The sequence below is a fragment of the Neolamprologus brichardi genome, chromosome 22 (genome assembly GCF_056152115.1).
Source record: "Neolamprologus brichardi isolate AB-2024 chromosome 22, ASM5615211v1, whole genome shotgun sequence".
Classification (NCBI taxonomy): Eukaryota; Metazoa; Chordata; class Actinopteri; order Cichliformes; family Cichlidae; genus Neolamprologus; species Neolamprologus brichardi.
Window position 1 is genome coordinate 13,462,511 of NC_142124.1, and position 144,179 is coordinate 13,606,689.

Genomic DNA, 144,179 nt, shown 5'->3' on the forward strand with positions numbered 1-144,179 from the left:
AATGCTACGAAAAGCATTTCTAAAAACAAACAGAGGAAAGTGTGAGCTGCTGCTGTTGTTGCTCAGAGTGGGCATCCTGCAGAGATCACACCAGGACCATGTGCACTCCTCTTAGCCAGGAATAACAGCAAAGCACCTGCAGAAGTCCTGAAACCCAGCTAAATCCTGTGTGCATGTGTCCACTTTGAGGAGTACCAAAGGAAAAAGCTGCTTGTGTTAAGTTTGTGAAAGACCACCTAGATCACAGATGTCAAACTCATTTTAGATTGTGGGCCAGATATCAGCCCACTTTGATCTTGTGGGCTGGAGCAGTGAAAACCATCTTTCTCTCAGTGTTAAGAAGTTTAACTAGACATGTAATCCTTGAGATATCTTAATACAGAAAAAAAGTGCAATTTCAACAGAATGTGAAGAAAATGAATGAAATCTGCCAGCACGACTCTGAAATGACATCAAAATACAGTTAAAAGTCTCAAATTTATGTCCTCTGGGTTCTGGTTCTTATGCTTGACACCCCTGACCCAGATGTGTCCTGGATTGAAGCATCTTAGGAATAAAAAGAAAATCACAGAGAGAACACAAATAAATCAACAACATAATGTTTGCAAAATACACAAATTCATGTTTTGGAAAAGGCAAGCCAAATTCTTTACTTTACCCCAATTGAGATGCTGTGGCCTGAACTGAAGACTGCTGTTCAGTCAATACATGCTCAAAATATTGATGAAATCAGACTGTTTTTTTGGGAGGAATGATCCAATATCCCCCCTCATCTCCTCAGACGTCTCATTAGCAGCTACAGGACAGCTACAGGGAATATCTGCTAAATAAGATCACAAGTTACTGAATTTCTGCCTGGATTTAGACCTCGAATCAGTCCACTCCACTAGGTTAATGATTCATCTGCCATCCTGACATTAAACAGAGGCTTTTCGATCAAAGCGTTAATCGGTCCTATGAGCACAGCAGGAAGACTAAGACTCGGCGCCATGGGCGGGATTATCATCATTGTCAAGCTGTGGTCAAACGATGGAGTGAGACAGGCATCTTTTAAACAGCCGGTGCTCCCCCTCCACACGACAAATGAAGGAACAGGCTGAACAGCTTTTACTTCTTCTTTGCTAAACCCTTTAACGCCTGCTAAATCCAGCTTTTTTTTTTTGGCTTATTAGTGCATCAGTATAGACTTTAAACAATATTAGACTCTTGTAAATATGTTTGTTCTCTAGTAATTATCTGGGAAACCTCTATAGGCAGCAAACTGGAGTGGATGTAATATCAAACTGAAGACAGAAGAGAGGATCTGAAGGATTATTTTGCAGAAATCCTAGTAATTCAAAGGATAGTGCACCAAAAAACAAAAACAAAAACCACTATGTATTTTAACACATCGATAAACCCAGAGTGTGTGTTTATGTGTGGCCTTCACTGTCACTCAGTCAGTGTGTCAGACGGAGTAAAGAGTCAGGGAGTGTATTTATAGTAGTATTCTGGTCCTTATTCAGCCCAGGCAAGGCTCCCTGCTTGATGAGCCAACTTGAGGGTCGAAAAATGTGCAGCGCTAGCAATCTGGCAGCACTTAGATTTACTGTGTTCACTCAGATGGAATAAAAGAAGAGCGAGTGTGCGAGGACTGTGTGTGTCCATGGGGAAGATGAGCCTCAGGGTTCGGGTATATGCACAGAATCAATCGTGTTTTTTTCCCCCCCTTTTTGTTTTTTTCTCTCCTGATTCTCATTTAATAAGGGCGCACAGACCTAAAGGTTTCTCTCAGGCTTCAGATTTTATCAAATGGATGAGTCAACTAAACCTCACTAGAAGCACATTCGGCCTCATGCAGCCAGCTTTATGTAAGCTAAAAAGATGCAATTACTGCAATGTTTATAAATCAAACAGAAAGAAAACAAGTTAAGCTAGAAAAAAAGGACTTAAAGCATAAGGACATCTATTGCGTGAGCTAAAAGCAAACTACAACAAAACTACTGACATTTGCGTGGCTATAACACATTAATTACATGTGTAAACACATGCAAATGCACCCACACATGAGCATCCACACCTGTTCTTTCTGCGCATCCCACTGCGCTGTGCTGCTTGACTGCATCCCAGCATCTTGCGGCTGAAGCCAATCAATGCCTTTTAATTACCAAGGGCCCAAAGCACTGGTCGATGCAGCAGAGAGAGAGAGAGATGCTCCAGACTTTGATTGATGCTCACTCTTCCCAGTGAGCCTACCTACAGATGTGTCGTTAGACTTGATTAATCCTGCCAAGCTACATCCACTCACTTTACAGACCGCCGTTTAACCAGCCTGGGCTGCTGCGGTCACAAGGTTAAGTGGACACGAGGTGTCTGTACGAGGAACACGGACCCCCTAACAAATAAGGCAGGGGTGGCTGACTGCGCTTTACATTACTGGCTAGTTGCCTGCTATATTCTAAGCTCACTGGCTAGCGGGAGATACAAATCCTTCCAACAAATATATACTGAGTGATCATAGAGCACTGGCAAAGACATGAATCCTTAGAAGTTTTTACTCCACTTTTAAACAGAAATAATGGACTGAGACTAATATCTTCAGTTACCCTTTTCAGTGTGCTCTCCCTTGATGTGACATTTCACTTTGATAAAGTTTGGAAACCAATACAGAAAAGAAATTAAACTTAAAGCAGCAGAAGCAGAAATATTCTTACCTAAAGTTATATGATTAGATTTCCCACCTATTCAACAGCTCCTGGCTTTTTAATCTCATTTGGGAAAACCCCCCCTGCAATGCATGATTCCTGTTTATATAAAAAATAAAAAAATAAAAAATCCTGCATTTAAGTTTTGAGTTAAATCTTCAGAAGACCACTGTAAGCATTGGCCTCTTTTTGTGACATGTAAACTAAACATGTGAGTGAGTGTAATAATGGTGTGATTTGTCTTATGTTTAGTTGTTGCTCTCCGGAAAATCTGCAATTCACTGCAAACCCAAAGCAGTGTGTAGTGACCTGATACTCCAATTACTTTTAATTATGCATTTCATTATTATATAACACTATTTACAATGTCAAACTACAAAATAAGAAGAGAACACTTAAATTAAAAAAGCTATTTGCTTCGCACATTGAAAAAAAAATACACCAGAAAGGACACAGAAAGAATCAATCAAGGAGTAAAGATCCTCTCAGATGGCTCTGTGTTAAACTGAGAATGGCACGTTGAAAAGACTCCCACACTGTTTCACTGCGACTTCGACACAAGTGGACATTAAGTGGACTCAACACATTTTCCCTCAGGTGTGACCACAAGATAAGCAGCCACTCTGTGGGTCTGAGGACATTATTCCAACCTGACAGATAAAGTGGCTCGACTGTTCGGCAGACAGGCCTTCTTGTTCCTCCTCCTCCTCCTCACCACCACCACATCTGATCGATCAAACAGTTGCTGTAGCTCCATCTTAGCCCTCAACTCTGGTCTGACTCTGGACTGTTTATACTACTTATTGACTGGTGAATTTCAGTAAACAGTGGTGGAAGCAATACTGTAATATTGTACTTGAGGATCAATGGTTAGTGTAAAAATACTGCACTATTAAAGGTCAACTGCTAGCCTTTTATTAAATATACTTAAAGGAGACTCCCTTGCTCACTTAAGGAGTCCCCACAGTGGATCAATCTGGCTCCATCCTCTTGTCTTGTGTGAAACCAGCCCTCTACATCCATTAATCTTCTCTGTGGTCTTTTCCTGCTGCCTTGCAGCTCCATTTTCAACATAATATCCCCAGTATATCCACTATCCCTCCCCTGCACATGTCCAAACCATCTCAGCCTGGATTCTCCAATTTTGTCTCCATCCTGTGCTGTCCTTCTGATGTACTCATTTCTAATCTTGTCCATTCTGGTCACTACCAATGAAAATCTTAGCATCATCAACTCTGCCACCTCCAGCTCAGCCTCCTTGTTTTTTGTTTTGTTAGTGCCACTGTCTCCAAATCATACATCGTAACAGGTCTCACTACCATTTTTTAAAACTTTCCTTTCACTCTTGCTGATGCTCGTCTCCACCCTGCCTGCGCTCTCTTCCTCTCTCACGAGTCTGTTGCCTTACGTTTGACCTCATCGGCCTTCACTAGCTCTACCCCTCGCATCTTTACCTGTCTCCATCTTCACGCATCATGTATTCTGTCTTGCTTCTCCTGACTTTTACTCTTGTTTTCAGGGCATACCTCCACCTCTCCATGCTCACTTCCACCTGCTCACTACAGATCACAACATCATCTGCAAACTCCACAGAGACTCATTTGTTAACCTATCGTCACTACAAACAGTAGCAACTGTACACAATTATACCATATAACATTTATAGCTATAAACACAGATGCCAAACCCAGCAGCAGTTTAAACCTTCTGTTTTTGACAGGCAGCCAATCAGAAGAAACTTGGCTTAATCGGAGAGGAGCTAAACTGCTTATTTCACACAGTAGATGAAATGAAGGTCCACAAAAGATGTACCATGAATAAAGCAAAGCATCTCTGGCAGAGTAAAATATATAGTGAAAAATATCAAAATTGTTCTAGACTCTTTTGAGTTTGTGTTAAGCTAAAGACCAGTACATACAGCCGTGCATTTGTTTATATCAATATATTATTATATGCGCGAAAGTCACGTGGTCTGTCAATCTCTATTGTTGCTGGCGACTTCAACCACACAAACTTAAAGACAGTCCTCCCCAGATTCCACCAATATGTCTCCTGCCACACCAGAGGGGACAAGACTTTAGACCATGTTTATTCCAACCTGGCTGGAGCCTACAAAGCAACACCCCTCCCCTACATTGGACAATCGGACCATCTCTCCCTGTTCCTCACACCTTGGTATTCACCACTCATCCAACGTGTGAAACCTGCTGTGAGGACAATTAGAGTGTGGCCAGAGGGGACAGACGCAGTGCTCCAGGACAGATTCAAAAACACAGACTGGAATACGTTCACCCACACAGACCTGGACCAGTACGCCTCATCTGTACTGGATTACATCTCCAAAACTACAGACAGTGTCACCACCCAGAAACAGATCACCATGTACCCCAACCAGAAGCCTTGGACGAACCGGGATGTTTGTCTCCTCCTGAAGGCCCGCAACACTGCCTTTAGGTTAGGAGATGCACACGCCTACAGTACAGCCAGGGCTAAGCTAAAGAAGGGTATCAAAAAAGCCAAACACCATTACAAAAAGAAGGTAGAAGAACACTTCTCCAACTCCAACCCCTGATGCATGTGGCAAGGACTCCAGACCATTACAGAATACAGGACCACCAAACCCTAACCCGCATCCTCTGATGTCTCCTTCCTCAATGAGCTCAACACCCTGGACCCCCACCAATTTGCATACTGTCAGAACAGGAGCACAGAGGATGCAGTCTCCATCGCACTGCACTCTGTCCTCTCACACCTGGACAACAACAACACATACGCCAGAATGCTGTTTATAGACTTCCGTTCAGCATTCAATACAATCCACCCCTCACAACTCATCAGGAAACTGACAGACCTGGGCATCAGTTCCCTCATGTGCAAATGGTTACTGGACTTCCTGACCAACCGCCCCCAACATGTCCGGCTGGATAACCGCTGCTCATCTACAATCACAATGAACACCGGTGTACCACAAGGCTGTGTGATGAGCCCTTTCCTCTACTCCCTCTTCACCTATGACTGCAGACCTGCTGATGGTTCTAACACCATCATTAAGTTTGCAGATGACACCACGGTGATTGGCCTCATCAGTGACAACAATGAGGCCGCCTACAGGGAGGAGGTGGATTGTCTGGCTGAGTGGTGCGACACAAACAATCTGCTGCTTAACACTGAGAAGACGAAGGAGCTCATCGTGGACTACAGGAGGAATGCTGACCCACATCCACCCATCTCCATTAAGGGGACGGCTGTGGAGCGTGTGAGCAGCTTTAAGTTCCTGGGAGTCCACATCTCCGAGGATCTCATCTGGACGACCAACTGCTCCAAGCTGGTCAAGAAGGCTCACCAGCGCCTCTTCTTCTTGAGGACTCTGAGGAAGAACCACCTGTCCTCAGACATCCTGGTGAACTCGCTGCACCATCGAGAGCATCCTGACCAACTGTATAACAGTTTGGTACAGGAACTGCTCTGCCTCGGACCGGAAGGCGTTGCAGAGGGTTGTGAAAACTGCCCAGCGCATCGCCAGAGCACCACTTCCTGCCATAAAGGACATCTACAGGAAGCAGTGTCTGAAAAGGACTGGGAAAATCATCAAAGACCCCAGTCACACATCGCACGGACTCCTCACCCTCCTGCCCTCTGGGAGGCGCTACAGGAGCCTCCGGACTAAGACCACCAGGTACCGGAACAGCTTCTTCGCCACAGCTGTCAGACTCCTGACATCTGACTCACATTAAACACATGGACTGGACATACAAACACCCACAACCACCTACACACAATGGACAACTGTACCCTCATACACACAATAATAACATGGACTGAACCACCACTCACAACCACTAGCACTTTATATAGCCTCTGTAGAAATCATCCACATATCTCACTTATCTTAACTGCACTACTGTATAGTTCTGTATAAATAATCATTCTGTACAATACGATAATTTTTAATTCTACAACTGTTTATAACTTGCATAGTTCACATTTCTGTATAACTGTATATCTCATATTTCTGTATAGTTTTTCATATTTATATCCTGTACATAGCTTGTACTCACTACAGCCTGTACATACTTATAGTTATAGCATATTCATAACATACCTTCATACCGTGTACATTATAACATGCAAACTGCATTTCGTTGCCTTGTACCTGTGACATGTGCAATGACAATAAAGTTGAATTCTATTTAAAATTCTTAATATTCTAAATAACTATCTGTATATGTCTTTGTGCTACAACACAGCAATATAAAGAGTCATAAAAAAGAAATAATATCAACAGAGAACGCTGTACTTTCATACAGTCTTTGAGCACATGTTTTTACCTTTGAGTGTCAAACTAGAGAATTTTCTTGACAAAATATCAACTCAGTGTTTGTTTTTAAGGAATCTTCACCATCATTAACTTCAGGTACCGCATATTACTCTCAATAAACTTTGACCTTCAAAAACCTCATAATACTGCTTGCTAGGGAGTCAGTTCCAACACTTAATTAATTATCAGATGAAGCCTATAATAAAGACAATTATTCAGATTAGAAGAAGGAAATCGGAGGCTACGGAGCTAAATGACAAGCACAGTTGGTAACTTTGGCTACAGATAATCATCTTTTTAAGTATTAAATATTCTGTGTAAACTGCCAGTAGCAGTTCATATATTCTTAATTAGGATTAATGGCAGGCCAGCATTAAAATGTGATAGATAACGAGCATTACCAACTGGGGAGGTGGACATAAGAAAAATGAAGTTGTGAGGGCAGGTGGTAAAGTAGGGGTGGCAGCCTGCAGTCAGCACGTAGCGCCCCCGTGAGATGGCTCTAATGAGATGAGTATTTTCACCTCAGCAGTGCCAATACACACAACATTTTATGGGCTCCGTTCCACGGGGTGCATTAAGAGACCTTGTATTTTTTGGTCTGAATAATGCCTCACCTCAAGTCTCCCCCTGCCTCCCAACGGACCTCGACAGCTCCTGTTGAGCACAGTGAACAACATTAAGATCTGAGCAGCATGTGACCATCAAAATGTCACTGTGCTCGTTTCTCTGCCAGAGTAATGTGCCTGTGGACTTGTTAGTGGCTGCCTTGGGACTTGTAACATGCTGCACAGGGCCTCTCCTGTTCCTACAAACCTGAGGCTAATTTGGAGGCAAATGTGGCTTTTTTTTTTTCTTTTTTTTTTTAAGATGAGGACAAACACACAACAGTTATAAATAAATCCAAAAAGTTGTGACATTACACTTCCTATTCATCCGAGACCTTCTTAGCTGTTGAAATGTTTCCTGCCAGCAAACTGTCACATTTGTTCCTCGTCGTGAACAGCCTGCCTTCACTTTGTAACCACTGCAGCATATAAAGACAAAAATTGCTGTCAGATCAGCTTCAGCCCCTTAACTCAGCCATTCTGTGCCAAACTGTTTTGCTCTGAACTTACCACTTACAATCAGCGGCTCAGTTTGAACTGAATTTGCATAAATGTCACCCACACACGCCAAAAAAATTACAGGTTTTATTCCTCCAAATGGGGCAGTTAATGTAAGCCTGAGAGATGAATAAAAGGCATGAATGAAACGTACCTGAAACAGCAGCATGCTGGGCAGCTCAGGAAAGAAATGCTTATAGATGTGGTCCTGAATAATATTATGACTAATCTAAATATGAAGACATTTAAAGCCTCTCAAGTGGTCTCATATTTTTCCTCAACAAGTTAATCGGTCTGAGATGAGCACTGCGGTGTCTTTATAGGTGGACAGTCTTCACATTAGAGAGGTCTTACCAGACAGGAAGAGTCTGTACACTGCTAAAACGGTCTGAGAGCCATTTCATTTAACAGCAAGTGAAAATACTCCATGAAGCTAATTTATCCTCTCACCAGCCACTTTATTAGGCATACCTGTTCAACTACTCTTTATTATAAATCCCATCAGCCAGTCTTGTGGCATCCACTATGTGCATGTAGGCATATAGACATGGTGAAGACAATCTACTGAAGTCCAAACGGATCATCAGAATGGGTAAGAAAGGTGATAAAAGGCCTCTGAATGTGGCATGGTTGTTGGTGCCAGACAGTCTGATCTCAGTACCTCAGAAAATGCTGGTCTGCTGGGATTTCCCACACAACATCTCCAGGATTTACAGAGAATGATCAGAAAAACAGAAAATATCCAGTAAGCGGCAGTTCTCTGGGTGAAAATGCCTTGTTGAGGCCACTCGTCACAGAAGATCGTCCAGACTGCTTCAAGTTAGTAGAACGGCAACGGGAACTCTAATAACCACTTGATACAAACAAGGTACGCAGAAGAGCATCTATGAAGCAGATGGCTAATAGAAGATTAGAAAAATGTTGTCTGGTGTGCTGAACCTTGATTTCTTCTGTGACATTCAGATGGTAGGATCAGAATTAGGTACACACATTAAAGCATGGATGCATCTTGATTTGCAATAGCTCAGGCTACTGCAAATCTGAAGCAACTGTGTGATGCTATCATGTCAGGAATGTTTTCAGCGCTTTACTGAAACTGTGCCATGAAAAAAGTTTTGAGGGGAGTAAAAGAAAGCAGATCAATAGGATATTTTCCCAATATATAACTTTATTTAAAATATTGTTACAATTTATTACTCTACACAACATTTTCAAAACTTGTCTCTTTTTCTTACACTGGTTAGTAAACCTTCCTGGATAATTTTAGATATAAAACTCTCCATTGTTCCTTTTTTTTTTTTTTTTTAAGCCTCAGGTGTTAATGATGTCTTTATACATTTAGTAAATGAGACACCGCTTCTCTTACACCTTTTCTCTGTGTGTTTCACAAACGTTCCCCTCCTCGACACACACTCACACACGCGCACACACACACAAACACACGCACAAAAAAAAAGATCACTGGTGGCTCTAACATTGTACACTATAATTTCCCCAATCTTTATAGTTTCTTTTTTTTAAATAAATAAAAGTTCTGAGTTGGAGAAACAAGAGTGCATTATTATTGTTTTTGTCAGAAGAATATTCTTTTACTTTTTAAAACAGCTATTTACAGGTTATGCTGGAGATAGCAACAAGGCTTAGATTTGTAATCAACGTCGGTGTCAGCTTGCAATGGGAAAGCCCCCGTCTCTGTAAGCAATGAATAGAAATAATCACATGGAGGCGAGCACTTTTTGAACACCAATTACATCCACCCTTCAGATTAGTCATAGGGAGGACACATCAGCTAAAAACAGACAAGCCTACAGCTAATGTGCTCTGACCCAGATGTGCATTCCAGAGGTCCAAAGACATCAAGTTTACAGAAAAATGCTGCTGACGACACCAACATAACCCTTGGACGAAGTCCCAGTGTCAAAAAAACAAAAAATAAATCAAAATTTCAAACAGATTAATCGAAACGCTGCAGCGTTCAAACAAACAGGCCTTCATATATTATCTGCCACTGAAAGATGTTATGAAAATCAGCACTGATTTGGCACACAAGACTCAGAAAACTGATGTGTTACTATAGCAACAGTATCATGTAGATGAGCGTTTCAGTGCTGGTTAGTGACGAAGACAAACTTTCTGAGCCCTCGTGTGCAGTCCACGCATGGACATTTTTTATTCTGCCATCACCACGTTTGCATTCACGTCATCTGTTAACCTTTTACAATCCACCCCGGTTGCTGGTGACCTAGTGCTAGGACAACAGGGACAACAGCATAGCCAAATGGGGGGAAAAAAAGCAGATTGGGAGAACCGTGAGGACAAAAATGGACGTATGAGGATTAATCTGAATGTTAATGGTTCTGGAAATGTGCTCGTTTAACATGCAGATAAATCGCAACCAGGTCCCCGGTGATCTGCTGGATGTTAAAAGCTTAAGTACTGTGTGAAATTTTTTTTTATCTCATCTTCATAATTAAATCACTGACTTTGAAGCCCAGGTGGGCCCCGGCACCGCAAATACGCTGACAAACAGAAAGTAACACAGATCGACTGTACAAAGACACGCTTCTTAACATTCCCTTCATCTCTTAGCTGTCACCTACGCGCTGCTTTCTATGACATTTAGCTCGCAGAAGAAACGTCTCAAACGGACATCAGCTCACAGGGTACACACACCTGCCTGTGACTGAGCTTAAGATGGCATCTGGTGCAGACAAGACAAACCGAACCAGCGAGAAAAGAAAAGGAAAATAAAAAACAAAAAACAACTGAACAAAAAAACACAAAAAGAACCACAGGGAAAACAGCAGCTTTCTAAAAGCCTATTCACAGCAGCACGAGCCACGGGGACAGAGAACAAACATCAAACAGTAAAAAACACACCGCTTTGAATATATTATTGGGAGGACCGAGTCAGTTGGCTGACAGGAATAAAAGGAACAGAGGCTGCACTGAGCGTGTGGAGACAACGTGGTGCTGCCACGGCAACCGCATCTCCTGCGCTGACGGGAGACCAACCTGGAGAGAGTACAAGCAGAGGACAGACAAACCTGCACGCAAGCACACAATCTAGCTTATACCCCCCACCCCCAAATAAATAAAAAAAAACCCCATCATGGTTGAATAGCTTTGATTCTTATGTCATCCATCTCTAAATTGCCTATTACTCTGCCTGTCAAAATGCCCATCCTGCATTGCAGTTTTCCCCCCTCTTATTCCAGCTACTTGTGATGTGTTGCAAAGAACAAACAAACATGATACTACACTGAGGTATGTATTTCTATAAACTCCTGTATAACTGAGGCCTGTGCTCAGAAGCAACAATTGGGCCGCAATTAAAATATTTTGTGCGGCTGCAACAGTTTTGCTAGAGTAGCAGGGAGCTGGATTGGTGGCATTAGGGGTAGGGGGGTGCGCGTATGTGCGCTCCGCTGAAAAAGCATGTGAGCGGCAAGGAATGTTTGCTAGACAATAGGAGACGCTTCCCCATTTGTCTCCATCTGTCTGGCGTCTCTGCTGTCGTACAGATACAAAACCCCCATCTTCATTTGCTGGCTCTGACACCGGCAGCTCATCAGACGCGGCCAATCAGAGACTAAAAGCTTATCAGCAATGTCAATGATAAACACAGAGGACACACTCTGGCACAGCACACAAACATGCCCCAAGGTAACCGACTGAGAACAAATATATGGCTAAAACCTAGGCCTAAAATGAACATTTATATAGCCGAAACCTAATTTGAACTGTTTCAACTAATTTCAACTTCAGCGTAAAGGAAAACTTGGACCCGCGCTCCAAAAATTAGTGTCAGTTTCAGGGATTTTTTTTTGGCTTTTTTTCCCCACCCAATGCCAAGATGAACTAGTAGCCCTTGGTAAGATTAAACAAAACATGCATGGAAAGAATCTGTGACTTTTCTTTCTTGTCAGCATGTAAATCTGCTTTCTACATATTTCAGGTGAGAGAAGAGTAAAATCCGACTTTTACAGAGAAAAAGAGAAACACAAGTAAACCCGAACTGTAAAATAATCACGAAATTATATTATATTACATTAACACATACACAACTAATACTGTATTCATTTAGGTGCAGCAGGAGGGGGACAGATGACTGCACTGCTATGTATGCTGATGGCTCACACAACCTTATGCACCATCTACTTTCTGCAGCACACGTGCACACGCCCCATCTATCCTCCTGACTCTTGGTTAATGGACAAATTGCAGTGGAGTGATACTTTTGGGTGAGTTACAGAGCCAGAGGCATCAGTCTTTAGGAAAGTCTGAGAAGACTCCTCATACGTATGCTCTGCTGCTCCCTGCTGCCTGCTCAGGTAACTGCAGGCATTACAATCAAAACTCCCTGTTCGCCTTCACAATCTGTCGACAAGACAGCCCACATATAAGGTGTGAAATTTAAAACAAACAAACAAACAAACGCTTTGGCCCGTCAACCTTTTGTTCTAGAAATTACTCCTGCACAGAGCTAAAAATGAGAACGCCTCCTCTCCTCAGCTTCCAAGCCCTGCAAAATTCACCACAACAAAACACACACTGGAGGGGGGATAGCCATACTAACATTAACGGGCTGACTGCCAACAGATGTTGCTCTGTAGTCAAGGTGAAAAATGGAAATTAGTTATAGCATCTCGAATGAAATTCAGTTAGCGTTCCACTGTGTTATCTCAAGAAACCAGTTATTACAGCTCTTATATTAATCTATATTTTATCAGAAGTAAGATTGTTAAACATACAAATAATTACAAACACATTCTCTCAACATCCGTTTCATGTAGTTACATTTGTGCCGTTTATGATTTTTGATGAAACAGAGGACTCCACAGACAAAAAACACAACTTCTGTGTTAATGTCCAGCATCGGCGTAAAGGATGATTTTACTTTCGTCCTTTATCACAACCGTGAAAGAACCACCGAACTCCTTTTTTTTTCCTGTTTCCCTCCATTATTATTTTCATCTCAGCTCAGTTCAGCAGACAAGGTCACCGCCGCGGGATCTGGATGGGTCCTGTTGGAAAAACTGAACGTCGCAACCTCAATTCTGGACTGTCAGCTCTCTCGACAAGCGGCGTTTCACTGCGGCGCTCCCTTCGCGCTGTGGTGACCCTGACCAATCACACGCTGTGGTGAGAATTCTCTCATGTCTTGCCTCACATCACGGGGCAGACGCATGGAGGAAAACAACAGTTACACTATGGAGGATCTAATAAGTGACGTGAAAGTTGGCTCTTGTTTATCTTCTTTCGATGCTCTTCCTACTGTTTGCATGTGTGTGTCTATATGTGTGTGTGTGTGTCCCTGGGTTCGGCAAGTGTTAATAATCCAATTTCCCAAGTCGGTCACTTCCAGTTTGTTTTTGGGGCAGGGTTCGCCTCGAGTCTGTCACTCAGTACTGTGTTTGTCGATGGGCTCTCTCTGGGGTGGCTGTGATGATGCAAGTGGACCAGTTTTAGTTCAAGTGATGACAAGTGACGGCTTTAGGAAGTTGCAATCTCTCCCCCTAGGTGGCGCCATCCCTTCTGCTGCGTCTCCAGAGGAGGCAGAAACTCTGCAACATAGATAAGACGATTCAGAATAGGAGGAAGTTTGAAGACGCTGTGAATTAATTACTGCACAGTCCCCGTGCAGCATCCTGAAGGCCTTGCTTCTTATCTGAATGTCCTCAGCTTTCTCAGGCCTCAGCTGTCTGTTATCCTCCTGCCTTTGTGGTCTCTTGTTCATATTTCATTACATTTCACGTAAACTTTTACCATAATGCACAAAAATAAAAGCATGCATTAAATCTTATCCCTGCCCTTGACATTTTAACTTCTGCCATATTGGATTTCTTTGTTTTTTTTGCATAATTCATGCCGCCTGATGTGTGCCATCAATCAAAACATAACTCTGTACCAGATCTGAATGCAAATTTCTTTATGATTTGCCTCTGATCAAATTGGAGGCTCTAATCTTTCAGTGATGCTGTTTATCTCTTTAAATTGAGGGCAAAAAGGAGCACAAACAAACGCTTGCCTCTTACCGTTGTTGCTGCAGTTCTTGTTGTCTTTATCGGACGCTTCTTCCTCAACCTGAGAGCAAAGAAATCAATACACCAGAAATATAAGACTAATCATTTTAAAGAAAAGACTAAAGAAAGGCTCCTGGATTTAAATAGAATACAAGAACAGGCTATGTTTAGAAAACCGAAGCTGGCATAGAGTTGCATGCTTCCCAGAATGAAAGAGGAAAGGAGTGGTTCTTACCTGTTTCCTCCACTTCAGCTCACAAAAGATCCGCTCAAAGCACTCGTGCATGTAGTTGAACTGGGAGGAAAAAGTAGACGTTATTGTTATCCAGGCTTCTAATACACCACAATTAGGAGAGTCACTGTGTAAAAGTCATGTTTCTGTTTACATTTTCCTGCTTCTCATTACTAAAGATTTTATTACACGTGAAGGAAAGTGGGTTGATTAATAAATCGGGGATTTTCCTATTTATTAAGCGTTTGTTCCCATCAAGGTGTGTCACTCTAAAAGCTGCAAACACAACAAAAAAACAGAGAATGGCACACTTGAGTGTACACTTACATACGGAGTGAAGATCTTGACCCAGCGAGGTTTCTTTTCTCCTCTGGCATACTCAAAGCAGAAAGCCATCCCCTCCTCGTCCGTGTCCCAGCGCTGCATCTCCCCCCACTCAAAAGCTATTACCTGGTTCTGAGAGAGAGAGAAACAAGATACAGTGGTCCCTCGTTTATCGCGGGAGTTGCGTTCTAAAAATAACCCGCAATAAGTGAAATCCGCGAAGTAGCCAACTTTATTTTTTACAATAATTATAGATGTTTTAAGGCTGTAAAAAACCACTACACACTTTATACACTTTTCTCAGACAGGCATGAACACGTTCACATTTCTATCTCTTGTTTAAACACTCAAAGTTCAAACCTTGTAGAAAAATAAGTCCAGTATTATAGAATGAAACCAAAGGCACTCGCAGGTGACAACATTTCGTCGACAGTGTTGCGTTTGTTGGGGAGAAAACTTACAAACATACAGGACAGCACTTCAGAGTCACACTGCTAGCGATCGAAGATGTATGTAAATTTGACAAGCTGAACGCATTCTGTACTGTGCAGGAAATACAGCACGAGATTGACTGACAATGCTCTACAGCCAATCAGGACGCAGAACACAATGCGCTGTAAAAAAAACAAACAAACAAAAAAAACAAAGCATGCAAAATTGGACCAAAAAAATCTGCGAAACATCGAGGCCGCAAAAGGTGAACCGCGTAAAAGCGAGGGAGCACTGTATTGACGTTTAGCTTAAAAATATAAAACATTATCTATTTAAACGCTCACCTCCAGCGTGCCGTCCTCAGTGCAAGCATGCAACTTGAAGTGGTTGATGCTGATCGCTGTGATGACGTGGCCCTTCCTTCTGGAGTCACAAGAGCAGTGGGGGAAGACCACCTCGTTGTAGCCCTCGCATGTCCGCAATAGACTCAGGTACTACGGTATTATAGAGGAAAAGTAACAGTCAACTTTATTTCCCTCCACAGTACACACTAAGGAAAGAAGTTAACTTATGAGAAATCTCGTTACTGATGTGACAATGCTGTTTTTTTTATTGTTAACACATTTGAGCTGACGGTCTCAGAAGAGCTTACAGTTTGAGCTGTGAAGACTGACTCACAATGTGGATGCACTATAACACTGCACTCACGTCCCCGTGTCTCTGTCATACAAACACGGCTGTAGATCCAAGTAAAGTATATGTAATTTTTCTGCTTTTTCATTTCGTTTTAAGTTTAGAAAACCATGCTGAATACTTCCTAACATTTGGAGCTATTAGATTGCTTGTCGACACGTGAATGAACAAATAAATGAACCTTTTTCCTTCTAAGGCTGACATTCAAAGCCTCAGAAATACTGCGTGAAAGCAGTAACATAGCTGCGAATGTCATCCAAATTTACACACATGCCACTTTCAGTTAATGTTCAACAAATATTCAAATAAACCCAATTCCTTTATCTCTCTTTACACCACAGAGGGCAGAATTCTGACGTGTGAAAGGCTTCTGAGACTGTCCATTTTTATTTGGTAGTGTTTTGGTGATAGCGCTGGTCAGCAGGCACAAAGTGTACTTATTCCAATCCCCTTCCTGAACAAAGACTGGTCTGTGGTACTGACCGTGGCCATCTTGCGCTGCTCTGCCAGTTTCTGCAGCTGGTAGGATTTGTCCTCTGTTTTTATGAATCCCTTCTTCACATCATCCAGTGCCTACACGAACAGGGAGAGGGGATGGGGAGACAACATTTATCATTTAAGGTCATAAAATATAAACACATGTATACCATTAAAGTCATTCATCATGAAGGCATTCTCCCTCGTGTGAGAAAATTCAAACAATGACCGTAAAAATTACGTATGTGCATTTTTAGGCAGTCATGATGCATTTATATATTTTTTTATTGAATGACTTTCAGCCTTCTAGCCCATAACTTTAATGCTTTGGTTCACTCTCGTCTCACAGTGTCATTTCTGGCTGCAGCAGGCAGCTGTGCACCAACTGTTCAGCCTCTCTCTCAGCTGTCTTCTGAGAGCGTGAGAATATTAGAGTTATATTTGCCAAGTACAAATAAATGAAAGTGTACTTCATAACTGTGTGTATAAAAAACTGCTTTTCACTGATATAACAATCTTTACCAGCTTAGTGGGTGATATGTTACCATTGTGTTCCCAACTTTGCCCCCTTGGACAAACCCCACAAAAGTCATGGAGTTATTGCAGGTTCGCACACACTGGTGTGATTCTTTTTCATGAGGCACGCTTTAATGGGTCACTGCTGAACTTTGCATGCTTATCATGCTTCAGCTAGTGACCTTTACTGGTCAGTGGACAGCCTGTAGGTGGGTACTGAAGCTAATTTTAATGAATTTAAATGAGGAGTATTTTTCTCAAGTTCACCTCTTCTACTTGAAAAACTGTGGAGGTTTTTGTGGATGTATTTGCATGAAAACTGACCCGAGGTGGGGCTTTGACCAGCTGAGAAATTATTAACTTTGGGTGTCGACCCAGATCTGGATCCAGACATTTTAATAACATTGTGAGACAGAGCAAAAATGGACATTTCACATCGTATCTCCATAAACGCATATTGAGCTGAAAGAAGAAGAATCTGGGGATCATCTTGATGTCCTCGGGAAAAGGAAAAAAGACAGAGACTCTATTCACCCATCTTGTGAAGGGAATTTTTCAGCCTCGGAAGAAGTATGATATCTCTGAGCGCTCTTTTCTTAGGGTGACGTTATAGGTAAAGGTTTCTGTTATAGTCTGTGTCCAGAATTATATCAGAAAATACTCCTAAGCTAGAAATAATTCAGTCATCACAAAGTGAGAAAGCAGCTAGCAGGTGCCACAGTAGCTCACCTGGTTGAGCAAGTGACCTTTATGATAAAGGCTGCAGCAGGAATCCAGGCTCAAGTCTGGCCCAGAAAATTTCCTGCATGTCAGGACCGATCCAGGGATCTTTTGCTCGTTAGGCCAATGTGTAAATGATCAGTTTAGTGTAAATCAGCAGTGTAATTGACCAACTTTCCCTCAATACGTTTAAGCATTTTCAGCTCAGAAGAATAAACTCTGAATCAAATCACTGTGTTCAGCTCCCCGAAATCCACGGCAAGAGGAATTCAATTACTGTTATTACCTGGTGAAAGCAGTAGTGCAGTGCCAGCGGATTGTCTCTGAGCAACTCCTCCTCCTGGAAGCTGAACAACCATTTGCGGAGTGCTAAGCAGGTCCCCGGGACGGCCGACGTGTAGTTCTGCACATATAGCTTGTGGGGAAACTCGTTAGGCGCCAGCTTCCGCACTGCAACAAAAACCAGGTAGAAGGAGACGGGTGATGAACGGGGTTTGTCACTTTAAAAAAAAAACCCAAAACATACTAGTAACCTATACCAAAATACCTGCCCTTGCTGCCCATGATTACTCATATACCCAGAGGCCCAGTGATTTAAATTCAGAGGGTTTTATTTATTTTTAGTGGTCATGTCATAAACCCCCAAAACAGGATGTGCAAATTAAACAGGAGAGAATGTGAAAAAAGGTCAGACATCTTTCCGTGTGAAGTGCAACAAACACACGTGCAGCTCTTACCAAAGGAGTGGTTGATAACTTCAAACAGAGCAAAGTAGCTCGCCATAATACTGTCCATCCCAACCTTCATCACTAATGCCTAGAGGAGATCAAAACAACATCAGTTAGTTGTGGGAAAAAAAACACTGATGGAAATATTGTACAATATAGCTGTACAACTGGGAGTGATCTTACCTGATACACCTGGTCTGTGGTACTGTTCTTACGGACTCTGACGGAGATGGTGGTCTTGTCTGGAAGGGCTATCCGCAGTTCTACATCTGACACACCGTTGTAGTTCTGTACAGTGAAGCCAAACAGAATGAGAACAGCTGTAGAGCTGTGTTTACGCCAGTGGATTAATGAGGGTTTGTACGTGCTTGTTTGAATATGCAAGCCTTTGTTTGTTCTAAGTTACCACCAAGTACTTGAGGATTAAAAAACCCAAACAAAAAACCAACAAGCCATAACCAAACAAGACTTACAATCTGCAAGAAGTCTTAATCCCCCAAATTGCGCTTCTTTAAATGTGGGATTACATCAGTGCATTGGTATTTGTTTTGCTGCTGCACTTCCTTAAAACACCAGCAAGGTAACCAATTTCCAGCCTGCGTCACCGGCCAACACAGCTCTCAACTAAGCTCCCTTTAACCAGTGAAAGCTAAATGATACTAAATGATTCTCAAAATGGGCCAGAACAGTTTAAATACAGCTTAAGAGACTTGGAGTCAGATCTAATGCTGACACCCCCCCACATTTTTGAGTTTGAATTCCTATAATTATGGAATACAAACAATAACATCTTCGGAAATTAAATCTCTAACTAAGATATCATATCTGATAATATAATATAATAAAATAAACAAAAAAAACGGACTGTTGAGCACTGCGCCAATTCAGAAAGTCACAAGTTGTGCACATGGAGAAAAGTTGTAACAGTTTGGTAGGAAAAGAAAGTTCAAGTCGCAATATTTCAACACCCAGAATAAAAAGTCGCATTGCTACAACAATAATGCATGAGATGCATACCTCATCTGATTCCGAGAGAAACTCCTGCATGATGTCACTCTCCCCAATCACCCGCACAGAGCACACTAGAGACGAATAGGAAGGGAAAAGAAAAATGGCGAGCAATATATTAAATCAAGGTAAATGAAATAAAGAAAGGGCAGCTAAATAACACTATGAATCCAGTGTTTAGATTTACTGTGTAATTTAGAAAACTAATAGTCGGTCCATAGTGTATTTTCCATCCTAACTACATATTCAATATTTAAATACATTTAATTCTTCTGGGACAGAAGAGCTAGTGATCTGTTCAAATCATCTTACCTCGCTCGAGATATTCCTCCAAGCCTCTACGTCGTGCATCCAGCTGCTGTTCCGATAGGGAGAAGGGCCATTTACCAGGAAGCTTTGGGAAGTTGAAGTTGGAGAATTCCCTTTTCAGGTTCTGGTGCAGGATGGCAAACTCACGATAGCGTTTTGAACACAGCTGCCTCCCTGACATATACACATTGTATACCTAGATGCATAAAAACAAACATGAAGCAACTTTAGAGAAGACCGAGAGAAGGGAATGATTGCATCAGAGGGTTAAAAGTTTTCTTTCTACCACAGCATTAAAAAAAAACATGTTTTTTTTTTTTCAAGAAAGAATTTAAGGTAACAGTGTTGCCTCTACAGCTGCCTCGGGAGGACGGACCACCACCTGAGGTGAGATGGGTTGAAAGATCTTTAAGAACTGTCTTTAGATCGAACACTTAAGCTCAAACATGTTATTCCACTTAAAACTGAAGACAGACAGGTCCAAAAGTATTTTAAAAATCAGGCAAACACACACACTCATGGCCGCCCTCTCCACCCTTCCAGAGAAGCCCAGTCCCAGGCGAAAACATGTCAACTGTCAAATCAGCACTTACCACAAACCTCTCGGAGTGCTGTTCTACGTGCTTGTATGTGGGAATAGAAATGGGCACGGCCTGCTTGTCACTGTAGTCGTAGTTGGGCTGGACTTCCTCTCCTCCTTCCAAACCGTCAGCCTCCTGAGGTGGAACAGACAGCACAGCCAGAACCAGCTCCTTCTCCCCAGCACGGATCAGGTCCACCACCTGCTTATGAGTTGCACCTTCCACGTTCACGCCATTACTAGAAAAAAAGAGAGAAAGAGCGCAGGAAAAACATGAGGCAAAGGGGAGGAACAAGCAGCTCTGACTTGTTCTCACACATTCAGACTATATTTAAAAATGGAAGTTCATTCAACTCTCTACAAAAAAGGGAATGACTGATACAATTCAAAGCATTTAAAAATACCTCTGGAGAGATATTAAACTCTCTCCAGATTCCAATTCTATCCATTAAATCAATGCATCTTCCAAAAGAAAAAAAAAAGGATCTGTCACTATTATAAGCAGTTAAATTTAAAGCTAGACTGGAACAAAACAAACTTAAAAAAAGCTTTGACCGAAGGGATTTGGAATGTGAGAAACGACCACACTGATAGATAAACTGCACTTGGTGCGGGCTGGTTATGTCGCAGCTGATAACTGATGCACTTAATGCAGTCACTACTGCCACAGATCAATGCAGCTGGGATTACAGTAACACAATGTAATCGATATATCGTTCGAATAAAACTGGTACTCTTTTAGCTGCTAATGTACGCACTGTCCTAACATACTGTCTGGTAATATTAGCCCATTGTTCCCCATTTACTAACACAAGGCTGTGAGGCTTAAGCAACTAGGTTGGCTCCCATGTCCTTTTTCTCCTGGTGCCTTTTTGACTTCGCTGAGAGCAGATGGCACAAGCATCAGGTGTCTTTGCTAATCTTCCAATGAGAAACTGTGGGACAGACACTGAAAAGGAGGGGGCGAGGAAAAGTGTAGGCGTAGGCCTGCCCATTGATTGCCATGTTAGACGTAGTATTTATCTGTGTAGTGTCACTGACTTAAAATAGGAAGTTAAACATACAGAAAAAGAAGGGGTGGACAAAATAGTTAACAGAAGAAGATTTGGAGTGGGGTGATGGGGGGAGCTAATCTGAAAAAAAAAGTTGTTTGAGTGAAAAGCCAAATTAATGGTGGGACAGAACGAAAAGGGTGAAACCGCCGTCATGACTACAATGTAAATTAGGCTAAGGCAGAAATAAAACAGTATTAATACTTTTAATCACTGCTTAGTGAAACTGTTTGATGAAATATTACTCAGAGCTTAAAATAATACTAACAATAAAAAAGAAATAATAATATAAAATAATTATATGTGTGTCTTGCAGGCTTTTACTGTTATTAATTATTAATATTTTAATAATTTTATCAGCCATTCCACTTGTTACTCTTTACTGTAAAATAAACTCGCTGGTCAAAACTGATAAAAGCTCACTGATTAACAGTCAACTGATCCCCTAATTTGGCAGCTGGGAGGCACAGTGGTTTACACTCTGAGTACAGAGTCATGTGTTCAAACCCGTGGGGAGTTTTCATGTTCTGCCCGTGATTCTGTGGGTTTTTCCCCAGCTGCTCTGGTTTCTCCTGCCTCAGAAAACCGTACCAGGTTAATGGTTCTTATGTGGGCCCAGGATGCTCTCGCAAAAGAGGTTCTCGATCACTAGTTTCACTTCCTGGTTATATAATATTTTGCAAGCTGAACTTTACTGAACACAGCATTATCTTATAAAAACACACACAAGGGCAAAGCAAGGTCATTTTTATTTTGTTTCCCCTTTTTTGTGTCTTTTAAGGTAATCATGAAAAAAAACAACAACTCTATTCTCACTCAGGCAGTAGTGATACACTCAGACAAGAAACACCACCTGAGCTGCTTACTGTAAATAAAGTACATTGCTGGCTTTCTTTGTTTGCTAAGTAAAATGCTGACAACTAACATATTTAACCGGCTGAAGTCCAGTTATGAGGCTTTTTTTTTTTTTTGCAAAATGGTCAAACGGGTTAACAGGTCACATGATAAGTATTGCCTCTATCATATGACAGCAGAAAGAACTAATGAGTAAAAAAAAACAACAAAAAAAACAACAACGGAAAACAACATGCTGACGCCTCAGCAAATGGAAGTGAGAGCAGTGTTCCTTCTTTACGGTTTCTGTTCTTCCTTTTTCTAAGTCAGCTTTATTGCTCCACTGTCAAGTGACATCAACACTACTCACGCTAACTAAACACTGATTTTAAACGTAAGCAAAAGAGTTTGTAAGAACTGCTCTATTACCATTAACCCTTCAGGTTTTACTGAAGGCCAGGGCTTTACATTCCTGCTTGTAGATTTGTTCACTTGGCTGACATTATTACAGGTTCTGTGTATGGACAAATTTCCTGTTACATTTAAATGCCAGCTATGACTCAAAGGGAAGCAGTGTTTCACCGAACGCTGATAAATGGAAAGAGACTTGAAAGCAGACTTGACGAATGCTGGCACGACAGATAAGAGTGTCAACAAAACATAAACGCACTTCTAAAATGATCTCTTCACGTATATCAAACCCACTCAAGGTTACATATAGCGATAGAACAAAAGCAAACCCTAAAAATCAATAGAAAGCACCTCAAACTTCCCATGTAAACAGCACGGCTGGCGCGAATGCTAGCCAGTGAAAGCAAGTAAGACCACACACTCCTGTCATATGATGCTGAATTTGAGTGACAACACTGCCATCCTCTGTCATTTCACAGGCTAAGAACACATATCAACACTGTTATGCATATGACAACGCAGTGGAAAGTGGACTGTCGTCTAAATGTCGTCCTCCATCTCCCGCTGGAGCTGACACTGAGCAAGGAGCTAGCCAAACACATTAGCTACCTGGCTCGCTAGCGAGCTACAGCTAATCAACATGCACAGGCTGTTGTCCAACTTATGTAAGCTGGTTAGCTTTCTAGTTATCTCACCAGAGCTACAGCCTTAAATATTTACTCAGGTCAAAACGCTCCAACGCTGAATAATTAATAAACTAGTGAGTTACTTTAATGGCAACAAGAAGCAAACCTCGAAGACGGAATAACACATGCTTGAAACTGGATCCACACAGGCTAAACTGGGTAGCTAGCTCCAATTGCTAACTCCGCGTCCTAACTGGAGGGGACAGAAGCTGACTTACACCTCCAGGATCCTGTCACCCTTCACTATCCCGGCTCGGTCCGCAGCACCTCCGGGTAAAACAGCGCTGACATGCTGAAGGGGGGCGTACAGCTCCCCGTTGATGCTCCGAAGCTGTCCTCCTTCGCTCACTTGACCGCGGACATTGAACCCGTAGCCGGACTCCGACTTGACGATCCTGACCATCCGCGGTCCCGATGTGACCATTGCTGCGCCGTGGCCCGCGGTGCCAGCCGACGAACCGACAACCGGACCGTTACGGGATGCCGAAGGGAGAACGGGCCGAGTTTCATCGCCTCCTACATCCGCCATCTTATTCACAGGCACTACCCCTCTCCAAATCGGCGTCTTCCAGCAAATTCAAAACAACACTCGGGCTCCGATCCTCTCTGTGAGGTTAGCTCCACAGACCGACTCTGTTGGTGATAACCCGCCCCCTGGCAGCGTCACGGGACACGGCCATGCAACGTGACCTGCCGGAGGCGTCACCGAAAGTGTGTTGTTTACTCTCGCTTCCATTCAACGCATTGAATGAAACAATGTCGTTGTTGATTAAAACGCATTCTTAATCCCTTTATTTTCTACTAAACACTTTCTGTTTTATCTTAACAGACAAAGAGTGCCAGTGATTGCATTTAAATGATGCTGCAAACTTTGCAAACGGCAGGAGTTAAAGGATGAGAGGCACTGGACCCAACCACTATTGAGAAATATAAATGTATTTTTCCCCACAATTTTAGTTATGATTCTACAGAGGAATCCAGAAATAAAGACATTATAATTATAAATACGTACAGCATTTTATCAGACATGTACACTTATAGTGCTGTAAAAATATTTAGCCTTTTTCTGATTTCTTCTATTATTTTAATATTTCAGATAACCTCGAGTAGACACAAAATGCAAGTTTTAAATAATTATTTCATTTATTACCAGAAAAAATAAACTATACATACCTACCTTACCCTGCACTCACCCCCTAAACCTAATAACTGGTTTTGCCACCCTTGGTAGCAAGGACTGCAATTCAATACTTTTGTGAGTCTTTCACAAAAGCATTGGATTGGAGTCCAATGCTGATGTCTGTCCACTGTTTTTTGCAGAAATGTTTTATTCACCCACACTGGAGGGTTTGTGAGCTTGAACAACCTGTTTAAAGCCATGCCAAAGCATCTCAAATGGTTTTAAGTCGAGACTTTGACTGGGCCACTCCAAAATCTCAATTTTGTCCTTTTTGAGCCATTCAGAGCTGAACTTGTTGGTGTGTTTTATGCTTGTCCTGCTGCAAAACCCAGCTGCACTTCAGAGCATGATCTGATGGCTGGACATTCTCCCTTTGGGATTTACTGGTAGTGAGCAGAATTCAGTGCCTCAATTACAGCAAATCGTCCAGGTCCTGAAGCAGCAAATCACCCCAGACTGCCATGCTACCACCACCATGTTTGACTGCTTTGACTGATATTCTTTTTTATTAAATGCTGTTGTAGCTGTACACCAGATGTAATGAGTCTTAATATCACTGTGGTTCACCAGAGTCCCAAAGCCTTAGAAATGTCTTTGTGATCCTTTGCAGACTGATAGATGTTTATTACTTTTTTCCTCTGGTGTTCTTGCTACCGAGGGTGATACAACGAAGGCCGACGACTTTATCACATAGGACCAGGTTTGTTTAGTCTTTCCCCTTAATAAATAAAATCATTATTCAAAAACTGCATTTTGTATTTACTCGGGTTATCTTTGTCTAATATTAAAATTTGTTTGATGATCTGCAACATGCAAGAGTGACAGAAAGGCAAATAAATAAATAAATAAATAAAATAAATCAAGAAGGGAGCAAATACTTTTCACAACCTTGTCTTATTTTAATGTTCAACATTTCTTTCTCATTTATGCTGAACAGCTGATTGTTTTATGTTATCTTGTGTAAGCCTGCTAAACAAGATTGCACAACACATTTGCTGATTCCTTGTTTTAGAGTACCGAGGGAGAGATTAGCTGTCACTTCCTGTCTTATTTGATTGGAATGGAAACTTGCAGGTTGTAAACCACTAAGCCACATGACTTGTCTTTATTGCCAACAATGCACTACGGTAGAATATTATGCAGTCATGTTAAAAATGTTTTTGCAGACATATAAAACTTAAGTAAATTCTTACCGTTTCCATAGGAATTAAGAGGGCAAGTATTAGCTAGTTGCTGCTAATCAAATGCGGTTGATTAAATGATCGTTAGCAAGTGTGATCACCTCTATAAAAGCAGATATTTTGGCAGTTTCCTGGTCTGGAGCATTCAGGTGTGTGTTAAAAGAATGCCACATTCTTGCCAAAGTGCAATGCTCAGTCCATCAACAACATCTCAGACTCTGCCTAGTTAGCATGAACAAATGTTAAAGTTCATGACAGTACAAATAGAAAAAGAATGAACAAGTACAGCTTGTTTAGAAGTGTTGCCATGAGAAGGTCTCACAAATTCAAAGTGGAGATGTTAGGCCATGATACTCAGATATGGCAAAAAAAACCAAACAAATCATATCAGCACAAATACCTCGCACCAACTATCAAGCACAACGGTGGCGGAGTGAGGGCTTGGTGATGACTGAAAAAAAAAATAGGTGCTAGTGTAGGCCAGAATCTTTGTAAAACTCTGCTGGAAAACCATGTGGACCTGGGGCTTTGTTGTTTGGGAGATGCTGTGGGGCTTCTGGGAATTTTGGACATTGAAAGAGGTGAATCCAGATCCACAATCTGTCATGTAGTTTCGGTAGATTTATCTTCTGCAATGTCAGCGCTGGAAGGATTCATCTGTGTGGAGTATAAAGCTTCATAAAAGACTAAAAGATTTATTTATTTGTTATGGATCATGAGTAATGTTCCCAGTGGAATCCTTCATAGAATAAATAGTTGTAGTTGTTTTTTCTTTATTTAGTTTTAACTGTTCTCTTGTTTTTGTTCTACTTCTATTAAAAGCGTTTAATCCCTGCTTTATCTTATATGAACAGTAAGATATTATTTTCCTCGCATTGCTATCTTTCCTGTTTCACACAGAAGACAGGCTGAAACCGCTGATTGGTTTGTTTTGCAGCCACAAGACTTGGGCACCTTGCAGTCATTAAGTTGACTAAGAACTCGTCTGTATACCAAAGTATTCTCGAGTCAATTGTGAAGCCAATTGTCTGACAGCTGAAGCTTGGCTGAAACTGGATCATGCAACAGGACGATAAATGTAAGAACAGCAGCAAATCTCCAACAGAATGAATGAAAAAGAAAAGACTCAAAGTGTTACAATGACACAGTCAAAGTCCAGACCTGAGCCAGGTCTACAAAATATTGTAGTGGCACTTTAAGAAGGCTGTGCCAAAACAAATGCCCACAAACCTCAATGCACTGAAGCAACATTGTAAAGATGAGTAGGCCAAAATTCCTCCACAGCAATGCAAGAAACCGATAAAGTCATACAGAAAGTGATTACTTCAAGTTATTGCTGCTAAATGTGGTTTTACAAGTACTGAATCATGGGTTGTAGGTAGTTTTTCACAGGACTGCATAGAAGCCTGTGAGAAATTATTTTTCACATGACTCAAATATCCATCGTATTAGTACTGCGAACGATTGCCTAGAATTCCAAAGATTCATTCATTGATTAATTTTCAAGAAAAAATGTACAATTAAAGTAGCAAAAGTGGGAGATGGATAACTTTTGGAAAATACTATATGCAGCAGTGCAACACACACTCTAACTATGCAACAAAAGCTATGAAATAAACAGGAATGCAATATTATGCCCCAAGTATTAATTCATTTTCAGTCTTACAGGAGTTACTTAAATATTACACATGCAAAGTCATGTGCAGTCATGTGCTGTTGTCATGTTTTTCTAGGAAAATGGGAAATAGATGCAGTGATTTATGGAGACCTGGGCAAAGATACATGGAAATACAGCACAAACAACAAAAACAAAGTTTGAATGATCCAAAAATCTTTGGTATGACCACCTATTCTTTGACATCTTAGAGTAGTTTTCTAGCCAATTCTTTAAGTAGTCTTCAGGATTAGCTCTCCAGGTTTCTTTAATGACCTAAAAAACATTTTTTGTGTTGTTTTTTTTTTTCTGTTGTCTGTGTTATTGATGTGAAATTCTCACCAGATGTCGGTATCAACCAATCATATCCACACATGCAAAGAAATGAAACCACAGAAAACTGTATAAAACTGAGAAATGAGAAGTATTGAACACGCTTACTGAAATTTATTCAATACTTTGCACAAAAGCCTTTGTTGGTGATGACAGCTTCTAGATGCCTCCTGTATGGAGAAACTAGTCGCATGCTGTGCTCAGGTGTGATTTTGGCCCATTGTTCCACACAAACAGTCTTCATATCCCGAAGGCTCCGTGAGCCCCTTCTGAACTCTGACCTTTAGTTCTTTCTATAGATTTTCAATTGAATTCAGGTCAGGTGATTGGCTGAGTCATTCTAGCAGCTTTATTTTCTTCCTCTGAAACAAACTGAGAGTTTCCTTGGCTGTGCAGTTGGGATCATTGTCTTCATTTCATCTTCATCAGATGGCAGCAGATCTTTATCAAAAATGTCTTGGTATATTTTTCCATCCTTCCTTTGATTATATGAAACGTGCCAGTACCGTACGATAAAACAGTCCCACATCACGGCGATTTTCACAGATTTTCTTCCAGTATTTCACAGGCTTATCTAAATGTTGTTCAGTAAACTTTAAACATGCTTTAACATGCTTTTTCTTCAGCAATGAGCATGGATACAGGGCAGCGTGGTTGAGTGCGTTACTTATTGTTTTCTTTCAACTCTTCAGATAATTCTTTTCACTCCTCTGTGTCACGGTACTGGGTCGTGTGACCCAGTGTTTGAGTTTTAGGTATTTTTTGTATTCATTTTCAAACTAGTTAATTTCTAGGTTGCTGTTCAGACCTTATTTCTTAGTTATTTCTGTCATCTCCCCCCGTACTCAGTCTCCCTGGTTCCTGCGTCTACGTTTCATGTGTATGCGGTTAAATTCATGTCATGTTTCATGTCTGTTAAGTTCATCTCATGTTTTATCTCCATGTCTATGTCTCCGTGTTTCCTTTTTTATTTTGTAAGAGTCTGGTGTTCTTTGTTCATTGTAGTTAGTGTTACTCTCCCCTGTATTGTCATTATGTTTCATTGCACTCTTTGTCAAAATGCAAGCTATTAAATTCCAAGACTTGGTGAAGCTTAAAACAGCGCAAATAATGTATAAAGTAAGAAATAAATTGCTTCCAAAAGAAATCTGTAAATTGTTCATAGAAAGAGAAGGTGGGTATAACTTAAGAGGGAAATGGAATTTAAAAATACAAAGTGCTAGAACAACTTTAAGAACTATGTCTATCTCAATTGCAGGAGTTAAATTGTGGAACAGTCTAACAGAAGAAATAAAAGAAAGTAAAAACATAAAACAGTTTAAAGTAAAATATAAAAACCTGATTTTAAATAAGTATAACAATGAAGAAAACGGGGTTAACCCAGGACGGTAATGTTGCTGGTAATGGTGTTGTGGTTCTTTTTTGGGGGTTTTTTGTTTTGTTTTGTTTTGTTTTGTTTTGGTTGTTTGTTTTTCCATAATTTGTGCATCTGCAAATATAAACCTTCTGTTTTTTTTCATATGAAAGAAACTATACCCTGGTGGGGATTGCTAATTTCTTGTTTTTGATTTATGTATGTTTTGTTTTGTTTTGCTTTACTTTTGTTTCATATGTTGTTTGTTTTAATTTAAGAAAATTTATGAATGAGAGGTAAAACTTGAGGGGGTAGGGACAAATAAGTGAATACTTCTACCTACTCCTTTTCAAACAAATAATGGAATAATATATTGTAATGATTGTGAAGGCTCATGTTTGAAATGTTTGAAATAAAAATGAACTGAACTGAACTGAACATTCGAGTCAGCTGTGTTCTCATGTGTCTCCACTTCCCCTGATCACCTCATGTGTGTATTTAAGTCCTCAGTCTTCCTTTGTTTGTTGTTGTGTCATCTGTGTACCGCCCCCCGGTCAAGTTAAGTGTTTTTCAGGATTCTGTGCAGTTCATGTTTGCCATTTGGTTTGTTGTTTTTCATGCAGCCGCACGATGAGGTTCCGTGCGGGTCATGTTCATGTCTGTTTTGTCACGCCATTTGGTTCACAGTTACCATGCATCTGCACAGCATTCTGTTCACAGTGATCATAGATATTCTTTTAGGTTAGTGTTTCTCCAGTTTAGGTTTTTGGTTAGTTGCAGTCTCTGTCCCTGTTATGTTTTGTCCACTCCCCTCTGCATCAGCCCGAATAAAGGCTCGCTCTCAGTTTAAGTTCACTCCCATCTCCTCGACTGTGTTGGGGCCTGGGTCCACCACACACACTCTCCACACGGTCTGCCCCCGCTGACCGTGACACTCTGCTTGAAATCTTGCGGGGAGTACGTGGTCGTGGCCGGTTTATGCTGCAATTATGTTCTTTCCACTTTTGGATTATGGCCCCAACACTGAAACCTTCAGTAGTTTAGAAATTCTTCTTTAACCAATGAACTCAGTATGTTTTGCAACAATAAAGTTGCAAAGGGCCTGAGAGAGCTCGCTAGTTTTGCCCATCATTAAATGTTTCTTGTGTTTCTTCATGCATTCAGTACTTTTTCCCTGCATCATTTCCAAATATTACACATATCTTAATTCATTGTGTGGAAATGGGTTCCAAATTGAAACCCAGAGTGTGTTAAATTTAAGGATGTATGATATAAGGATGTTTTGCTTAAGACGTTCACTTTTTATTAGTGAGAGCTGGCTTGTGTTCTTGCTTCTTTCAAAAGTTTCTTCAGTGCAACTTCAAAAAGCCTGCTCTGGTAGATATTTTCAGTTCTGCATCTCTGTCAGCGTTGGTGACATCCTTCCTGTCACACTTCAGGAAACTTAGAAGATACTTCAGCTGCAAAGCATGAACTCTGCTGATAGAAACATTTTGTTTTATGAGGGAAACATTCTTGTTATCATAAGCCTTCCAAAGATTCTGCAATTGCTCAATACTGGAACAAATAGTTCTCCCAGTTAATGTAAGAATGCACAAAATGCAACTCTAGTCTTTCAGAGAGAGAAAAAAAAGATTTATTTCATTTTGGATTTCAGTATAAGTTTGACTTCACTGTCATATATTTGTGTTTATATCTTTTTCAAAACAGCTGTCAAGGGACACTTCCTGTCACCGAACGGCAGCTCTCTCAGTTGGCCCCAAGGTGGCGCTCGGATCCTTATTTTTTGGTGAAGAACTCGTTGCAGATCATAGTAATGCAGGCGACCAGCGTGACATACTCTTGAAAATCCACAGTGCCGTCCGCGTTTGCGTCCAGATCCTTGAAGATCTTGTCTACTTTTGCCTGGTCATTGGCTTTCTGCAGTGGAGAAAAGTGTTAGCTTGAATTTAGACACTAAGTGATCATAAAACAAAGAACTGTTCAGCCTACTTCTGCTCAAATAGTTGCGCAAACCACAGTAGAAAATCTGTGTATTTTCCACTCTCTCAAAGTAAAAGTTCTGCATCAGTATGGCAGTGTTTTCAGGCAACCTACTGGGTGTGAGATAGAGGGAGGATAGAGACCACTCACGCCATATAAGTCTCCAAGCTCATTTTGAAGAAGATCCTTCAGCTCTCCCTTGCTTAGGGTGAGTTTGTCTCCCTCCTTGCCAGAGTATTTATGAAAGGCGGTGATGAGCAGGGCCATAGCGTTCTGGATGTTAGACATGATTAGGGCTAGTTTAAGGAGACAGAAGGAAAACATAATGTTACGTCTGAGACTGCAGTGGTATTTGTTTATGCAGGAAATCCAAACTGATTAAAGAATAACGTTTACACATAATTCTGCTATGGCTCATTACCTGGTGCAGATTAGGCTGAATCACGTGGTATTGTGGTCAAATTTGGGATCTTAACAAAGGACATCATTGATATTTGGAACACGAGGAATTATTTAGAAGTAAACGAGGGGGAAAAAGGGGAATAGGCAGGGCCTGTTTGGTAAAACCAGAGTGAAAGAGATTGAGTCGTTTAACCCTGTGAGGTCCATTTTTGGTTTGCCTAAAATAATGATGCAGTGAAGCTCCTTTCAGTTACTTTTGAACCACTTCTACAAATTACATTGCTAATATATTTAAATTCTGGAATTATACATGTAAATATGCAGTAAAACATGTGCATGTGCAAGTGCATACTGGAGGTCATAGCAGAAAACAGTGGCTGATATTACTGTTTGTCTTTGCCAAGGTTTCTCTGGGTTCTCAGTGGAGCTTGATAAAAAATAAATTCAAGATTTCCACCTGGGCCCCACCACTCTTATTTCCCTTTTCAGCGGTCTCTAATGTAGTAACTCTGCCAAGTGACACAGGACATTGTTATGGCAACAGCAAAAGGAGATAAGGACGCAGGTTACGGCTTAATTAAAGTCCCCAAAGCAACATCAGATGTCTGTTCTTCTAACATAGTATATCTAAATTATGCGTTCTTTCCACTTGACTGTATAAACCCAAGAGATTTGCTAGTGGTTATGTTGTGAATCATACAATATTTTTCCCTCTCTAGGGTGCGGTAAGCTGAAGAAACTTTGGCATCAGAGAGTTTGGAAACCGAAGGGAGTCACAAGGAAAGAGAGCACAAAACCTGTACCACATCATTCCTCAATTAGGTTGCAGTTAAAGGTGAGAATCACTCCTAACCCCCCAAAAAACTTTAATGCCTCCGTAAAAATGAGTTTCCAAACAAGTTTTTGGGATTCAGCCAAAATGAGCTCAGTCTTTTGCAGCATCAAGTTTCATAAGCAAGAAGAGAAGTTTAAGCATTAAAGTCCACATGGATGTGACAAACTTTGCAGTTCATCAATACTTTTCTGCTAATGCTTAATGTGCATTCATATAAAACTAACTGTAATGAGCATTGCTGGATTCAAACAAACAAACAAACAAACAAACAAACAAACAAACAAACAAACCGGTAAAGGTTTTTAGAGTGAGTAAATAAAAGCAGATAACAAACAAAAAAAAGTACTTGTAGGATTTTCTACTCACCAGTGCTGAGGTTTAAGACAATTGGAGGCTACTGTTGATCTTGGTAGAGCTGTTGTGATGAACCAATGGGTGGCAAAGATGCTTTATACATCACCACACCCAGTATCCCTCCCCCTCCCTCTAGAATGCTCCTTTCATCTCCAACCACTCCCCCTTCCTTCATTTTTTAAAACATATTCTTTAACAAACACGACACTCGTGTGCTGTTACAGTGAATGTTTGCATTTGAGGATTTGGAGAATTCTAAAAACTTGCAGCATGTTTTACAAAATGTTTCTTACGTTATGATCTCAGGACTGATTTTGAATCTTGAATTGCTGCAGAACAAAAGACAATAAAATATGAAATGTAAAGTTTGGGGTGCTGTGTATTTAAGAGGACTCTTTGCATGAGACAATTAAAGTAAATTAAATAAATAATGGTCATGTAACAGTCTTGCATGACCGCATGCATGACATGTAACGGTCATGCATCAGGGATTTGACGGCCGCTCTCGCCGAGCGTCATGGTTCGCTCACCCCGGCTGGAGGGGGCACGGCAGAAACGAGGCGAGGCACTGGCTGCTCAAGTGGCGGAGAGACGTGGCTTGTTGGAACACGCTGGGCTCATGGCGTTCACGCAGGAACTGTTGAAAGAAACAGATCAGCCCTGTTTTGTGCAGCCTTCTCGCCAGACTCATAACAGGTTTCCTTTTTGTTTACGTTGAGTAATCACTCTCTGATTTGATAGAATAGATCTTAGATTAGCGCTTTCTTTCTTCTTCTTTTTTGAGCGGAAATCTTCAGAGACTTCTCTTCGTGCATTCTTCTCTGTGTTGTTTGGCTTCAGGGTAGAGGAAGCAGGCTTAGAATGTATAGGAATCATAACTTCATTGGTTCCAATATAGGATTCATGTTTTATAATTGACCTGTTTTTCAGCTGATCATCTTCCCAAATAAAGAAACAGCATAAGCAGTGTTGTCAGTAAATCCAAAGAATAGCACAAAATGTGTGTATTGTCAAAGTTTCCAGTACCATATTTTTATTCTTGGAGTTGCTTTGCATGAGTCTTATTTATATAATAATAAGCCCCTTTGTTATTTTCTTTCTGTAACAAGCTGTTTTAGCTCCCTTGCACCTTTGGGCCTACATTCTTATGACTGGCTGCCTATTTTATTACATTTACTGGGATTATTTGTGCATATCCTTAACTCATTATTTGAAAGTTCAGTTTATTGTTGCATCTGTTATTGTAAAAGTAAATATCCATCAGAGAGGAGGCAGCAGACATGAAGTCTTTTCTTACACTTTTTAACAAGACATGCTTTGCTGAGGGTTTATAAGTATTAATTATATATGTTGTTAAATAAGTGGTAAACTGAGTGTAGTTATATTGCACTGCATTATATAGAAAGTGTGATTGCCATGCGAAGCACAGCAATCACATCCCTAATCATATAATTACAAACCTATATAACTCCAAAAATGTGTCTTTTCTCAAAGTTTTTTGGACCGTTTTAAGAATGTACCAGCAGAAGCCTGGTGTTAGTTCTCCAAACTTGTCTTTGTGCTTTTTCCTCACCAGGTAAACAGCGTGTCGGCCAGAAAGTAGCTGGCTCAGAGCATCAGGGATTTGACGGCCGCTCTCGCCGAGCGTCATGCTTCGCTCACCCAGGCTCTGGAGGGGGCACGGCAGAAACGAGGCGAGGCACTGGCTGCTCAATTGGTGGAGAGACGTGGCTTGTGTGAACACGCTGGGCTCATGGCGTTCACGCAGGAACTGTTGAAAGAAACAGATCAGCCCTGTTTTGTGCAGGCTTCTCGCCAGACTCATAACAGGTTTCCCTTTTGTTTACGTTGAGTAATCACTCTCTGATTTGATAGAATAGATCTTAGATTAGCGCTTTCTTTCTTTTTTTGAGGGGAAATCTTCAGAGACTTCTCTTTGTGCATTCTTCTCTGTGTTGTTTGGCTTCAGGGTAGAGGAAGCAGGCTTAGAATGTATAGGAATCATAACTTCATTGGTTCCAATATAGGATGTGCATAGCATGTTTTATAATTGACTTGTTTTTCAGCTGATCATCTTGCCAAATAAAGAAACAGCATAAGCAGTGTTGTCAGTAAATCCAAAGAATAGCACAAAATGTGTGTATTGCCAAAGTTTCCAGTACCATATTTGTTATTTTTTTCTGTAACAAGCTGTTTTAGCTCCCTTGCACCTTTGAGCCTATATTCTTATGACTGGCTGCCCAATTTATTACATTTACTGGGACTATTTGTGCATACCCTTAACTCATTATTTGAAAGTTCAGTTTATTGTTGCATCTGTTATTGTAAAAGTAAATATCCATCAGAGAGGAGGCAGGGCACACCCTGGCTAGGTTCAAATGTAAATATGTGAAATGAAATAAGGAAAGCCCCACATACAGCACAGTATCTGGAAATAAAAACTGAAGGGATGTCACTAATGTGTTGTTTATATATTTTTTTTATTACAATAGAAATATAGATTAAAAACAGTCTTATCTTTTATTCATTAATTTTTCTTTTTCATACGTCCTTCAAAACTGTGAGTCTTCCTCACTGTCCCTCCTGAAAGCCTTTGTTGATTCCTTCCTTGCCCTCTGACGCCAGAGTCTGCACCATTCTGGCACTTTTCTGTAGAGTATCGCCGTCGTGGTGTAGTACCAGAAGGAGCGTCCAGAGGTGGGATCAGAGGAGGACTGGCTGCTGCACGCTGGGGCTGGCAGCGATTGGACGAAGTGAGTGGAAGCAGCGCTGATTGACAGGTTGGAAATGGACAGCGTGTACGTGCTGCGGGTGAGAGGCTGCAACAAGGCGGGCTATGGAGAGTACTAGGGGTGCAACGATACTCGTATCGATATTGAACCGTTTGATACAGTGCTTTCGGTTCGGTACGCATATGTATCGAACAATACAAAATTTTTAATTTATTTTATCAACTTTCCTTCTGACCATGCTGTCTGTGTTGAGCGCTCAGTGGATCTGAGCTCGACAGTGCAGCCTAGGCGGAGTAGTCGAACGCAGATTCACTGAGCGCAGGACAAGCTAGCGAGACAGAAGCTAAGCTCGTTGCAACATGGCAAATTGAACCTCCCCCACCCTCATTCAGATCTGGCCTTTGGAACTATTTTGGTCTTCATGTGAAGTATGACCCTGAAGGTAAGCGAGTCATGGACTAAAGTAAAACAGTATGTTGGATGTGCCACGCAATGCTCAATTACATTGGTGGGAACTAGTGTGTTAGCGCAGTTAGCTCGTTAACGTGTTGGCCGTCCAGCCCCAAGCACGGGCAATCCGTGGTAGCTCGTTAACGGAGATTTGCTGTGTTGTGGCGTCAACGTCATTTCAACGAGATTTACGCTGACAGCACTAGTGGGAACACAACGAATATGACTACACATTTACACCGACATCATCCTAGTGCAAAGACAAGTGGAAGCAGACAAAAACAACAAGCATGCATGCTACAAACTTTACTCGAGTCATTTAGACAGCCGTTAGCACATGATTCTCCTTATGGGGACCTGATATGTTTAATATGCTGCTGAGAATATAGCCCAGAAGAAGCGTATAGTATAGCTTTTATTTTGGAAAGAGCCATTTCTCTGTAATAAACTCTCTTTTCTAAAGATGAGTGATTCCTCAATCAGATACAGGGCTCGCAAAATCGCTAGCCCGACATCCCGGGGCTTTTTCCCAGTCGGGCTACCAAAATCTATCTCTGCCCTGCCCGTCCGCCTATCGTAGGAAGGAAAAATATATGTCAATGCCTTTGCATTCTTTCGGAAATGTAGCTGGGTAATTATGTCATTGGCATTGGTGAGCCACTGTCAATATGTGACATATTGAAATCGCGTTTGAATTTGCGCTTGTTTTTTGCTTTCACTTTGCAATCGCGTGAACTGTGTATAGAGAACGACAGTACTGATTGGTGAGTGATGATAATTTGTGCACCAATTCCTCTGACATCGTCTTATCAATCGTTAGCTTACTATACAAACATGACAAGTGAAATCTCCCGCAGCTTAAACATGTGAGAGGTTGATCGCGCAGAGAATCGCTGAGCGTTATGTGAGTGCCTGTGTAAAAGCAGCAGGATATATATTTTAGTTCTGCTGAGCCAAATAAGACAGGTCAGGGTGAAGAAGTGACAGCCAAAGAAAAGCTTACCACAAAACGGAAAAGTTATGACAAATCAGACTATAAGGCACAAAGAAAGTGCAGCTTTATGGTTTCATGGACAAAAGAATTTCTGTGGCTGCAATATGACGAGCTAAATAACCAGGGCTGTACATAAGTGGTCCGCAGGTGCGCATTCGCTGTCAAAATAAAAAACGTGCACAAGATAAGAAGTTGCAACACGTGTTTGCATACATAAGATTTTCTGGAGGAGGACAGACATTTGTTTAGAACTCTTAAAGATGTCGAAGAATCTCCTTTAAGCAATTACTGTGATGTTCCTCCACCTCCAAAGAAATGTCAGAAGGAGTCCAAACCACAAAAGAAGCGCGTATTCTCGGAAAAGTGGTTGCAGGAGGTGAGCTGGCTTCAAACAAATGATGAACGCACAGAGATTTGGTGGAGAATGTGCCGTGAAAATTTAATAAATGACAAATTAAAAAGGCATGAACATTTTTTTTTGTATCAAAAAAATATCGAACCGTGACACCAAAGTATCGAACCGAACCGAACCGTGAATTTTGTGTATCGTTGCACCCCTAGAGAGTACAGTGAGGAGGTGTACCTGCACACCCCGCCTGCACCAGGTGAGGGTACACACAGAGCTTCTTAGTTGTCCTTATTAACAACTGAACAGGAAGACTGTGTCACAGTGTAAACACACCCAAACAACATGGCTGTTTGAGGGAAAAAAAAACAAACCAGAAACATGTCAAACTAGTTTGACGTGAGGTTGTTTGCATGCAAGTCACAGATTATCGTGGGAAAGCAACCACACCTTGAAACTGGACTACAACCAGTTTTATACCATATATATTTTTGGGAGTCCATGTTTTATTTATAAGATCTTATCTGCCGACTCAACATTTACCCCAATTAATAATCATGACTATGACACCAAGCAATTGCATCCCAGTTTAAAGTGCAGTGACTTTCAGGCATTGCTTCAAAAAGGTTCAGATGGTTTCCTGCATAAAGGTTTTTGAATTTTCTGCACAGGCGGCCTCTGTAAGCACTGTGACTTTGTCAGAATTATCACCTTATGATTGTATCTCTCTTTCACCAAGCTAACTGATAATAAACATGCTGTGTATAAACACTGTTGTGTAAAAGTATTCGCCCCATCTTTCTTAGTTTTCTTCATATGTCACACTTACATGTTTGAGATCATCAAACTAATTTTAGTATTAGACGAAGATAATGCAAATACAAAAAGCACGTTTTTGTATGATGATTTAAAGTTCTTAAATGATGATTTCAATTATTAGCGAGGGGGAGAAAAAGCTATCCAAGCCTACCCGGCCATGTGTGAACAAATAATTGCCCCCTGTTACGCCCCAGTCTAGGGGAACAAGAACATAACATAAGAGTTGAAAAGGATTGACCCTGCCCTGGTCCCCAAAACCATACACAGAGGGAAAAACTACGGTGGCCCTGAGGGGCCAAACGGACTGCAACTTCAGAAAACACTTGCAAAAAGAAAAATGCTGCAAAAAGAAAAATGCTGCAAAAGCACACACAACACAACGGAAATGTATCTGGGGAGACAATAACCAGACGGACCAGTTGCACGAACCAAAACATGCTAACAAGTGCACTTGGACTGGGTGACACTTCAAAGAAGTGGAAGCGGAGCGGCCAAAGAGTAAACTTTCAAAAGTAAGTTCTGAATATTATGTCACTTATTTATGTGCAAATGTTTAATAATAAAGAACATTAAAACATTACTGTTGGCCATATGTCGGCAAAGTTATGTGACATTAGCGATGTTTGTACTTTCAGCGTTTACTTTGTTTTAAAGCCTTTACTTTAAAATATACGCCGTTCGATAGTCGACCTTAATCTTACAGAGAATCTGATGATTTTGTGGATAATTAAAGTCAGTCATATATCCACAAACACAACAAGCTGAAAGTCAGTGATGCTGCTCGGTTTGCAGTCCTGAATATCACGGCACAAGCAGGATTCACTGCACTGTTAATGTTAGCTATGTTATATTGCTGCCTCTGTTCGGTGGTGTCGAGCCAAACTGACTTTAACCCTTTAAGACATACCATAGAACCAAGTCGGCCAGAGCTTACTTTATATTTTTACATGCTGTGGAGCCATTTTTGGGAGCATTTCAAGTTGATATACATCAATACAACCATTATAGCCCAGATTTTAATAATATGTCTGCATTAAGTTCATAGTAATTACATAAATTGCAAAAAAGTGCAATAAACTTCCAAAAAATGTAAAATCGTTTTTGTTTTTTTAACATATATTTCTAGTTAGAGAAATTTAAGAGGCTTATCCCTCAAAACTGTAAATACAAAAAAGTTGCACAAAATAGTTTCCCACCACAGGAAATTAATTTTGAGTGTCTTCATAGTTTTATTTTTGAAATACACCAATTTTTATAAACTGCAGGAAAAACGAAAATAAATATTATAGTGCAAATTTGCAAAAAAGCAGCATATGCATCAAAATAAACTATTTCCAGCAGTGCAATATGAGTCCTAAGCATCCCAGAAACAACACAGAAAGTCATAAAGTCAAACATAACTTTTAAAAACACCAGTATAGGCTCATGAAGCTCTGATGGTAAAAAACTACATTTCTGCAAAATGATGTCACTTCCGGTTTTGGGCAGGTCATGGCGGACATGCGATAGTTCGCGCTGATGGACGTAGGAAGTGTTACAAACAGCTGATCGGATCGGCAAAGCGTGTTTCTGGAATATTATGTTTTTGTTGCTGCAAGTGCTTTTTATGCCGTTTTTGCAAAGCTATATGTGGAAGGAAACTGTGACCGAGGACAAGCTGATGGCATAAGATGTAAGTACAACTCCTCCGGTTTCATATGCAAAAAAATTATTGCGCTAGCTCACGTGGTTGCAGAGCTACCGGGATTTAAAAATAGTTACGCAAAACGGAGCATGCCCGCTCTGACCGGCTTTAAAGGGTTAACGTGCGTTTGAACGAGCTGACGGTTCACTCATTAAGCTGAAAGAAAGATGCTTTAATCACAGGAGTCACACATGTGTCCACTGTACCATCTGGGAACTCTTCTTGTTTAGCACTCGTAATAACACAAACAAAATCCTCCTCCTCTTGTGCTGTTTTGTAGCAGTGTATACACCTGAGACTGTCACCTGTCTGTCTGTCCTGCACTCTCTCTCTTTTTCTTTCTCTCTGATTGTGTAATAAAAGTATGAACATGTATTTATAAGTTACACTTGTGTTTGAATCCTGCAGCTTATCACGCATTTGATTTCCATGTGTGACAACTGCAAGTGTCCAGAGTGAGGACAGACTGAGGGACCCACTGCTGCACATCATCTGTGAGGCTTTGCACCCCTGATGATCCACCAGGAGAAACTCAGCAGTGTGTGAGGAAGAGGAGGAGGAAGAGCCAGCAGCAGCTGATAGATGGAGAGAATAGACAGACTGTTCCCTGTTTGTGAAGGACTGCTAGAAAAGTTTAGAATAACTAATTGTCTGTCCTGAATCAGTCTTATTAGGTAATTTTCAAATAATTTGATCATTCCAGTGTTTTCAGTGTGGGAGAAAGTACTCAGGGCCTTCAAGTTACACACTATGAAAGGCAGCAACAAGTTTAATGTTCAGAAACCTAAAGTATGTATCAGCAGCAGAATGGAGCTAAAAATAAATGTTTGTTTCAGTTCTATGAAGCTTTGAGTATTTTGGATCAGTAGCACTGCTGTGTTTGTTGCATCATATTGCTGTAATTGTTTATATGCTTTATATATTCTGAGGTAAGTTGATCTATAGTGTTACATCATATTCTATAATGATGTTATGTGTTTGTATACTTTCTGGCCAGTTTAACCCATTTAGCAGAAGTCAGCCTGTTTAAGGCTCTGATATCTATTTTGTATGACTTAAAGCAGTTATGACATGGTCTGATTTTCTCACCCAATAAAGGAATATTTAATATATCAGTCTACTCTTCATTCTATCAGAAACAGTTACCACAGCTCGTACATTTGCTTCTTCCACACATATATAAGCATTGAGCCAAATTTAGTAATGCCAACATATTAAAAGAACAATATTTGTCTCTTATATATAATACATCTATATATACACTGTCACAGATACTTGTCTTTAAGTGAAGATTTAAGGTGATAGGAAATATAAATAAATGCAACTTGAATCTTTACTGAAGCTCAGTGTTTGGCACAGAGTTCATGTTCACTGCTGTAATAACTAATAATGATTAATATAATATTGGCCATATTATATTTACATTACCAAAGTGAGATGACTTTAGTCTCATGAACAACATTAGCTAATTGTTATTTACTAGCTAATCTTAAATGACTGTTCAGTACAGAAATGAAGCCCAACAATCATGTTTTACAGTCCTGTGGTCTCAGCCTCAGATACTTATCAAATCACACAAAGCTCATGTAGAAACAAATGTACAAAATGTGTTCTCCTTCATTTCTGTCAAACAAAGCTGTATGAAACGTTTCCAGCTGTTAGTATCATGATTGCTAGGCAACCTGGGCAGCGCTACGGAGGCTAGACCGTCCCATCTCACAAGCCTACAAGCCCCGCACTTCCGGCCGCAGCGATCTTTGAGTACGAGGCCCCTGAGGACCGTTAAGGCTGCGTACTTTAAGGCTGCAGACCCTGAATTGAGAAAGAGTCCCTGAATTGGGATACAGCCATACATACATGTTTTGGTTCGTGCAACTGGTCCGTCCCGTTATTGTCTCCCCAGAAACATTTCCGTTGTCTTTTTTCCTATTTCCGTTGTGCTTTGTGTGCTTTTGCAGCGTTTTTCTTTTTGCAGCATTTTTCTTTTTGCAAGTGTTTTTCTTTTTGCAGCGTTTTTCTTTTTGCAGCATTTTTCTTTTTGCCAACTAAACTTTCAAATAATGAGTTAAGGGTATGCACAAATAGTCCCAGTAAATGTAATAAATTGGGCAGCCAGTCATAAGAATATAGGCTCAAAGGTGCAAGGGAGCTAAAACAGCTTGTTACAGAAAAAAATAACAAATATGGTACTGGAAATGTTGACAATACACACATTTTGTGCTATTCTTTGGATTTACTGACAACACTGCTTATGCTGTTTCTTTATTTGGCAAGATGATCAGCTGAAAAACAAGTCAATTATAAAACATGAATCCTATATTGGAACCAATGAAGTTATGATTCCTATACATTCTAAGCCTGCTTCTTCTACCCTGAAGCCAAACAACACAGAAAAGAATGCACGAAGAGAAGTCTCTGAAGATTTCCCCTCAAAAAAAGAAAGAAAGCGCTAATCTAAGATCTATTCTATCAAATCAGAGAGTGATTACTCAACGTAAACAAAAGGGAAACCTGTTATGAGTCTGGCAAGAAGCCTGCACAAAACAGGGCTGATCTGTTTCTTTCAGCAGTTCCTGCGTGAACGCCATGAGCCCAGCGTGTTCACACAAGCCACGTCTCTCCGCCAATTGAGCAGCCAGTGCCTCGTCTCGTTTTTCTTTTTGCAGCATTTTTCTTTTTGCAAGCGTTTTTCTTTTTGCAGCATTTTTCTTTTTGGAAGTGTTTTCTGAAGTTGCAGTCCGTTTGGCCTCTCTGGGCCACCGTAGTTTTTCCCTCTGTGTATGGTTTTGGGGACCAGGGCAGGGTCAATTCTTTTCAACTCTTATGTTATGTTCTTGTTCCCCTAGACTGGGGCGTAACAGGGGGCAATTATTTGTTCACACATGGCCGGGTAGGCTTGGATAGCTTTTTCTCCCCCTCGCTAATAATTGAAATCATCATTTAAGAACTTTAAATCATCAGACAAAAACATGCTTTTTGTATTTGCATTATCTTCGTCTAATACTAAAATTAGTTTGATGATCTCAAACATGTAAGTGTGACATATGAAGAAAACTAAGAAAGATGGGGCGAATACTTTTACACAACAGTGTTTATACACAGCATGTTTATTATCAGTTAGCTTGGTGAAAGAGAGATACAATCATAAGGTGATAATTCTGACAAAGTCACAGTGCTTACAGAGGCCGCCTGTGCAGAAAATTCAAAAACCTTTATGCAGGAAACCATCTGAACCTTTTTGAAGCAATGCCTGAAAGTCACTGCACTTTAAACTGGGATGCAATTGTCAGTGTCATAGTCATGATTATTAATTGGGGTAAATGTTGAGTCGGCAGATAAGATCTTATAAATAAAACATTGACTCCCAAAAATATATATGGTATAAAACTGGTTGTAGTCCAGTTTCAAGGTGTGGTTGCTTTCCCACGATAATCTGTGACATGCATGCAAACAACCTCACGTCAAACTAGTTTGACATGTTTCTGGGTTGTTTTTTTTTTTCAACAGCCATGTTGTTTGGGTGTGTTTACACTGTGACAAAGTCTTCCTGTTCAGTTGTTAATAAGGACAACTAAGAAGCTCGGTGTGTACCCTCACCTGGTGCAGGCGGGGTGTGCAGGTACACCTCCTCACTGTACTCTCCGTAGCCCGCCTTGTTGCAGCCTCTCACCCGCAGCACGTACACGCTGTCCATTTCCAACCTGTCAATCAGCGCTGCTTCCACTCACTTCGTCCAATCGCTGCCAGCCCCAGCGTGCAGCAGCCAGTCCTCCTCTGATCCCACCTCTGGACACTCCTCCTGGTACTACACCACGACGGCGATACTCTACAGAAAAGTGCCAGAATGGTGCAGACTCTGGCGTCAGAGGGCAAGGAAGGAATCAACAAAGGCTTTCAGGAGGGACAGTGAGGAAGACTCACAGTTTTGAAGGACGTATGAAAAAGAAAAATTAATGAATAAAAGATAAGACTGTTTTTAATCTATATTTCTATTGTAATAAAAAAAAACTAAACAACACATTAGTGACATCCCTTCAGTTTTTATTTCCAGATACTGTGCTGTATGTGGGGCTTTCCTTATTTCCTTTCACATATTTACATTTGAACCTAGCCAGGGTGTTCCCTGCCTCCTCTCTGATGGATATTTACTTTTACAATAACAGATGCAACAATAAACTGAACTTTCAAATAATGAGTTAAGGATATGCACAAATAGTCCCAGTAAATGTAATAAAATAGGCAGCCAGTCATAAGAATGTAGGCCCAAAGGTGCAAGGGAGCTAAAACAGCTTGTTACAGAAAGAAAATAACAAAGGGGCTTATTATTATATAAATAAGACTCATGCAAAGCAACTCCAAGAATAAAAATATGGTACTGGAACCTTTGACAATACACACATTTTGTGCTATTCTTTGGATTTACTGACAACACTGCTTATGCTGTTTCTTTATTTGGGAAGATGATCAGCTGAAAACCAAGTCAATTATAAAACATGAATCCTATATTGGAACCAATGAAGTTATGATTCCTATACATTCTAAGCCTGCTTCCTCTACCCTGAAGCCAAACAACACAGAGAAGAATGCACGAAGAGAAGTCTCTGAAGATTTCCCCTCAAAAAAAGAAAGAAAGCGCTAATCTAAGATCTATTCTATCAAATCAGAGAGTGATTACTTAACGTAAACAAAAGGGAAACCTGTTATGAGTCTGGCAAGAAGCCTGCACAAAACAGGGCTGATCTGTTTCTTTCAGCAGTTCCTGCGTGAACGCCATGAGCCCAGCGTGTTCCAACAAGCCACGTCTCTCCGCCAATTGAGCAGCCAGTGCCTCGCCTCGTTTTTCTTTTTGCAGCATTTTTCTTTTTGCAAGTGTTTTCTGAAGTTGCAGTCCGTTTGGCCTCTCAGGGCCACCGTAGTTTTTCCCTCTGTGTATGGTTTTGGGGACCAGGGCAGGGTCAATTCTTTTCAACTCTTATGTTATGTTCTTGTTCCCCTAGACTGGGGCGTAACAGGGGGCAATTATTTGTTCACACATGGCCGGGTAGGCTTGGATAGCTTTTTCTCCCCCTCGCTAATAATTGAAATCATCATTTAAGAACTTTAAATCATCAGACAAAAACGTGCTTTTTGTATTTGCATTATCTTCATCTAATACTAAAATTAGTTTGATGATCTCAAACATGTAAGTGTGACATATGAAGAAAACTAAGACAGATGGGGCGAATACTTTTACACAACAGTGTTTATACACAGCATGTTTATTATCAGTTAGCTTGGTGAAAGAGAGATACAATCATAAGGTGATAATTCTGACAAAGTCACAGTGCTTACAGAGGCCGCCTGTGCAGAAAATTCAAAAACCTTTATGCAGGAAACCATCTGAACCTTTTTGAAGCAATGCCTGAAAGTCACTGCACTTTAAACTGGGATGCAATTGCTTGGTGTCATAGTCATGATTATTAATTGGGGTAAATGTTGAGTCGGCAGATAAGATCTTATAAATAAAACATTGACTCCCAAAAATATATATGGTATAAAACTGGTTGTAGTCCAGTTTCAAGGTGTGGTTGCTTTCCCACGATAATCTGTGACATGCATGCAAACAACCTCACGTCAAACTAGTTTGACATGTTTCTGGTTTGTTTTTTTTTCCCTCAAACAGCCATGTTGTTTGGGTGTGTTTACACTGTGACAAAGTCTTCCTGTTCAGTTGTTAATAAGGACAACTAAGAAGCTCGGTGTGTACCCTCACCTGGTGCAGGCGGGGTGTGCAGGTACACCTCCTCACTGTACTCTCCGTAGCCCGCCTTGTTGCAGCCTCTCACCCGCAGCACGTACACGCTGTCCATTTCCAACCTGTCAATCACAGCGCTGCTTCCATTCACTTCGTCCAATCGCTGCCAGCCCCAGCGTGCAGCAGCCAGTCCTCCTCTGATCCCACCTCTGGACGCTCCTTCTGGTACTACACCACGACGGCGATACTCTACAGAAAAGTGCCAGAATGGTGCAGACTCTGGCGTCAGAGGGCAAGGAAGGAATCAACAAAGGCTTTCAGGAGGGACAGTGAGGAAGACTCACAGTTTTGAAGGACGTATGAAAAAGAAAAATTAATGAATAAAAGATAAGACTGTTTTTAATCTATATTTCTATTGTAATAAAAAAAAACTAAACAACACATTAGTGACATCCCTTCAGTTTTTATTTCCAGATACTGTGCTGTATGTGGGGCTTTCCTTATTTCCTTTCACATATTTACATTTGAACCTAGCCAGGGTGTTCCCTGCCTCCTCTCTGATGGATATTTACTTTTACAATAACAGATGCAACAATAAACTGAACTTTCAAATAATGAGTTAAGGATATGCACAAATAGTCCCAGTAAATGTAATAAAATAGGCAGCCAGTCATAAGAATGTAGGCCCAAAGGTGCAAGGGAGCTAAAACAGCTTGTTACAGAAAGAAAATAACAAAGGGGCTTATTATTATATAAATAAGACTCATGCAAAGCAACTCCAAGAATAAAAATATGGTACTGGAACCTTTGACAATACACACATTTTGTGCTATTCTTTGGATTTACTGACAACACTGCTTATGCTGTTTCTTTATTTGGGAAGATGATCAGCTGAAAACCAAGTCAATTATAAAACACGAATCCTATATTGGAACCAATGAAGTTATGATTCCTATACATTCTAAGCCTGCTTCCTCTACCCCGAAGCCAAACAACACAGAGAAGAATGCACGAAGAGAAGTCTCTGAAGATTTCCCCTCAAAAAAAGAAAGAAAGCGCTAATCTAAGATCTATTCTATCAAATCAGAGAGTGATTACTTAACGTAAACAAAAGGGAAACCTGTTATGAGTCTGGCGAGAAGCCTGCACAAAACAGGGCTGATCTGTTTCTTTCAGCAGTTCCTGCGTGAATGCCATGAGCCCAGCGTGTTCCAACAAGCTACGTCTCTCCGCCAATTGAGCAGCCAGTGCCTCGCCTCGTTTCTGCCGTGCCCCCTCCAGAGCCTGGGTGAGCGAAGCATGACGCTCAGCGAGAGCGGCCGTCAAATCCCTGATGCTCTGAGCCAGCTACTTTCTGGCCGACACGCTGTTTACCTGGTGAGGAAAAAGCACAAAGACAAGTTTGGAGAACTAACACCAGGCTTCTCCTGGTACATTCTTAAAACGGTCCAAAAAACTTTGAGAAAAGACACATTTTTGGAGTTATATAGGTTTGTAATTATATGATTAGGGATGATTAGGGATGTGATTGCTGTGCTTCGCGTGGCAATCACACTTTCTATATAATGCAGTGCAATATAACTACACTCAGTTTACCACTTATTTAACAACATATATAATTAATACTCATAAACCCTCAGCAAAACATGTCTTGTTAAAAAGTGTAAGAAAAGACTTCATGTCTGCTGCCTCCTCTCTGATGGATATTTACTTTTACAATAACAGATGCAACAATAAACTGAACTTTCAAATAATGAGTTAAGGATATGCACAAATAGTCCCAGTAAATGTAATAAAATAGGCAGCCAGTCATAAGAATGTAGGCCCAAAGGTGCAAGGGAGCTAAAACAGCTTGTTACAGAAAGAAAATAACAAAGGGGCTTATTATTATATAAATAAGACTCATGCAAAGCAACTCCAAGAATAAAAATATGGTACTGGAACCTTTGACAATACACACATTTTGTGCTATTCTTTGGATTTACTGACAACACTGCTTATGCTGTTTCTTTATTTGGGAAGATGATCAGCTGAAAACCAAGTCAATTATAAAACATGAATCCTATATTGGAACCAATGAAGTTATGATTCCTATACATTCTAAGCCTGCTTCCTCTACCCTGAAGCCAAACAACACAGAGAAGAATGCACGAAGAGAAGTCTCTGAAGATTTCCACTCAAAAAAAAGAAAGAAAGAAAGAAAGCGCTAATCTAAGATCTATTCTATCAAATCAGAGAGTGATTACTCAACGTAAACAAAAAGGAAACCTGTTATGAGTCTGGCGAGAAGCCTGCACAAAACAGGGCTGATCTGTTTCTTTCAACAGTTCCTGCGTGCATGCCTATGGAAAAAGTGCGCCGGCACACAGTGCAGTGCGCTTTATAGGTGTTATCGTGCACTTTTCCAGCCAGGTGTTTCCCTTTTCCCATTCTTCCCTGTACTTTTGCAGCCTTTTTTTCTTTCTCTGAGAGGAACAAACATTGCTGGTCTAATGCTGGGCTTACACTGTGCGATTTGTGGCCCATTTTGAGCCGATTTTTGAGTCGTGCGACAAATTGCCGCTCACACTGCTCACGCGCAAACACGTAAACGTTGGTGAGAAAAACGGAGCAGCACTGCTGTGCAGCGTGTGATCTGGACACAAGCGATGGAGGCACAACTTGTAGAACGATGGAAAGCTCATCCGAGCCTTTTCGATGTGGCATGACCAAATTATCACGACCACAACAACCGTGAAAATAGTTGGATTTACATTGCTGCTCAATCACAGCTGCCTGATCAGTGTTTTTCATTAGCAATTTAGCAAAGTTGATGGTGGTGTGTGTCTGTGTGAGTGAAAGACAGAGAGGGAGAGCGAGCGACAGATTTTCTGTTATAACCTTCATTTTATGGACGCACAGTGTGAGCACTCAGGTCGCATCAGAGCATTGGGTCGTATAGTGTGAGACCCTGCATCGTGACCTACGAACTTATAACCCATGCGAGCCAATCGTGCAGTTTGAAAATCGCACAGTGTTTGCCCAGCTTCAGGTGTACTGTCGTCTGAGACTTGCACCGCAGTGTCGGCGTTTGTTTCCCTGTTGGCCATGCTTTTTGTTGTGGTCATCTGTTGTCTTCCGGTATTTTCTCCGCAAGCGACCTTTCCTCAACCAATGAGATGAGCGGTAATCTGAATTGTCATACTCGAATTGTCATAAGTGTGCTGTCAGCTCATTGGTCACAAAGCAGGAGCGGGGCTGGGAATTATGTTTTCAAACAAAGCGTTAATTACATTAAAACTTATAGACTACTTTTGATTCTCACTGTATTACGGGACAAAGTGCGTCCCCTTTCAGCTCAATACGGGACGTGTACTTTTGTTTCTAAATACGGGACGATTCCGTTTTTTAAAGGACGGTTGGCAACCCTATTTGTGGTGCTAATTGTAATGGTTAGAGCGCCACCTAGTGGGACGACTATAATCATCATTGAATGAGATGAAATTTTAGCTCGTGGTTCTACGCATGAATTCCATCAATGTGACATCAGATTGGACGTGATGGGTGGAGGTGTTGGGCGTGGCTCGATGCGCTGGGGTGCGAGGGCCCTCATAACGCTGCTTGCAGCTTTATATTTATATTTATATTTATATTGTATTGCCTCCTGCAGGTCAGGCTGCACATGTGAATTTGTCACTGTTTTTTCCTCCTTCTCCTTTTCGTTACGTTTTTCTCCTAAGTTGGTTTTAGAGTAGGGTCACCTTTTAAAATGGATTTTTTTATGCTGGGTTTGTTTTTATTTCTACTGGGCTGGTGGAATATTAGTCGGGCAATGTGCAATCCCTGAGCTGGGCTCTTACCTTAGGGGAATTAGGTCTTTTAGAGGTGCTCCATGTGGATTTGCGGTGAATAAGTTTTATTAAGAGTGATTTTAGTGCCACCAATTATTGCCTGAACTAAAACACTTAGTGCATGCGATAAGTGTTCTGTTGGGCTCGTATTTATTTGGGGTGGATTTGTTTCTTTTAAAGCAGCGAACATCTGGGACCGCTGGGGGAGAGCAAGCCCTGGGGTGATGAGTAAAGATGAGTGGGCCAAAATTCCTCCACAGCAATGCAAGAAACCGATGAAGTCATACTAAATAGATAAAGTGATTACTTCAAGTTATTGCTGCTAAATGTGGTTTTACAAATACTGAATCATGGGTTTGTATATACAGCAGTGCAACACACACTATGCAACTATGCAACAAAAGCTATGAAATAAACAGGAATGCTATATTATGCCCCAAGTATTAATTCATTCTCAGTCTTACAGGAGTTACTTAAATGTTACACATGCAATGTGTCATGTGCAGTCATGTGCTGTATGTACATGTCCTTTATGTTTTTCTAGGACAATACAGCACATACAACAATGATAAAAACAATGATAAAATGATAAAAAAAAAAAAAAAAACCTTTGGTATGACCACCTTTATTCTTTGGCATATTAGGGAAGCTTTCTAGTCAATTCTTTAAGTAGTCTTCAGGATTAGCTCTCCAGGTCTCTTTAATGACATTAAAAACATTTTGTGTGTTGTTTTTCTCTCTATTGTCCATCACAGTTTTGTTGCAATATACCTTCCCCCTCTAATATTTGTGTAATTTAGTATATAGCAGTCTTTTCTCCTTGTTTTCCTATCTTAAGAATGACTTCTTTATAGCTTCCTTCCACTGAGAATATTTCTAATGAGGCTTTGGAGCCACTGAAAGGCCAAGGACACTTTCAGAAAGTCTGAAGCACTATTGCTCAAGACTGAAAAAAGTCTGGCTGTTTGGAAGCAAAATATGAAGAAATGGAGGTTGACTTAAGACTTTTGCACAGCACCCTATTTTTGCAGAATAACTAGCGACCAAGGCAGCGTAGCTAATTCAAACAATCAAAAAAGTACAGCGGTTAAAATAAGTGTTGAACACGTCACCATTTTTCTAAGTAAACATATTTCTAAAGGTGTTATTGATGTGAAATTCTCACCAGATGTCAGTAACAACTGATCACATCGACACATGAAATGTTTCTTCATGCATTCAATACTTTCTCCCTGTGTCATTTCTGAATATTACACATATCTTAATTCATTGTGTGATTTTTTTTTTTGTTGCGCATGTGGACTGAATGGGTTGTTACCAACATCTGGTGGGCAGAAAAACGCCTTTAGAAATATATTTACTTAGAAAACTGGGGATGTGCTCTGTACTTATTTTACCTGCTGTGTCTCTGTAAAGTTATTGCAGACTACGTTGAAACCTGAGTTAAAGCTAGAATATGTGACTTCAAACTACAATTACAGGGTAATGGAGTTGGCTAAAATGTAACATAATAGCAGCACAAGCAGAAACGTGTCATAAAGTCAATAAACTGATTCAACAATGGCCATGGGTATCGTAACATCACTGTAGGCCTTCAGACTATTAAAGCTTCAGAAGGAAAAAAAAACCCTAAAAAACAAACCTAAAGTTTTCTGAGACCCCAAATGATTCAAGGTTTGGGGCTCAAATGAGTTGCTAGTATTAAAGTAACTTCATGCAACATGTGTTTTGCCAAACTGAAACCCAGAGTGTGTTAAATTTAAGGATGTTTTGCTTAAGAAGTTCACTTTTTCTTAGTGAGATCAGGCTTGTGTTCTTGCTTCTTTCAAAAGTTTCTTCAGTGCAACTTCAAAAAGCCTGCTCTGGTAGATATTTTCAGTTCTGCATCTCTGTTAGCGTTGGTGACATCCTTCCTGTCAGAACTTGCAGTGGTATTGCTCCTTTCCTGAAGTCACTTCAGGAAACTTAGAAGATACTTCAGCTGCAAAGCATGAACTCTGCTGATAGAAACATTTTGTTTTATGAGGGAAACATTCTTGTTATCATAAGCCTTTCAAAGATTCTGCAATTGCTCAGTACTGGAACAAATAGTTCTCCCAGTTAATGTAAGAATGCACAAAATGCAACTCTAGTCTTTCAGAGAGAAAAAAAAGGTTTATTTCATTTTGGATTTCAGTATAAGTTTGACTTCATCGTCATATATTTGTGTTTATATCTTCTTCAAAACAGCTGTCAAGGGACACTTCCTGTCACCGAACGGCAGCTCTCTAAGCTGGCCCCAAGGTGGCGCTCGGATCCTTATTTTTTGGAGACGAAGTACTCGTGGCACATCTCAGTGAGGCAGCAGACCATCCTGACAAACTCACCAAAATCCACACTGTTGCTCTTGTCTCTGTCCAGATCATTAAAGATGCGGTCTATTGCTGCCTTGTCATTGGATTTCTGCAGTGGAGAAAAGTGTTAGCTTGAATTTAGACACTAAGTGATCATAAAACAAAGAACTGCTCAGCCTACTTCTGCTCAAATAGTTACGCAAACCACAGTAGAAAATCTGTGTATTTTCCACTCTCTCAAAGTAAAAGTTCTGCATCAGTATGGCAGTGTTTTCAGGCAACCTACTGGGTGTGAGATAGAGGGAGGATAGAGACCACTTACGCAAAGCATTTCTCCAAACTCATTTTGAAGAAGATCCTTCAGCTCTTCCTTGCTTAGAGTGTTTTTGTCTCCCTCCTTGCCAGAGTATTTATCAAAGGTGCTGATGAGCAGGGCCATAGCCTTCTGGATGTCAGACATGATTAGGGCTAGTTTAGGGAGACAGAAGGAAAACAAAATGTTACGTCTGAGACTGCAGTGGTATTTGTTTATGCAGGAAATCCACACTGATTAAAGAAAGATGCCTCCTCTGAATAACGTTTACACATAATTCTGCTATGACTCATTATCTGGTGCAGATTAGGCTGAATCACGTGGGATTGTGGTCAAATGTAGGATCCTAACAAAGGACATCATTGATATTTGGAACACGAGGAATTATTTAGAAGAAACGAGGGGAAAAAGGGGAATAGGCAGGGCCTGTTTGGTAAAACCAGAGTGAAAGAGATTGAGTCGTTTAACCCTGTGAGGTCCATTTTAGGTTTGCCTAAAATAATGATGCAGTGAAGCTCCTTTCAGTTACTTTTGAACCACTTCTACAAATTACATTACTAATATATTTAAATTCTGGAATTATATATGTATACATTCAGTAAAACATGTGCATGTGCAAGTGCATACTGGAGTCATAGCAGAAAACAGTGGCTGATATTACTGTTTGTCTTTGCCAAGGTTTCTCTGGGTTCTCAGTGGAGCTTGATAAAAATAAACTCAAGATTTCCACCTGGGCCCCACCACTCTTATTTCCCTTTTCAGCGGTCTCTAATGTAGCGTCTCTGCCAAGTGACACAGGACATTGTTATGGCAACAGCAGAAGGAGATAAGGACGCAGGTTACGGCTTAATTAAAGTCCCCAAAGCAACATCAGATGTCTGTTCTTCTAACATAGTATATCTAAATTATGCGTTCTTTCCACTTGACTGTATAAACCCAAGAGATTTGCTAGTGGTTATGTTGTGAGTCATACAGTGCTTTCCCCTCTTTAGGGAACACTAAGCTGAGGAAACTTTGGCATCAGAGAGTTTGGAAACAGACGGGAGTTACAAGGAAAGAGAGCACAAAATCTCATTCCTTAATTAGGTTGCAGTTAAAGGTGAGAATCGAGGGGTGCTGCAAAGCAAAAAAAAAGACCTTTAATGCATCCATAAAAATGAGTTTCCAAACAAGTTAGTGGGATTCAGACAAAATGAGCTCAGTCTTTTGCAGCATCAAGTTTCATAAGCAAAAAGAGAAGTTTAAGTATTAAAGTCCACATGGATGTGACAAACTTTACAGTTCATCAATACTTTTCTGCTAATGCTTAATGTGCATTCATATAAAACTAACTGTAATGAGCATTGCTTGATTAAAACAAACAAACAAACAAAAAAGAAAACCCAGAAAAAGTTTCCAGAGCGAGCAAATAAAAGCAGATAACAAACAAAAAAAGCACTTGTAGGATTTTCTACTCACCAGTGCTGAGGTTTAAGACAATTGGAGGCTACTGTTGATCTTGGTAGAGCTGTTGTGATGAACCAATGGATGGCAAAGATGCTTTATACATCACCACACCCAGTATCCCTCCCCCTCCCTCTAGAATGCTCCTTTCATCTCCAACCACTCCCCCTTCCTTCATTTTTTAAAACATATTCTTTAACAAACACGACACTCGTGTGCTGTTACAGTGAATGTTTGCATTTGAGGATTTGGAGAATTCTAAAAACTTTCAGCATGTTTTACAAAATGTTTCTTACGTTATGATCTCAGGACTGCTTTTGAATCTGGAATTGCTGCAGAACAAAAGACAATAAAATATGAAATGTAAAGTTTGGGGTGCTGTGTCTTTAAGGGGACAATTAAAGTAAATTAAATAAATAATGGTCATGTAACAGTCTTACAAAATACCCTTTTTGCAGTGACAGATTCAAGACTATAAAAATGTTATGTTTATTGTTGATTTACAGTTTTTTATTTCACCCATTTGATTGACTTTATGTGACTATATTTTGGGGAAACCCTATGAGCAGCATTTTCTGGCATCTCTCTTCGAGGCTTTTTCAGATGAAAGGAGGGAAGCAGCATTTACATGTGAACTGAATCGAGTTTTGTGCTCCATTTGAAGGTCACTTTTGTTAATTCTGTAAAAGAAAGTCCACAATTTGGTTCATACATTTCATTCCGTCATAAACAAGTCTCTTGTGACTTTTGGTGGTAGAGTCATGGGACAAATGTTTGATCTGCTTTTAGAGATTTTAGAAGTAATTGTGCCCCGAATAAGAAACTTTGATCTTTACAAGATTTCATACATGATTTTGGAGCATTTGTGCTATTATGTAAATGCCGTTTTTCTACAAAAGCATTAAAATTCTTTTTGACTTTTCTAACAGGATGACCAAACGCACTTCCTCTTTTTAAAAACTTACCGCTTGGCACAATAGGAATAAAGAGATGAACAGTTACGTATGTTTTAAGCAAAACGTGCATCGCAGGAACCTTTAATTGTACCAGCTAATTTCTGGTGTGTTTCTTTTGTATGTAATTAAAAAGTTTCTTTTTTTTATTGACTTGTTTGAGATGCACATTATGTTAAAGTAAAAACATGGGGACAGTGACTCACTAGCACTGATTGTTATAGTTGTGAGTGGATCCACTCTTCTTTACAATTTTGCAGAGAGGCTGTGACTCATAGTCATGTCCCCAAAACCAAAGTCACAGAGTCCAAAAAAAAAGAAAAGAAAGGAAGGAAGAAAATAAAAAAAATCTGTACTGTGGCAACTCTGTTTGCATGTTTGTTCCTCCCTGTCCGTGTGGCCTGTTGCATAACTTTGAATTAGATGTTTCTGGCATTGGTCTGGGCATTGTTTAGTCCTGTAATTAACAACTTCAAAGCGCAGCTGAAAGCAGATGATAGGTTACAATTCACTGTCACCATCATTCACAGCATTTTTAAACATTGTGCCATCCTTCTTCACTGTGTGGAAATCGTGAGTCACACATCTTCCTGTCGCCTTTTTCTCGATCTTATTCACTCACATTTACCAAATAATGGAGGGAGTATCCATGGTCACCACATCCTGTGTCATATCCAGCTGTGATACACACAAAACTGTTTGTTCAGTACAACTGGAGTGGATTTAATCACACTCACTCAGACCAACTTTTAACACTATAATTACAGATATGTGCCATCTAGTGGTTACAAACAGACATTTTTAGTGTCCAGCTCCAGCCATGTGTGCTGTAATATAAGTTGTTTCTTCAGAAAGACATACATCATGCAAATGCTGCATAGTGAATGTCACCCTAGAACCTTGTAGCTAGGATTATAGAAATAATGAAGTCATGCATCTACAAGTACCCGTGGAGGGAAACTATTTGGAGGTATGCAGCAGAAACAGTTTAAGATACAAATCACAGGAAATGACTGGAGGAAGTATTCAAGAGGTTTATTAAGGTAACACTAATAATAGAAAAAAAAAAAGACCTCAACAGAAGTGCACTAAAAGATGCTCTAAAATTATGTTCGCATATGTGCATCTATCATCTTCATTGTATCAGCTGAAGTATCAAAAGTAAAAACTGAAGTGAAAGACTACAAGACATGCATAATATTATCATTCATATGTCATGGCTTTAGCTGGAGGGAGTAAATTAATGTTTCCATGTATTGATGTTCAAGGCCTTTACAGCCAGTCTGGTTGTTGTTCACTCAATTAATAAGTTTAGTGCCTCATTTGTAAAACACTCATCTTCATGCACTAAATTTCTTGTAACCTAAAAAATAACTGCATACAACACTGCGCTAGAAAACCTTGTAAATAAGGTTTTTTTTAAGGTGGGTGAAAACTTGCAAATTCTTCAAAACATACTTAACTAGAAGTACATGGTTAGATTTAACCACTGTCTCATGTTTGCAGTTTGCATGTATGCACCTAAACCTTTAGGTCATAGGCTCTTTATGTCACGGTCTGGCTGGCAGACCATGGGGATATGGGGGAATGAGGACCCAAAACGCATGGTTCTGCGATGCAAACAGTGCACTTTATTTACAGTGAAGGCTGTAAACACAATAACTCCCCGTTGCTCCCTTGAATCCCGTGTGTGTGTGATCCCCTCCGACGTCTGTGCTCGTGCTCCCCGCTGTTGTGTTCTCGCACACCCTGTGTGTGCTGCCGTTCTGGTCCACTCTTCCACCTGAGGGGAAAACCACAAAAACAGCCATCAACACCAACCCCGGCGGGCATACACGAACTGCACCGTCGTACGCTGACACACACTAACTTGGGTAGACAACTCAATGATCCCACGCTGGTGGGAGCTCCAACACTCTCCTAAGTAGCTCCCCCGACGAGCCCTGATCACCAACAGGTGTGTGGCAGGAACTTCAGGTGTGGCCAGTCCTCCTGCAGGGCCACACCCATCAGGCCTGCATGCGGCTGTTCTCCATCCTCCAGCCACACATGTACACACCCACACCCTGCCTATACATATAATGAGTGGAACACAGACTAACACAGCATTGTGCAGAAAGACACACACATCACCAAATAATAACAACAATAATAATAATAATAACAACAATAATAATCATAATAATAATAACAACAACAGTCAAAACTGCTCACGGACCCCCGAGTCCTCCAGAGCCGGGTCCGTGACACTTTATTTTGGTAACCTGTTTTGGTGTCAACTTCTGTCAGTTCAACTGGTTCAAAGCACCCTCTCTGTGTGTCTATCAATAAAGGAACAGAAGAGAAGTGAAACAGCAGAATCAGGTTATAAAATACACATTTTGGGGCGATCGTGGCTCAAGAGTTGGGAGTTCGCCTTGTAATTGGAAGGTTGCCGGTTCGAGCCCCGCCTTGGACAGTTTCGGTCATTGTGTCCTTGGGCAAGACTCTTCACCCATTGCCTACTGGTGGTGGTCAGAGGGCCCGGTGGCACCAGTGTCCGGCAGCCTCGCCTCTGTCAGTGCGCCCCAGGGTGGCTATGGCTACAATGTAGCTTGTCATCACCAGTGTGTGAATGGGTGGATGACTGGATGTGTAAAGCGCTTTGGGGTCCTTAGGGACTAGTAAAGCGCTATACAAATACAGGCCATTTACCATTTTTATATAGCAGCAACAACATTAAAACCACTGACAGGTGAAATGTATTGACCCTGCCTTTTCAATATAACGTTCTACCCCCTCTTCTGCCTTCAGGGAGTGAAGGCAGAAGAGGGGGTAGAACTCCAAAACCCAGATTTCAATTTGAACAAGCTTGATTCATCGAAGCCCAGCCCTGCTGTGGATACTTTGTGTCCTGTGGGCTGCAGGGCTGGGCTTCGATGAATCAAGCAGGACACAAAGTTTCCTCTCCCAAACACGCAGGTCCAATGGGACAGAGCTGTGTTGGCAGCTTGAGTAGGACCTACAAAACAATAAGCAGGTGATATTAATGTTGTGGATAAAGTGCCAAGTATAGATTTTAAACTGTGGGATTTAAATGTCTATTGGTTTCAAACGCTCACATTTGAACACTGGGGATAAAAAAAAACATACAACTAAATGTTACTGTGAATTGAATCAGTATCAGGATCACAATAGTTATTTCCCATGGCAACATCTGCATGCAAACTGGACGTTGGGGATGGTTGGTATGTTTTGGACATTAATGTTATTGTTTAACAAGTTTCCACAGAGAGGGGCTTTTTTTTTTTGGTGTGTCCAAGATGGGCGTGGCATGCCACAGTGAATATTTGGTACTCCCCCGAACTCACACCACAGAACGCCCATGCCAGGAATGACTTGAGCAACTTTAAAACCAAAAGCATGCAGGATTATTTCAGTGAGAAAAAAGTTGCGACAAATTTCATTATATATTAGATAATTATATTAGACATTACTACATTATATTAGAAAGTCTGTGTTAGAAAACTAGACATGACACATACAGTGGTGTCACCGATCAGCGTCTGGTAAGATCGAAGAGTAATTCATCTAGACAAATGATGATTTTCTTTTCTTTTAGGCAACATGATAAACATATAGCCTGCAGGAGGCACTAAATACAAGGAAATTCACTGAAAAAGCAGCAGTCTCGGAATCTCAGCTGTGAGTCACATGGGCGTGGTGCTTCTGTAAACCAAGTGGTGCAAACTTTAGCTACACACACACACACACACCACACACGCGCGTGCGCACACACTTAAGACTCATCACATAGTCACATAGCAACTTCAGTGTTTCCCCAGTATCCATGAACACTGACAAACCAGTAGTTAAGCCCTGCCCAAAGCAGTGTTTGCCAAGAGCTCAAGAAGACCTCTTCCTCCTGGGTTTAACCTTTCAGGCAGGCTTTTCTCAGGCAGCAAAAGCTTTGATGACTTCACTGGGATCGGCAGGCCATCATAGTAAACAGTGGCTCACAGTCTATCTGCACAACTACCAATAACAGATGTGATTGCTGGAGCATGCCTGAGAGGTAGGGCTGCCTGGAAGACTTCGTTTTAGAGCAAAGATATTTGTTCTGTTCAGTAAGAATAATGAGAGACGGGTGGTGAAGGGGTTATCTTGTTCCTCTCTCTCTTTCTCTGGTGTTATTCAACTTTCACCAGACATGAAACACGGTGGGATTTTTGTGATCTGCACAAGAACAGTGATGTGCTGTTCTTGTGAGTCAGTTGAGGGCTTGCAAAATACAAATCAAACTGACTAGGCAATGTTATCACCCATTTTATTCATTTGTTGCAACATCCTCTGAGAGTTTATGTCTGACTGATAGAGGTGTGTTCATGCCTACAACATTCAGCAGATTCCTCAGAGCAGTGATAAAGCAGGGACTTTGTCAGGGAGGGAGTGGCTCATCTGCCCTTTAACACTCGGGGAAACATAAAGTACTTACTCAGTTACAAAGCCAACAGAGAAAGCTGTCTGGATTAAGCTTTACCAGCTTCTCAAATGGAAATGGTTCTGGTGCTTGCTTAAAAAAAACACATGTATAAAAAGTTGAAGGGGATCTATCGGCAAATCTGTCTAACTTAAAGATTAGATAGTTAGGAAACACAAGACACAAGAGGTTTAAAATGATTCAGCCCTTTTAATGAACAAAACTTTACAAAAAAAGCAAAAGAAAACAAAAAGCAATGCTTTTTGGTCGCTTCTCTTCCACTGTTGTACTTCCTACTTCTTTCCAGCCTTTTTCATTTCCAGCTGATAGCACTGCTCACAGGCAACAGACAGTCCAACAACCAGAGAAACAAACTCCTCAAAGTTCACAAGACCATCACCGTTGGCGTCCAAGTCTTTCATGATCTTGTCTACAGCAGCAGGATCTTTTTGACACTGTGTTTAAAAAAAGGGTGTGTGAGGATACATCAGCAACAGTGAGATTGCACAAGAGGTGGCATAGTATTGGATTACAGTGTGTAAATGATGCGCAGCGTGATTGTACATTTACGTTTTGGTCTCATCTCACCTTAAGGAAGCTGGAAAGCTCAGCCTCCATTAGCTGTCTGAGGTTTTGCCGGGTGAGCGAACCGTCCTTGGCGTAACGGTGGAACACCTTGATGAGTCCTTCCATGCAGTTTTCCAGTTCTGAAGGCATGTTTGCTGGAATGTGTTTAGACTGAAAAACAATGTTCAGAAAATGTTGACTATGACAACTGATAGCAAGTCAGTTTAACTTCAGCTGACATTTTCCAAACAAGTTCATAGAAAGCATTTATGAAAGCTGCTTTGGTTGAGATGCTGTTAAACTCATCCATTATTGATGGAACTGACACATTTGGGTCTTTGTTTTACTTCCCACTGATGAGTGATGCTCGTGGGAAGACAGTAAAGGTATGTCACAGTAAACCACTGTGCAAAATACAGAAAATCTGAACATTTGAGTTACTGTCTTTGTAGCTGTAAGAGTTAAAAGAAAGGAGAAGTAGGAGGGAGGGTGTGTTATGTGTGCGCAAGAGAATGGAAAATGTGAACAACGTTAGACCCAAAATGGTGGGATTCAATGTGAGATAGGACACTGCAGGAACAAGCACATGTGTGTACATGCCCACAGTCCAACCACACCCTTACAAAGGCTTATATTGATTATATGGAGACCTAGTTAACGGTCTTAAATGTGAATCAGAGCTTAATGTAAAAAAAGTTAATTATATATTTTATTAATAAAAATAATCATAACACTGGAAAAACAATTAAAGTGTAATTAATGTGAAAGATTGAAAACAAGAGAAAGAAACAAGATAAACTAAAAGTTGGAGCCTAACTTAGTTAACAGCAGAGGAAATACACGGACCCGTTAGATACCGTTAGAAATTCACAAAGAGGGAACTTCAGTAAATACAAAGCAGTGACTGGGAGCGGATGGATTAAAGTAGGTTAAACAGTATGAAACACTATTCTCACACCTCCTAGCTGTATGTCTGTATGTTTTAGCAACTAAAGTTTATATTTGAAAAAAAAATCGTGGCAAAGCCACACCTGTAGAACAAGAGCAGAAAGTTTCTTACCGTACAGTCGCTGGGACGTGGTCAGCAGAAGAGGTGCAAATGTTCAGACGTCTGCAACAAGCAACAGAGATTTTATAGTCAGGCGCCGCCCTGGCTGTGCGCACTGACTCACACTGTGGCTCTGCAGACGCTGGACTCTCTGAACAGTTAATACACTGGAAAGGTTAGTAATAGGAGAGTAAATATATTAGTACGACTTTAGCTTAAGTTCAGTCATCTGATTTAAAAACAAGGAAAAAGTTACTATTGCTGCTGATAGAAGAGCTAAAAGCCGTTTTTGTGGAATTTAAGATAAAGTTTCATTAAAGTTTAGGCCACCGGTTTAACAGACCCTCCGCCCCTCTCCACCGCCCACCTCCCACACGCACGCTCTACTTTTCTGTGTTAATCTCTCATAATAAACACAGCTTAGGTTTAAGGGATTTTAAAAAGTATTTACTGTAATTTCGAAAATCTGTAATAAGACTTACTGATACCTAAAGAAGAGCCAATCAGCAGCATTCTGCTGAGCACAAGATCAATTCTGCAAACTAGAGCTATCATCCACAACAGAGGCAATCCAGCCAGTGTGGCTTCAAGGACTGTTTTGTCTCACATTATCTGCATTTATATTCTTATCATAACCTGAACCTTTACTCCTATTATCCTGACATGCGTTTTATATCAAAGATGGGCGACAGATAGCTAGATGGATACAGTGTGCCACATTGTGGTGAAAACAGGGTATTGCAAATGGCACGCTTTGCAGCCCAGTGTTAAAGCTGTATTTGAATAACAACTCGATCCGTTCTGTCTTTTTTTTTTTTTTTTAGAGGTTTGTGTCTCATTTTACTAACAAAGGAGAAAAAGAACATAATTGAACATAAAAATCACCAAAATACCTCATTGCAATTTTTCCTGCACTCAACTTTTGTTATTTTAACCTATTTGATCACACTATGTATCAATGCTATGTATTTTTCTTGCTGTTATCCAAAAATACATAATTTTAACTAAAAGAGCTACAAGTACAGTACTTGACTAACTCTCATTTTTAAAACTCTGGAAATCTGGACTGACGAGTTATTATTATCAGTCCAGATTTCCAGAGTTTTGTTTCTTGGTTAAAGCAGTTCTCTTCTTATTATCAGACTCCTTTAGTAGTGATTTCTTGAATCAGTTTTACCAATGTAGTCATATGTCCGGTCTGCTACTCACGGAAGCATTGATGTGGGCTGTAAACTGAGTTTCCATCAAACTGAAAACATGTCAGACCACAATGAAATATTCCTCACCAGCAGAGGGAACTCTTGAGCATCTATTCCCATGTCTGTCATAATCATCAAAGTTTCCTCATTCCACTACTGTAACTTTCAATTTTGTATAAGCTTTTCCAAATAAAGAAAGCTTTGTGTTTTGAAGACTTATCCTTGTTCATTTATTGATTTATTTTCTTAAAGATAATAGCACCTCAAGGCCATTTGCTACACACTGAGACTACCTGGTTACTAAACAATTTAGAGGGCAACTAATTTATTGCCTTCTAGTGTCTGATGAAGCGTACCTATTAACTGAAGACCATTTAAAATGCTTGTTCAGATAAAGAGACAGTAAATTTCTTTTAATCTCCAATTTTTCTGAAAACGTGAACATTTCCAGGCAGGGTTTATAAACATATTATGGCAGAAGCATATCTATATCAGTTATTGCTGTATAGAGTGGAAGAGAACAGGGAAGTAACCGTAATCTAATTACCTTTTTGCAATAGTAATCCTTTACATTAACCTTATAATAGGGTTTATTTCAAACCCTATTATAAGGGTAAAGTGAGAAAAGCAGGCAATAAGGGTATATCCTAACATGAAACAACTAGTTCAGAGGTGTGAATAGGCAACTAGCAAACATTTCTATGCATCCCTAAGACAAATCAAGTTAAAGAAAAAACAGCACAATCTTTGACTTTGAGTAACTTTATTGTTTTGATGTGAATCCAGGGAAGGCCTATATTGGGTTTCTTTCCACATCAGCAGTGCTTTACTTTGGGCAGCCTTTTGTGTCCAGTTCTTTCATGACCTCTTGGAGGGCGTCATGGCTTGCACAGGCGCAACCAGCAACCAGTGAGGCGAACTCTTCAAAATCCACACGTTTATCATTATTGTGGTCGACACACTTGAAGAGCTCATCTTCACTTTTTCCCTGCAAAGGTGAAACAAACATTTAATCCGATTTTTTTGTCTGCTCGTTCACACTACATATAAAATGTGACAGCAAACGCGCTCTAGTGTGAACGCTCAAAGCGGCCCGCATGCGCAAAAGAAAATGTCACACACAACGCGCTGTGTTTAGACCCAGAGCAAACAATATTTTTTGACTGATGGCCCTTAATATAAAGACTTCGGACTTCACGTTTCCCAATTTTTGCTTTAAGTTATTTTGTTATTTACATAATAATGTAGATAACCTAATAATGATCCTTATTGCTGTTTTAGAGAGGAGGGGTGCTTCAAAGGATAGTTGCAGATTTCTGTCAGAATCTGCAGATTATGCAGTACAAATAAAATGTTAACGTTTCCGGATGGCCAGGAAGCGTTCGCGATGTCTTCTCGGGCGCTTCTCCGGCGCTGATAATTGGCGTCTGTCTTGTGTCAGTGACGTAAAAGACGGATTTAATGCGACTTAACCATTCACACAGCAGTCGCTTTCTGAAACATCGGATATGTATCGGATTCAGTACCACATGCGAAAGTGACCCAGATCGGATTTGAAAATATCGGATTTGCGCCGTTCACACTGTCATAGCATGATCGGATATGGGTCGCATAGGGTCAAAAGTCAAAAAAATCGGATTTGATGAGCTTTCGCCTGCAGTGTGAACGTAGCCTTACATTGCACTTTAAAAGTGTGTCTGGATGTCACCAAAGTTATTGTAATCATTTGCAGTTATTTAGTACAATGTTTTTCCTTACCTGAGAAAGTAAGGGTAGTTCATTCTTCACTAATTTTAGAAATTGTTCTTTGGTCAGTTTATTGTCATCTCCTTGGTAGGACATGTAGGCACTGAACATTGCAGCCAATGCCATTTCTAGTCTTGTTGGGTCTGACATGTTTGCAGTGCTGTACAAGAATCTGGACAAGAAATAAAATGGATCATAAAATATTATTTGTATATGCATCGGCAGAGGGACAGAAATGTAGATGGACTGTACTTACAATAATTCTTTACTTTTTAAAAATGTGATTCTTAACTAAAAGTTTTACATACATGTCAAACGGAAGAGCAGCTTCACTGAAGCAAATACCTTAAAACAAAATACATGCAGTCAGAGTAGAACCAAAAACCAGCCAGTTTAACATAATTACAGATGAATCTTCAACCACAAGACACAAAATTTGTTTAGTTTCTATCTAAACAATAAAAAAGTCACAGAAGAATCTGCTCCTACCTGGATTCAGCAGAGTCAATAGAGCGAAGAGAAAACCACCTCCACGAGGTTCAAAAGGGTGTTCGTGACACTCCCATTGTCTGTTTCCTGATTAGCAACTTTGTTTGCATTTTTTAAAAAAAAAATGTAACCGCTTCCATCCTGGAGGCCCTCGCATACAGGCAAATTCAAGAGGCCACCTTATACTGCAATCACTAAAATAGGTATAGCTTTCTTATACTTGATTTCTGTTGCAGGACTGGTAGCTTCAGTTTCAGAACTGGTTTACTTATAGTGTGCCTACTTATTTTAGTATGGTTGATTTTCCTTTTTGCCATTTTGACCAGGTGTGGGTAATAATGGTCTTTCTTTGTTGCAGTTATAATTCTTCCCCTGGCCTAGTGTTGATGAGCATTCTTGCACAGTTCAATAAAAGATCTGACGAAAGACAAAAAGAAACACTTTCTGATTGCTAGCGACAGCCTGAAGTAAAGCGGCAGTTTTGTAATGAAACACACTGACCGAGTCAAACACAGCTGAGGCATGCATATCTCATGTTCATTGTTCAAACAGGAATTTTAATATGAGGAAGTAGTCTACACACCCAACAGAGAGCTGGTTAGGTCATTATTGAACACACCTGTCAGGAAACTTTTCACCTGTGGAAGAAACACTGAGACATGTGAATAGCTATGGCAGTCTTTTTGAAGAACAATCCAGTTTTTGCTTATTGCATTTGTTAGATTTGTATTGTTGGATTGTCATTTATGCTTATAAATATCTACTCATATATGCTTAGAGTTGTATAATCAATATCATGTTGGTAGAGGGTTGATCGTTAGGAGTCTGCAAAGAGCATGGGAGAGGTCGTACCTTCTCTTTACTATAAAAGACACATCTCCTGGATGCACTGGTACACATCTTCAGTGATGTATCCAGGGGTCATCAGGTATTTTGGGTCTCACAACATCATACTGGCCCAGGGTGATCAGGCCCCGACTTGCGTACCAGTAGCTACCCACGGATCAGCCCTCTTGATCCACAGCCACCTTGTGGCTTTCTCTGCCGCTTCACTCATAGCCTGGATGGCCCTCTTCTTGGCTGCCCCAGCCATGCGCAGCCGGCCTAGGACTTTGCAGAGTGATCGTCCTGCAAAGCCCCTACAACCCACTTCTATGGGCTCATAGAAAGTCTTTCAGCCCCTTCCCCTGCACTCCTGCACTAGTTCCTGGTACTTTCCTCGTTTCCTTTCATTGGCTTCCTCAATCCGCTCTTCCCAGGGCACTGTGAGTTCCAGCATGATCAGCTGTTTTGAGGCCTCAGAAATAATAATCATGTCTGGCCGGAGGGATGTTTTTGCAATTTTCTGAGGGAACTTTAGTTGTTTAACCAGGTCAGCCTGTAGCTGCCAATCAGAGGCTGTGTTGAGGCGGCCGGTTGTTAAATGTGGGCGCACCTGGGGTTTCTCTTCAGCCTTAATGAAAGAGATTGCCTTCCTCGGAGCATGACGGTGCTTGCTGGTGCTGATTGCTGAGGCAATCTTTTCAGCAACTACTCTGAGCACCTGGTCGTGCCACCAACGATACCGACCATCGGCCAGGGCCCTTGGGCAGCTGCTAAGGAGGTGTTCTAGGGTCCCTCTTCAAGAGCACAGGGGACAGACAGGTGTCGCGCTCTTCCACCACAGATGGAGGTTTGCTGAGCTTGGCAGAGTGTCGTATACTGCCTGCACTAGGAATCGGATCCAGTGGAAGTCTGCCTGCATGATGTTTGCCCAGGTGACCTTGCGCTGCAAGGTGCTCTCCCACCTTGTCCATGCTCCCTTCCGCTTAAGGCCTACAGCTCTACTTACTCGCTTCTCCTCCACACCTGCTCGGACCTCTTCCTGGAGTAGCTGGTGTCTCTTCTTTCCCTGTGCCCTGCTGACATGGGCCTTTGGGAAGTACCCCAAGCCTGCTCCCCCTGTTGCTAAGACCCCCACCAGTGTTTTCTGCCTTAGGCGTGACTCTGCCACCTCAACTGCCTTCTCAGCCTTCCATTTTTTTCCTGTCCTTACCTCAATACCTGCTGATGCCACCTTGCAGTCTTTAGAATCTCTGTACTGTAGGGCTTCTCGTTTGCGAGCCACCTTGAACTCTTCTGTGAGACCACTGAAGGGTAACTGCAAGCTGTTGCTTGCCCCATACAAGGCAGCGCTGGTGAGACTGCAGGGAAGTCCCAGCCACTAACGAAGAAAGCCACTGATCTTCCTTTCAAGGGATTCCACAGTAGTTATTGGAACTGTATAGACAAACAGGGGCCACAGGATTCGGGGCAGGATGGAATGCTGGTAGATCCAGGCTTTAAATCTTCCAGGCAGGCCGGACTTATCCACCTTAATGAGCCACGCTCCCAGCTCCTCATTTGCCTTCTGAATGGCATTAGAGTCTTTCAGGCTGGAGTCGAAGAGTTTCCCCAAACTCTTGACTGGTTGTTCTGTTATGGATGGAATAATTAAGGCTATTTACTAACGTAAGCAAAGATATAGTACATAAAAAAAAAATTTATGTATCCTCAGAAAATTCAACAACTAAACTTGATCTGAGGATCCTAAAACTTGAAAAAAAAGTGATTTCTGATGTTTGTCTTTTTAAATTTATTTTTATGTACTATATATTTGCTTACGTTAGTAAATAGCCTCTGGTCAACAAGAGTTATGAAAGAGTTTGTATATAAAACACAAAAAGTAGCTGCTTTCCCAAGTATATTTATGACTTTGTGTTGTTTTACCTACTCTATGTCTGCATTGCCGTCATCATATATCTTTATTTATATTATCATTGTAGAACTGTTAAATTTGTTGCAATTTCTGCTATCCTCTTGGCCTGATCGCTCCTGAAAAATACATTTTTATAAGTCAGTGAGAGTTTTTGCCCTGATCAATAAAAGTTATATAAAACTCCCTTTGCCAAAAGCTGGTTGCAGCTTCTATCTTATGACATGATTGTTTTTTTTCTGGCTCAAACTGACATCCACGAGAGATGTGTCGAGTGTTCGACAGAGTCTAGGCCAACGACTCCTTTACAACATTTTAAATCCCGGAAATCAGTTTTAAACCGACAAATACTGTTTTTTCCCCACTACGTTCTTGAGTTATTAAGGAATGGGTTCCTGGATTTACAGCGATTTTCCCTGTGTTCCGCATCAGCTGAGGGCATCCGGTGCAGGATGGGAAACGTAGGGGGAGGGACGCCTGCGTGAGGAATAAAGCCACAGGCATCTTTTAGTAGTAGCTATTCGGCGTGGATGTACTCGTAAATTAAGAACAAATTCAGATTTTTTTTTCCAGAAAGCGTTTTGTTTTTATGCCTAAAAGCAGCACGCGGTGCTTCTTATCAGTCGGTAATTAACACGCGTAAAAATGTCCAAATTAAACATCTAATAGAAAAAAATTATATTAATATCCAAAACGCTTCTATATTGGAGACATATTTTCGGCATATTTCGCGTTCTTAATGTGTGTTACATGGCCATCGGCCTGGACACACCACAATCTATTTCCAGATGATGAAAACAGGGGGAAGCTATGCTCTTAAAATGGCAGAGATGGATTTAAAAACAGCCACATCAGCGATGGAAGCCTTGGTTCGCGCCACCGTAAGTGTATATCTGTGACATTGTGCTGTTAGTTGATATACGCTGAATATAACGTGGAGTATGAATTTGTATTTATTTATTTATTTTAAATAAAGAGTAGCTATCATGTTTTATCATGTTTTAAAGGGAAAAAGCGAATTATTGGCGTGGATGGCACCTGCCGGAGTGTCTCTATCACATGGGCCCAATCCGTGTGCTATCTGTTTCTGAACCTCAATTAAAGTCCACTGAAATAAAATAAAACTAAAACATATTTTTCTTATCATCTTTAGCCAATGAAATATTGATCTTCTTCGATTTTTGCTTTACCGACATTCATGAGCTATAGTCGGTAGCCTACATATCAGACTTGAGCAAATGTGGCAATTATAATGTCATTAAAAAAATAATAGCATGGGTGCAGACCCAAATGACACCTTTCTTTTTTCGGCACTCCGGATGCTCGTTTCCATGGAGACGAGATGCAGGACTCGGGGCTGCTGCTGAGACAAATAAAAAAAAACGTGTATCGATGCATCTGGGAGCATCAAGCATTGCAGGGTTAAAACCTAGAGGTAATTTTTAGACACGGCTCCAACAGAGCGTGGTGGACTGGTCTTAGAGGTGCACACAGAGCACGTTCAGCAGTCAAAGGCAGTCACGTGCGTTATCTTTCCCGTCGCCATAGCCCGTTTCCTCCAGAGCCCATCGTACCTGCGCTAGGAGGTCGTTGTAATCGCTCAAACCCCTCCCCTCTTTGCACTACACAGACACCGCTCTGATCCTGGAAATGCTGTCATGGCGCCTAGATTCCAGGTGAAGGTAAGGATGCGCCGCTTGTTTTTCCCCGCCGGCCTCAGCAGCAGCAGCAGCAGCAGCAGTGCGGACTGTGCATGTGAGATGGAGGTAGAGAGCCACAGTTTGTAGCTGTGCGCTCAGCCTGCAGGAATCGGAGGTGCTTGAAAATGCGATAGGCTAAGCTGCTAGAGGATGAGAAAAAGACAGGCCAGAGTTGACATTGGAGAAAATGACTGAGGTGGACTGAGGGAGGAAGGAGGTTATTAGCATTAATCCAGTTTCATACTTCAGTGCAGGTCGTCGCTATCCGCCAGTTCTCTCCGTGTAATTCTAATTTGACTAAGGTGGTGCTATCTGCAAATTGGGTAGATGGTGCGCTATCAGCCAGTATCTGCACAGATTTTCTCATCCGGCTTTATTGTATGAATGTAGACCTTTCCTTTTTATATTCCCTTCATAATATTCCAATTGTTCTGCATCCCCATGCATGATCTTTGTGTTTTAAGTAGCCCTGATGGTGGCATCATATCACATCACAGTGACACAATCCCCAAATCCCCTATGCAGCACTGTCAGTCTGTTTGCCTTGTCCTGGTTTTGAAGTTAACTCATAATGTCTGTGATGCCCTGCAACCAGTTTGATAGTAGGTTCTGTGTCAAGGGCATCCACAAAGCAAAGGAGGGGGAAAAGGAGATCCTCATGACTGGGAATAGGACAACAAATAAAATATATTATTATTCTTAACATCACTGGACATAAAATCTGTGTATTTTTCACACAGACCAGAATGTAATGAGAGTGGAATTAATCTTTTATCAGATCAGAGTGACTGCAGTGGTAAAGTCACAGGTTTATGCAATAGTCAGTGTCCTTTTCTGTCAGATCAATGTCCTTGAGCAGAGCACGCGTTAAGTGCTCCAGAGGTGCGAGTTTTGATTCGCCATCCAGGTCTGTTTGCTGTAGTTTCACAAAGCGAAGGTGCTGCATTGGCAGTAATGTATAGAAAAAGACAAATGCATTATCAAACCTGATTTTGCGTGCTAATATATTACACATTACTACACATTTTTATGACATTTCTTAGAAACAAGTGTGTTATAGAATTTCTGAGTCATAAAGAAATGTGGCTACTGGCTCATGGTCACATGCATGGCTGTGATTTAAGAGATGGGTGGTTGAATAATTAATGCCTCATTTTTAATATTTAACAAGATTGGCACCCTGTGTCGCCTGTGTGGCACATCTTTTTCACATTGCCAAGTATTTCTCAGGGTATCGGCTGTGAAGCTGTTTCCCCTCAGTTATACATCTGCAAGTCAGACTGGTCTAAAACGTGAATGCTGTTCTGGTACTGAGTAAAAATGTATCTATAGAAGTAAGAATCAAAACTCTTAAGTATAAAACGACATTTGGCTGAGTCATAGTCTTAATTTCGCATCTTTATGCTATAATTGGTTAGTTTTAGATTTTAATCAATTCCATTGGCATTCATGTTTGAGAGCTTTTTATGCTGCCTGCAAATTTTAGTTCCAATTATTCAAGTTAAAGTTTTTTTTGTGCACAGTCAGGCGTCTGCGTGCTGCATTCCTAAACACAATCATCTTCGGGATGTCTGGATACTCAGCCTGTTTTTCTCTACAGCACCATGTGCAGATAGTCATCCTTTGCTTGTTTGCTTCCAACAGTCTAACATGAAGAGCCTGGAGCATGAGTTGCATTGTCCCGTGTGTAAGGAAATAGTCAAACAGCCTGTGGTCCTGCCGTGCCTGCACAGCGTCTGTCTCTTGTGTGCCTCCGAGGTCTTGGTAGCAAATGGATACCCGCCTCCAGAGCTTCCACCAGAACCCAACTCACCAGCCTCCACACCCAACACCCGTTCACCTCGTCAGGCACGCAGGCCCACACCTAAAAATGAACAACGGCCCATCGACCGCGTGCTGCGTTCAGGTTTGTAGTACCTCTCTCCATTTATAGCCTAAGCTACATCTCACAAAGAGGAGAGGGAGGGTGTTTTTGTTTTTGTCAACAAGGCATTCTTTCTTAAAAATAACCTGAGGTTTTTTGGTGTAATGGGATTGCATTTTCATGCCATTAAAAAGAAGTGGCAACTATGATTTTCCTTAATTTTTTACGTTTTTCTTTGTTTATAACTGGTTTTACTTTTTTGTTTAAGGTCCACACCCCCCTTCACCATCCATGCCACGGTCTCCCGGTTATGGGACGTACCCAGGTAGACGCCGTAAGGAAGGTCCACCCTTGGTGATGATGTTCCCCTGTATCCCCTGCGGCAGAGATGTTGAGCTGGGAGAGAAAGGCCTTACTGACTGTCTGCGCAACCTCACCTTGGAGCGTATAGTGGAGAGGTAAGTATAGACTCAATCTGCAAACAGAAGATTGGGAGCTGTGGCTCAGGTGGTCGAGCAGGCCATCTCAAGGTCAATGGATCGATCCCCAGCTCCTTTAGATGAATGAATATTAGAAAAATGACCGTGTATGTGACTGGGCGAATGAGACTTGTAGTAAAAAGTGCTTTCCGTGTTTAACTTGAGCAGAAAGATGCTATTTGAGTACAGATTCATGACAAAAACAGTTAGATAACCCTACAGATTGATGATGTCCTTCAGTGCTCATGATGTTTATGGACAAATGTAAATAAGGAGAGGACTTAGACCTGAAAAGAAGAAGGTATGGGAACAGGTCCAAAACGTATTGTCGGTATTCAGCAGCTGAACCAGCACTGAGCGTGCACTGCAACATGCTGTAGCTACCCTGGCTGACTGCATGTTTCCACAGCTTTCCATTCATCACCTGCTAATTACCATTTGTCTCAAGCACACCCATGGGCTCGAATCACTCTTTGTTATAAACATTTGTGTTCCTTTAATGAGAATTTATTTCATGTCCAAATATTCAACTCATTAATCCTTTATTTGCTTGGTTGCCAGGTCCCACTTCATTAAAAGAAAAAAAAAAAAAAGGTGGAACAAGCTCAATAACGTGAGGCTAAATCAGTCTGTCTTCTCTTTCTCGCTTACCTTTCTCAGGTACAGACACACGGTGAGTCTGGGCAGTGTGGCTGTGATGTGCCAATTCTGTAAGCCGCCTCAAACTCTGGAAGCCACCAAGGGCTGTGCTGACTGCAGGTCTAATTTCTGCAACGAGTGTTTCAAACTCTATCACCCATGGGGAACGCCACGGGCGCAGCATGAGCACATCCAGCCTACACTCAACTTCAGACCAAAGGTACTGAAACACTGACACACGCATACTGTTCATCCACATCTGCTTGTGCTAAAATAAAGCATAAGTGACAGCAGACATGAAGTCTTTTGTTACACTTTTCAACTTGACATGGTTTGCTGAGGGTTTATAAGTATTAATTGTATATGTTGTTAAATAAGTGGTAAACTGAGTGTAGTTATATTGCACTGCATTATATAGAAAGTGTGATTGCCATGCGAGGCACAGTTAAAGTTGCATAAAGGACAGTAATTGCACATTACTGTAAGACTGCATGGATGGAACAGTTATGGTTTCTTTCCATGTGCAAAATATGGATTTCTGACCCACAAACAAAGAAGAAAATACAAAGACCCCTTTACATTTACTTTACTTTTGTTTTTCAGAGCCCTCCAGTGGCTCTTGGCTGCTCAGCAAAATGCAAAGCAATAAATTACCCAGGCATCCTCACACTTGTGTGCTACATTCCTGTTTTTTTCCACTCAGTAAAATGTGCCTCAGATTAAACTGTTCTCATCTGTTTTGCCTGTCTCGCTCAGGTGCTGACTTGTCCAGAACACGACCAGGAGAAGCTGCAGTTCTATTGTCGGTCATGTCAGCGGCTGCTCTGCCCCCTCTGCAAACTGCGCCGCATTCACACCGGACATAAAATCCTCCCAGTGGCCCAGGCGTACCAAGCGCTTAAGGTTTGTCTCACAATCTGACATCGATCTCTGTCCCGCACAGTGAAAGGTTTACTAGAGGCAGGAATACACACAAAGCAAACATGTAGTAGTGAAGCCAGCGTATATGTGAATACTGTGAAACCCTCCATTTCACACATTTCACAGTTTAAAATAATATATTATAGTAGTCAATGACTGCTTCACTGCTTCCTCTGACAAACAAACTGAAATCAGCTGATTGTAGCACAAGTGCAAATGCAACCGATAAACAGGATCGATCGGCAGGCAAACTAACAATTCCAAGGAATTGGACTAGAGAACTGGTTCTTGATTCCCGTCCCTATCTATCCTTCCATCTTCTTTCACTTGTCTGGAACACCTCACCCAGGTGCCATCTGACAAGGTCAGATAAACAACCTCAACTAGCTCCTTTTGATTTGGAGGACTAGCGACTCTGCTCCAAGTCTTTCACGCAAGACGGCAGAGATAAGATTCTGAGCTATCAAGGACGAATTGTTGAGCCACTTAGACTTAGTCCAGATCTCTAAAATAGTTTTACACTTCTCTAACATTTGAAATGCAACCACCAAATGCAATGAAGGTACAGATAAAAATGATGCAGTGCTGTTTAAAAAGCTACAGTAATGCAGCTTTAACTGTTAGGCAAGCATAGTGTGCAAGATAATGCAGATGTGTGGCTGTGTGAAACTGATAATCCGTGTGCATTTGTTGTTTCTGTGTCGCATATTTGGTGTTAATTTGACAGGAGAAGATTACAAAGGAGATGAACTACATTCTGTCCAACCAGGACACAGTTTTGGCTCAGATTACCCAGCTGGAGAGTTCCATCACACAGACTGAGGTGATTAATACTTCTGGCCCACAAAATCTCCCTGAACATGGGATTAAAATCAGTCAGCAGCTACTGCAAGTATTTGTTCAGCTTGTCTGTTTAGGATTGGATACTATGTACAACTGCTGCATGTTTCACGCATAATCCAACCTGTTTGACTCTTTTACAGTAAACCTGTTACCTACTATAGCTGGCATCCCTAATCATATCATTACAAACCTATATAACTCCAAAAATGTGTCTTTTCTCAAAGTGTTTTATAATGTTATTTGGACCGTTTTAAGAATGTACCAGCAGAAGCCTGGTGTTAGTTCTCCAAACTTGTCTTTGTGCTTTTTCCTCACCAGGTAAACAGCGTGTCGGCCAGAGAGCAGCTGGCTCAGAGCATCAGGGATTTGACGGCCGCTCTCGCCGAGCGTCATGCTTCGCTCACCCAGGCTCTGGAGGGGGCACGGCAGAAACGAGGCGAGGCACTGGCTGCCCAAGTGGCGGAGAGACGTGGCTTGTTGGAGCACGCTGGGCTCATGGCGTTCACGTCGGAACTGCTGAAAGAAACAGATCAGCCCTGTTTTGTGCAGGCTTCTCGCCAGACTCATAACAGGTTTCCCTTTTGTTTACGTTAAGTAATCACTCTCTGATTTGATAGATCTTAGATTAGCTCTTTCTTTCTTTTTTTTTTTTGAGGGGAAATCTTCAGAGACTTCTCTTCGTGCATTCTTCTCTGTGTTGTTTGGCTTCAGGGTAGAGGAAGCAGGCTTAGAATGTATAGGAATCATAACTTCATTGGTTCCAATATAGGATTCATGTTTTATAACTGACTTGGTTTTCAGCTGATCATCTTGCCAAATAAAGAAACAGCATAAACAGTGTCGTCAGTAAATCCAAAGAATAGCACAAAATGTGTGTATTGTCAACATTTCCAGTACCATATTTTTATTCTTGGAGTTGCTTTGCATGAGTCTTATTTATATAATACTAAGCCCCTTTGTTATTTTTTTTCTGTAACAAGCTGTTTTAGGAAACAAAAACTGAAGGGATGTCACTAATGTGCTGTTTATGTTTTTTCATTCTAATAGAAATATAGATTAAAAGCAGTCTTATCTTTTATTTATTAATGTATTTTCTTTTTCATACGTCCTTTAAAACTGTGAGTCTTCCTTACTGTCCCTCCTGAAAGCCTTTGATTCCTCTGACGCCGCTCTCTCTGTTTTCACTGCACTAGGCTGAGTAAAGGAATTGAGAATCTGCAACATTTCACACTAGCGGCCGATCCATCATTCAGACACTTCCAGCTGGACGTCTCCAAAGAACTTAAACTCCTGACAGAGTTGAACTTCATCCAGGGTGAGGAGGGTTCTAGTTGAAGGTTAAAAAAAAGATACGAATGAAATAGCGTAAGAGCAAGTTTTCTATTGACTTTGTAATTAAACATTCACTGTCTAAATAATTTCATACCAACTACATGTGAGCAGGTTATAGAATTATTATTATTACATATATAACATAACTTAAAAATTTGATCTAATCATTATGTTATTGCCATAGTGCCCTTGGCTCCAGTGATCGATACCCAGCGTAGTCTGGCCTACGACCAGCTGTTCTTGTGCTGGCGACTGCCCCCAGAGTCTGCACCATCCTGGCACTTTTCTGTAGAGTATCGCCGTCGTGGTGTAGTACCAGGAGGAGCATCCAGAGGTGGGATCAGAGGAGGACTGGCTGCTGCACGCTGGGGCTGGCAGCGATTGGACGAAGTGAGTGGAAGCAGCGCTGTGATTGACAGGTTGGAAATGGACAGCGTGTACGTGCTGCGGGTGAGAGGCTGCAACAAGGCGGGCTACGGAGAGTACAGTGAGGAGGTGTACCTGCACACCCCGCCTGCACCAGGTGAGGGTACACACCGAGCTTCTTAGTTGTCCTTATTAACAACTGAACAGGAAGACTTTGTAACAGTGTAAACACACCCAAACAACATGGCTGTTTGAGGAAAAAACAAACAAACCAGAAACATGTCAAACTAGTTTGACATGAGGTTGCTTACATGCATGTCACAGATTGTCGTGGGAAAGCAACCACACCTTGAAACTGGACTACAACCAGTTTTATACCATATATATTTTTGGGAGTCAATGTTTTATTTATAACATCTTATCTGCCGACTCAACATTTACCCCAATTAATAATCATGACTATGACACCAAGCAATTGCATCCCAGTTTAAAGTGCAGTGACTTTCAGGCATTGCTTCAAAAAGGTTCAGATGGTTTCCTGCTTAAAGGTTTTTGAATTTTCTGCACAGGCGGCCTCTGTAAGCACTGTGACTTTGTCAGAATTATCACCTTATGATTGTATCTCTCTTTCACCAAGCTAACTGATAATAAACATGCTGTGTATAACCACTGTTGTGTAAAAGTATTCGCCCCATCTGTCTTAGTTTTCTTCATATGTCACACTTACATGTTTGAGATCATCAAACTAATTTTAGTATTAGACGAAGATAATGCAAATACAAAAAGCACGTTTTTGTATGATGATTTAAAGTTCTTAAATGATGATTTCAATTATTAGCGAGGGGGAGAAAAAGCTATCCAAGCCTACCCGGCCATGTGTGAACAAATAATTGCCCCCTAAACCTAGTCATTGGTTGTGATGGCAGCAAGAACTGCAATCCAGCTTTTGCAATACCTGCCAGCGAGTGATTCTCCCAGTCAGTCCGGCTCTGGAGGACTTTTGTTTTAATTCTGCCAAACTGGAGGGTTTTGCGTGTCACACTACCACAACCATCTTTGACTGTTGCACAGAGTGCTTTTATGTTAGTTTTATCTTGGATTTTATAAGCAGCAAACGTTCAAAACCTTCCAAAAGTTCAACTTTAATCTCAGTCATCAGTCCACTGAATATTTTCTCAAAAGTCTTTGGGATTATCAGTATGTTTTTTGGCATTTTTTTGTTTTGGCTGGCCACCCCTGGTTAAAGAGTGGAGGAGGACTTTGTGGTTTGTTGATGGCCCAAAGTCTTAGAAATGGCCTTGGTAACCCTTTCAAGACTGAGAGATGTCACTGATTTTGTTTCTCATCTTTTTCTTTAGATTGTGGCATAATGTGTTGCTTTTTCAGATCTTTTAGCTTACTTCACTATCAGACAGCTTCTTTTTAAGTGATTCTTGATTCAACAGGTCTAGCAGTAGTCGGGCCTGGGTGTGACATGTTAAATTAAATTCATCTGTCCAAAAAAATGTTGTTAATCACAGTTAATTAAGGATTTAACAAGGGAGATAATTACTTTTTCCATACAGGTCCAGGTAGCTTTTTCCACTTTAATTAATGAAATCACTATTTAAAAACAATACTTTTCTAATATTAGAATTCAATTGATGATCTGAAACATTTAAGTGTGATAAATATGCATAAAACTAAGAAATCAGGAAGGTGGAAAATACTTCAACAGTACAATCACAGCACTGTATGTAAACTGTAAATTTGTTAGACAAGAGTCACATTTTAAGTCACTTGAAAATCCATAATGTGATAAAAATTTGCTTGTTATGTACATTCCACGAGTAGTTTAATTTACCTGACCTGCGATCAGACTCCCTTGAAACCTTTAGGTTAGACTCTTATGCAGAGCTGGTTTAAAGGAGCAGTCCAACCTGATTTTAGTCCCAGCTCCCAACATGGAAGAATCGTCAGGAGACTCTTAGCACACCTTAATGAACTGCATGTGTTTTAGTGTCATTCACATCTTGCAGGGTTAACAATGTGCACTGTACAAACCATAATCCCCAAAAGTATGAAAATATTAAAACCTGAAACAAAAGCAACTGCAAAAAATAAATAAATAAACAAGAAAAACGGTGTAAACACGCACCCCACTTTCCTTGGTGAAAGCTTTATTACTTGGACTTTATTTTCTGATTTATTTCGTCTGTTTCTCTCGCCATGCAGGCACGTTGCTTGTAACAGAAACACAGAAACTGGCACCAACATTAACTTAGCTCACAGTAACTGTGCATGCTGGAGGTAAAACTGTAAGAAAACATACCCAGAGTAAACACCCAGTAAACAGTTCTTGGCTCACAACGTCTTTTGTTGCAGGCATTTTGTGCCTAAGGTGTTTGTTTTTTTTTAAACTAGCGTAGCTAAATACAGCAGGCATATCTGTTACTCTTCCAAATAAGTTTGCTGTACCTCAAGACTGCTGTACCTAAAGACCTCAAGGTCTTTAGACAGTATCAAATATGTTATAATTACTCAGAAAAGGAGATATGAATTCGGATGGTTTATCCCTCTGTTGAGTGTAAAATGCATCATACACACTTGACGCGTTCACCACATCGCACCCATTTTTTGTTTTTTCATTTAAAATGAAAGCATTGCAATGCTTACTGTGGTGAAATGCTTAAAAATCCATTCTCTTTTCTTTTCTGTCATTCCAATTTTTCCTTTCTCACTTATTTCCACTTCTCTCTCTCTCATCACTTTTGAACCATCTTCACTTTCTTACTCTTTATTTCCTCATCTTTCTCTCATGTATTATTTCCATTTCACAGCTTTCTACTTGTCATCCTCAACTGTGCTACTTCCACGCTGCCAAACTACGTGCCTCCTACAGAACGTAAGAAGTGCACTCATACGTATCCTCTCACCAAATCGCTGTACCCCATACCACTAAATTATTTGGTCTTTTCCCTGTTTCTCTTTACGGTCATCCCACACATCCTCTGTTCTTCCACCCCTGCTTAGACACCCACTCATCCCTCCGCCTCCCACTTTAGCTCCTGTAACGAGATCTGTCTGAGTGCTGATGAGGTTTGCGGTTTGTTAAGACCTGAGGCTTAACAACATGGATCTGATTCAGATCTAGGGCTTTTTAACCATCGATTTGAGTGATTGCTGAATTCCTCGTGTCCTTGTTGGCTGTTGTTTCCTTCCTGCTATTGCATATCTTCCCACTGTACTTCCTGTGGAAATACTGCACTTAACGCTGCCAAAGCTTCTGTGTTTTACTTCCTGAGTCATCAGTGCGTTGTGTGGACCAGTGTCCTTTTCTCTTCCAGTGCTGGTGGAAGGAGGTGCATGCCTGCTCTGTGGTCCTCTCCCTCTAGGCTCTCCTCTCAGCTGCTTCTTATTCTCCTCACTGTTTTTCTCTTTGCCGTTTTCTGATTGTAAATCTGTCTGTCACCTCCTGTCACTTTTAAAAACCCCATGTGTCATCTCTGTATGCACCTGTCCCTTTGTTTTCTCATTTCTCCCTCTTTCTTGCCTCCATTCTCTTCTTCTCTCCCCTCCCTCTGCTGTGTCCTCTGTCACACTCTCTCCTCTCAGTGCTTAACTTCTACCTGGACTCTCGCTGGGGTCTCCACGCCGACCGCCTGGTGGTCAGCAAAGAGCAGCGTTGTGCCCGCAGCGTTCCTGGTCTCTCTCTGCTGCAGGCTGCCGACCACGCCCTAACTTCCTGTCACCTGACTTCTGACCTACTTGTAGGGGATGTAGCCATTACACAAGGACGGCACTACTGGGCATGCTCAGTGGAGCCTGGGTCTTACCTTGTGAAGGCAAGTGAATTCATGTGCACACATTTCAACAATCATTGGTTATTATTAATCTTTGGCTTTTTTCCGCATCGTGTCTCTGTCCCGTCTTCCTCCCCCCAGCCCCCCACCGCCCCCACTCCCTGAGCCTGGTTCTGCCAGATTTCTTCCTGTTAAAAGGGATATTTTTCCTCCCTACTGTTGACAAAGTGCTTGCTCATAAGGTTTAATCTGATTGTTGGGGTTTTCTGTTTTCTCCATATTATTGCAGGATCTATACTTATAATATAAAGTGCCTTAAGGCCTTGTAATTTGGCACCATTTAAATAAAACTGAATTGAACTGAGCAATTCATGAAAACGTACTGCCAGGTCAATATTCCCATTGCTGTGTGTAGAGTATAGTATAGACTTTTTTTTTCCAAAAAAACCTAAATATTCCAGATTAAAAATGCTTTAATCTTCTTTTAAAAAGTACCCAATTTGAGCACTGCTTAAGGCCACAGGTCATCAGATTAAGAAAGACTAATAAAAACAAATGTAGTCTGTGAAACTCAAGGAAAATAAAACTCTTGTGTTTTTATGTTTATGTTTTTGTGTCGTGACTACAAACTACCTCTTAACAGTTTCTATTTTAGTTTGAAGAAGAGCACTAGAACAGACAAATGGCCTCTTTGTCCAAACAATCTCAAAGTACAAACTGGCCTGTATGATACCGAGAGGTCCCGAGATGTATAGCTTTAAGGGTATTAAAAAATCTAAATTTAAAATGTCCTCAGAGTTGGTGTGAGGAAGGTTCAATGGGAATGATATGTTAATGAAGTTAAAGTGTGATTTCATCATATTTGTTACAATGTAAGATCAGCCTTCTGTCATTTCATTCAACCAAAATGAAATGTTTGAATGAAATGACAAAGTGTGTGTAAATGTGTGTGCATTTAAACACACTGTCTGCCGCCTTCCTTTTTCAAATGAGCCCTAATCCACTTATAATAGTGACAGGAACCCAGAGAACACATAAACCTACCACGTGGACTACAAGCAGTTTGTTCTCATTTTCGTGCCTCACCCTTGCTCCCCTTTCCAATTTATTTACCTCTCATTAGTAGATGGGGATCTGCCTTGTCTAGGAGCCGCAGCCAATCCCCTCTGAGGCTTTCCCCAAAGTGCAGCCTCAATTCATGCTTACGCCATCTGCTGTTATCTACCAGAAATGCTGTCGAATCTAAATGAGGAAATGGTTCCAGCTTGTGAAATAACCCAAACTATTTTAATTAATATACTGAAACTAATATACCTAATAACTGTAATTCTCTTTTCCCTCCATGGCTCTATTTAAAGGTAATATAAACTCCAGAGTTTTAACTACATCATTTATTTTCTTAATGCAGATTCCAGCTGCCATAGATTGAGAGGCAGACAACCATTCACACCTATAGACAAATTAGAATTGCCAATTAACTTAACTTACTTGGGAAGACATCTGAGTACCAGAAAGGCCCCAGCCAATATCAAAAACTTTAGTATTTACCCCAATAAGGGTGACATACAACAGCTTCCCCTGTATTCTTAATGATGGGTTTTGATACCTCATATATATTAATAAAGATATTGTCTGATGAGCATTAGAATAGTTTCCAGGTTTTTATCAAGGGTAGCTGCTCAGTTCAGAAAAGAGCTTCAATGGTTACTCCTATTGTTTTAAGAAAAAGGCTAATCCATTCTTTAAAATGCATCCACTTGATTAAAATAAGGACAAAATTGGATAAGTTAATGAGGTTTGCTATAAAAATGAGTTGTTTCTCTTTTCTTTTTGGAACAGGTGGGAGTGGGCCTGGAGTCCAAACTGCAGGAGTGGTTTCACCTTCCACAAGACATGGCCAGTCCCCGGTGAGCAAAGAAAATATGACAGCTCCAGATCCAGCCTAATAGATTTTAACTCCAGCAGTGATGATCATGCAAATAATGATTTACTACAATATTAATGCTTATTTATGTGTGTTTAGGATCCACTCTTCAAATAGGATTACAGATTAGGTTTAATTGCATCTACTTAGTATAAACAAAATCTTAGGTGTGCAAAAAGTAGGAGGGTCTAAATACTTGACTCCGCCTGCAAACATTTGTCACACATGCTGTGACTGCGACACCACAAAAACTAGTTTAAAGAAAGAAAGACAGTGGTCAGAAAAGAACTTAAGAGCTCGCTCTGTCTCTCTGCAGCTACGACCCAGACAGCGGCCATGACAGCGGCGCAGAGGATGCCCTGGATTCTGCGCCGCCCTTCTGCTTTCTGACTATGGGGATGGGTAAAATCTACCTGCCGCAGCACAACTACCACCATCAACAGCGGGACCCCATCACCAACAGCAACGGCCATTCATCGCCCGCTGGCCTCACTTACCCGCTGCCGCCCCGGCTCGGTGTGTGCCTTGACTTTGAGAAAGGGCGCGTCACGTTCTACGATGCCCATTCCTTGCGGCCTCTTTGGGAAGGCCACGTGGATTGCACCGGCCCCGTGTGCCCCGCTTTCTGTTTCATTGGTGGAGGGGCCCTACAGCTTCAAGAGCTGGTAGCCAATCGCAACGCAGATCAGACTCCGGTCAGACGGGTGACCATCCAGCCGCGAGTTTCCAATTTAAATAATGGCTGATCTGACGTTGCTAATCTGGAATGTATTTGGTTAATTTGTGAAGTATTTACAAAGCTACAGCGAAAAGTTAGACATCTCAGCGACTTTGGTTTGTATTTAATTTTCTTCTACAATAAAATGTTTCTATAGCAACAAATATGCAATGTAATTATGTTTCTTACATTTTTGTTACATGCAATTTTGCAAGAGTTACTGCTTAAGTAGTGTCTGGACTATCCAGCACCTGATATGTAATTATATCTTTGATGCTTGCATTTGTAGCCAGGCTATACTGCATACATTTATAAAGCTAATGCATACATAGCTTCACACAGTGTCGTCTTTCATGTAGAAGCTTTTACTCTGTCATTTCGTGTCCTTAATGTTTCTCTTTTGTTTCAGAGATATGAACATTATGTGAATACAAAAGAGCTTTTATTGCATCTATAACTAAATCTGTGTTTAACCACAGCTAATGCTAGTCATTCAGCCATTATGATCCCAACCAAAGTGATTGTTTTTCTGGGATGTAAATGTGGTAAATTAGAGGTAGAGAGGAACAATGAGGCAATACTGTAATTAGAGGCTCCAATTATACCTCTGCTGCACAGCTAATCACTAGTTTCCACACTTCTGTTTGTGCATCGCTGTTTTGGATTTCAAATAGTCTGATGTCTGTGTGTGTGCGTGTGTGCATTTGGGTGTTTAATTCCCTGTTTTCACGGGGGCGTGTGGCTTGACTGATAACGGCACCGACTGGCAGATAGTGAAAACTTGTTTTCTCGCACACAATACTTTTGATTTTTTTCCCCAACCTTGCTTGATTGTAAGTTAATGAGCAGTGCTTCTCATGAAAAGAACAGAAGATTAACGTGTAAACTTCGTCTGCTGACAGAATGTTTGCAAAAGAAAAACGGATTAAGAAAGTAAACACTGAATAAATTCAGATTGTTTAAATTATTACAGACTCACCTTCTGTTTCATTGTGTTGCTGTGGTTGTTAGAATTCAATCAGCGTTTCAGACTGTTCTTAATCGGCTTCTTTACTGTGCCCCGGCAGTGAAACGTTAGCGCCGTTTCAGCGCTAGGGGGCAGCAGTACTCCGTCTCTGAGCAAAGCACTAGAGACACATGCAGTTACTGTAATGGTCTGAATACATTTATTTGGAAAGGAGAATCACTGAGGCTGTTCCCCATATATTATTTGGTATGTGATACTGGTAAACAAACAACTGAAATGTTCTGCTAACCTTATTCTTAAATACAAATATAAATATTTGCCTTGTCTTTCCTTTTTTTGCCATATAAAGAAAATATTATGATGATGAAGGTGATGAAGAAGAATTAAGGAATTGTCAAACTTAGTTAAAAAAAATAGAGAGCCACAGGTTTGATCACTTGAATTAAATAAATAACAAATTAACAAACCAAGTTTGCTCTGCTTTCTTTGTGAGCGATCTTTAAAGTTGACCTATTATACTCTTCCTTTTTTTCCGTCATACATGTACTGTTACAGTTGTGGATGCTTCTATTAAACAAATCAAATTATGAGGCCAGCTTATGTATAAAAGTAATTACTATCAACCAAGTGCAATTCAATGCAGTTTTATTTATATAGCGCCAAATCACAACAACAGTTGCCTCAAGGTGCTTTATATTGTAAGGTAAAGGTCCTACAATAATACAAGAAAAACACAGAAAACCCCAACAATCATATGACCCACTATGAGCAACCGCTTTGGTGACAGCTTTTAACAGGAAGAAACCTAGGGAAGAACCAGGCTCTGGGAGGGACGCCCATCTGTATGACCAGTTGGGGTGAGGGGCACAGAACTCTTTCAGAGTTTGTTCTACTCTTGGATCTACATGAAGTGTTTCTAAAATGACCGCTTGTGTGATGGTGAGTTTGAAGGTTGTCTGTCTCAAGTTGCCCTGCAACAAACTGGCGACTTCTCCAAGGTGTACAACCTCTCACTCTCACCCTACTACACCTGAGCTAGGCAACAGCCTCCCACGAACCTGAATTGAATAAGTGAAAGAAGATGGATGGATCTGTATGATGTCAAAAAATGGGGATAATCTCTTTAAAATGGTAATCTTGGACGCATTTCTCTGTCTGAACACAGCACCCCACCCACATGGTGTTCAAGCTCTCTGTTTTTGAGGGGCAGCCAATCAGAAGAAAGTTGGCATAAAGGGAGAGTAGCAGTTTGCTTCAGACCGAGTCTCGGTTTAGAAGTGTAAGTCATGCGAAGCTACTTTAGTAAAGGCAAGGATTTAAATATGAATTTTAAAATGAACATGTTTAAAATTCGCAGCTTACCACATTAGCATACTTGTGGCATATATCTACATGTGGTTGTTTAGCATAATACAAATTATTCATCTATTTGTTAAGGGGCCAAATTGATGCCAACTCACATTTAATGTACACAAGTGGCCTGAAAATCTTGAAAAACAAATGCACATGGGAGGACACAACCAGAGAGCAGCCTTTGGACTTTAAACCATTACACCTCTAATGATTTGCTACACTTTGGCCACTGATAGCTGTGGCATTAAATCATTCACTTAACAGCACACAAACCTTTACACGTTGGCTGATCTAACTCATAAAGTCTAACCGGATCACTCATGCCAAGTTCCCGAACTCCACAGAAAAAGCATTCACTGCCAAACGATCTCTTGGAATTATGTGCTGTAAAGGATGTGTAGGATGTACCAGTAAATCAAACTTTACTGTTTACACAAATGCAATAAAAAGTTAACTTATAACAGACATTCTGTACGTGCCCTTTAGACCCAAGCTGCTGCTAACTTAGTGACTAAGACAGGAGTTTACTCTGATAAAGCAAAAAAAGACGTCACCTGTTGGTTGAAACAGACTGGTGACTTGGTAGATATTTCCAAATGTTTAGATGTTTGCTCTTTCCTCATAACAAATAATAGGCTTATGTTTTTTTTTTCCATGTTTTGAAAATAACATCATGAGATTCTTTTGGTCAATGAAACAATCGGGGTGAGAGCAATGAATAGAGATGACCATCTGCTTTTGATAGATGTATTAACACCTCACATGTGCAGGCACTTAGCATTCCTTATGTAAATGTAATGTAAATCATTGCCGTTTACCTTTTATGAGCTTCAATATGAAAATCCACATATGTGTTTAATTGGACCCACATTCAAGGGGAAGCTGTATGGGGATTTGGGATTGCCTCGACCACAAAGGGAAAATAAAAAATGAAGGAGAAAAAGAGAGATTGAGAGAAAAATAATAAAGCGTATAGCCTTGACACAAGCCAAGGTTCTTTCTTTTTTTTTAACGTCCTTATACACACAGATAAAAACACAACCTCCAAAGGGAGATTTAGCTCTGATCCCCCACGATATAGAAGAAGTGGAATGTACTGTAAAGTATGAATATGGCCTGCGCAACCTTCCACCTACCCCCCTGCTTGCTTGCTGCACCTCTCTTCTTTTAGTCCAAATCTGTAACAGATTGGGTTTAGTCTGACTGGAGGTATGCAGCCACAACACCACATGTAGGGGTCTGCATAATCCCTCCTTTGAGTATTAAGCACACAGCATGGGCATTCTTTTAAAGACCTGGCAGGAATTACTAATACATAATCTCCATGATCATCATTTAGTATAGTTCAAGAGGAGAGGATGGGGGTGGGGAGGAGGCAATCATTTGAATTTATGAGGGATCTCGGGGGTATATACAATCTGTGAGAGACAGTGTGTGGTGCCATCTGGAGAACACATAGGACTCGGTCTGCTGGAATCCTCAAACCCAGCCAACATGGAGCTGAACGTCATGTTCAAGAGGCCTGAGATGTTTGTTTAATGCACAGAGTGGTTTCTATAGCCTGAAGGGGAATACATTGTTTAAGAGGAACCAACTTAATGCTATTCTGCTGAGTCAAAACTATTACCATGGTTCTTTGTGATGGAGGCCGGCACTAAGAATTAAACAGACAGGGGGGTGAATAATTTTTAAAAAGACATCATTACAATGCGCATGTGATTCAAACTTGATTTTGCCAGCTCCCACTAAAACACAGCAGCAAAACTTTTATGTAATTGAAGAAGTACATTTATTCTTAAACGTCACCGGACAAACTTTTTATATATATGCAATCGCAACAGGCGACGAGTCCTCCTCCATGTGACACAGGTTATTTGCCGAAAGGATTGAATCACACTCAGATCATTCGCTTCTTTTACTGAGTTTGCGCCACCTTTAAATTTAATAACGCTGCCTTGATATTTTTCTTCCGGACGCAGTGATTGCTGAAACATTTATGTTCCTTTTACCCGTCCATCCATCTCCACATGAGACGAAATGGAATTCATAATATACAACTTCCTGCTTTTATCGCATTGATGATCTAAATCGAGGTAGGAGGGGGAGAAAAAAATCAATCAGCTAAATGTTGGCTAAGAGGATTTGAGGGGCATAGCGGGGCCATCTCTCCTCACTATTCTAAATGAGGGGTGACAGTAATGCTTGACGGAGCCCATATGGTCACTGTAACCCACTGCACTGCAATTGTGAGGGAGGACACAGGGCTAATTCAATTTAATGTTTACACTCCGGTGGCATATCCCACTCTATTGGATTTGTTTACTAAGCTTTGTATTCTCAATTGAATGATACAATTACCATTATGCAATGAGTGTGTAGTGGAAGGCGTGACACATACTGCATACACCGCACAGCCCTACAACTAGCATGTTTTTGGCATGATACTGTACGTTACAGGCCTAGATGTTAAGAGTTACCACTCCCATGTACGTCTGTTAAATATAAAGCTGAAGCTTTTTCTTGGCTAGAAGTAGTGACTCCTTAGAGAAGGAGCCTCAAACATATGGAGCCAGAGCCAGCCTGCCAAAGGATCCAATTGGACCCAGCGCGTGGGTTTGCAATGTGTAAAAGTGCAGCAAAGTCATTAATAATTACAGCACTTCAAAGGAAGAGAATGCTATTGCTTAAAATTAGGTGATTGCAGCATTACTGCAGAGGTTGGGAATGTCTGGGTAATTTGAAAGTTTTGAAAGATGTCGACAAAAGTTATTTGACTCATAAAGATGTAAAATTTGGTTGTTGTTTGGATCTAAGTGGCCTACTTCATGTGAAGATGAGCGAATGTGAAAAACTGAGATGTACTGTTGAATTAAGCTTAGAGTATTTTGTTTGCAATGAGACACTTCAGGCTGTTCGTCGTCTGTTTTGTAAAAAGCTGGTTCATTAAATGTGAGCTTTTTAATGTTTCATTTCACTGGGGAAATGTTCAAGGTTTTTTGTCTTATTATCATCATTATTATTTTTATACATATTATTATGCATGGGTTTTACAGGCCAGTGAACTGGGACTTCATGTGGCCCATGAACTAAAATGGGTTTGACACATATGACACCCCTGAAAACCTCCGCTATACACAATGGCTGTTTCCTCCTGTTAGACAAAAAATTTGATCTTTTAGTTTAATCTTTGACAAGAAAGTAAGCAACTGTATTTTGCATAATGCTGAACTATCACTCTAACCTCTTAAACCAACAATGTGAATGCCTCACGTTGCAGATTGATTTTACACTGACCTGAAAAGAATGGTTCACTGGTTAGAACCATTAAAATCCTGTCTTTTCAATCAAGTGAGTCAAGTGAACCAAACTTTATTGCATAGCTTTTGGCCCTAAGGTGTAACTTTTAGGATGGCGTAGCTTCAGATTTAGTATGTCTGTAGTCTCTGCCTGTAACTTAACAACTTGGATATTACTGTTTCCATAAAACCGAGGCGTGGGAATAGCATTTTAAAGAAACTAATGGTACAGAATCTTTGTAACAAATGGTGTGAGCAGGTGTGGGGCCAGTGCATGTGTGGTAAGAAATCAAGATTTTGGATTGAGCTTTACAGTATGCACTGTGACATATCCACTCAGTAAATCAGTCAGTCAGTCAGGATGCAGCACACTGAGATTGGTTTTCCACCGTGGTCAAACATGCTGAGTCGGACCTCAATGTCCCCTGCACAGTAAAAATTCCAGGTTTCTGAAAAGGAAAAAGGCTATTCAAATCAGCGTGTCAACAGGGGATCTGTAAACCACACGTTTCCTGGACGGCTCTGTCAAGACCAGCTGTGCATACATCATAGCCTGTCTGATCTGTGTGTGCACTGTTAAAGAAAGATGGACATGAAGGGGGAAAAAAACACAAAAAGAAGGAGACGTGGGAAGTAATACCAACAGACACACTCAAAACATGTAATAGAGAAGGGGGAGTAGGTATTTAATCTATGAAAACAAATAGGACCAGCTTTCTGAAGTCTAATGACTCCTTAGGCCTATCTGTTACCACCCTGCAACAGCCCACCCTGGCCTTCATGTCTGTGCCTCATCACCTTCCAGACGCTCACCCAGTGAAGGGGTGAAAGGTTGGCAGGTGCCTTAAGGAGCAGGGAGGAGCCTCGGGGTCAGATTTCTGTGAGGTTGAGCAGTCGTGATCTTTGGGTTGAGAGGGGTGGCAGGGCAATATGGCTTGTGTCAAGATGGGCATGACTGCAGAGCAGCAGTCTGACCCAATCAACTTCATTTATGGGTAATGACAGACAGACAGCCTGTCTGATGTGGTGGCCTCATTGAGCTGCCGCTTCCCACCCCAAATCCATAGTCCTCCAATCCTTGACCTGTAGCATTTCAACATAAGGTCAACGGCAGTCACCAGCGGCATCAACAACGGCGTATCTTTGTGTGGTTTCAATTGCAAAACTGACCTGTAAATGTGAAATTAATTATTTACTTTCACAGGCGCTGATTACATTTGGAGTACTGTGCAATAGCTTAACTCTGTAGCCGCTATAAATGCATAATTAGTTTGTAGAGTAAATCAATAACATATAGATTCGTGCTTGGATGACCAAATCTATGCGATTTCCCCATTCATGCAAAGCAAGAAAAGAAACAAGAAAGGTCATTCTCTGCATAATGAGACACCAAAAGTGATATCTTGAATGCAGTCAGTGATGCTTGCATCCATCGACTGGGCGTAATTAGTTTTTTGTCTTTAACTTGATGTTCAGTTTGGCAGATCTGCCTATTTAAAGCTTGTTTCAGTTTATCCCAGACCTCCTTAATACAGTACAGTGAAATAAAGTTTGCCATGTCTACACTAAAATCAATGCGCTTTGTCTTCCTGATAGTCTATAGCTGCATTTAATTTAGCAATACAGTAGCATCTCCCAAAGAGCTGTTTGCATCGCCTCTTTCAAGGGAAAACAATGTAGTGAGCAGATTGGACTACTAGACAGAATTCCCCCTTCCTGCCATTACCATCAATTATGTAAACACAAGACGAGGTCAGTTTATTCCAGTCTAGACATGTAGCTCTCCATCATCCGCCCCTTGCTGCGTGCACAGCACTGACCCACATTAATACATTTATAATCAATACCTCCTCAGGTCCTGTGGGCATACTTGCCTATCAGATGTTGAAGGAAATTGTGCAGTCCAATTTAAAATGGCCGGGGGGTGGGTGGGGGAACTTTCATAGCCATGTGCCAATTAGTTCCACTGTCAATAACGGTAATCCTGAAGGACATTGTGTTTCAGGGTGAGAGGAGAGAATGGATGGAGGGAGGAGGGAGACATCATCAAGCTTATGCCCGTTGTTCATTGTTAATGGCTGTTACACTGACAAGAAGCATTTGATCAGACACTCACACAGACACACACACATTGACACAGACACACACACATATTGTGGCCTATGAATGTGGCTGAAGGGGTTGTGTTATGGGGCAGAATTACACATGAAGATAACAAGTAATGACGTCTTATAAAGGTCAACAAACAAAGCACTAGTGGGACAAACGCAGGCTGTGTGATGAGATTCATTAGGACAGCATTGATAGCGTGGAGAGAGAGGAGAAGAGGGAATGGGGGGGGGCGTGAGAGGTGGAGGGTGAAGGGTGAAGGATGGGGGCCACATTCCTCCACTGTTTCACTGCTGCCATCACAGCAGCAGCTGAAACAGGTGTGTCTCTTTGCTCGGGCCACCGAGGGCAAGTGCTGGTCTCACATGGTTAAGGATGGTCACACTTGACCACACTCTGACCTTACACCCAACGGAGTAGCCCGAGACTTCATCAAGTGGGCCCTAAGTAGCGCAGGGATCCCACAACTATTATGTCTGCAATTTAATACAGGCCCTGGCTGTCCATAATGATCGCGGCTCAAGGGTATTTATGAGCTGTGTGCTTATCAATGTCAAAACCTTCAGGAGTCCCACTTTAAGTCCAGGACACCCGATGAGAAGGGTAGCCGGGTCCTCCACCCTGATGCCCCTACTTTGATTCATGGCCACCTCAACTGTCTGAAGAGCCTCTTCTTAAACTTTAAAGTTAGCAGACAAACTCAGCTTCACTCGTTATGATCCATCTGGGCACAAAGGTGCCGTTTGAAGCCGAAAACAAAGGAGACAACCGAGAAGTAGTTTTGTTTAAGGACACATCAACACAGGCCTGACCTAATGGTCTTATTGGGATAACACACACCTTGTTGCAATGAGACTTGAAACCATTATACATGATGTAAAAATTAACACTTGAAACTTGATCTAACACGTATCTTACAGCTCTGCTGTAAGCATTTTAGCATTTAGCCATTTAGCATTTCTTTTTGTTACTTTTTGTTTATGAGACTTCTGACATCTAAAGTTTAATACTCGAAGCGTTACCCTCGAGGACAACACTTTTTCTGACCTCTCTTTGGACGAGCGATGTTGCTCTCATTGTGTTTCAGGGTTATCAGCCACACCCCAGTGCCTGGATCACCCACGCCTAAAGGTCATCAGACCATCACTGGGGCTGGACATCATGTCCCACTCATCCTCAGAGTGTCATCTATTGTTGAGCTTGTTGACAAGCATCCTGTTATGACCCTGGAGTACTTGATAACTCATGGGAGGCAATCTGTTTCTCGCTTTCTTCTTCTCATGTTTTTGTAGTAACATCGGAAACGATTTGATTCCATAGACCAACTGAGTTTTGTTTTCCTAGGCGTTGTGGGCTTTCTTTTCCTTTTATTTCTTTGGCCTTGGAAGACTCTGAAACTTATCTGCTTCCTTTTGTTTTTTGCACTTGGTTTGTCTTTGTTAATTATCTCACTGTAAATAAAAGTCATACTTTAATACACTTAAGAGTGTTTCCGCTGCTTTTTCCCCTTGTTACGCTTGGTCCCATACTTCCAGTAACTCCCAGTGTTCCCCTTGACATCACGTCAAGGCTGTGGCATTGACATAAATTACATTTAAACACTTAAGTAAAAGAGTAGATTTAAAAAAAAAGGCAACTCAGTTTTATTACTAAAAATGTAAATACACTTCACAATTTTCCATTTCTAGTCAATACACTGTAAAATTTTCTAATGAATATTGCAATTAAATTAGTTCCTGAAGAGGTTTAAGGAGAAATGGGCCATGCTTTTTCCGATGATTCTTCATCTTTCATCAGTAAATCTGAGGTTGATGAGCTCTAAGCCTTTGCTAATTGGCTTAGCATTTTCCAGCCAGGCTGTACTGATTTTTAAGTTGATGTTTTCCAACCCACGTTTTCATGGAAAAAACCTTGAGTTTGAGAGATTTCATCTTGTTTTGCCCCTTGTTTGGATTCCCAGACACGTATCACTTCTTCTTGTTCTTGTTCACCAACCACAAAAAAAAAGAAATCTGTGCATGGAACCTGGACTGGACTGTAGGTCACTCTTTGCTTTTTCTCAAGCACATCAACACTCACATCTAATGACAACATTACACACAGCTACAGTCTCCAGCTCAGGAAACAGAGGGTTCCTGTTTTTGAATCCAGGCTCTATTGTTATCTTAAACAGCATTTTGACAGTCCACACACACTCGCCCCCTCCTCTCTCCTTCTGGCTTTTTTTTGCCGTTTTTTTTTTAATCTCCCCAGCTTGCTTCACACACTTGAGATATTACACAATTAGTATCTAGGCAATCTAGATCCTTATATAGCTTTGTAGTAGCACACATTCTTATCTGGACCTTTCACTCGGCTAATATTGACAATGTCAAGGAGATAGAGTCAACACAACGCTCCATTACCACTGTTCCTGTTTTATCTATGGGCCTTATCCTTGCTTTCTGGCTGGAGTCACACAATCACTGCAGTTTCTGCTCTTAAAGATCAAGTATCTCCTCAACAATCACCGTCTCTGCCAATCCCTGTCACACACCGTCTTTATGCTTTTGTTTCTCATTCCTTTTACTTGCACTGCTATATATATATATTCACTCCCCATTGTGGGAACTGAGATGCTGCATGCAGGCTTTTGTGCAGCTGAAGGTGTTAGAGGGATTGAGGAAAGTCTGGATAAGCAACAGCTGGATTTAATGCACCATTAAGGTCATTGGTTGTTCAAGCTGCACCTGCAAATCTCCTGATTTCACCCCCTGTTTAAAGCTCTTTCCCTTGTCTGCTCCCTCCCTCCCCTAATTTTTTCTGTTGCCCTCTCCTCTTTCGTTCACATACTTTGTCAGCCCTTTCTTTTTTATTTGTGGTCCTCTCAGCTTTCCGTGTCTGGTCCTACTCCTGTCCTATCAGCTTCAAAAGCCCCCACCCACCCCTTCTTTCTGGTTCTTTTACAAAAATAACTCTTTCACTACACACCCCCTGTCTTCCTTTATTTTTATTTTTTGCTTTATTCTGCATATCCCACTCTGTTTCTTTTTTTCAAGTTTCAATATCTCCCTCTCATTCTCTCAGTTTTCATGCCCCTCCTTCTCACAGGCTGTTGTGTTGTGTCTGCCAGGCCTACTCGATTGGAGGACAGGTTTCCTGAGTACTGGAACGGAACAGGAGCTGGCAGGGAGATACACTGAGAAAAGCCAGCTCGACCGTTCCCACTGAGAGTCACACGCGCCCACAGCGCTGCCCATACCAGTGTATTCCAGGCAGGACACGGCACACGCTATGATGTATGTAATGATGTGGCATGTCATGGATAATTCCACCAGGATTCACTTTATCATGGCGATGGAGAAACCTGACCTTGGTAGTCTGGTGTGTATCATGTCATGTCTGCTTAACAGTAACAAGTGCAGGGCCAAATGAAAAAACAGGATTAAACCCCAAAGACTGACGGTGCGCAGACCCTGTCTGCTTCTTTTTTATTATTTACCCAACTAGATCTCAAAAATTAGATCTATTTGGGTAACATACGTTTTCCAGATCATCTCCATATCAGGTTGCCTCCATAATTGTTCAGTCTGAACTTGGCCATGAAAAGATGCGAAGCTTTTCAGTTTTCATTGAAGGCTATGCCCGTAGTGTGATGGTGAATTTCAATCAGTTGCCATGAAACTTTAAGTTGTTGTAAATAACACATACATTATCCAGTGTGGCCCAAACTTCTCATCTTCAATAGTAAAACCAGCCCTAAGGACCTCTACATTTTTGTTTTAATGATGTTTATAGTGTCGCATAGTGTGTGTGTTTTATATGTTGATGTGCTTCTCCAAGCTGGTTGACCAGAATCACATGAAATTTGAAAACTATTGAGGGGCTGATGTTGCTTTATTGTAAAAATTGTCAGTTTTCATCAAACAGTGGTACCCTAGTGACATGGCAAGTCTGATCTGTCAATAACCCAAAGATACAAGTCTGACCCATAGAGGGCAATCAAGATGGAAATATAGCTAACACAACATCGCCTATTGGCTGATGACTTGCGATTAACAACTTGTTATCCAATAAATGTGCAGTTTCTCCATTTTGGCAGGTAGTGTGACTAAGATTTACAAGTTAGATTTCCTTAAACTTTATCCAGTATGGCCCAAAATGAGTGAATGAGCTAAGCAGGAAACTTTTCACACATGTGAAGTCAGAAGGCTGTTTTTTCTGAAGCTGGAAGGGAAGTTTTTGCAACCAGAGCTTTCACCATCTGCTGGACTCAAGATAGAATGCAGTTTTAAGGCAATTTCACAATGACTTCATTTAAAAGACCTTCAAGATACATCTAAACTTCGCATGTTTGATAGGAGTCCTGACTTTGCTTTCACACTTCTCAGTCACGGATAGACTTCCATACTTTATGTGTGTGACATGTAGGTGAGGCACAAATGGCTGTGTCACACTAGCTAAAATATATAAATGAAATAGTCCGTGCACTTTTTTTTTTTACATGGATGAAACTTAGATTTTTCAAGACTTACCCTCAACCCAATTTTACCATTTTAAATTTAAGATGCCATGCTCTCAGGCGATGAACTTTAACAAACTCCTCCAACAGATTTATTAAGATTGATATAATAGTTGATCAGTTTAATCATCAGACTTTGGTGATGCTAAGTTGTAATGCTTTTGAGTTTTTGTTAAAGGGTGGCATGAGAAATTTCGATGTTGCCTCACTCATCTGTTCTTCTAACTCATCTGTCCCAAGCATCACAAGCTTGATAGAGTCCAGGTCTAGAGACATCTACATGTCAGTATTGACCAGTGACTGTAGAAAACAGTCATTGTCATAATCATTGGTCAGTTCTTTTATTTAGTCATTGACGTTGACTCACAGACATAGCACCACCTAGCGGTGACAGGAAAGTAGCATTATCGTCATAAACATTGTTAGATATTAGCGATATTTTCACTTTAAGCTCTACAGCAACATGACTTATGATTACTGGGTGTTCTCCAGTGGCACTTAGTGGGCACAGGAAGTCATGCATTAAGTTTTATAATCGGCTAATTTCTAAACATTTAAATCTTCCAGATGTGGCTTTTCCCATATGTCACTGAATTGTTCAGAAAAAGTAACTCTTTTGTGAAGCTTTCTTTGTGGGCTCGTGATCGTGATTATTGGACCATTAAAAAGCTAATAAAACATAATGGAGTTGCATCATTCACCCCTACTTGTGCTGCAGCTCCTTTTTATGACAGTCACAAGCAATAAACATGTAGACCATGTAATAACAGAAGCGAGGGTGGTTTTACAAAGTCATTCTCAAGATAAAGTATCCTTGAAAATACAAACTTGTTACATTTCAAATGTTTTGCAACACTCGACATAAAACCCGACTAGCCTAAGTCTTCCATATTGCAGTCTCCATTAGCAGAAGAAACAGGATCTAGCCCTCTGGCACACGCGCAGATTGTCACTCACACTATTAACACTGATGCGGATAAACATAAACACCACCATCCTAAGAATAACTTCCATTTTCCCCCAAAGAATGATGTTTATTTCTCAGCTGCTCTTCCTTGTGTTCCTTTTTTTTTTTTTTTTTTACAGCCGCGTGAATAATGTTTACATCTCCCACCGGTGACTTTACCCTGGAGAGATCTGTTGTCCCATGCACCTGGACAGTTCATCACCCCAGCTGAACAGATATGCCCCAGAGCACCCGAGGAGAAACTGAGATCATATGACCGTGAGTTCCCGGTGGCCCCTAATTAAATTGTTGTTGGATTCCTCGCTTTGGAAAAAAAAAAAGCATTAGTATTTATGGATAGCTTTTAGGTGGTGCTAATGGTAATCTAATTTTCAAAATGGCTTTTCTAAATTAAGAGGATGACACAGAGGCAGAGTTAGAGGTCTGATGTAAGTTAGAGGTCTAATGTGTGTTAAAAGCCTGACTGGGGGCCTCATTAAAGACTTGCTTGACAAAGTGTTTGCTTTCTCTCAGCTGACAGGGTACTGGTGTCGTTAATAAATCAGACAGCAGTTTAGTGAAGTGTTTTAATGAAAAGCGAAAAGACAGCGACAACATTAAGATTTATTGAGACGTGCAAAAAACACGGCGAGCTGTTGTATTTAATCTTCCCAAACACTGTCTTCTTACTTGTTCTGTACCGTCCGATAACTACAACAAGAAAGCAATTATATAGACTATAATAAGGATTTTATAAATCATTTAAATAGCAGTGTATAGACTCTTAGATGGTGGGATGCAAACAGATACAACAAAAAAGGAGCAATGTTTGTATAAAAAATATTATTTAAAACTTAAATTATCTTTTGGTATTAGTTCGATATGAGATTTAATAAAAATATATAGTACTGCTCAAAAGTCTTCAGCTGCTCCTCGTGTCTTTATATTTTGCTAGGAAAATGGGAAATAAGTGCAGCAATTTATTAGAACATGCAAATAAACATGCAGTTTATATAGCAAAAACATGAGCTTAAACATCAATATATGACCACCTTTATTCTTTGTCACAGCCTGATCTCTCTTCGGCAAACTTTCTTGTAGTGTTCCTTTCCAGGAAGTGTTCTTCAGGCTTCCTGAAGGACATCCAATACTTTTCTTTGGATGTTGGCTGCCTTTTTTTCTGTTTTTTTGTCAAGATGATCCCACACTGCTTTAATAATGTTGAGGTCCCGACTCTGGGGAGGCCAATTCATGACTCATACTGTTCCATTGTGTGTGTTTTCTCTTCAGGTATGCTTTTACTGCATTGGCAATGTGTTTGGGATCATTCCCATGCTCAAAAATCTGATACATTTCTGCATTCATAATTCCATCAATTTTGAGAAGATCTCCAACCCCACTGGCTGAAATGGAGCCCCAAACCATGACAGAGCCTCCACTGTGTTTTACAGATGGCTGTAGATACATACTATTGTACCTATCCCCCAACCTCGTCATTACATACTGATGATGATTTAAACCATAGATGTCAAATCTGTATTCATCACTCAGTCAGACCTATTGCCACTGATTTTCAGCCCAGTTATTGAGTAATTTGTTACACCTCAGTCTTTTCTCCTTGTTTCCCTTCCTCAAGATCTTTTTCATAGACTGAACTAAAGAAATAGACACAAATTTGTTTTTGTGATAGGCTGCTAATAAAAAGTGAAAAAAACAACAACAACTTGTTACTATGTTGTCTGTGTAGGCACACCCGTGGCTCATTCCTTGAGTTAGGTGCCAAGTCTTTGTTAGGTCATTCGGGCTCAGAGCTGAAATAATTACTGGTTAGGTAGAATGATTGGGAAAAGTCTTTTAGAAAAGGTCAAGAAGTATTACTTAAGACCACTTTAAAAATAATTATAGGGATGTCTGGCTCCTTGGAAAGAAAATCTAAAGAAATGAGGGGTGAATGACGGGTTTATTATGCACAGTGCTGTGCATAATAAAACGTATTAATAATAATAATAATAATAATAATAATAATAATAATAATAATAATAATATAATATTATTAATAATAAATTAAGAAAAGTTTAATCAAAATGTTACAAAAATGTTATATTTATTAACAAAAGTCCAGATAATAACTCACCCTCTGTTAGAAACCCAGAGCTATTTCCGTCATTAACTCCATTTCCCATAAGGCACCGCGGCCTTTAACGTCATTAATGTGCGCATAGCTGAGGTGGCGTTTGAGAAGAGGTAAACAAATCGGATTATTTTTGAAAAGATTTGATGCATTAAAGGTCGTAATTAATGATGAATTGTTATTAAGTCTGTTGCATTTTTACAGCTGTTCTATTCTAATTATCCAGCTGCTGTTTGTCTCTCGCGTGCGTTGTAGCTAAAACGGCTAGCACGTTGCATTTACAGTGTGCTAAAGCTAAGCTAATCCAACGTTTTCCCTGTCAGGTTGTTCTCTGGCCGTTCCCCTGAAATCCCGTCGGCAGCTTTCATCATGACCAAACTTCTGCAGTGGCTGCTCGCTGTGTCGCTGCTGGGCGCACTCTGGGCTTTGGTCACTTTTGACCTGTTAGACCTGAGCCTCCCGCAGACTTACAGAGAGGTCGCCTGGCCGATGCCTTTCTACCTGCTGATTTCATTTGGCTGCTACTCTCTGGCCACCGTGGGATACAGGGTGGCCACCTTCAATGACTGTGAGGAGGCGGCGAAAGAGCTACAGGAGCAAATAAAAGAAGCCAAGGAGGACTTAAGGAGAAAAGGTTTAAAAATATAGAGATTAAAAGGGCGCTATGTGTAAACTTCTGGGACTGAGAGGAGAAAAGCACGGACTATTGTCTTATGCACATAATGTGTATTCCTGAAAAAGGGTCTTGTTTTGGAGACATCTTCCTGAACATCAGGATTCTCATTCACGACTGTGTTTTGTCAATTGGCTGTTTATCCAGTATGTTTCAGAAAATGAGGAAAGAGCCACACTGATACATTTTTGTAAATTTCGAAATATATAACTTTTACTAAGCCAATCCGCATTACCTCAGCATCGCAGGACTCTTAGTTAAAAACTGCAGGACATGCAGAAACTTTTTGGAAGTGATGACGCGAAAGCCAGCAGTCGCTTTCTGATTGGGCAACAAAAGTTAAGCCAAAACATGTCAAAGCTTGACTCTGTTCTCCAAAGCTACAGCTTCTGCCTTTGATAGATAATACCCTGGCTTTCTTATGCTTTTGCATTATATTCAGTCACACTTACACCTGATTGTGGGTCCAACTAAAGAAATCTTTGAGCTTTCTTTATGCAATTGCTGTTATTCCTCTGCAGTAATTCCACCCTTCTGATTGGTACCCTTGCCCAGCGTGTGTAATTGGCACTTAATGCAGACGTGGATCACCTCTAAAACTGCTTATTCAAAGATCTTTAAATTAAAATGCATTACTGTGGCTGAAGCCTGAGAAATGAGTAGTTTAATGAATGTTTTTTCTGGTTAACCCATAAATGTCAAGAACGGAGGGGGAAAGGGTTTTGTACCAGAGTTTATATCCAGCATCATTTTTGCTCTGCTTGCTTTGCTTTGATCTGTTTGTGTAATGTGGTTTGACTGATTAGCACATCTTACACCAGAAAGAAAGTCGAAACAGTGAACACACATGGTGGTGTCTTTGGCTGTTAACTCCATACGGTTGCTTTCATGTATACTCTTTATGCTAAATTATCATCTGTACACAGTTGCTGTTCCCTGCAATGCCAACAAACGCTCACATTGCACCAATCTGATTAAAGACCGCTTCCACTGGGAAATCTCAGATGCTTTCAATCAGCCTCGGCTCCAGAGTAGCGCAGCACATGCTGGACCTTGTTGTGTTCGTCTGGAGATTGCTGATTGTCGCTGTAGGTGGATTAGATTTTATCTGTAAAGAGATGTACATTCCATTGTCCAGTTTGAGAGTTGTACCCTGAAGGTAACACTGAGAATTCATTAAATCTATTTTCCTCATTTTTATTTGGTCTAGAAATGTGTCTTTGTTGGTTTGAATGAGTATATGCATGAGTGCTTTTGTGTATGATGAATTCCTGCCTGGGGGCTTATATCAACTGTTCAATGCCTCCCTCTGTGTGAAAGACTGATCTGTATCTGTCTGTCGTAGTTAATGACGAACTATACGCTACACAGCAGTTCCACGTCTTCCCACACAGAAGTTTGGTTCATAAATTGGAAAAAAAAAAAAGTACGCTTAAGTCTCTAGTTCTGAACTAAATGTGATTTTGGCAGTTGCAGTTCTTTTGTGAAAGCCTTAAAAAGGCTGCCTCTGCTCATTTCCAGTGAGTGCCTGCTGCGCATAAACAAAGCGTAGCCTGGCCAAAGGCATCATTATAGTGCTTCAAAAGCTCCCATAACTTCTGAACAAATGCAAAAGAGTTGGCAGTTCTCTCTGTGCAGGCTCTGCCCGTTGTGCTGTTTGGCTGCAGCCCCATCATGCCTTGCAACGTCACCCCCCGTGAATGTCTGCAAGCTGTTGCTGGAGCAGACTGGATGAAAGACAAACCTCTCATTTACCAGAAAATCTTCTACTTTGGCATATACACCAAAGGCTTCCCTCTGTATGCCGTTATGTTCTTACTCGTAGCCACATGTACAGTAGTTGATCACTTTCCTTTGTTTTCACTCTCCCCAACTCCAACTTTGAAGATGTGGGTTGTTGGGATGAAAGTATACCTCGGAATAGGCCAGAGATGTTAGATAGGTGAACAGTGCAGGGAGTTTTGTACTGTTTTATCCCTTCTTTAAAACATGCAGAAGATAAGCTCCATTCCTGACTTTTGCATTTACGTAACAGCAAATCTATGTAGGTGTAATCTGATTCAGAGATAGAGATAGAGACGAATTACATAAAATACTTTAATGCTCTTTTAAAACATCTCTGTGCAATTCATTTGTCCTAAATGTGAAGTGATTGCCATCAAAACCGCTGCTGTTTGGTGCTTAAGTGGCAGTATTCACAGGAGAGGATGCACCTGATAGAGTAAAGTAACATGACACACTGTGCAAAATCTATAATAATGATTGCACAGTAATTCATTTTGTCTGTCTGCATACTCTTTTTGGCTTAGAGGTGAGAGCTTCGCTCCTCTCGTGAGAAATATGTGGAGAGCTTCCTTTGCATTTCAATTGACTTCTTAAAGATTCAGCTTTGTCAACTTTGAGAGCTGTTATTAGAGAGTGCATTTTAGAGGAGCAGCAGTAACAGGCCTTAAATTGTTACCTGGGCTCTGCAGCTGCCAGATGACTGGAGGGGGAAAAAAATGAAATCGAGAGCTGATTATCCTCTGTCGCTAGTCTGAAGTTGTGACTCGAGTTCCATTATTGTTCCTCCACCGTTAGCTTTTCTCGAAGAACGATTTAAAAAAATAGGAAAGGCAGGTTCTTTTTTCTGTAGAACTACATTTCATTTTATTCTTTGCTCAATTTCCTGGCTGTGCTGTGCAGGTTTACTGTATGTGCACCAGGGGAAACAAACACGGGTGACAATTAATGTGTCATGAAAAAAACAACGCTCAACATCTGCCAAAACTTTGAATTAGCAGGGAGACAACAGTAGAGCAAACTGCTGTGATGGGGATGTACTACTTTAGGTACCAGCAGTGTTGGGGAGTAACGGAATACATGTACCGCCGTTACGTATTTAAAATACAAAATATGAGTAACTGTATTCCGTTACAGTTACCGTTTAAAAAGGTGGTATTTAGAATACAGTTACTTTGTTGAAATAAATGGATTACACGGCGGTACTTCCCTGTTTCATATTGTGGCGGGTCAGGCCTGTTTGGGTTTTGTTTGACAGCTACGTTCTGTTGTTCCAGGCGGCAGCGTTACGGTTGCCATGGTTACAGGGTGACGCCCTCTCTCTGCGTGTTTCCTGGGTGAGAGAGCGCCTGTTGTTGCTGTGCTAAGCTAATAGGCAGAATGCTACCGGTATAGCTCTAAAGAATGTAGCATCATAGGCAGTGTAGTCCGTGCTGCAGGGAGAATGGACTGCCATACACGTTATGTGTCTGTGAGCGAGGGAGGGAGAAAAAGGAAAAGTACGAGTTGTCATCGAGCAAAAACGGGAGCTGGAAGCATGTAAATATAATAATAACCACTGCAGCCAAGAAGAGTGCCTGACGAGCCCAGTTGTAAGTAAGCTATTAAGAGTCGACTGTACACCGTGTTCGTGTTTTCCTCCAAAAACAATAAGTTCCGTTGGAGCAGCCTTTCAACGCCTCTCTGTCTCTCGCTAGCAAAGTTGACCCAAACAACAAAGTAAAGCTAGTTTTCGGCTACGAGCCCTACACAGAACCCACCGTATTAGCCAGAGGTCCCTTTACTACGTACTACGGTTCGGAGCCGCGGACCTTCAGTTACAGTAATAAATCACAGCAATAGTACATTCATGTAGTTGTAAACAGCATGATAATATATTAAGTAATCCAAAGTATTCAGAATACGTTACTCTCATTGAGTAACGTAACGGAATACGTTACAGAATACATTTTGGGGCATGTATTCTGTATTCTGTAATGGAATAAATTTTAAAAGTAACCTTCCCAACACTGGGTACCAGTGATACAAATATAAAATGTACAAAGAATTTTACATCACTGGAAAACTTCTCAGCACTGTGCAGTTGGCAGTAGGACTCTAAGATAGCTTTTACAAGGCAAACAGCAGACATACAGCATCTCCATTCTTTTACATGTAGGTAGTCATGATATGTTTCTTATTAATATACAGCTTTGTCTCATCACCACATGCCTTTTCCATGCAGGGCTACTAGCAATATAAACATGGCTATGGTAAATAAAAATGTAGGTGTAACGTGACTGCTTACATATTTTACTTTTATCCTGAAGGAAATCAAACCTTTGCAAAGCCGTATGATAATTGTATCACCTACATTAGCAGATCTCTTTAAGACCTCAATGTGATCTGCAGTATTAGAAATTCAGATTTGAGATTCTGCTCTCTTTCACACTGAAGAAACGAAGCCATGCATTATTTAAAGTAGCTATTCAGTCTCGTAATACAAAGTGGATCATTCCGTAGACTTGTTCATGTGTCAAAGTCAACTACAATCTCTCTGTGTTGTAAAGTGAATAAGTGGAAAACTTTAAATCCTTTTGTTGCGGTTTTTGTGCAGGTGATCTTTGGGGTAAGAGAGCCGCTTTCCAGCTTTTCATAATTGGTATGTCTGACAGTAAGAGAGGCTGGGAAAGATGACAAAAGTGCACAGAGTGTTCTTCACCTTCTGCTCCAAAGCGGCAAGGTGAAAAGCATCGACCAAATTGTGTGAGGAGCCAAAAAAATTGGAGGAAACCTAATGGGGACTGAGGCAGACGGTGAGAGGGGGCCAGGCCACGGGGTTGTGCCCACAGCATGGCCCCACTGAGACCTTCAGACACTATAAAAAACATTTCTAGAGACACTCTGTGACACTGCTGGGAGCAAATCCATTTCGACAGGCTGAGAACCAAGACTGAAAAATGATAGGTTATCATTTTTCCTGCACAGAAAAGACTTCTTTTTCCCCACCCACACATTTCACAGCAAAACCTCAAACCCATCTAGAGACGGACAGAAAGAGAGATGGAAATGGAGTTATTGAGGGCTCAGAGCTGAAAAAGATGGAGATTTGATACATTTGATACAGATACAGAAACTGTGAGGAGCGGTAATAACGGGACGAGAGTCACTTGGGGACAAATTGAAACAGGAGATAGATACAGAGAGAGCGAGTGAATTAAAAACGCAGAACAAAAGATGTGTGAAAGTACAAATGAATAAAAATGGGTGAAAATGACTAAGTGACGCCGACAGGAAACCGAAGCATGAGCTGGAACAAAACAGATGACCCTGGCAGTGGTGACGGAGAGTGTATGACAGGGCTTTTCGGGAAGAGAAGACCACACCCCAACCGCTGCTGATGGCAGGGGATCAAAACGTGTCTCAACTGGTCCTGAGACGCCATCTTATTCTGTAGAACCAAGGTGTTTTCTCCTTATCGGCCCTATCAGTCTCTCCCTGCTAATGCTTTTGCAGGCACTAAAGCAGAAAAGAGCATAAAGGGCACTTTAAACAGTGCCGCTGCATTAAAAATACATTTAATCCTAATATAAAGTGCATCATTACTGCATAAAAGGAAGGCGAACACTGCTTAAAAAGTCACTCACGGGTCAGCTTACTGTTCTTTCACTGCTGCTTTGATACTTACAGGACACTGGGTTGCCAATCTAGGGCAGTGCGAATGCGTATAAATGCTGCAAATAGCTACAATAACATTAGGTAACCTCCCAGAGGTCCTGTAAGCTAGATACTCCTGGCTCTTGTTAGAAGTAACATACGCTAGCAGGCAGACAGGGACGGATCATCGTCTGTCCTGCTGATAGGAGGCTCGACTAAGCACAGATATGCAGAGACAGACCAGCTGGCCATGCCAAGCCTGCTCTGAATTGTGTCCTCTACAGCCTCCACCCAGGTTTTAGGGTTGCACACTGCTGGCAAGTCCTCCCTTTGTTGAAGATAAATTCATAAATCCAGTCCATTTTTCTGCTTGAAAAGAAATATTTCATTCAGTTGCACCAGATTGCAGCTCTTGTGTATTGCCATTATATTGGCAACGCTTGCTATTTGAGTTGCATTGCCAAGCGTTTATGTTTCAGAAATATTATTATTTGTCTGTGATTTCTTTTCATTTAAAACTAACAGTCTGTAGCTGCGCTGTGAGGCTATGCTCGCTCAAAGCGAGGCTTTGAATTAAATAGAAACTCATATAAGATTACTGTGTGTCGTGCTAATATTTGGTAATTAACATTAAACACAAAATATATTAAAGTCATCTGTTTTGCAGGTATTTTTTTCCCTAAATTAAAAGTACAACAAATTAAAATTGTGACCTATTTTTTATACTAGAGGAAAAGTTATGAGTTCAGTCATTATGATTCATCCTGTGGGGGAGAATTCATTTAAATGTGAGCTGTTACATCCTAATTCAGAGCATTAGCATCCTGCTGCTGGTTTCACAGAAAATACTGGATTGTTTAATTACACCTACCACTGCTCTGCTTCAAAGACAGCTTGTATAAAGTATAATTACAGTTTGGGAAATGGAATTTATTGGAGACAGTGTTTTTTTTTTAATGCAGGTGGTTAGAAAAGTCTTTGAGGATATTAGAAATACACCAGAAACATTGTTTTTGTGTTACTGTTAATCTATTGATTAAATGATGACTGGCTCTGTAACTCGAATTTAATGAGAGAGGTCCCAAAATGGGACTGTTGTATATCCTACTGAGGTTTTCATACGATTTGGTAATGGAAAACTTAAACACTCATATCGCTGATAAGATACTGCAATGTGAACTCAATCTAAGTATTCAATTCACAGTAGTTTAGCACTTCTGCAGAAAACGTGGTAACCAGCATGACTGAAGTGGACACTGAGCGGATGAACCCATGCAGGTCAGATTTTAGGAAGTGCCCCTTACATCTCTTTGAAACCTAAGGGAGGTCATTCATCAGTTTGTGCAGCTGGTTTTAAAGCGTGACCCTAAACTCGAAAATCGCAAAACAAATGAAGATGTGTTGAGGATATCGCGCACTCACAGTCAGCTGCCCCAGTGTGTGAGATGAGTTCATTGATCTACTTCTGCACCGGCCGATGATGTCTCTCCATTTCCTCCGTGCGTCTTCTGCTTTGACTCGAAAATCTAGGACAGACTATTTTGCACTTTCATAACTGCAACTACATTTTTCTGTCAATGTACTATGCATATATGATGCCAACCCTGCATGGAATAAATGTAAGGGGCAAAATTTTACTAAAAATATGGAATAAAGCCTCTAAAGGTCTCTTGTATTGACGCATTTGACTGAACTTAGTTTTCATTTTTATTTCTGTAAACTGACAGGTGTCGTCACACCTTATTGTAGTTTAGCTTCAGTTGCTTCTACTTAATCTTTCTGGTCTGTAAATTTGAGCTTTAAAATCCATGTAGTTTCTTTTCTCCAAGGTCTGTAAAGTCATTGTTCCTGCTGTTTGTGCAGCACATTTGCTCTAGTTATCTACTGACTCCCCTTACCGTTTCTTACGGTGTTTAAAGATTTCACCCTTGCTGTTCGTGTTTACTTAAGCTGGTATGCCGAACGAGTGAGTAAATAAAAAGAATTGTTTCCTCTTGACAAGCTTTTACTCATTGGAGCCTCTTCTTGGGGTCGGACGGTTAAGGGGCCTGTCCGACGCCCTTAATTTACGGCCACGTCTTTGAAAACATTGGGGAGTTGGGAGGTTGTGGCACCAGTGTTTGGTGCTACAGCTGTTTTTACTGTCACGGCCATAAAGCTCCCCTGGGAAGGGTGAGACAAGAGAAGAAGAGATGAGAACAATGGCTTGTCATACAGCTTGCAGACACGCAAACTATCATGGTTGGAGAGGAGGAGGTGTGTCGATGCTGGGACTGAGTGTGGAAACTCACCATACGGTTGAAATAAAGATAGCAGAGGGGTCACTAAGGCGTATTCAATCTTCCTGCCAAAAGACAATGCTAATGGTAATAACAAACAGACTGCACCTCATTTTTCTTTTATCTCATTCGCAGCTTTTCCTGTCTGTGACCATCTTAGCCTTTATTCTATTTGTCTCCTGTCACATTAGTGTATCTGAGCCATTATCTGTGATATGTGCTGCTCGGGAGATCTTCCCAGTGTAATGAAAAGACAAAATGGAGTTTGGTTTCCTGAAAGCTTTTTTGCACAAAAATCCCCTTAATTTAAAGATTCATTTTTCTTTTTACTGATAGTAGCAAAATGGATTGCTGGTTCTTTTTAGAGTATGTATGGATATCTACCCCTTTATATTTAATGTGTCTATCCAGTAGTGATCATCTGTTGTTGGATGCCGTACATAGTGGAGGAATTGTACCTGCCTCAGCTGTACACCTAAATGCCATCTGCTCCTCACCTTCCTGAGAGGTTATCTGAGAATGTTTTGCTTCAGTTACTGTGTGAAAGAGTGCAGCCAAGCAGAAAGCTAAGTGTCACTGTAACTTTGTCTCAGATGTTTTACTCTGTTCCAGGATTGAAAATAGGTCTGCTCTGCAAGGCTGAGGGCAGCTTTAAGATAACTTATAATACTTTATTATTATTATTGATGTTCCAGGTAGCTTTATGATGTTAAGCAGGTGTGCTTGTCTCTGATTTGCTTACCATGCACTTGCTTACATGGTAAATGGACTGATTCTGATACAGTGCCTTTCTACTTAGCTTGAATACTCAAAGCACTTTATAATATAATCCTTATTCACCCATTCACACACACAGTCATACAAGCACTTTTTTATGCCTTGGTCCTTTCTATCCATCATTCACTCTTCAATTAATGCATCAGAAGCAACTCTGGGTTCGTATCTTGCCAAAGGGATATGTTTACATTCAAGCAGCAAGGGATCGAAGCACCAATCTTCTGATTGGTCGATGACCTGCTCGGCCACAGACACCCCAAATGTGTCCACATTTCCTAAATAGTATGTAACATAATGCACAGCTGGAATTATTAGAATTATTTTTAGTTTTACTGATATTTGCAGATAAACAAACAGGTTATAAAAGATGGATGCAGCCACTTTGGCATCACTCACTGGCAGTGTTAGATCCAATGCATGTAAAGTAATGCAGTCACATTGTGTTTTTTGGTAATACAATAATGCGATACATTACTCTACTAATGCGTTGTTACTTCTGTTACAAAAGATGTTGTTTGTGCGATGGACTAAAAACAAAGAAACATCTGACGTATCTTTTTTCTTCCTGTACAGATACAGCTGATTTCAGTTTCTGTGCAGGGAGGAGATCACTGGTGGAATGTTCTGCAACTTTTGAGGAGATATGTTCATTACTTTTATTTGCAATCTATGTAAAAAAAAAAAAACCAAACAAACCCCCCCCCAAAACATCTCAGAGAGAAACAGCTTAATAATACTGCTACAGTGTGAGAAATTATTTTTTGATCTACAAGACCATCAGGAGGAAGCTTGCTGAGAAGGAGAGAACTGTTGATGCGATCATTTGGAAATGGAAGAAATATAAAATGACCATCAATCACTCTCGGTCTGGAGCTCCACACAAGATCTTCATTCATGGGGTGAGGATGATCATGAGAAAAATGGCTGATTGGCCAAAACAACTTGGGAGGAGCTGGTTAATGATCTGAAGGCAGTTGGGATCACAGTCATCCAGAACACCATTGGTAACACACTACATGTAGTGAACTAAAATCCCCCTGCTGAAGAAAGCACATGTACAGACCTATCCTAAGTGTGGAAGTGAACATTAAAGGGAGTTTTTCCTTCCCACTGTCGCCAAAGTGCTTGCTCATAGGGGGTCATACGATTGTTGGGTTGTTTTCACTGTATATATTATTGTACGATCTACTGTACAATTTAAAGCGACGAGGCAACTGTTGTTGAGATTAGGCGCTATATAAATAAAATTGAATTGAATTGAAAATTTAAATGAATCAAAGAAGGCTTGGAAGAAAGTGTGGCAGTCAGATGAAACCAAAATTGAACTCGTCTACCATCAATTTGACCTGATGTGTTTGGAGGAAGAAAAATGTTGAGTATGATCCAAAGAACACCACCCCAACAATCAAGCACAGAGGTAGAAGCATTATGCTTTGGGACTGGTTTTCCAGCAAAAGAATTACCCAAAATATACCAAGGCAATTAATACTAATGGCTACCGAAGATGCACATTAAGCTCATGGAGCGATCTCGCCAGTCCCCAGAAAACCTGTGGAGGAACCTGACACTTCAAGAAAACAGAGCCCTGATAATCTTACTTTCTGAGTCTGATGGACATTATTAAAACCATAGACGTCATGTTCTATTCGGACCAATGGAACCAAGGGTCACATTTTCATAGACTTCTGTACAACTGGAAAACCAGAAGAGTCGCCCCCTGCTGGCATTTGAAAAAGAATGCATGTCTGCCAATTAGCTGCAGAGCCACTTTACTCCAAACTATACCAATGCTCTGGAAAAGCCTCACACTTAACCACAAAAAACAAAATCCTATGCTAATGCATCCATTAGTTATTAAAGCTTTAAAGGGGTGGGGCCAACACTGCTTAAATACTGCCGCGGTTAAAAATAATCACAAGAAAGTCATTCTGGTTTTCTCAAAAACATCTTTTTTTTTTATTTTCACATGAAAAGTTTTCACATTTATCATATTTATCAAACAGGCTTTTTATAGAATCTATAATATATTTATATGTACACATATTATACATTTCTCTTACTTACACATGTACAAAATTAGGTAACAAGAATTCAGATAAAAAAAGACTGACTTCAATGGTAGTCATACACTGTTGTGCTTTGTTGAATCAAGCCAGCCTGTCAGGTGAAGATGTGCTTGGCAACTGGGTTTGATGCTGTGTCTCGTCTGTTGTGAACTGGTGACTATAACTTTTTTTTTTAAAAATTGCTCTAAACTAAAACTAAATAGCTGATTGCCCCACTTTGTGTTTGCTTGTTTTCCAGTCGGGGTGGAAAGCACCATGACACACAGGGGTGAGTCCTGCGCTAAAAAAGAAAGATTTAATACCAGCTCCTTGTGTCAGACAGTTTTAACCATTGCGAGGCGAGATCCAACAAACAGAGAAGTCCAGCCTCTCTGCGGTTCACACAACATCTCAGTGTTTCTTTTGGCAGAAAAAAACCAACAACATTTGTCTCAACACGCTTTCAATCAAACGCTGCACAGCTTACACACATTCTCCTGTTCTCAATTAAACGCGCACATATTGCCTTTCACACAAATACTACCTCCACCGGGGGCCCTCCCCATCGGCAACAGTAAACATTTCATTTTGTGAGCACATGGTATATACAGTAAAACGTCTCAGCTGCAAATGTTATAAATTATCTTCACAGAATGTACATGTAACATGATTCAACGTAGTGTTTCCATGTGTTACAGAGCGTCTGATGATTGTGTGTGTGTGTGTGTTTGGATTAAGCACTGTTTTAAATGGAGTGTATGTTGACGTGCAGTATTAGTGCTACAGTATATAAGCACATGGTCTGCGAAGGAATGGTGGTCATGAGAACAACTTTTGTGTCTGTTAATGCTACATTAAGAGAACGTAATCACCTGGGACAGCAAGGTCACGCAATACCGTTACAATAACAATACAACAAATAGTACACAGTACTCAGGGTGGAATAGTGTACAAGTTGGAGAGATGACTGATCTTTGGCTCAAAAGGCTTGAGATTACTTTTTTTCTTCCTTTCTTTTTTTCTTTAAATGCTGACTCCCTGTCCCCCATGTCAGTATAAAATTCAAAGTTGGTTAACTTGGTGTCGTAGCTCCTGATTGTCCTTCAGCCACTTCAGGTTCCTCTTCAACTTCTTTCTTCTCTCTTGCAGGGAAGTCCTCCAGAGTGGTTGATTTGATGGGGGAGCCCCAAATAGCACAAATCAAGGAGAGCTTTGTCTTTCCAGAAAAATACTGTCATCTTTTGGACAAAAAAATAATAAGACAAAGCACAAGTACTTGTCTCAAACGCTCAAAGTTGCTCAGCACATGTTGTGCAAGCGAGTCCATCTGTACTCTGCAAGCTTCAAAAGTCTCTCCCTGCGGCCAGCACTGGGCATGTTTTTTTTTTTTAAGTCAGTGGTTTTCAACCCCACGGACTATCTTCATTGTAGTGTCTGAAAAAAAACAAAAAATCCCCCCCCCCCCCCCCCCCCAAAAAAAAAAAAAAAACCCAAAAAAGTCTGCCAACAGAAATCCTTTTTATGTATTCTCAGTGCAACAAAAACAGTAACGAAAATGGGACTAGCACTGAGAGGATTGAGAGGGATGTAGCTGCCGCTGCAGAGTTTGTCCGTACACTCTTCTGAACATCTGGCAGGATAACCACCGGGTCATCTGCTTGAGGACAGGAGACAAAGAAAACACATTAGTACCATAAATTTACATAAACCCCAAATGTACCTCGATTGTTTTAGGGTCAGGGATAATTAGATAGGACACGGGGTTGGGCTACATACCTGCAGGCAGCCTGTTGGATGGGTTGTGAACCCCGCCACCGGCTCCAACTGCAGTCCCACCTGTACCCCCTTTAGCCACTCTGGCCTCTTGAGAGCCTGGAAAAAAAAGGCCATCAATCATTCTGTCTTGCAATAGCCTAAAACACGACTGTTAGAGGTGACTGTACTGCTTTCCTTTCATCCAAGAGGGTGGTCAAAAACTTACCATCTGCAGCTATGACGTCCACCCTCAGCCTCAGGCACTCTTGGCCATGGTGGTGCAAAGGTTTGGCTGCAGGGAAGAAGAAACAAAACAGGCGTTAACATCCTTACTAATACACTTATCCTCTCTTGGCCCCTTAATCCACCTTAATGCACGCGCGCATACAAACACTGACACACAAACCCTTGGCAACAGAAAAACAATGGTACAAAGCCCTGGGAAGCCATCTGTGATCAGGCAGACTGTGTCTTGTCCTGCCGTTTATCTAATTACAACCATGGCCAGGGTGACAACATTGCCTGTGCTTTGTGGTCAGTTTACAGCAAGGCTAGTATTGCATAAAACTTGGCAAAGTGAGCCAGCGCCCCAGTTTTCAAAGAGCTGGCCACTGAGCTGCAGCTTATCACACCTGGTACACAAACATGCAAACGCCACCCAGGTCACACTTTGTTGCAAAAGCAAGATTTCTGTGAATCAGGGATAATTAGATGGATTGACATGAAGTTTTTTTTTTATCATTTCCAGGCAACGAGCTGCAATGACCTTAAGATTAAAAGATTTTTTTCCAAGTGAAATGTCTCAAAAAGATGTCCATGTTTATTTTAGCATGAATTAGGATAACTTTAAGGATCGCTTAGCATTAGTGTCTAGCATCTAGTCATCATTACATAAGTACCACATTTCTATGACTGACTTTGTGTCATGCAAAACATCCAAAAGCTAATATGTTGAACAGGAAAACGCTGTCAATTTGGCATGTAGTTCCAAGCACATTTATCTTGGCTGCATGCTCCCTGTGTTATTAGAAAATAAGTTTAACTAGGAACTAGGACAGGATCCGTGACACTTACAGATATAGTAGTAGCTCTCTCCTTGGCGAAACTCCTTTCCCAGGGTGAAAGGAGTAAAACGCTGGAATTTTTCAGAGAACTTCTCAGGTGCGTGAGGGGCAAATGGATGACTGCACTCCCAGCGCATCTGGTCATACGACTGCGGCTTGCAGTTGTCGTAGTCCTCCCGCTCCACCATGTAGAGCACGTATCGCTCAGCATCCATCGATGGCACCTCACCCTGCGGGTAATGGGGGCAGACGATGTCCAGGTAGTCATTAAGCTTCACCTCCACAGCATAGTCGACCCGCTGAAACCTGTCGGGATGAGGTAGAGGAGGCAGGTTACGCAAGTGGCAGGAGACTGATAACCGTGCTTATAGCATCGGAGCAGTAATAAATATAAGCCTCAAAACCTCTGATTATATATTGATCGGCTACACGCCGGTATTCAACAGGGAAATCAGAGGAAAGACTGTGGGGTCTAGGAATGGGAGATAGAGAGCAAAAGAAAGAAAGAATGTTTGTATGAGAGGATGTATATGCGTGTTCGGGTGGAATGAAGAAGGAAAACGCGATAAGGGGAAAAAGTGATCTGCAGAGGACACGCCCATAAATATGGATGAACGGGAGGCCAGTGTAGCTGATGCTGCTGTGCTGAGAGTTAGCACCGAGTGCACATTGATCCCGTGTCTCCCTGGAGTTGAATGATGTTTACCGAGAAACATTAGTAGTCAGTTAGCCCGTCAACACAGGAGATGAGTATTGACATCTGCAGGCTACATGCACACACAAACAAACACACAGGTAGAGCAGCAGAATGCATAATGACAGAAAAAGTGGAAACACACCTGAGTTTGCGAGCTATAGAGACAAGAATATAAATAAAGGTCACATACAACTCAATCTAAAAAAAAAAAAGCTTAAGGATAGACAAACTATAACTGGGGTAACAAAAGGAAATGGCATCTGCCACAGGATAAGGCGGACTAAGGCAAAGTGGAATTTCTGAACCAATCTTAATGATTTAAGAAATTATGGCTGGTGCATCTCCTCACTTGTTTCAGAACACACTTCAAAAGTCAGCATCTGTGATGGTCTGATGGTGTCTTAGTGCACACAGCAGGGGTAACCTAAACATCTAGCAAAGCGCCATCATGGCTGAACAATAAACAGAGCTTTTACAGAAACATGTGCTCCCATGTTCCTTTTCATGAAAGCTCTAGCTGATTTCAGCAAGAAAAACCACATTGTGTACATATTCCAGCAACATAGCTCAGTAGTAAAAAAAATTAGGGGGCTGAGGAGGGGTAAACTGGCTAGATTGCAGTTTGGCCTGGTCACCGCATTTGGAAAATAAATAAATTAATTAAAATGGCAAAGGAGGCCCCAAATTGTTGAGCAGCTGAATTTGAGAACAGTACAAAAACACAGATATCCCTCAGCTCTAAAACTCTTACAACACCTCATAGATGATATGTGACAGCGGTAGCAGTAAAGACCCACCTGCCACAATTTGTTTGAGGCGAGTTGTTGGCATCAAATTCAAAAAAACAAAACAATAAATGCTCCAAGTTTCAACATCCGATATGTTGTCTTGATTCATTTTCTAAATAAATGCAGGTGATTTACAAATCGTTGTCGTCTCTTCTTGCTTACATTTTACACCACGTCCCAGCTTTTTTTGAGAACAGGGTTGTATGTCTTAACCCACTCATTAGGGTCAGATAGATAGGCACAGATACAACATGAGTCTGGTGACAGTCTGTAACTGTCTTCCACCACACTCCCTCTCATTACAAATACAGATAGAGACAGTCAGACTGTCTGCCTCCCCCTTCAACCCTCCCTTCACTCTTCCACCCTCTCCACCCTTTTTACCATGGTCCTTAAGTAAACTAAACTTCCCATCTCCTCTTAGAGCCGGCTCAAAAAAGCACTTACACAAAAAGCATCATTTTAGTCTGCTTCACATGTGCGCACATAAACACTGATTATTGCAGAAAGCTTAGACTACTTAAAGAACAATTTAGAATACTTTGGTGCAGTTTCATTTGGCCTTATCTCAACTGTCCATGAGTCCTTCACCCTCAGGGGGATACCATCAGAGATATTATGAGGTTGTCTCCAGGGAATTGTCACTGAAGGTATTTCAGCTTTGTCCCCATCCTCTTGACTCAGTGAGAGCTCCAGGGGCGGCTCACAGCTAATACTCTCTTCTCAGCCAAAGCCATCTATCACCAGCCTGAAGCAGTAGCTGACCACAAGCAACACACACACACACACACGCACGCACGCACACAAAATCACACTCACTTCACAGTAATTCCCATCTATCAACAACCTAAAGCTGTAGCTACCTACTATTTACACCCACTGAACCCACACAGGCAGACACACATCTCCTCCCATGGTACTGAGCTCGATGCCTATCACTTTACCGTCTCCTACTGTTCTGGATCGCCAGGGGTTCCCTGAGAGTAGATGAAATTTGACAGACTTAAATATTTTTACAACACACAGGGCGAATGTGTGTGTAATATAGAGTTTTGTTGCTTTTGCAACGAATATACGCATAGTTTGACAGCCTTTCGACACTAACCCTAAAGAGAGATAGCTAACTGACTGCTGTTTAATCACATCTACAGATCTCAAGGAGTTATGAGCTCCCAAAAGCCCGTGGGGTGTTGAACTGACACCAGTGATGGCATTTCTTTCCTAAAGCAGGCTTTTCTTTGGGAATTCTGGCTTTTATCAACCCACCACCTCCACCTCCACCCACTCCTTAAATGTAACAAGTAGCATTTGGGGAGTTTGTGTTTGTGTGACAAGGTCCATATGTGTGACTAACGATCAAAGTGCACAGGCCCTGGCTCCAGTCGCTCGTTAGCTGGTGTTGTTGTTTGTTGCCAGGGGTCTCCCTGGTACCCCCTTGGTAAAAGGATAGACACAGTGGCTCCAAACTGTGGGCCCTGACTCCTACTACCCCTCTGGCTCCCTTCCCCCATCCCTTTGCCTCTCTCTGCCTGACTGCATGCCATCAATACTGATGGCCAGATAAGCCAGAAACATGGGCCCATTAGAAACCAAGCATCTTTTTTAGCGGACCAATGAAACTTCCATCTTGCCAACAAGTTCCAGCCAACTTTCGGTGGGGAGAGGAATAATTATAATTTTGCTACGGAGCAGGCAGCTTAGTGCTTATCTGCAGCTTGCCTGCCATGCTCTGTTTACCAGATTGCTGTTAAAGTGTTTTTTCCCCATGCCGCTTTCAATTCCAGCCGAATCGATAACACTATTGAACAAACACCGTTGTTCTCTGCTTTTGCCTGACAGAGTTATCAGCCCACTGCACACCCTGAGCACACACACGCGCGCACACTAACAAACTCCCTATAGCCAGTCCCTCCCTGACCTCTAGTCCTGATTACAAACAGGTTGTAGTATGGTCCCAATGTGTTCATTAGAAAGGAGGTTGAAGGGGGTGCAATTAAAACACAAAAAAAGGGTATTAAAGTCGCCCTAGAAGGGGGTAATTATGTCCTCCCTCTCCCCACTTCCCAGCCCCTGCAGGGTTGAGAGTGCGGGGGGATGAATAGACGTGGGCGAAGGGGGTGGGTCAAAGGGCTTGAATTGGGAATGGCTTTTGAAGTCTCACCCAGTAAATGTTTCTATGTGAGTGCTACTGTTGCTCTATCAATGCCACCGTTTCATACAGTGTTTCTATTCACAGTGTGCCCGCACTGATGGAGTGCTTCACTTAGGAGGGAGAACCACCACTGAAAACGCACCAGGGGATGTTGGCTAGTGCCTTTTATTAATGGCAAATAGTTTTAATTATCCTGCTGCCTTTTGTTCACCCCCCAACGCCTCAGCACTGAAACGTTCCACATCATCAGCTTAATTAACTGATTGCGGTAACGCACTTCAAAGAGAGCTTTGGCCCCTGTGTCACACAGTTTAACAACAAAGTCAAACCATGCCACCTTCACTTTAGCAAACAAAATCCTCTCACTTTCAGCCTTCCCCAGTGTGTGTCCCTTGTTATTTCCCTCCTCCAGATTGTCTCCCTCTCTGAGTCAATAAGGCTGTTTTGGTTTATTCCCATTGTTTTTTCCCAGGATGCCTTTTAATGCCAGTGACACCCGAAGCCTCAGTAAACTCAGCATGGAGTAGCAGAGTAATACTCTCTACTTACGGATGATCTGTGGAGCTATGGCAGATATGCAACAAGGATTGTGTGCAAGTGTCTGTCTCAGCCTGATACATTCAAGTCAAGGATTGTTTATGTCTGAGTAGGTGTGCGTGTGTGTGTTGCTGTTCTGGTGCTCTGGGGAATCTGGGAGTGTGTTTCAGTGGCGATAAGGTGGATAATAAATGCTAATAATGAACAGAGATGATAGCGAGGGAATGCCAAGTGGTCACAGGTTGCTCCTTACCACTCTACCTCCTCTTCTGAGAAGGAATTCCTAATTTATTGGAGCCTTTTCAGGAAACTTCAGGAGTCTAATCTCTTCTTTAATCTCTCTGGCCTGCATTTTGCTTTCTTGTCTACCTCTATCCCCTTCTTTCATCCATCCATCACCCTCTCATCTCTGCGCTCTCTCACCCTGTGGAATGTCAGAGCTCTGAGGCGAAGAAGCTGCGGCGCGGATCAAAGGTCGGACACTTGCCAAGTCAGCACCGGAGAATTTTCTACATGGACAGTCAGCAAGAAGGGTCTTTAAGCATTTTAAATTCTACAGACGGATAATGGGAATTAATCTCTGTAAAGATTCATTCAAATCTATTCTAAAGTCCATAAAGGTCATTGTAGAACAAACTACACAGATCTCACTACAGCTTCCAAAAAGAGTTCCTGTCTTCTTAACCCACTGTCTCTCAGAGCTTCATACAGTCACCCTAACCACATAAACAAGATTATTTTCCGTAACGGATGACTGAACCGGAATGTGGGGACCACCTAATTGGCTCGCCCAAGCCTGGATTATTGGGTGGAGCAGTGGCTGAACTGAGGTCCATTCATCAGCACCAGACCCTACTTAATACAGGGGCTTAGACTGGACAGCGAGGCCCAAAGCAGGGAATGACGGCTGGGGACAGAGTAAGGGGTGAGACAGGCAGGGTGGAGCTTCCCCCCCCCCCTCCCTCCCACATCTATTGTTCTCACATAGAGCAGGGGTATTATGGCTTTTCACTGAAGATTTGGAGTTCAAAAAAGACACATTGTCTATGTATAGCTATATGTGTGTGTGGGTGTGTGCAAATGTGTCCGTGCAAAAATGGGAACCAAGAGGTGGTATCAGAATGCTGAAAGACACTGGACACAAGGGAGTACTTTTTTCCAAGATAAATCCCTCAAAACCACATGACTCCATGTCAGGTGAAGCTTTTTCCAGATCCAAACTTAGCTGAGTTAAGCGGGACTGTTTAATGTTATTGCTCGGATTCTTCTTGTTTCATCCATCTACCTACTCATTCATCCATCAACGTCAGCCGACCCTTCCCACTCCCTGTCTGTCTCTCAACACTCAATAAGCAAACCAGATCCTAGTGTCAACTCTGTCACTCCCCCCACTCAGACCTGCTGCACCAATCGCAGCCTTTTCTGGTGGTATTCCAACTATGCAGCTCTCTGACCCACCGTTTGCATAGCCAAGCACAATGTGATGTGGGTATGCAGGGGTCATCATAGAAACAAATATGATCCAACCCCGTTAACATAATATTCCAGCCTTCATTCTTTGCACCGTGTGACTTTTCACCATCCATCTCAATCAGCTTTCTCTGGTCTTGTCATTCAACCTTTGTCCGCCCGGTTCATTGGTCATTCTGCCGGCGTACTTTGCTGACCTAGCTGAGCTCCTTTTGCCACCCAGCGAAGAGACAAAGCTTTAAGTTCAGCAGAGAAATAATTGGCCGACTCCACTGCACTAAGGAGGGTTAGATGAATACATATGCTCTTTCCAGCTGCCTTATACTGTCCCCTGAGCCATTTGTATCTTATAAGGGCCAAAGCAGAAAGGTCATCTCTGACATCACATTCCTCAGCAGGCAAATATCTGTATAAGAAAATCGATTTTGCAAGATTGATTTTTTTCAATGAAATAAAACTTTCATGTTTAATGTTTTTTTTCCTCCTGTAAAAACAATCTCAGATTGTAACTTAAGGAATTCCAGTGAGAATTAAGAATATGTGAGTACAGGCAAAAAAACCCTTTAACTAAATGGTAGCTCTTGCTTATGACGTCAAGTAGAAATTATGGTAATACAGCTGACCTGCAGGGGTGGTGATAGTTGCTGTGCAGACAAGTTTAAACACTACATCTAGACCTTTAACAAACAGACTCAAAAAAGAAGGAAAAACAAAAAAGTTACACAATAGCTGATATTTACACAACAAAAACAACCACAATGGTTCATTTCAGAGATAATATCCGACTCTTGCTGGCCAATTCTTCCTCAATCAAACACATCGTGCACTGAATGCCACCAGGAATTGACAAACAAGTCTAAAGGACACACGCACGCACGCACACATAATCTCTGGCTCAGACACATCTAATAAAGAGAGTGTGAGGTCTGTTCGCAATTGTAATTGCAACATAATCATAAATCTGTGTACTAATGGAGCTTTTCTTCCTCCTTGGTTTTATGTGTGGGACTGAACACTTGTAAAGCAGAGCAGATTGGAGCAGCATAGCGGGAAGGTGCAGGGGAAGTCTGGTGTGTAGATAAGAAAGAAGCATGAGGACGGGCAGAGGGCAGAAACACTGGCCGAGGTCAAACGAGGTGAAACTGATCAGAGGAGAATCCCAAATAGAGACATGCAGCGATTTGACAGCGGGGCGGGGACAGGAGGCAGATCCCAAATCATCCTTTTGGCTTGAAAGTTGGAACACAAACCCTAATTAAACAATTAATACCTGCTCAGCTATTTACTCTAAATGTGTTCATTCTAATGTGAGCCTGGGAAATTCAATCAGCTCCTGTATCCAGACCTTTAAACCCTTGCGTGTGCTGGTGTGTGAGAAATGTATTGTTTATTGTGCAGACAGGATACGCTGTTTTCCCGGGAAAAACGTAACCAGGAAGCGCAACACTTCGCAGGAGACACACAGCAGACAGCGTGCAGACTTTAGTAACACCAACATCACGCCTGCGGGAAGTAAAAACCTTTGGCCCGATTTACTATCCAGCTCAGTCAATAAAACAAGCCCTCCTGTTCTGACTCTGCAAGAACAAGTGAGCTGGAAGGCAAAGAAGAACCTTATCAATGTGATCACTGAGGTAAAATTTTATTATGATTGCAGACTGTAAAGATGGGAATCATCAACACACTTGAGTGGTCACTGAACCCAAAAGAGGTTATTACCATCTGCCTGACGATGCAGCATTTTTTTTCCAGATTGAATGCACCAGACAGATTACAAAGCCAGATTAAGAGTGGTGAGGGGGGAGGGGGACAGACACTTTGAGAGAAATATGGAGACCAACTAAAGGGAAGGGGGAGGGGAAGGGTATTCCAGGGGGTTAGAGCTGGATTAGGATTTGAAAAGTGAAGTGTTCTGGATGTATATGAGAAAAGAAAAAAAAAAAAAGAATAAAATTCATTTAAATTGGAAACTGCAAACATCTCATATCTATTGCCCCCACCAAATCACGCCAGTGGACTAGCCAGTCTTATGTTTCATCTCTCAAACATGGATGCACCCACACAGACACTTTTACTTACTCCTACACATACACTTCTGTGTTTTCTCCTTCTCATTTCTCTCCTTTAATAACTTGAGACAGGCTCCACCATTTCCACTGTTTAGCAAGACGTTCAAGAGGGGCACGTTAAAAGGCCGAAAGGAGAGCGAAAACAGTTTTGCTGGGAAGACTGGAGTGGCCTTTCTTAAGGAAGTAGAAGAACGAAGCTTTAAAGGTAGAGTGCAAAGTGTGTGTATGTGTGAGGGGGGGGGGGGGTCTTTTTCCCTGAAGGAAAGGGCAAAGTGCCTTGTGACGGCTCGCTGTGGGTGCCAAGAACGATAATAATAATAAAAAAAAAAATTCCACACCTCTTACCATGCTTCCCTCCTTCTCCCCTTCTCTGAGAACCAGAGCTGGAGGTGAGGAAATAATAGACTGAAAAGGGACAGCTTGTAAAGTTGAGATAAAAGCTGGTGAAGGAGTGAAGGGGACCGAAAAGACAGGAGAGGGAAGAAAGAGAGTTTCCCAGAGGCAGAGCCACGGCTGTGTGAAGAGGGGCTGGCCTGAGTGGCAGCCAGTATTCAGGGACCACCGACGTGACAGAATGACTGACAGATTGATAGAGGCCGTGCCACTTCATCACATAGCGAACTCTGACCCTCGATCAGTCACACCAGTTACTATTCTCTTTCTGTGGCCCACCGTGAAGAGCAAGCCCCAATTTGTATGGGGAGCATCACAAAAAAGCCACATTGACCGGATAAAAACCGAGAAAATGCTCCATGCGGGTGAAACATACCTTAAATAACTTTCGCGTGAGCCAGCAGGAAGCAAGCTCAGTTTAACGAAGGAACGGTGAGCTGAAACTACTTGGAAACCCAGCTAACCCAATATCAAACAGCTGTTCTGAAAATCACTTCAGAATTATAAGAGATTAGTTAAAAGACTTTTTTGAGATCAAACGTGTGTGTGTGAGCGTGCCATGAAACGGTTAACAGATTCACAGAGCCCACAGAACCAGGCTGCAGAGGGAACCTGGCCAAGAAGAGGGGGAGGGAGGTGCCAGAGAGAGGGAGAGACAGGTACAAAGCAGAGGAGGAGGTGGGGGTGGTGGAGGTGGTGGTCCTCTCATGCTCTGTCAACAGGGAAAAGGAAGTAAGAAGCACTGAAAGAGCAGATTATTGCCTCACATCGAAGTTGTAGAGTCCAGAGGGCTCCTGGGCCGATGTCAACATCAATCCCAAATGTGTAGTGCGTGTGTGTGTGTGTGACTGGGTTAATGTGTATGAGAGCGAGTGAGTCACTTGAATCTGGCGATGCTGTGTATGTGAGTAAGCTTATGTACAGACACTCCCTTTATAAAAAACACACACTGGCATGCCGGGACCAAAGCTGAACGCTGGTGAGCCTCTTTCTGGCAGTCAAACCTGGCTGGTGATTAAACTGTTGCTAATCAGAAACAAAGGTCGCAAATATGCCAGCAAGCAAAAAGGTCACGAACACAAACACACACAGTAGGAGATTTTGTTGTGCTGAAACATAAAAAGTAGTCCTTAGGTACAGGCAGATATGACCTTGGAAGTCTTGGAAGTCAGCAGGCCCCAAGCTGTGCACACAAGCATGTTAGGAAGGGAAACTGTGTGAGTATGTGTGCGAGTATGTGTGTGTGTATGTGTCTATTGCTAAATCCCTTAACACACCCACATGGGAAAAAAAGGAAATGAGTATATACCACATGGACTAAAGTGATCAATCTCAGATCAATTTGATTAACGATGGCTCTCTGACCAATTGGATGGAACAATTAACCCAGACCAACAAAAAGAAAACACGCTATCAAGTAACAGGTCAAAGGGGAGGGGAGATTGCGGTGAATGATGAAAAGCACCAAATAAAAACTCTCGTGCTTTTTCTGTGAAAACAGGATTAAGAGTAGCTAAAGGGAGAGATTTAGCACAGTCATCTGGAAAAAAAAAAGCAAGTGCAAAAAGACGGATTATCAGTATATATATGGGAATGATCACTGTCATTCCACAGCAGGGACACAGCAGAACGCCTTTCCATCTGGGACTTCATTCTGATTTCCTGTGAAAGGCTTTGTCGTTGTAATAACGGACTTTCTGAGAACAGCAACTGCTGTTTTAACCACAGGGGAAATGAGGAGGGAGAAAGTGGTTGAATGTAAGCTTGTGTGGAAGAACGCTTGAATATACAATATGTGTTTGCCCACCAGAGGGAAAGTGTGTAAGCCCAGCCCTGATTGATTCAGACGGCGTCACTTGGTGCGACTGAACATGCTGGTTTGTGATTGAGGGATTGCCTGCCAGGAGTACCTGTTTGTGCTTGCCCTATCTTGTGTGTGTGTTTGTGTAGGGGTGCACGTAGAGGTTCATCTGTGGAGTGAAAACCTAACCCTCTACGTACCCCGAGCCATGTCACCCCAGCCATCATCAACCATAATTCTAATTGACCCCCACTTACTCCAAATGGCCCCTAACCCCGACAATTTGAGCTCCAATTTCTCCTCCCTGAGCAATCCATCTCTCTCCCACAGCGTGACCTACTGGGCAGGCCTCAAGTTACCTCCTCTGTCACTGTCATACACCATTATTACTCGTCTTACCACCTGAAATATGAACACCCCTATGTCTCTCTGACAGCCACGTAAGAACCCAAGTGATATCTCTTGATTTAGGAGATATGGCAACCTCCCACTCTACTCAGAGGTTAGGACTCGGTGTCAGATGGGGAGGATATTGCAACAGATCTTTCAACACATTCTGCAGTGAGTCAAGCCTGTAAAAATCAACAGGGAAAAAGAAAAATACAACCCTTGCCAGGGAAAAATTGTATCCAAACCCGGGTAGAAGTGCAACTCATGAATACAGACATAAGAGAAGTTTACTGACATGTTTGCTGCACGCACACGCACATACAAAAACACTGTATCCGCATGCTGACATGCAGGCAAGATAAAACAAGCAGTATTCAAAGATTTAATGTCCTAAACCTCAGAAACCCGCTGTTTCCTCTACTCCCCCCGCATTTACATTTAAAGCAGCTCTCTTCCCTACTAAGCGTGAACTATTTAACTGCCTCAATATCAGCCCAGAAAGATAAACAGATGGCATAACCTGGTGTAACTGATGCTGCTGTGCAGGTAGGCTACACAGATTGCGAAACGGATTAAATCTGGACAGCTTAAACAAAGAATTACAGGTAAACAACACCACGATAACAGGTTAGAGCTCAGAAAGAGGCGAAGAGGGAAGATACTCCTAACTGTCCCGCATTATCATGACAACAACAGACAGTCGATTCTATCAGGCGCTCATCACAGGCATCTCGCTGAATATACATGAGCTGCAACTATTCAGCGTGCATCTGAATATAAGATAACGGCTTTGCCAACACTGCAAATGCGGTTAAAAGTGTGTTTGACGCCAAAAGTAAATCAGTTTGTTGAACCGATTAAGAAACAAGAGTGCGCTAAATTAGCGTAAATGGAAACCATATTTACTTTGGGTTTGTGCTGTTCCAGTAGACACTGTGCCGCTCCGCTGAAGCAAACCAGGCGCAGACGCTCCCAACGAAGCCCACAATCCAAACCAAATCCATGGTGGAGAGGAGTGAAGGCGTGCAGAGACGGAACACAACTCAGGTAGGTTGTGCACAAAAAAAAGAAAACCTAAAAGTTTGCCGAAGGAAGCTTATCCGTGAACCTGTTAATTAAAAAACTTAACGCACGCAGCAGATCTGAGAGAGATTTCTGTATATTCGCAAAGGAATAAAAAAAATAAGTGAAGGGAGACTGAGATTACTCGACAAATCCGTAGTGAATGAGAGGTTGAGCTGAGTGGAGTTTGGTTTTGTGAAACGCCCACCTCCGCGTGTCACGCCTCCTATGGCGGAGGAGACCAATCAGAGGGCTGTCCGAGAGAAGCGAGCTGCACAGGTTTCTCTGCGAGTTTGCGTGCTTTGTGTGTGTGTGTGTGTGTCATCACTCCGGCGTGTACAGGGTGTCTGGGTAAACACACAGAGGGGTTGCTGTGATTTATATGCCAGATTTTTTAAATCGTAACTTTATTATGCTTTAAGTGTAAATACATGTCATATGTTGCAGATTTTCGTGCGTCCACATTATCCTAATGTAGCAGCTGCGTTCAAATAAATCTGTAATTGATAGCTCTTTTTATAAACTACCAAAAGTCAATGCTTTTGTTCCGTTAGTGGATTGTTAAAAACGTGTTGCAAAGCAGGAAAGCGCGTCCTTGAATATGGCTACATCTATAGTGAACTTGCAACAGTATTTCAGTTGTTTAGACTTTTAACTTGGGCTAACCTGGAAACATAAACAACACATTACATCATAAAATTAATAGTAGTCATGCTGCTGCCTCTGCAACTCACTATAAACAAAATCTGTACATTACAGTATCCAAAAGATGATTTTGTGTTTCACTTGCATTCAGTTTTCAACCATCGAATGAGTTGAAATAGTGTTTCCTTTCTCATATGTCCCTATCTATCATTGAATTGCAACACCCCTAGCTTGAGAACTCGTTGAGCAACATCTGGTATGTTTTTATAGTGATTCTTCAAACTGTTGCTAGTAGATTTATCTCCAACGGCTCTTCTGCATGATGACAGACATTAATGATGACCATGACTGTGTGATTCCTATCATTTCTATAAGGGCTTAAATTTGTATGTTAGAAAATTTAAAAAAAAGAAGAAAAAATAGGAACTAGTTTTCAAACTGTGGATGCCATTTGAATGGTAAAGAGCTCTACACGGCCAAATACAAAGTCTGCAGATTTAACTGGAAGCATGCAACCTTCTTGCTGTCAGTTACACTGCAAATCTTTATTCTCATTTTCTGTTCCATTGACATGGATAATCAGGACCGTGGGCTGCTTGTTCAGCTAACTGAGGCCTTGTTGCCAGAAGGGGTTTTCAAGCCTGCTTCTACTTGACACAGTACTTTATTTGCTATGCCCGATTAGCGGCATAACAGCTTTCAAAACATGAAAAATCTAAATTAAGTTGGGGGAAAAAAGGGGGTGGGGGGAAACCGTTCAGGATAATGAGTTCAGATGAGAGGATTGATTCCTTTTTTAGGATGTAAATAAGACTTAGGGACAGGATCGGATAAACTCCGCAGATGTTTGGCTGATTTTTAAGAAAACGCAGAAGTAGCGCAGAGGGTGCAGGATACACTCCTGATGTAACCACACTGTAAGACTTAATCTGAAAGGTGTCTCATTCCACAGCATATAAGAGCAGAAGAGTGAAAGAAATTATTGCTTTCTTACAGCCCGTTAAGCTCAGTGCATCTGTGAGGCGAAGCTTTTAAGGTTTTCTGCTTGTGTTTAAACACGCCTCATACAGTTTGGTGTTTAGCCACAAGAAAACGTGGAATTCTAGAAGACTAGCTGACAGTTTAACAAGATAATTGATCTGCCAGGTAGACTGCTGAACGCAAATCAACAGTTTATTTGACAGTTTAATTGTCACGGTGCAGATGCATCCCACTCATCTGGCGCTCCGAGCAGATTAAAGCACTAATATCTATTTGCATCACCTGTTAACCCAGGTGTGAGTCTGTGCTCTGTTGTCCTTCGTCTTTGAATAATTGCCAGTATGAGACACCCACACTGCTATTTTGCTAAGAGGTTTACATAAACTCTGAGTATTATTTACTTTCTCTTGCAAAAGTCACACACTCAAGAGGAGTCTTTTTTATATTACAGGCATTCTGTGCTCGGGGCTTTTGAGTATTCACAATGCATTCTGGCGTTTTAGAATTCTGTCCAAACAGAAAGACCATTTCATATCACACAGAGCAAATACAGAAAGGCATATATACATGGTAATTGTGTGCTATTCAGTGTCAAGCAGGTCATCCAAAATAATGTGTTTTGTATTCATGGAGAGCGCTCATCCCAGTGGATCAATTTTTTGAGAGTCCAATTGTTTTCTCTGGCTCGGTGGCAAGATAACAGGCTGAGAGGGACAGCAAACATAATTGTCATTTGCATTGCAATCAAATGTTTTTGTGGAAACGCTTTCTCCACGCCGACATTTATGTCAAAACTCTATCGGGGCTTAAATGAGCAGACCTTTAATTTCATACCAACCTGAGTTTCTGAATGAGTAAACAGAAAGAAAGACAGGGTAGAACAAAACTGCACCTCAGCCCGATATATGCATTTATATATATATATATATATGCATGTATATATACAGACAGACAGATGCACAAATGGATCTCTGCAGGCATACATGTCCGCACAGACACGAACACAAACGCACGCACACACATAAACACAACCCTTTTCACCTCAAATCCTGACGGGATTTGCACCAAGCCTGTTCCGTGGCATGAAAATAAGATATAGGAAAATGATAGGGAGAACCGTTTTATGCAGGCATGGGAACTCGCCTGTCCATAATTTGCTGTTTTTTCGACCGTTTCAACCAGTGTAATTAGATGATGTCATAGAAATGCACTTTCCATGATCCCGAACAGATAAATCAAACCATGGAGGGTTTGTTTTTCTCCGAATGTACAAAATTTCTAATATATACCTTTTCAGGTGATCTGTTTGAAGTTACGCTTGGGGAAGGGCTTTTAACCTGTTTAACATGTTAGTCTACGTGAGCCTGAGCAGCAAGTTTGAAAAGATCCGCATCAAGTTGCCTCCTTTTCTTCTGTTGGAGATCATTGGTCCTTTTCCGTCTTCACGCTCTCCTGCGTAACCATTAAAGGAAACGTGTTTGGTCCCTTGGCTGTGAATACAAATGAGAAGTTTAATGACTGTCATAACGTCCCCATCCCCAAACAAGAGCCCACCATCTATTTACATAAAGCGACCTGTGTTAGTGTGAACTCTGGAGCAGCCCGGCGGTGCCCAGTCCACTGTGTGTCTCGGCCTCTTTGGTTTTTGTCCTCTATTGTTAGTCACTGCAGCTTCTCTGCAGGAGTTGTTCCTGGACCTATGAGCTCTTTCTTTGCAGACAATGATATGAAGTGTTTCCTGTAATTAGCATTGCGCAGGTCTACCTCCTCTTATGAAATTCTCTGTAAAGATAGCATAGCCCTCCTTCCAGTGGTTTGCTTGTGAAGAAGTTCGTTCTGCCTCCTTTGGAACAAATGATTTTTCTTCAACTTTCCCGAGGCAACAGAAAGCAAAGCTAATGACTAGGTGGAGCAGTTTTAGAGCAAAGCAATCAGTAAGTAACCGATCAGATTACAGCAAAGCGATGAAGTTGTAAGTGCCAGTCCTTAATTAGCTGTGGTTAATTATCAGAGGTAAATAAAGCAGCGGTTGATTATGCATAGCCTTATCCAGTGATCAGTTTGCCAGCTGAAAGACTGAAGATCAGGTAATACTATTAAGGCGGCATCTCAGTTAGCGGCCTTGCTGACAGCTGGTCAGTCGGTATGCTTAGACATTCAGGAAAGCACCCACGCACACAGACACACAAAAATGTATGCCTGCATACCCACCATCACAGAAGCGCATACTGAGAGACAAAGAGCAGCTGAGAAGGAGGCGGATGAGGAGGAGGAGGAGGACTGAGGAGAAATGCAAACACAATGTTAGATAACAAGAGCGTAAGACGAAGAATGAAAGCTAAAATGAAGAGGCGAGCGAGATGAGAGTGAGGGGCTTAAAAAAGATACACTTAAGAAGGACAATATGTGACGTGAAAGGATGCGGGGAAAAATGAAGAAAAGGGGGACAAACCACAAGGCAGCAATAAACATGTCTCACCGATAAATGATGCAGGGAGACCTTTGGGCCAGCAATTAGCCAACATGCTACTTTTACTGACCTGTGATTATGGCCGCCTCCCTCGGGAAGATTGAAATTTTAAGGTGAAATGCATCATTTCCCTGAAACTGTCCAACTGTCCAAATCTGGTAAATGGTGTCTGAGATATTGCAGGTGACTTACAGGCAAACAAATGAACAATGCAGTTCTTACTCTGGGCAATGCAGAGTAATTCAGGAAAGGCTGACAATGAATGGATTTCCGCCTCAGATGTCCCTTCCAGTTGAGGCAGTGGGAAAACATTTTAAAAATTCTACATGCGAGACGGCGATCTACAGGAAGTTTAATAACAAGAAGAGATGTGAGGGAGGGCGGCTTAGAATCAAGGTGAAAAGAGACTTAATGTGTACACAGAAATATATCTGAGGCGAAAGTGAGTGCCGGGGAGAGGCGGAAGGAGGGACGGATGCCAAATGAATAAGAGGGGGCTGGCAAGAGGGTGAGAAAGATAGAAATAGACAGGAAACAAATAAGAAGGACAGAGGGAGAGAGGAGAGGCACAAGATGCAATAAGATCTTCAGATGAGGCATAAAATACAAATGCAGGGGAGACAGGGGCACGGGATGCAATAGTGATTCTCGATTGATGGAAGAAAATAATAAATAGGATGTGAGGAGAAGTGGGAGTATGATTTAAAACAAGCTGAAATAAATTAATACTGAATTTTGGAACAGAAAAGAAACAGGACCCAAAGAAAGGGATGGAAATATGCCAGAATGGCATAATTTAACATTGAGAAAATCTAGAGATATACTGGAATATAACAAGACATGTCTCTGGAAACAAAAAAAAAAACAAAAAAATGGAGTGAAGAGAAGGACTGGCACAAAACAAAGACCAGAAATATTTAGGCAGCGCTAAGTGGTGTGAGAAAACAGGGGGGCCTGCATCAAAGTGGGCAGGTGGAAAAGGGTGAGAAAAACCTAAATTGAATAGTGGAATGCAAAAGTACTTCTTAGAGAGATACAGACAGATGCAGGGAGAAAAAGAGGGAGAGACTGACACTCAAATGTAAATAGGGAGAGGAGGATGAAAAAGCCGCACACTGGTGGATTCCTCAAAAGCCCCTTCAATATGTATGAGGGCAGTTCCATAGACTCTGGCAGCCACAAACAAGCGACAGAACAGAAAGGAGAGGAGTGCAGCGACGCAGGTTGTGCTGAAAAGAAAAGAGCTCTCCTCCTGTCAGCAGACTTTACAGTGTGTCCAGGGAGTGCGAGTCCGGAGAAAGGGGACCACCCAGAGGTTCTGTTTACCATCCCCTGCTTTTTCTTGACACAACAGCACAACAGACTGAGAGTGTATGAGGGGCTAAGTGTGAATAAGTTGCCAACCAAGTTACAAGCACAAGCACAATTACCTTATTGCATCACATACAAAGATATAGAGGTGGGAATCACCTCACCCCACGATACGATATTGCGATTTTTGATATTTTGTGTTATGCTGAATATTTCAGTACGGTGATTTATCACCTTTCATCTGGTATAGATTATGTCCTGAAAGTTAAAAGCTTGTCAGGATCTTTTTTTATGCAATTAGATTAAGTTATTTAGTTATCTATATCTTGAGTTATTTATTCTATGTATCGATCGACAATATTGCCATGCAAAATTAGGCTAAGAGGCTGAGAAGAAAGCAAACCTGAAACGATATCGTTCTTTAAAAAGCCTAGCACCACACTGCACCAACACAACGAGATTTTTTTAATGGAGAGCTCTAAAAATCTCACAGGTGCCAGCTGAGTACGAAGTTGAATAGAGGTGACAAGGCTTGCAGAGACACTTTTTTGGAGGAAGCTGTAGGCTAATGCACCTGATCCCAGAGTATAGTCATCTTAACTAAATTTTAGTGGCGACAGTGTTACGCCTACGGCTGCAGAAGCCATCCGTATTTTCTCGTTATCCTCTGAAATATGTTGAACTGAAAGGAAAATGTTCTTCCTTCCCTGGAAGAACAGAGATCTGTCCAAAGTGCCCAGACCTTTCTAGCACCGATCGGCCCTCGGCAGCCTTGAGGGAAAGAGGAGATATTGGCAGTTGCCCAGAATCATGCCCTTCTGTCTGTCACACTGATAGCAACAGCAGTGTTGCTAACAGGTTATACTTTACATGCATGTTCACTTAACAGCTACAGTGGAGTTGCTGCAGACTCCTGCTGACAGATGAGATGTAGTATCCATGCAACTTTCCAGCTCTGAGGTTTCTTTTTTCTTGCAGCTTGTTTGGCTGATAGAGTAGGAAAAAAACTGCACTGACAGAGCATTATATAATTAAAAACGGTTCAGGAGTTTGCAGCTGAAATATAGTAATAGACGGTGTGAAAAATTCACAGCACAGAGGTCGGAATGTATACATAGTGAGAGACAGTGTGGTAAATAGATGGCTCGGGGCTTTTCAGCTGAAACAAGATAGCGTGGAGAAAAAAAAAGCTGCTGCAGCTCCAGAGTCTAAAGGAGCACAGAGATAGTGGTAAATCTAGCTGACACGACTGGTGTGCCTGCGTGCATGCTGAAGATGTGTTTACATAAGTCTGTTTATGAATGAGCAAAGAGAACACATGTGTGGTCCAGGGCTGTGAAGGCGGAATGGTCTAGGTTTTTGTGCAAGCGTGCTACTCTAAAAATCACATTAATAGCAATTACTCCACCCTCCATTCAACAGGCACATGCTGCTACTCTGCTTTATCACTTGAGGCAATTAGAAAAAGACTTTTATAGCCTCTGACCCAGCTTCCTTTTTTCCATATGAACAGCGGTCCCTTTGCCATGGCACACTCTGCTAGACAAACCTGTCTCTTTCTTAGGAAAACACAGCATAAAGACTAAGGAAATGAATTTTATTGCCCCATTTTCCCTCCCTCTACTTATTGACAAAGACACCACACTCACCCTCAGAGACTTTGGCTATTTCATTACTTAAAGAGCGGAAGGGAAAATGAATTTTACAGCCCTTGGTCCTATCTGTCTCCTCAGACACCTCCTGCCATCTGAAGTGGCACACTCCACCATTCTCACTTTCTCATTACTTAACACATAGATTGGAAATGAATTTTACTGCCTGTGCCCTTTCTTCTCTCCTCAGCACCATCCTGTACTCACTCATCCACGTTGCTCTTATTGTCTCTCTTCTTTGCAGCCTTATAAAGAAGGAGAAAATCAATTTTACAGCACCCTCTCCCCCATAAAGTGGCACACTTCAGATTTTTCTTGTTTCTCGCCTTTCTACTTGTTAAAAAACGTAGGTCCGAAATCAATTTTTGGCCTCTGTTTCCATTTTATAGCCCCGGGCTTTCTTTAAAGGAGCGGCACACTTCATCCTTGTGCTTCTGCACTGCTGCCCTCTCTGAAAGCTTCACAATGCATTAGCATACAGGTGGTGTCTTTTGTCTCCTTCTGAGGCACTCTTCTGCTCTGTGTATTACCCATGTGTCCACTTTGAACGCCCGCCACTGGAAGTGTACTGAAAAGGCTTAGAGTATTAAAAGGTCACTTAAGATAACTGGCCCTTCTGTTGCCACACAACCTCCGACACCTCCCATAGATAAAGTGAAGTCATTAGTCTGGGCTCTCCTTTCCCTGCAGCCCATTATGTATCAGGGATTGTGAGGGAACTGGGTTTATTTTGCTTTTCATCTTGAAATAATGTTAGATGTTGGAGCTTAAAATGTGAGTACTCACGTTTGACCTTCAGCAGAATTTCACGTTACAAGGAAGATTATTATGATTATGGTTATTTGTGTTTGAAGCGCTCATACAGAGCATTTTCTACCAGGCAGGTCACGGAGAGCACTGGCTTCAAAACAGATCTTTCAGTTCCTCTCCTCCCCCAAGACGTGCACTGTTACCGCAACCTCTTTTACATGACTACACACATATCTGCTGCCCAGATGCTACCCACCCCCCATCCTCCCTGCCTCCAGCACCCCTCCCTCCTCCAGCTGCCTCGCTCCACTTGTGGCTGCTGCTCCAGCACCCTATTCATTAACAGCTTCTTAATGCTCCCAGATGGGACGACTGTAATTTATGGTGGCCCCAGCGTGTTTACGTTTATGTCTATGTGCATGTGCGTACGAGGGTCCATAAAATCTATGCATAGTGAGCAGATTTGTTTGCATATGTGACTGATTATAAGCAATGGAAAATGTGTTATCTTAATTAGCCTGCACCTACGATTATTTGGATCCATTTTGCACACAGCATTTGCGCTCACTCAAGAGTAAACTGTGTGCATATGCAAATATGTTTGTGCCGAGTCCCCTCTTTGTCCTTTGTTTGACTTGGGCAAGAGCACGTATCGCTGGAGGGCAGAGTGAGGACAGCGATTAAGGCGCATATTTCAGGTTTCTACTTCAACATGGGGTTTGTCTCCAAAACTGACCTCAGCCGGAGAAGTACAACATTTCCACTGCATTTTTCCTTTTTCTATGTACACAACTTTGCACTTGGTGGCGCTGAATTAAGATGGCATGAGGTTGCACGGGGAAGTCCCCACGTTCATGCAAACATGAAGATGTGGGCATCGTGTGGGCATGAGTTTATCTGTGGCTATCTGAATGCGCATGTGTGCGTGCATCTCACTGATACTCCAAACCTTAACTTTCGGATGCCAGTATCAGTTCCCATCTTCTCCTGGCGGGTTAGGGTGGAGGTGGTGCTTGTGGGTGGAGGTCGCAAAGGTTTTAGCAGATTTGCTTGCTGCCTGCTTTGCTAAGGAAAGCCTGTTTCCTAGAAATGGGGAGACGAACACACACAACACTCCTACAAACAAACACACGGACAGTTCTCCTCGTCTAAACACAGATACTGTAAAAGCCCACCCGCATTTGGTTACAGTGTATTCTACACATACACACCCGCAGAGGCACATAAACACACAGCGTGTGCGTTACACACACTGTGAATAATACACAGACATGACAAATGCTGTCTTAAGAGGGAACTTTCCACTCTGAATCTTTGACCATGTTGCATTTCCTGCACCTCTCTCCCCTGCAAGTCCAACGGAACTCCACACATGGTAAAAATAACCACTTTGAGAGCCAGTCAGCACTCGCCGAGGCCTGCTCTGAAAACACAGGGTGCCCACATTGCCTGTTAGCAGGGCCGTTTCTATTTGCAGAGACGTGCGCGTTGGGCAACAGTCAGAATCCAATGGTGGGAACAGAGGCCACTGAATGCGGCGAAGGACTGTGGGAGGTTGCAGGGTCTCTCCGTTGCACCTTTGAGTACTTATTTCTAATTACTCCATTTGTGCTCGACATTGCTAATGGTTCACAGACGCGACGCACATGTGGACACACAGTGAAGCGACTGAGATGATGGAGTGCTTCAGGGGGACACGCTGCACACCAATATCCTGCGCGCTCGAGTGGCAGAGCAAGAAAAACAGATGGAAATGAGCACCAGCACACTTCAGCGGACATGTAAATATATGTACACGCACAAACACGCATGCACAGATGTGCATACAGGTTCAGGGACGTGAAAACAAAGGGAAAAAGGCTGGAAGGAAAAACAAACACAGACGGTAGGATTTCTGGTAGCGTTCGCACTCTCTTTAGCACGCATGGATAGGCTGTCACATCCAAACACACACTTATGCTCACATACACATGCACACACATTCACACAGGCCAAGTATGTCCTCATCGCCAGCATGCGTAGATAAGTATATATGTGTGCGAGTGTGTCCTCTCTGAGTCGACCACAATGCACAGCTGGCAAGGAGAGAGAGGCCCAAGTGTGTAAGTGTGGTCAGGTCAGGGGCCCCGTCTCTCTCCACTTTCTCCACCATCCAGACTCTCTCTGTCTTTTCCTCCTCTTGTCCTTCCTTGTTTTTAACCTTGCCTTCCTCTCTTTTGGTCACATTTTGGCATGTTCGTCTGTCTGTCTGCCTGTTTTGTCCAGACTCTGGCCATTCCCAGCTTTCTTCCAGTGCAAATATACAAACACACGCAGATGGAAGTTTAAAGAAAAAAAAAGGGAGACTTCCTAGAACTGCAGAGACATATGCATTTAGAAATGCAGAAACTTATGTGTCGACAACCCTGAAAACAAAGACACTGATATGTTCATTCAGTCCGCATTTGCAGATTGCACAGTTGCAGGCATCTGAGTTCACGCTCACGAACGCCACCCTTTCGCCCTCTACTACTGGACATCCCTTTCGTGTGAGCGGCGACCACATTACGAATGCTGAAACACAACACTCACTGTGCAATACCAAACACAAAAGACCACAAAAAACTGAAAACCAACTTATTTAAATCCATTCATGGGTCAAATGAGTTGGTTTATCGTCAACAACAAAGACATGGGTGTGTAACTAGGAGACAAAACGCAAACTGAAAATCCTCAAATATCACTGGTGTCCACGTTCAGTTCTAGAAAAAAAAAGTTGGCTTGTTTTTAGATGAGCAAATGACCGGACAGATGATATTTTGGATGAAAAATCAATTAAAAGCTTTTGCTTTCCTCTTGGAAAATTTGCTTTTTATGGATGACCCTCCAGGCTTCCTGGGATATCTTTTAAACCCTTTAAAAACTTTATTGATCTGACAGCAGATACACTAATCGTATTAAAAGTACTCAACAGTGCCCGTGTTAGAGAGTCAGTGAGAATGAAATCAATCACATGAGTGTTCCAAAAACTGGTTCAATTCATCTGCCATTTTTGATTTCCAGGGAGTGTTTGGAGATGGCTGTTATCAAGAATCACTCTCAGCAGGATTGGATCAGGACAAGAGCGAAGGACATGACCTCTGAGTGTGGAAGTGCTGCATCCGTTTAATGGGAAAAAAAGGACAACTTGTTTTGTTGTTGTGGTGGCTTAAATTTTGAAACCAGCTAAACACTTTGGTGCAAAAATAACATTTGAAACTGAGAAGTATAAACATATATGGATACAATCATGAGTATTGTCTTGTTACAAAAATAAAGCGTGTGCTCTTAGTAAGTGTGCACAGAGGCATCGGCATGAACATGTTTCCACATCTTTTGCTTTGTCTGCATGCACGCATGTTTGACGGGCGTGTTAATGGCCTGCAGCACCTTTGCAGTCTGAGTAAATACACTTGAACACATGTAGCTCGGTGATAACAATCTTTCATCAGGACCTATTCATAATGTTTTAAGGGCGCACAGAATCGTGTGATGAGGAGATTCCTGGATCAAATATAATTAGCCTGGACATTTGGCTCAAAGCTGCATGAAAACCACTTAAAGATCGTGACTGTCAGTGTTCACTATTAGAATGATTTATTCACATCCATTTGTGATTCAGAGCTTGCCAAAAAATGTCTTTATTTCTGGATTGAAGAGCAAAATGACCTTGGGAACTGAAATAATTGGTTGTGTATGTGAGATCTCTGTTAACTCAGGAACAAAATGCTGCCCCATTCACAGACAGCAAAACGATGTGGTCAAATCTGCATGACGAGAGTTTTGTTCCACATGGAAACAAAATAGCCTGACAAACAATTTGAGTAGATGTCACCACCATTAAATGTGGAGTATTGCCTAAATGATAGAATGCCAGTGCATGATCAAGCTTACCCACTTTACCCCCCTAATGATTTTGGCATCGCAGCAAAAGAGCAGTCATAGAAACCAAACAGAAGAAACAAAAAACCCACATTCGGTATTATTTTTGCCAACAGTTTGGACAATAATGCCCCACACATTGTGCATAACAATACCATCAAACTCATTTCCATGACTTGTCATGACAACCAAGGCTTTCCCCTTGCCTCATGTTGAGTGTGCCCCGCAGCTTGTTTACTGCTGGTAAGAAATTCAATCTCAAATCAAATCAGTCCGAATGACTGAAGCCATAGCGGGCTCATCTTTGTGCTTTAGCCATGATGGTTTACCTTCAGGTGATTTGGTTTGCCTAATGAACAATGAAAATTGCAGATGTGTTGAATGCCTTTAAACACCACAAAAGACACAGTTAGGACAGGAAGGTTCAGGAAATAGATAATGACTCATAGTTGGGAGGAGAACTTGTTTTCTCTGATTGGCTGAGTCATTCCCAGCAGCAGGGAACTGCAGAGCTCTTTGAACTAGCAAAGCAAGGATGACGACTGTGGCAAGAAATCATAGCTATATGAAAAATCTATCCCGGTGTACAGCTGTCAAGTGAACGAGTGGGCTTCTGCAGTGAATTTGTAAAACTCATTATCCTACTACAGCTTTTCATAGGTTATTTATTTGTTTTTAATAAACAGGAATTGCATTAATCCCTGTGATGTTATCCTAATTTTCCTTTTCTCTGTTCACTGCAGTTGGGATGTTATCCAGTGAAACATAGCCAACACACTAGAGGCCTGTACTACAAAATAGGAATTGAGGTTATCAAGGCAACTTTGGGTTTCAGTGTTAAGGTGGTTCACCTCATACCAGGATACATTTTCATGGTAACTTAAGCTGCAGACCTAAGCTGCTATATCCTGGGAGTTGGATTTTAAGGCCAGACCAGAATATATTCGAGATAAGAGTTCACCAGATGTTTGTAATTGGTCACGTGCTCAAAACGCCCTTTTCATGTACATGCTTATAGTCAACTATAGGAAACTATGGGTCAACTTAACAAACTGATAGCCATCTACTTGTGACTGCTTAGCGCGAGTGCTCACATCAGAGCAAGAGAAGGAAGCTAACAGAAAGATACCTGGTTATGTTTAATTGGTAACACAGGCCACTTCAGCAGCCACGTTCAGCACGTGAGGGCAAGAGGACCAAAAACTCAGTCAAGTCAAACTTCTGTTGCTATCTGCAATGTTTCTTTTCTGTCTTAAATGCTGAAAATAGAAATAGAATAGCTAAACAAAAATTGGAGTATATATGGAGTATATACTGGGTTCATAATGAGCCCACTTGCTCATTTCAGTCACAAAAATAGCTTACAAATAAAATTGTTTACACTCCAAAAGGATATTTGCAGATTACTAAAATGGGAAAAACTAACCTGATTATTAAATATTCATTTGTGTTAATTAAAAAAAATGTGAAATACAAAATGTATATAAATGTATTATTTCAACCCCTGTGCCTATACCCTAGGAACATGGAACTAATAGGAGCAACACATTAGTTAAACTCAGTTTGGTAACTGGAAAGAGCAAGTCTGTAAAACCATAGATTCTGTATGAATGATGGAAGCTGACCTGCACTGACTGCATCCACTGGTTTCCAGTAGTTAACGTAGTTCCAATGCAGAACATGAAACTGATGTACTGCAAACAGATTTTATAGCTCGTTACGCAAAACCACCCTCTTCTCTCGCCATAGACAGGTGTTATCAAGCCATGGACATCATCATGTTTTTTGTGCACACATAAGTTAGTCAAAGGGCAATTTTAGCATTGGAGTCTATGAGAACTGACAGTCTTCTGGAGCCAGCCCCAAGTAGCCACTGAGGAAATATAGTTTTTGGCACTTCTGCTTTGGCTTCGTTTTTCAGTCCTGAGGGGTTGCAGCTGGGTCCTAAGTAACATAATAAAATCCACCTACCAGCATGTCTGACCTTAACTAATGAGTTACATGTTGTTTAATTGTTACAAAAATACCAACATTTGCTTACCCTTGAACCACTTCAGCTCCTTCCCTCCTGACATTAGCTGGTCTTTAACCTGCCAGCTCTCTAGTTAATGTTGGCTTGAACTGAAAATCGTGCAGCTAATAATTTGGTGCATTTACTGCTTGTAAATGGATGCCATGTATACTGCGTCCCTCACCTAAACCTCACAAGTATTTCCAGCAGTGCAGATGTCTTCTCTCTGCTACGTGTTAGAAAAAAAAATAACAGTGGAAAATATCCTGACCTCACGGAAATTAGTTTCAAGCTCTTGTTAAAAATCTTTTTTTTTTTCTTGACTCAAGATGTAAATTCACTGGAACCTGGTGGAGGAATAAGCTTATTCTAGGCTGTGCTGAATGAGATGAACTCATCAAGCACAATCATAGGGTGAAAATCCTGAAGTGAAAATTATTGTTTCTTAACAAGGACAGCATATTCTTAATATCCGCGACAGCTAGCCCGAGGGCCAACACCAGAAGACCAGCGCGGTCCACTTAAAATCAACAGCTGACCCACTTCTTCCACTTGACCTGCTGAAACAGAACAAGTCTTTTCACAGTTTTCATTTTAAGTCCAAACACAGTAGGGACTTTAAATACCAGTAAATCAAGCAACACATAGAGGTGGGTGAGTGTTTGACACCTATGAAGGGGTCCTGTGGCTCTGACTAGCATGGTTTGCGCCCCCTTGTCTCTTTGGTGCGGTGAGCGCCAGATGTAGTTGACATAACTATATATGAACAGAATATACTGGATTATATGTTCCATTTACAAATTTTACATACAGTCTGGTCCACATACAGGCTTCAACAAATCAGCCTTTTAACCATTTAGTGAAGCCCTTTAAAATAAAAATGAATGCCCAAACACTACGTTTGCAGTGTGCTTGGCTTTCTGGATTCAAATTTACAAAAGCCAGATTTGGCCCCCCGGGCCTTGAGTTTGAGAGGTTGTTTTGAGTGATCACCCTTACTCTATAATGAGAAGTTTCTGTCCTGATGGGAGTGGTCTTTTCCAGGATTAGAATGCCACAATCCATCAGGCACGAGTGGTCGCTCATGATGTGAATCATGTGTTACAGGCATTTTGAAAGTAAACAGGGAAAGTCTAAGGAACGCATGCATTTTTTTTGCACTCCATCATTGGAAACAAAGGTTAAACCTTACTCTACTTACACCATATCACTCTTATGCAGTAACACATTCCTCGAAAGTAAAGTGTGCATTGTTTTATAACGTTTTTTTTTTCTTTCCATTTCCATGCAGAATTAAAACCAGCTATCTTCCAGACAGAGTCATGCTATTTCAACCTCCACTCCCATGATAATTAACTCAAGCTGGATGTAAACCAGATATGGAAAAGCTTAAAGCTGATTTTTAAACCTTTTCAACGCTGTGATGACTGACACTTTGTTTATACTTCTCTGCAAACCATGCTGTGAATGTTTTAGACAGCATGTCAGATTCTGCAGAGCTTTTCACAACATCTGTGTCCAGTTACTCGGAATCTGTGTGTATTTAAAGCCATTGGTAAGTTTGATAGACGGCTGCTCGGAGACATGTTTGTGCATTGTCTGCACAGGTGACATGCAGCTGAAAGTATCTTGATGAGGACATAACCTCCAACTAGATTGATATCGAAAGCTCATTGTGTGTGGTGCGTGCACACCTGTGTAGATGTGTTAAAGTCTAAGTCATAAATCAGCCACGACACAACTGCTGCTGATGAGATTATTGGTTTCAGCTGTTTTCTGATGTACTGGATGTATTAGGTGCTTGTGAAAGTGCATGATTGGCTGCAGAGGCGGATTTGTGTCAGTAAAGAAAACAATGATTACAGAAGAAACACAGATAACAGTGGAAATAAAAATTGTGTCAAGTGTGCTGTTAGTATTAAAACAACAGCTATAAAGTCTACTGTCTGATTCTTGGTTCTTTTAAATATGCACAGATATGAAAGTAAAGTCAGTGCAACAGAGCCTTTAAATTGCATTCTTTCTAAGCATCAGCAAAGAATGACCTCTCAGCATCCTTGACCTAGAACTTCAGTAAACCCTTTCCTTGTAATTTTATGGCCTCAGTCACTAGTTTTACTTCTTCTTAACTATTGATAATGTTTAATTAGTAAATTATGGTCTTAGTACAAAGAAAGGTGATGTGACTGACAAGTTGTGAGTACTGAGTGTCCCCCAGTTTCTTGGACACATCCACCAAAAAATGCTTGACTTCAGGCATCAAGACAGACAGACTTACAGTCAGCTGCTGCCTTAAAAGCAACTTTAGGCCATTAAGATGGCAATAAGGGGGCAAAAAGATATATTCAGTCTGTGATTAAATGGTGTCAAATTTGAGTTTACATGCAATCTGTTTATGATAATGCAGAAATTAACTGTGATAAAACAGCATAAAACACAAACTTGTTGCCATCGACATACAGTTACATGAAAATGAAACCACACCCTCTTTACATTCTAAACTTTTAAGTAACGTTTAAGTAAGTTCCAGATAATGTAAAACCTTACAACTGAAAGAGGGCATATTTTCTTTTTCACATAACTCTGTACAGTCACTCACATTAACTACTTAAATTTGCTGCAGGATTTAACTGCAATATGGGCAGCATTGGTGCTCAGCAAGCTAGCTTTTACATAGGAATATAACCAGAATACAACAAGTTGGCAACCAGCTGAGTTGAGTCTCTTACTCCAGTGAGATCCTCATCGGCGCAGACTGACTCCGATTGATTGCAACCTGTTGGCACTCGGTCTGTGTTTATAAATTAGACTGCAGTTATTTGTAAACCTTCGCCAATCTGTCTGAGAGTGATTACAGTCAGACCACGAATGTTAGGAGAGAGGAGAGGAGAAACAGAAAAAAAGATAAACGAGGCATTCAACATTTTTTGTTATGTTTTGGTTTTGTTCTCATTTCCGCTCTCCACAAGAGGGGATTAATACGAGTGCACGACGTGTAGCTTGTCTCTCGGAGAATGGACGGAGGGCGGAACAGCTGGCCTGGTTGAGTCCAAATGTTTAAAAAACTTATAGCTCACTAATTAACACAACATGCTTTTTTGTCAATACGAAAGTCATTATTGTGGAAGTGCGTCATCAAATGTAGATTATTACAGTTGCACAATGCACTTTTGGTCAGCACCATTAGTTTAATACACTGTTTACAACTGGGATCGCTTTACTGTGTATTTTACCACCCACACTGTAACATCACCGTTTTTCAGGGCTGAGAGTGCAGGGCAGTCTCGCTGAATGGGAGGCTAATATAATGCCACATTTACACTCAAGATTCAGTTGAATTTCACTCTGGAGTTACACAAAAGAGTTGTGGTGACTTCCCAGAGCCAAGTCATTGTGACAGGCCAAGAAATAGTCCCCTGTAAAACCGCAACATGTCGTGTTTATGCTTTGGTTTTTGTGCAGATTAAACAAACATGAGTGAGCGTTAGACGTGCTGATGGGTGGATTTGGTTACTTCATGACAGAATCAGGCTGCCCATTTGCATGATTTCCGTCTTTGTGTAGTTACATAGCTATACAGACGTGAGAGGCATTGATCTCATTCGATTCAAAGCGAGATTTAGAGCTGTACCTTATATGTTTTCAACAGAGAGCACACAGTCCAATTATGCACAGTGTTTTGCCACTGCGCATTTAGTCCTTATCCGTACGCGCATATGTGGACATGTAAGTAAGTACAGTGGTGTATGCATTGCCTATATTTGTTCCTATATGTGCATTTGTGTGTGTGTGTGTGTGTGTGTGTGTGTGTGCCATGATGACCGCCTTGGGGAGTGTGTTGTTGTTGCGTGCTGCTAAAGAGTTTATGTTATTCTGTCCCTCGTCTATCCCTCGTTTACTGGCTATTCTGGGAAAATCCAAATTACAGTCTTTCAGCATGTGGTTGGCTTGTGCGGTTCCAAATTTGTACTTTACCTACCCCTCCTGCTCTATCCTTCTCTCTCCGCCTTTCTTTATCTCCCCCATCTTGCTAAACCTCCCTTACTCAAATGACACAATCCTCTACTTCGCCTCCCTAATTTGCATTTATGTATACTTTCTCAACAAGTCTTATTTTTTTAACGCGTATTAAACCGTGCACCAGCTGGCAGGACTACATATTTCAGTCACCAGATGCATGACTTCTCTCCCTGTATAATCTTCTCCTTCTCACACTCTCACACTATCACCTCATCATTTTTCCTCTGCTTTTACTACATTTTCTTGTTTTCTCGTCTTGTTGTTTTGTACCAGTGCCTGTTGCTGTGCAGATGGAAGTCCTAAACACATCTATGGCTCCTCTAAAAACATATCCTCTCTGCGGCTTTACTCGCCACTCAGTTTCAGGGCTTCCTGTCTCCGACTCTTACCCGCCTGTAATTACCATCATAACCTATGGATGTGCAATCCCCTCTCCATTCATAAAACTGGTATTTTTATGCAAGTGTGAGTGACAAACATTTTTATTTTTGCAATTGATGTCTATTTTTTACAGGGATTTATGCAAATGCTTATTTAGTGGGTGTCTTAGCTTACATAATTGTTCAGTTCTATTCCTGATACCTGTTAAATCTATTCTGGCCTCATGAATGACCCTGCACACACACGTGCACACTCGCCTGTGAAATATCAGACATGTAATAGGTTCAGTCACTGGATTAAAATGACAGAATGAAAATTAAAACTCTACGGACACTGCACCTCTGAAACGGCTCATTGCTTTGGCACACTAATGCACCCTCAGAAGCTTTTGGCAGTGCTTTGTAATCATCACTGAATATTTTTAACATTTCAGAAAGTTCACTTTTTATTTTGACTTTAAATACCATGACTACCAGGCTGCTTTGAACTCCCTCTGATGAGTCCATGCAAAGCAATTTGTTAGTTTTTTTCCCCTCACAGATGCGGTTACCATTTGAGCTTTAAAAATGTCTAAATGAAAGTGTTTCACTTGCCAAACTGAGTCACCAGCTTTGATTTGTTTGGTTTTTTTGGGGTTTTTTTTACAACATCTGGAAGGGCATCTTCATCTAAAGTGTCGGCGCAGACAAGATTGCTCTCGGTTCCCCTACTTTGCATTTTATGCGCATGATGCGTATTTATAACCAAGGAATTAATGCACAATGCCTCAGTTCGGGATATTGCACTCTGACATAGATCATTCTGGATGGGCTCAGTACAGATTATGTTATGACGACCACCTCTGCTGCAACGCATCACGTCACAAGGCTTTAGCCAGAAATAGTACACAGAATCTGTTTGAAACACTCATCGTCTAATTTTAGATTATTTCTCCGGCCAGATTAATGAACTTCTTGGTAAAAAACCTCACAAGGTGAAAGATCTCATTAAATCTTAGGGCCAAATAGCTCTCATCTCAACTCTGTTATTTCTGATTTCCTGCTTTTGAGTCAGAGTGAAGGAAGACTAGCTCATTTGCCATCTGAAGTGACCAGCTGCCTCATTCTTTCCTTGTCCTTCTTCGGCCTGTGGCCCCAATCCATGTCTTCCTGCGGTACTTGGCTACTGTTTACCACTTCTGACTGCTCTCTGCTCGTGCGTTTTCCGTGTGTAGCAGTGAAAACACATGACCATGATGAGTGCTCACCATTCACCCCTGTAATCCTGCGGAGGAGAAAGGGAAGAGGCTGCCTCAAGGCCAAGCCCTGCTGCTATGACCGAACACCGTGTGACATTCTCAGCAGCATCCCCTCCGGCTCTGCATGACAGCAGCAGTGGTCAATTTTTTTTGCCTTCTCTTCCTCCTCCTTTCCTGCTTTTCTGGACAAAAAAAGGCCCTGTTTGGTTCAGTGGCATGGTTACACACAATAAATAAATAAATCTGCATAATTACGTAAGCAGTGTTTTGCTGAACGGCAACGGAAACTGTTGCGAATCAGCGCTGATGACAGCTCTCATTATGGGCGGCTTTCTTTAAAGTGAAAAAAAATTGCTTTTGCTTATACAATTTATTTTTTTTCAGTGGGGTTTTTAATTTCCATGTGGATCTTCATTACGGGTCATGCAATGGACTTTGCATGTGCTCTGGGTTTGACTGGAAACAACTAGAGAGTTTCTGTCCACAGATCAGCAGATGAGGAACCTTGAGGTAAGTGACACCTCATTCTTTCATCCACTTTGAAATACTCCACTATTACTATTAATACCCTATTATTATTTCGTTTCTCTAAATTTCTAGTGTTTTTCTTTTTCCTTCGGTCCAGCTAAAAATCTCACACACCTCTTGCTTAATTCTTTCTTCCATCTTCTTTTCTGCTTTTAACCCTCATCTGCTTCTCTGTGAAATTTCTTCTTCTCATCTCCTTTTGCCTTTCCTGACTTCCCTCACCGCATTCCCCTCCCGTCTGTGCCTCATTCCCTCCTTCTTCCCCTGCTTTGGTTTTGTGAAAGGGGGCTTTATCGACAGGCCTGAATGGTGCAGGTCCACTGGAGGCATGGACAATGGGGCCCATCATCAGAGGGAAGCAGAGCCCATGAAAGAGGAACAAAGACCCTCAACCCAAGTGGGCCCCACTCTGCACCTCAGCAACAGCCTCAACTGGCCCTGCACGCTGTGTGTGCGGGTATGTGTGTGTTTGAACAAAAAATACTTGCCTGTATAAGAAGGCAGGTGCTGCCCCTTGGGATGTCGGCATCGCGGATGTGCCTCCTAAAATGGCTGGGCTTTCAGCAATCACTTTTAAACACGCTGAATTCTCGTGCTAGCGCGGTGCATTCATTGCTGTTGTAGTCTAGCTTGCTGCATGGCGTCCTGTGCATCTTTACCACTATGCATTGTTAGTTAATGTGCTAAAACCTTTACTGATTCATCCGTGAAAGGGCTACCCAGCGCTCGCTTTCCTCTCTTTTGCCCTGCCAGGAAAATACACGCACCCGTCATGAATATACATGCTCACTTTACTGTCTTCTCAGGGGAGTAGGAGTCTTTAAAAAGAAGCATGTTTGTGCAGGGAAAGCAGTTTGTAAGAGAGACAAGTCATGTCTGTTAAACAGGTTTTTCGGGAGAAAGTGACTGGACATGACAGAATTGGCAAGGAGCTCTGTTGTTCTTCCATTTCTCTTAGCTGTTGAGGTTCAAGCCCATTTGCTGCACTCCTTTTGTAAACATTCTGCTAATCTTTGTGATGCTTATGAATTTAAAAATAACTCACATTTATGGATTGTAACAGTAAACCAATAAATGTTAGCAGTTATGTTTCTGTGGACTTTGAACTGGGAGTATCTAAATTTAGTTTTATGTTTGGTTGACTTAATGTTCTTGCTTTATTTCTGAAAACAAAATGTACAACAAGTTGTCAATGAACCAAAACCTAAAATCGAGAGGAACTACAACAACTTATTACAGAGCTGAACTGAAGATAGCATCGCTGTAATTTTCAAGGTATCATTACTACTGAAGGGTTACTTACTCAAGAGTGCCTGAATGACGCACGCACACACTGTGTAGTTACTGGGACAATGTTATCAGTTTCTGAAAGTAATTTTTTTCTGAAACATTTCTGAAACATCCTGTGCAGAAATGACAAAGAATGACACTAAAGCAGGGGCAGGACATGGATTCACGATTTATTTTGGGACAAAATCATTCTCTCTATCACGAATAAGCAGTGTTGGGAAGGTTACTTTTAAAATGTATTCCATTACAGAATACAGAATACATGCCCCAAAATGTATTCTGTAACGTATTCCGTTACGTTACTCAATGAGAGTAACGTATTCTGAATACTTTGGATTACTTAATATATTATCATGCTGTTTACAACTACATGAATGTACTATTGCTGTGATTTATTACTGTTACTGAAGGTCCGAGGCTCCGAACCGTAGTAAAGGGACCTCTGGCTAATACGGTGGGTTCTGTGTCGGGCTGGTAGCCGAAAAATAGCTTTACTTTGTTGTCTGGGTCAACTTTGCTAGCGAGAGAAAGAGAGAGGCGTTGAAAGGCTGCTCCAACGGGACTTATTGTTTCAGAGGAAAACACGAACACAGTGTACAGTCGAGTCTTAATAGCTTACTTACAACTGGGCTCGTCAGGCACTCTTCTTGGCTCCTGTTTCTGCTCATGACAGCTCGTACTTTTCCTTTTTCTCCCTCCCTCGCTCACAGACACATAACGGGTATGACAGTCCATTCTCCCTGCAGCACGGACTACACTGCCTATGATGCTACATTCTTTAGAGCTATACCTGTAGCATTCTGCCTATTAGCTTAGCACAACAACAACAAAAACGGCGCTCTCTCACCCAGGAAACGCGCAGAGAGAAAGCGTCACCCTGTAACCATGGCAACTGTAACGCTGCCGCCTTGGGTCAAACAAAACCCAAACAGTCCTGACCTGCCACAATATGAAACAGGGAAGTACCGCCGTGTAATCCATTTATTTCAACAAAGTAACTGTATTCTAAATACCACCTTTTTAAACGGTAACTGTAACGGAATACAGTTACTTATATTTTGTATTTTAAATACGTAACGGCGGTACATGTATTCCGTTACTTCCCAACACTGCGAATAAGTGTTGTGGTGTTTCATAACTATGAAGTGTAAATCCATGAGTAATCCTTCATGAGTTTCTTGACATCCAGGCCAGAGGACCTTTACTATGAATTTATCAAATCAGTACAACAGCAGCTTCTGCAGCAGAAAGAGATTATTGTTTCCAGTCTGTCGATGTTCTACAATACTATTTAATATCTGACGGAAGTTAATATTCATTTATCAGTTGACCTCAATTGGTCGAGCTATATTCAAACACTCATTAATGTCCATCATGCTGGCAGAGACCTCTCATGACCTGCAGTGTGAATTATAGACTTCATCCAGATGTTGCTTGTAAGGTCACTGTCAGCTTGTTGCTCATTGAAACAGAAAGG

The 144,179-nt window shown here is 41.4% G+C and overlaps 8 protein-coding genes and 1 pseudogene across 10 annotated transcripts; 2 read left to right on the forward strand and 7 right to left on the reverse strand.

The window, feature by feature from the left end:
- Positions 1-9,258: 9,258 nt before the first annotated feature.
- On the reverse strand, positions 9,259-23,784 carry snx27a (sorting nexin 27a). Its single transcript, XM_006788000.3, is given in 14 exon segments — positions 9,259-13,622; positions 13,625-13,675; positions 14,147-14,195; positions 14,370-14,429; positions 14,694-14,822; positions 15,467-15,616; positions 16,299-16,388; positions 17,815-17,978; positions 18,266-18,344; positions 18,440-18,544; positions 19,274-19,338; positions 19,577-19,769; positions 20,167-20,392; positions 23,355-23,784. Coding segments are annotated over 14 exon segments (1,713 nt in total). The 5' UTR covers positions 23,666-23,784; the 3' UTR covers positions 9,259-13,581.
- Positions 23,785-30,451: 6,667 nt separating this feature from the next.
- On the reverse strand, positions 30,452-32,507 carry LOC102792458 (ictacalcin-like). The gene is made up of 3 exons (XM_087835510.1): positions 32,425-32,507; positions 30,972-31,117; positions 30,452-30,758 (listed from the first exon to the last, which is right to left on the reverse strand). The coding sequence occupies exons 2-3, from the start codon at positions 31,107-31,109 to the stop codon at positions 30,618-30,620; spliced, it is 279 nt and encodes a 92-aa protein (XP_087691636.1). The 5' UTR covers positions 31,110-31,117; positions 32,425-32,507; the 3' UTR covers positions 30,452-30,617.
- An 18,628-nt stretch (positions 32,508-51,135) lies between these two features.
- LOC102792155 (ictacalcin-like) lies at positions 51,136-53,197 on the reverse strand. Its single transcript, XM_006787998.2, has 3 exons — positions 53,106-53,197; positions 51,657-51,802; positions 51,136-51,443 (listed from the first exon to the last, which is right to left on the reverse strand). The coding sequence occupies exons 2-3, from the start codon at positions 51,792-51,794 to the stop codon at positions 51,300-51,302; spliced, it is 282 nt and encodes a 93-aa protein (XP_006788061.1). The 5' UTR covers positions 51,795-51,802; positions 53,106-53,197; the 3' UTR covers positions 51,136-51,299.
- Positions 53,198-58,692: 5,495 nt separating this feature from the next.
- On the reverse strand, positions 58,693-60,258 carry s100a10a (S100 calcium binding protein A10a). The gene is made up of 3 exons (XM_087834817.1): positions 60,130-60,258; positions 59,091-59,240; positions 58,693-58,957 (listed from the first exon to the last, which is right to left on the reverse strand). The coding sequence occupies exons 2-3, from the start codon at positions 59,217-59,219 to the stop codon at positions 58,796-58,798; spliced, it is 291 nt and encodes a 96-aa protein (XP_087690943.1). The 5' UTR covers positions 59,220-59,240; positions 60,130-60,258; the 3' UTR covers positions 58,693-58,795.
- A 1,804-nt stretch (positions 60,259-62,062) lies between these two features.
- Positions 62,063-63,868, reverse strand: LOC118453986 (protein S100-A10-like). Its single transcript, XM_087834826.1, has 5 exons — positions 63,772-63,868; positions 63,552-63,638; positions 63,371-63,407; positions 63,075-63,234; positions 62,063-62,304 (listed from the first exon to the last, which is right to left on the reverse strand). Exons 1-5 carry the CDS (start codon positions 63,866-63,868, stop codon positions 62,143-62,145), a joined length of 543 nt encoding a protein of 180 aa, XP_087690952.1. The 3' UTR covers positions 62,063-62,142.
- A 650-nt stretch (positions 63,869-64,518) lies between these two features.
- On the reverse strand, positions 64,519-66,789 carry LOC118453998 (uncharacterized; annotated as a pseudogene).
- trim46b (tripartite motif containing 46b) lies at positions 66,739-81,820 on the forward strand. 2 transcript variants are annotated; one of them, XM_087835508.1, is made up of 12 exons: positions 66,739-67,166; positions 69,630-69,891; positions 70,118-70,307; positions 70,989-71,187; positions 71,724-71,870; positions 72,616-72,711; positions 73,050-73,303; positions 73,925-74,046; positions 74,248-74,586; positions 78,024-78,253; positions 80,051-80,118; positions 80,452-81,820. In XM_087835508.1, exons 1-12 carry the CDS (start codon positions 67,074-67,076, stop codon positions 80,879-80,881), a joined length of 2,430 nt encoding a protein of 809 aa, XP_087691634.1. In that variant the 5' UTR covers positions 66,739-67,073; the 3' UTR covers positions 80,882-81,820. The 2 variants fall into 2 exon arrangements, with proteins under 2 accessions (XP_087691634.1, XP_087691635.1); XM_087835509.1 differs by lacking the exon at positions 66,739-67,166 and adding an exon at positions 67,814-67,967.
- A 14,403-nt stretch (positions 81,821-96,223) lies between these two features.
- dpm3 (dolichyl-phosphate mannosyltransferase subunit 3, regulatory) lies at positions 96,224-98,029 on the forward strand. The gene is made up of 2 exons (XM_006787996.2): positions 96,224-96,269; positions 96,480-98,029. The coding sequence occupies exon 2, from the start codon at positions 96,526-96,528 to the stop codon at positions 96,802-96,804; it is 279 nt and encodes a 92-aa protein (XP_006788059.1). The 5' UTR covers positions 96,224-96,269; positions 96,480-96,525; the 3' UTR covers positions 96,805-98,029.
- Positions 98,030-108,814: 10,785 nt separating this feature from the next.
- efna1a (ephrin-A1a) lies at positions 108,815-121,678 on the reverse strand. Of its 2 annotated transcripts, none has more exons than XM_006787995.2 (5): positions 121,371-121,678; positions 110,178-110,473; positions 109,330-109,395; positions 109,125-109,220; positions 108,815-109,002 (listed from the first exon to the last, which is right to left on the reverse strand). In XM_006787995.2, exons 1-5 carry the CDS (start codon positions 121,466-121,468, stop codon positions 108,878-108,880), a joined length of 681 nt encoding a protein of 226 aa, XP_006788058.1. In that variant the 5' UTR covers positions 121,469-121,678; the 3' UTR covers positions 108,815-108,877. The 2 variants fall into 2 exon arrangements, with proteins under 2 accessions (XP_006788058.1, XP_006788057.1); XM_006787994.2 differs by having other exon boundaries at positions 108,815-109,005.
- Between the last annotated feature and the right edge of the window lie 22,501 nt (positions 121,679-144,179).

Bases quoted from the DNA above. Each gene is read 5' to 3' on its own strand.
- LOC102792458 (XM_087835510.1), bottom strand. From the start codon at position 31,109: ATGTCTAACATCCAGAACGCTATGGCCCTGCTCATCACCGCCTTTCAT. The intron at 30,759-30,971 runs GTGAGTGGTCTC...TCTCCACTGCAG, and splicing joins AGCTTGGAGACTTATATGGC to AAAGCCAATGACCAGGCAAA.
- LOC102792155 (XM_006787998.2), bottom strand. From the start codon at position 51,794: ATGTCTGACATCCAGAAGGCTATGGCCCTGCTCATCAGCACCTTTGAT. The intron at 51,444-51,656 runs GTAAGTGGTCTC...TCTCCACTGCAG, and splicing joins AGTTTGGAGAAATGCTTTGC to AAATCCAATGACAAGGCAGC.
- s100a10a (XM_087834817.1), bottom strand. From the start codon at position 59,219: ATGCCTTCAGAACTGGAAAACTGCATGGAAGGACTCATCAAGGTGTTC. The intron at 58,958-59,090 runs GTGAGATGAGAC...TTTTAAACACAG, and splicing joins AGCTTTCCAGCTTCCTTAAG to TGTCAAAAAGATCCTGCTGC.
- LOC118453986 (XM_087834826.1), bottom strand. From the start codon at position 63,868: ATGGCAAAAAGGAAAATCAACCATACTAAAATAAGTAGGCACACTATA. The intron at 63,235-63,370 runs GTATGTAAAACT...TTTCTTGTCCAG, and splicing joins GCTGCTCTTCCGTTTGACAT to ATTCTTGTACAGCACTGCAA. The intron at 62,305-63,074 runs GTAAGGAAAAAC...TCACCTTTGCAG, and splicing joins AACTACCCTTACTTTCTCAG to GGAAAAAGTGAAGATGAGCT.
- trim46b (XM_087835508.1), top strand. From the start codon at position 67,074: ATGATGAAAACAGGGGGAAGCTATGCTCTTAAAATGGCAGAGATGGAT. The intron at 70,308-70,988 runs GTAAGTATAGAC...TACCTTTCTCAG, and splicing joins TTGGAGCGTATAGTGGAGAG to GTACAGACACACGGTGAGTC. The intron at 78,254-80,050 runs GCAAGTGAATTC...TTTTTGGAACAG, and splicing joins CTGGGTCTTACCTTGTGAAG to GTGGGAGTGGGCCTGGAGTC.
- dpm3 (XM_006787996.2), top strand. From the start codon at position 96,526: ATGACCAAACTTCTGCAGTGGCTGCTCGCTGTGTCGCTGCTGGGCGCA.
- efna1a (XM_006787994.2), bottom strand. From the start codon at position 121,468: ATGGATTTGGTTTGGATTGTGGGCTTCGTTGGGAGCGTCTGCGCCTGG. The intron at 109,396-110,177 runs GTAAGTGTCACG...TCTTCCCTGCAG, and splicing joins AGAGAGCTACTACTATATCT to CCAAACCTTTGCACCACCAT. The intron at 109,006-109,124 runs GTATGTAGCCCA...CCTGTCCTCAAG, and splicing joins ATCCAACAGGCTGCCTGCAG to CAGATGACCCGGTGGTTATC.